Source organism: Mirounga angustirostris, unplaced genomic scaffold, assembly GCF_029215605.1.
Source record: "Mirounga angustirostris isolate CCGP_5_RB_7025 unplaced genomic scaffold, mMirAng1.0.hap1 SCAF_2, whole genome shotgun sequence".
NCBI lineage: Eukaryota > Metazoa > Chordata > Mammalia > Carnivora > Phocidae > Mirounga > Mirounga angustirostris.
In genome coordinates, this window is record NW_026991710.1 from 1,163,665 (window position 1) to 1,304,241 (window position 140,577).

At 50.2% G+C, this 140,577-nt stretch overlaps 4 protein-coding genes, 1 non-coding gene and 1 pseudogene across 6 annotated transcripts in view; 5 read left to right on the forward strand and 1 right to left on the reverse strand.

The window, feature by feature from the left end:
- The first annotated feature begins 11,268 nt into the window (after positions 1–11,268).
- NSD2 (nuclear receptor binding SET domain protein 2) lies at positions 11,269–71,110 on the forward strand. Its single transcript, XM_045881626.3, is given in 22 exon segments — positions 11,269–11,299; positions 11,302–11,879; positions 15,768–15,930; positions 25,424–25,590; positions 26,094–26,576; positions 34,642–34,786; positions 37,422–37,540; positions 40,051–40,132; positions 41,565–41,686; positions 52,222–52,353; positions 52,851–52,974; positions 53,951–54,151; positions 54,750–54,929; positions 55,507–55,663; positions 55,800–56,005; positions 57,293–57,396; positions 58,994–59,263; positions 60,213–60,329; positions 67,575–67,716; positions 67,966–68,072; positions 69,030–69,234; positions 69,966–71,110. Coding segments are annotated over 22 exon segments (4,092 nt in total). The 5' UTR covers positions 11,269–11,283; the 3' UTR covers positions 70,238–71,110.
- Positions 67,335–67,462, forward strand: LOC123849178 (small Cajal body-specific RNA 23). Its single transcript, XR_006792004.2, has one exon. It is a non-coding gene; the product is annotated as a small Cajal body-specific RNA 23 (non-coding RNA).
- Positions 71,111–74,396: 3,286 nt separating the features above from the next.
- Positions 74,397–99,463, reverse strand: NELFA (negative elongation factor complex member A). 2 transcript variants are annotated; one of them, XM_064584141.1, is made up of 11 exons: positions 98,697–99,463; positions 81,917–82,088; positions 80,372–80,533; positions 79,169–79,258; positions 77,589–77,719; positions 77,425–77,494; positions 77,006–77,094; positions 76,171–76,282; positions 75,205–75,482; positions 74,948–75,047; positions 74,397–74,844 (listed from the first exon to the last, which is right to left on the reverse strand). In XM_064584141.1, the coding sequence occupies exons 1-11, from the start codon at positions 98,904–98,906 to the stop codon at positions 74,606–74,608; spliced, it is 1,653 nt and encodes a 550-aa protein (XP_064440211.1). In that variant the 5' UTR covers positions 98,907–99,463; the 3' UTR covers positions 74,397–74,605. The 2 variants fall into 2 exon arrangements, with proteins under 2 accessions (XP_064440211.1, XP_064440212.1); XM_064584142.1 differs by having other exon boundaries at positions 74,397–74,828; positions 98,697–99,454.
- A 25,226-nt stretch (positions 99,464–124,689) lies between these two features.
- Positions 124,690–125,344, forward strand: LOC123847691 (ER lumen protein-retaining receptor 1-like; annotated as a pseudogene).
- A 2,593-nt stretch (positions 125,345–127,937) lies between these two features.
- On the forward strand, positions 127,938–131,067 carry NICOL1 (NELL2 interacting cell ontogeny regulator 1). Its single transcript, XM_045881625.3, has 4 exons — positions 127,938–128,939; positions 129,505–129,658; positions 129,860–129,948; positions 130,954–131,067. Exons 2-4 carry the CDS (start codon positions 129,532–129,534, stop codon positions 131,017–131,019), a joined length of 282 nt encoding a protein of 93 aa, XP_045737581.1. The 5' UTR covers positions 127,938–128,939; positions 129,505–129,531; the 3' UTR covers positions 131,020–131,067.
- A 5,687-nt stretch (positions 131,068–136,754) lies between these two features.
- NAT8L (N-acetyltransferase 8 like) overlaps positions 136,755–140,577 on the forward strand; it is a 9,732-nt gene continuing 5,909 nt past the window's right edge. Inside the window, exons 1-2 of the mRNA XM_045881624.3 lie at positions 136,755–137,508; positions 138,898–139,062. Coding sequence (XP_045737580.1) covers positions 137,133–137,508; positions 138,898–139,062 — 541 coding nt within the window. The 5' untranslated portion in view covers positions 136,755–137,132. The remainder of the gene's footprint in view (positions 137,509–138,897; positions 139,063–140,577) is intronic.

The following is a 140,577-nucleotide window of genomic DNA, read 5'->3' on the forward strand; positions in this document are numbered from 1 at the left end:
GAGGGTGAGAGAGAGAGAGTTCGCGAGCAGGGAGAAGGGTATAGGGAGAAGCAGACTCTCCGCTGAGCGGGAAGCCCGATATGGGACTCGATCCCAGGACCCTGGGATCATGACCTGAGCCAAAGGCAGACGCCCAACCGATTGAGCCACCCAGGCGTCCCGATAGCTCATTACAGTTTGTCCATTCATCTACTGAAGGACATCTTGGTTGCTTCCAAGTTTTGGCAATTATGAATAAAAGCTGGTATAAACATCCATGTGCAGGTTTTTATGTGGATGTAAGTTTTTAACTCCTTTGGGTAAAAGCCAAGGAATGGGATTGTTAGATCTTATAGTAAGAGTATGTTTAGTTTTGTAAGAAACCACCAAATTATCTTCCAAGGTGGCTGAACCATTTTGCATTCTCACCAGCAGTGAATGAGAGTTCTTCTTGCTCCACATCCTCACCAGCATTTGGTGTTGTCAGTGTTCTGGATTTTGGCCATTCTGATAGGTGTGGAGTTATATCTCATTTTAATTTGCATTTTCCTGATGACCTGTGATGTGGCACATATTTTCATATGCTTATTTGGCATCTATATTTCTTCTTTGATGTCAGGATCTTTGGCCCATGTTTTCGTTGGGTGCTTTATTATTGATGAGGTTTTTTTAAAAGATTTTATTTATTTATTTGAGAGAGAGAGAGCATGAACGGAGAGAGGGAGAAGCAGACTCCCCACTGAGCAGGGAGCCCAATGCGGGGCTCGATCCCAGGACCCCAAGATCACGACCTGAGCCTAAGGTAGATGATCAACCGACTGAGCCACCCAGGCGCCCCTTATTGTTGAGTTTTAAGAGTTCTTTTTATATTTTGGATAACAGTCTTTTATCAGATGTGTCACTTGCAAACCTTTTCTCTCGGTCTGTGGTTTGTCTTCACATTCTCTTGACGTTGTTCACAGAAGATAATTTTTTTTTTTTAAATGAGGTACAGCTTATCAATTATCTCTTTCATGGATTATGCCTTTAGTGTTATATATAAAAGGTCACTGCCAAACTCAAGGTCATCTAGGTTTTCTCCTGTGTTATCTTCTAGAAGTTTTATAGTTTTTTAATTTCACATTTAGGTCTATGATCCATTTTGGGTTAATTTCTGTGAAGGTTATAAGGTCTGTGTCTAGATTCACTTTTTTTTTTTTTTTTTTTTTTTAAGATTTTATTTATTTGTCAGAGCGGGGAAGGGAGAGAGCACGCACAAGCAGGGTGACTGGCAGGCGGAGGGAGAAGCAGGCTCCCCGCTGAGCAAGGAGCCCGATGTGGGACTCGATCCCAGGACCCTGAGATCATGACCTAAGCAGAAATCAAGAATCGGATGCCCAACCAACTGAGCCACCCAGGCGCCCCTAGATTCATTTTTTTTTGCATGTGGATGTCCTGTTATTCCAGCCCCATTTGTAGAAAAGGCTGTCTTTGCTTCATTGTATTGTCTTCCCTCTTTTGTCAAAGACTGGTTGACTAGGCTGACTATATTTATGAGGGTCTGTTTCTGGTCTGTCTATTCTGTTGAACATTTTTCTATTATTTTGGCAATATGACACTACCTTCATTAGAGTACCTTCTTCATAGTAAGCCTAGAAGTCAGATAATGTCAGTTCTTGAACTTTGTTCTTCTCCTTCAATATTGTGTTGGCTATTCTGAGTCTTTTGCTTCCCCATATAAACTTTAGAATCGGTTTGTCCATATCCACAAGATAACTTACTGGGATTTTGAGTGGGATTGCATTTAGCCTATAGATCGACAGAAGAATTGGGAAGAATTGACATCTTGCTAATATTGAGGCCTCCTATTCATGAACATGGAATATCTTTCCATTTATTTAGTTCTTCTTTGATTTTATTCATCAGAGTTTTGTAGTTTTTCTTCTGTAGGTCTTGTACATATTTTGTTAGATTTATTCCTAAGTATTTAATTTTTTGGAGTGCTAATGTGAATGGTGGTTTTAATTCCAAATTCTACTTGTTTATTGCTGGTACGTAGGGGAAGTGATCGACTTTTGTATATTAGCGTGGTATCCTGTAACCTTGCTATGAACACTTATTAGTTCCAGGAACTTTTTTGATTCTTTTAGATTTTCTGCATAGATGATCATGTCATCTGTGAACAAAAGTTCTATATCTTCCTTCCCAGTCTGTATACTTGTATTTCCTATTGTCTTTTTGCACTAGCTAGGATGGCAGAATGTTTTTAATCCTCTTTTGTTCACTGCTATAACCCCAATACCTAAGATTTCAGTGTCTGGCACATCATAGGCACTCTATAAATTTTTGAAAGAGTGAAACATGCATGTTACGTCTCTTAATCCCTCTTAAGTATTTTTCATCTCTTTATCAGCCGTATGCCTTGGTGATTTGTTCAGATTTATCTTCTAATTTATTAACTTACGTTTAGTTGTGGTTAGTCTGCTATATTCAACTCAACTATTTTAATTTCATTGCCTATTTTTCTTTTCCAAACCTGCAAATTATGAGAAAGATAATTTCCTTTTCTTATTCTGTGGAAGACCTTCCATATTACCCTATGCCTAGCTCCTCGGGTATTCCTCTGTATCGGTGATGGGTTTGCGTGCTCTGTAATCTCTGTTTTACAGTTCACCTCAGCAGGGAGGTCTTCCAGGCATGCTCTGGATTGTAGAAGCTCCCCCCTGAGCAGTTTGCAGCTTGCCTTTGCAGGGCCCTACCAGCATCATTCATTCTAGACCCATTTTTACATAAATTTCTTGGCTCAGGATTTGAGGCATCACAGCCCCTGAGGCAGATTTCTCGAGAGTGATTCTGTGTCCCCAGCCTTCTGTGGTGGGTATTTGCTGAGGGCTGTGGCCTGGGCTTGCCGTTGGCTCAGGTGGTGATGGCACTGTGACCATAGATGCTCTGGGTGATACCTGCTCTTCCTCCTCAGTGTTTAGAACTACCCTATGAAGTCGGTCGGTCCTCTGTCCCCAGGACGTGGAGTGTGGATGAGAGGGCGTTGTCATTGCACAGTTGATAAGCATTAGAGCCCAGATTTCTACTGAGGCAGTAGCCTCTACACTGTGCCCCAGGTCACTCTGGTGGGCTGCCCTCCACACCCTTCTTATCTGCTGTAGGCTCTGGGGGGGTGCCCGGAGGCCCAAGCCCTTGCTTTGTGCCTCAGTTCTGTATTCCAGCTGCCAAGCCCAGCTCCGGAAGTGTGGAGTTCTGCCCCTGCAGCCTCTGCCCTATGAGGCTGATTGCTGTTTCCTTTTCACTTCTGGGCCTGGAGAATTGCTTTAAGTTAGGTGGTATAGCTAACTTTTTTCTTTAAAAAACATTTGACCGCCTTCATCAGAAATCTCCTGTAATGTGTTAACGTGGTGATGTAACGTTAATAGAGGTCCTGATACTGAATCATAATTTTTGGGTAAGTCCTTTTTGGTATCTTATTTTATTTTATTTTTTTAAAGATTTTTTATTTTATTCATTTGACAGAGAGAGACATAGCGAGAGAGGGAACACAAGCAGGGGGAGTGGGAGAGGGAGAAGCAGGCTTCCCCGCGGAGCAGGGAGCCCGATGTGGGGCTTGATCCCAGGGTCCTGGGATCACGACCTGAGCCGAAGGCAGATGCTTAACGACTGAGCCACCCAGGCGCCCGGTATCTTATTTTAGTATAGTAGCGACTGGGTTTGATTTACTTCTGTTTTGTAATATTATTTACAGTATTTTTTAATGCTCTTGTTCCATAGCTCTTTTTTGCACTCATTTTTCTGGTTTTGGTATAAGAGTTACACCAGCCTTCTATAATGTTTTGGGAAACTTTTCATCATTTTCTATGTCTTGGAGTAATTTAAAGTTTTTGTTTGTTTGTTTTTTATTTAAGTAATCTCTATACCCTGTGTGGGACTTGAATGCACGACCCCTAGGTCAAGAGTCACATGCTTCTCCAACTGAGCCAGCCAGGTGCCCCAGTGTTCTGGAGTAATTTAAACAATAGGAATGATATATTTGTGTGATGCATAATATACAGCAATTGAAAAGACAGCTTGACTTGTATATATCAACATGAGGAAGTAAAGATATATTGATTGATCAAATTGCAGAGCAAAGGTATAATATGATAGCATTTATAGAAACACAAACCCCGTGAAACAATTCTCTGTTAATGCATATATGCCGTAGACTGGAGGGATGCATAGTGAATTTGTGATGGGGATTGTCTCTGAGGGAGAGTGAATGGAACTTATACTTCGAGAACAGGCAGACTTCGTCTTTGTTTTATTTGTTCACTCCTCAGACCCAGCCCTGTGGGAGGCAGTACCTGGGGCTAGACTGCTGCGGCCCGTCTGCCTTCCAACTTTATGGCTTGGGTGTCATAGCCCCTGCACCTGTGAAATGGAATACTGACGCCTGCCTCACAGTGTTGTGAGAACACAGAACCCTGGCAAGCTGCTGAGGGCATTTTGTTGGTGGTAGGCAGTCTGACTAGAGGAGCCTGCTATCCCACTCCCGGAAGCCCACGAGGGGCCACATGCATTTCCTTTTCTAGTTCTCAGGTATGGAGGAACACCACACACTAAGCATTAAATACTTAATCTGTAGTTGCTGTTATCTGGAGTTCTTACCCCCTCTCCCCCATATAAAACAGACTTGAAGCAAATGTGGCAAAATGCTAACACAGTCATTTTGGAGTGATGGGCTTTATCCTGTTGTGCTTTGTACTTTTCTACTTTTAAAAACTTACCTCCCCTCTGCAGCATAAGAATGATTGCTAAGAGTAGCCAGTGAAATTCTCTGGGCTTGGTTAGGTTTTGTGTTTTTTTTTTTTTTTTTTTTTTAGAGCAAAAATGGAAACATTTTTATTCCTTGTAATTGCTATTCCAGATATTTCTTAGACTTAGGTATGTAAATAGATTAAACTGATACAAATGATTACAGAAATTGGATTCGATAGGTTTTGTGTTTTTCTTGAAATGCTAGACAAAGTGAAAGATGTTCTAATTTATTGGTATAACTTTGGTAACAACAAAACTCTTAGAAAGATAAAACTAAGTGGTCAGTGACTTGCACTGCCATGGAGGAAGTAAAGGCCAATCCTGCCTGGAGAGCCCCATGCCTTACAGAGTTCTCACAGGTAGAATCCTGGGAAATAAGCAGCCCACAATCAGATTAGTAGGAAAAAGTGATAAAACACACAAAGAAACAAGCACCACAAATGAAAACAAACAAAACCTAACAGTAAAAACAGACTTGTAAAGTCCACATATTTAAAACAATAATATTTAATATATTTAAGGATTTAAAAGAACTTGAAAATACCAATAGGAACAAGCAATCTTTAAAGTGTGGTTCACACACAGGTTGTGATTCACATGAACCTAAGCTTGGGATCAAATCCTGGCCCCATGACGTATAGCCTTGTGACCCTGGGTACATTCTAAGAGAAGCCAGAAATCTGAATTTTTGTGTAAAATATCCCAAACTTTAACTCTTGGCAGCTAAACTCTTATCTATTGGCTCTGCTTCTTAGAATTCTTTTCTTCTTTTTTTTTTTTTTTAACATTTTTTAAAAAGATTTTTTAATTCATTTGACAGAGAGAGAGAGAAAGCATAAGCAGGTGGAGTAGCAGACAGAAGCAGAGAGAGAAGCAGGCTTCCCACTGAGCGAGGAGCCTGACGTGGGGCTCGATGCCAGGACCCCAGGATCATGACCTGAGCTGAAGGCAGATGCTCAACCGCCTGAGCTACCCAGGCGCCCCTAGAATTATTTTCTTAGTGGTTACTCTAACTAGGATTGCAGTTTGCACACCTAACTCATCATAGTCTACTTAGAGTTAATATTATACTACTTCATTGAAAATTTAAGATTCTTGGGCGCCTGGGTGGCTCAGTTGGTTGGGCAACTGCCTTTGGCTCAGGTCATGGTCCCAGGGTCCTGGGATCGAGTCCCACATTGGGCTCCCCCTGCTCTGCGGGGAGCCTGCTTCTCCCTCTCCCTCTGCCTGCCACTCCCCCTGCTTGTACTCTCTCTCTCTGTCAAATAAATGAATAAAATCTTAGGGAAAAAAAGGAAAATTTAAGATTCTTTTTCTTTCTTTTAAGATTTTTATTTATTTATTTATTTATTTATTTGACAGAGAGAGACACAGCGAGAGAGGGAACACAAGCAGGGGGAGTGGGAGCGGGAGAAGCAGACCCCCCACTGAGCAGGGAGCTAGATGCAGGGCTCGATCCCAGGACCCTGGGATCATGACCTGAGCTGAAGGCAGACGACGCTTAACAACTGAGCCACCCAGGTGCCCCGAAAATTTAAGATTCTTGCAACTGTCTAGATTTATTTACTTCCTTTCCCATGCTACAGTTGTCATATATGTTCTATCAAGTTATAATCCCCGTAATCTTATAAATTTTGCTTTATTTACTAATTTTTACTAAATATTTACTAATATATTCAACATTTCTGGTGCCTTCCATTTCTTCTTAAAGATCCAAGTTTCAGGCTCATCTCATTTCTCTTCAGCCTGAAGAACTTCCTTTAGCATGTCTTGTAGTGTAGATCTGCTGATAACTTATTAGTTTGTATTTCTTTTAAAATGTATTTTGCTGGGGCGCCTGGTTGGCTCAGTTGGTTAACTGTCTGACTTCGGCTCAGGTCATGATCTTGGGGTCCTGGGATGAAGCCCCATGTCGGGTTCCCCGCTCAGTGGGGAGTCTGCTTCTCCCTCTCCCTTGGCTCCTCCCCCTGCTCGTGCTCTCTGTCTCTCTCAAATAAATAAATTTTTTTTTAAAGATTTTATTTATTTATTTGACAGAGACAGGCATCGCAAGAGAGGGAACACAAGCAGGGGGAGTGGGAGAGGGAGAAGCAGGCTTCCTGCTGAGCAGGGAGCCTGACATGGGGCTCGATCCCAGGACCCTGAGATCATGACCTGAGCCGAAGGCAGACGCCTAACAACTGAGCCACCCAGGTGCCCCAAGATTCAAATAAATAAAATCTTTTTCAAAAAATGTATTTTGCCTTCATTCTTTTTTTTTTTTTTTTTAAGATTTTATTTATTTATTTGAGAGAAAGTGAGAGAGAGAGAGAGCACGAGCAGGGGAGAGAGGCAGAGGAAGAGGATGAAGCAGTCCCCGCTGAGCAGGGAGCCCAGTGCAGGACTCAATCCCAGGACCCCGAGATCATGACCCAAGCCAAAGGTAGATGCCCAACTGACTGAAGCCAGGTGCCATTTTGCCTTCATTCTTGAAGGGTATTTTTTCTGGATTTCAAGTTCGACATGGACAGGTTTTTTTTCCTTCCATTACTCAAAACATGTCATGTCACTGTCTTGTGGCCTCTGTTTTTTATGAGAAGTGAGTGATTATATCATTGTTTTTATATGTAATAGGTCTTTTTTTCTTTTGACTGCTTTTAAGGTTTTCTCTTTACCTTTCTTTTTCAGCATTTTGACTGAGGTGCACTTGGGTGTGTGTTCTTTTATGTTTAGCATGCTACATTTCTTGGATCTGTAAATTTATATATCACCAAATTTGGGACATATTTCTAGCTCCTTTTTTCCACATTCTTTCCCTTGTCTCCTTTTGGGTGGAAGTGGGAATCCAGACCTTTAGATTCTGGATTCTATAGATTGCTGAGGCTGGCTGGCTTTCTTTCTTTCATGAATTTTTCTGTTTTTTAGATAATTTTTACCAATCTATTTTCAAGTTTCCTGACTTATGTCTAATATGTTATCATGCCCATCCAAAGACTTTCTGATTTCAGGTATAGTATTTTTCAGTTATAGAATTTCCATTTGGCTCTTTTTTTTTATAGTTTTGATTTCTTTGTTACTATTTCCAATTTATTTTATTATGAGCATATTTTTCTTTATGTTCTTGAGCATGGTTAAAATGCTTTAAAATTCTTATCTGCTGAATTTTAATATTTGGGTCATCTCAGGGTTGCTTTGTGTGGCTCGCTTCCCTGTTTCTTCATATGTTTAGTAAGTTTGGTTGAATTCTGGATATTGTAATGATATGCTATAGACACTCTGGAATCTGTTATGTTCCCCTTAAGGGTGGTCTTTTTTTTAAAATCTATTAAACTACACATAATATAAAATATATCTTAAGTATTTTTAAGTGTATGGTTCAGTGGTGTTAAGTACACTCACATTGTTAGGCAGCCATCCCCACCATCTATCCCCAGAACTCCTCGTCTTGTGAATCTGAAACTCTTACACCTATTAAACACTAACTGCCTGTTCCTCCCCACCCTCCCACCCCAGCCCCTGGTTTCTACCATCTACTTTCTGACTCCTCTAGGGACCTCATGTAAGTGGGATCCTACAGTATTTGACCTTTGTTGACTGGCTTCTCCCACTGAGCACGGTGTCCTCCAGGTTCATCCATATGGTGGCAGGTGTCAGAATCTCCTTCCTGTTTAAGGATGAATGACATTCCATCCTGTGACGGATCACGTTTTGCTTCTCCGTTCATTGGTTGATTGACACTTGGGTGCTTCCCTGTCTTAGCTGCTGTGAATAATGCTACCGTGAACATGGGTGTACAAACATCTCTTTGAGACCCTGCTTGCAGTTCTTTTAGGTACATACCCAGATGTGGAATTGCTGGGTCATATGGTAGTTCTATTTTTAATTTTGTGAGGGACTTTCGTTCTCTTTTCCACAGCGGCTGCACCATTTTGTGCTCCCGCCAACGCTGCACAGGGTTCCAGTTTCTCCACGTCCTCACCAACACTTGTTATTTCATGTTTTTTTTTTTTTTGAGAGTAGCCATTCTACTGGATGTGAGGTAGGATCTTCATTGTGGTTTTGATCTTAAAGTGGTGTTTTGGTTTGTTTTTTGTCCAGCTGGAATCTTGTTTTAGTTATTTTATTTTAGTTATTTTATAAACTGGGCTACATGGACTCTGTCCCTATATATATATGTCAGCCTGGAATTTGGGCATGGTTTATATGCAGAATTTGGGGCTCCTCTTCCATGGCTCTCTTCTGTTGAAAGTTTTACTTCTTTTTTTTATTGTTAAAGATTTTATTTATTTACTTGAGATAGAAAGTGAGAGAGAGAGAGAGCATGAGCAGGGAATAGAAGGAGCAAGAAACGGGCTCCCAGCTGAGTAAGGAGCCTGACGTGGGGCTCCATCCCAGAACCCTGGGATCATGACCGGAGCCGACTGAGCCACCCAGGGGTCCCTAGAAGTTTTACTTCTTGTACAGCTATTCCCATTGCCTCAAACTCTCCTTACGCACAAAACTGAAAGCCGAGATGTTCTCCCGGTACTGCTCCTTTCTTTAAGGAGCTGACTCCAGTTTATTTTCTTCCTGCTTTTGGTCTCTCTTTGTGTCTTCAAGTAGTTTTTTATATTTTTGCCCAGTTAATCTGACATGAGTTGGAACAATTTACCTTTTATTTTATTTTATTATATTATTTTATTTGACAGAGAGAGGCACAGCGAGAGAGGGAACACAAGCAGGGAGAGTGGGAGGGGGAGAAGCAGGCTTCCCGCCGAGCAGGGAGCCCGATGTGGGACTCGATCCCAGGACCCTAGGATCATGACCTGAGCCGAAGGCAGACGCTTAAAGACTGAGCCACCCAGGCGCCCCTGGAAAAATTTACCTTAAAAAAAATATTGTGTGAGTGAAACCACGTGCTCTTCTACATATTCTGGTGCTAGAAGGCCATTTAGTGCGCATGAAGGCTAAACTGGAACTTGGGTTGTTGAGTTTGCTCTTTCTTCCTGTCTCTCCAGTGAGGTCCATGTGGAAGCCGCAGCTGCCACAGTCAGTCCCTCATTGCTGCACTTGAGATTTCTCCACCTCCGCACTATTGGCATTTTCAGCCAGATAACTCTTGTTGGGGGGGCTGTCCTGTGTGTAGAGGGTATTGAACAAGCTTCTTGACCCTCCGCAGTAGATGTTAGTAGCAGCTCCCCAGTGGTAACAATCAAAAAATGTTTCCAGACAGTGCTGTGTCCCTGGGGAGCAAAATCTTCCTCAGCTGAGAACTACTCCTGTATGTGTGTGGACCTCTCTGCTCTGTACTCTCAGCTTCTCGCTGGTGTCCGATGCTGCTGGGGCTGCCTTCTTGGTGGCCGTCATAGTGCAGGCTGGGTGAATGTCTTCCCAGCTGGAGTGGAGTGGGTGTCTGCCTGTTCCTAGCTTGTTCCTAGCTGACTTTTGGGTTTTGGTTCCTTCACTGGGTGTCCCCAGGTGGGGACTATAGCTATACAGTAAAGCCCCTGATCATCCCATGTAGCCTGAGGTCTTCCTAAAACTGCCCCCCTCTGCCCTTGGGCCTCAAGTGGCCAGCAGGCACATTGCAAGTACTACATGTTAAGGCTCAGCAGTGTTGACCTTGCTAGTTAATCTTCAGGAGGTAGCTAAATAAAATTTGCGGTTACTACAGCCCTTCTTGTCTTAAGCATTTAATTTGGGCCGGGGCAAGGAGGGGGGTGGATGACAGAGGTTAGCCTGAGCATGAACCAGAACTGACTCGGGTTGTTTTCTCACTTGTAACTCCCCCCACCATCAATCTGGAACTAATGGTGTGCTAGGCTTTGGGAGATCTGGTTTTCAACTGTGCTGATTAGTAACTTTGGGCATGTTGATGAACCTCTGCCTGGGAGTCCTCCTCAGCTGCGACCAGGGGAACTTTGGTTTTGAGCTCTTCCCTCTTGTCCTTTTACAAAGGCCTGTCTTTGTTTTTTTTTTTAATGATTTTATTTATTTGAGAGAGAGTGAGTGAGCGAGAGAGAGCACAAGCCGGGGGAGAGGGAGAAGCAGGCACCCCGCTGAGCAGGGAGCCCGATGTGGGGCTCAATCCCAGGACCCTGGGACCATGACCTGAGCTGAAGGCAGACGCTTAACCATCTGAGCCACCCAGGCGCCCCCAAAGGCCTGTCTTTGTGTGAGCTGCCTCAGGCACACGTACTAATGGTGAGCTCCCCATTGAACAGTGATTGAGCCGACTGAAGCAAGTGTCCACAGCCACATTGCTGGTTGTTGGTGGTGGCACGACTTGTGTCTCCGTGCCTGACTTTTGTGTCCCCCCCCCTTAAAAATTGTCCCTGTTCCTTTCCTTTCAGCTTTATCATTTTGTGATTCTGTCTCATTTTTATGGCATTAGAACTCTCTCTTGTTTATGATGGAAGTATCATAAATGCCTCAAAACAAATAACCACACAAAGGTGTAGAGGTGTTGGCATACTTGTGTTAGGTTTTAAACATAATGTTTCTTTTTATTTTTGTTTTTCTAATACTGTAGTGTTCTAAGAACGGAAGCAGCTGGGCTGAATGGAATTTAGCATCAAAAAAGTCCTCTTTCTGTTCAGAAAGTTGTAAAGTACATAAAGATGAAGCAGGCACCAGAAATCCTTGGCAATACAAATGGAAAGACTCAGAACTGTGAAGTGAATCGTGAATGTTCTGTATTCCTCAGCAAAGCCCACCTCTCTACCAGTCTGCAGGAGGGGGTCATGCAAAAATTTAATGGCCATGATGCCCTTCCCTTTATTCCATCTGAGAAGCTGAAAGACCTAACTTCCCGTGTATTTAATGGAGAACCTGGTGCTCATGATGCCAAATTACGTTTTGAGTCCCAGGAAGGGAAAGGACTTGGGACACCGCCTAACACCACCCCTATCAAAAATGGCTCTCCGGAAATTAAGCTGAAGATCACCAAAACATACATGAATGGGAAACCTCTCTTTGAATCTTCAATTTGTGGTGACGGTGCTGCTGCTGTGTCCCAGTCAGAAGAAAATGGACAAAGACCAGAAAATAAGGCAAGAAGGAGCAGGAAGAGAAGCATAAAATATGACTCCTTCCTGGAGCAGGGTCTTGTTGAAGCCCCACTGGTGTCCAAGATCTCAAGTCCCTCAGATAAAAAGGTACCTGTGAGGAGTTGTGGCCAGGGTAGGGTCGAGTGCAGCAGCTGGTTACCGTGAACTAAACCACGCGAGGGTGCCTCTGCGTGCAGGGTGGGGTGGAGGGGAGGAGAGGCCACCGTGCGTCTGCTCTCCAACTCTCCCTGTGTGCACACGGCCGACCGTGGGGCCTGGGCTGTGCCTGGGGCCCCACTTCAGGAAACCCTGGCATTGCCTCCCTCAAGCCTCACGGCAGCCGGTTGAGCCAGTTGTGAGGCCTGGAGAGATTAACTAAGTGTTCAAGATTAAAATGGCTAAAGAGAGGTAAGACCAGTTTCCAAACCCCCGTCTGGCCAGTTCCAGAGCCCTTGACCTTTAGGCTGTGCTGTTTTCATGGATCTTCTCTCCGGAGACATTCTTTAGCCTAATTATGGAGGTGTGTTGGGATCTAGCATGGGGCTTCTTCAGTTTATACCGTCTGAGGAGTGGGAAGCAGAGCTGTGTTGTGCAAGTGCTCTTGTCCTTCCACTTGGTTCACTGTCCACTTGTCTCCTCTACCAGGTGGTCCAGCACGTGGTCTGCCCCCTTGATGGCTGGGGCTGTGTCTTACACCTTCACACTCTTGGTTCCTAGTGCAGAGCCCAGCACTTGAACACATCTGAGCAAGTGTTCAGTCATCTAGCACTGGGTGGAAACCTCTAACTTATAATGAAGGAATGTAGTGGTTTATGTTCCTGTGTCTTTTTTTTTTTTTTTTTTTAAGATTTTATTTATTTATTTGACAGAGAGAGAGAGAGAGAGACAGTGAGAGAGGGAACACAAGTAGGGGGAATGGGAGAGGGAGAAGCAGGCTTCCCGCCGAGCAGGGAGCCCGATGCGGGGCTCGATCCCAGGACCCTGGGATCATGACCTGAGCCTAAGGCAGACGCTTAACGACTGAGCCACCCAGGTGCCCCAGTGTCCCTGTGTCTTAAAGTGGCACTCAGGATGGCCCACTACTTAAATGAGTATTAGCCATAGAAAAGAGCCGGGCAGCTTTGGCCTTGGCAGAAGGAGGTAGGGAGGGTGTCAGGGGCTGACAGTCTATATATAGTCTGTATGAACAGAATCTGGAAGGTGCCTGGTGCCCATTGGTATTTAGTTGAAGCTCCAGGCTCACTTACAGGGGTGGACAAAGGGAACCTGAAACCAGTTTGGGTTGGAATATTTAATCATCACCAAGGTTGGAATATTTAGTTTAAAATTCCTGTTGAGGAATTTTATTTACAATTTCCACAGATAAGAGGGGAAATGGCCACAGTTTCCTTGAAATCATTAAAATAAAGATTTTTTAAGGGTTTAAAAAAAGTGTTTTAAGTGCTCAGGAGCTGTTTAGCTTTTGCTAATATAATTACAAGAGTGAATTTTTTATTTTTAAATTTTATTTTATTTATTTATTTATTTTTAAAGATTTTATTTATTTATTTGCGAGAGAGAGAATGAAAGACAGAGAGCATGAGAGGGAGGAGGGTCAGAGGGAGAAGCAGACTCCCTGCCGAGCAGGGAGCCCGATGCGGGACTTGATCCAGGGACTCCAGGATCATGACCTGAGCCGAAGGCAGTCGCTTAACCAACTGAGCCACCCAGGCACCCTAAAAGCTCACTTTCATGCCTGCAACACTGCTCATCCTCACTTCGAATCTCCTCTAATAGTTTAAAATAAATTTCTCTTACATCATTTTCTATGCATTTGTGAACACCTTTACCAACACTGGTGTTATCCAACTCTAAGTTCTGCCAATGTGTTAGGTTTTAAAAAAGTACTTGAATGAGATTTTTTTTTTCTCTAAGATTTTATTTATTTATTTGAGACAGAGAGAATGAGAGACAGAGAGCATGAGAGGGAGGAAGGAGGGTCAGAGGGAGAAGCAGACTCCCTGCCGAGCAGGGAGCCCGATGCGGGACTCGATCCCGGGACTCCAGGATCATGACCTGAGCTGAAGGCAGGTCTTAACCGACTGAGCCACCCAGGCGCCCTTTAAATTTTATTTTTAAAATATTTATTTATTTGACAGAGTAAGAGAGAGGGAGAGAGAGAGAGAGCACAAGTAGGCAGAGCAGCAGCAGAGGCAGAGGGAGAAAGAGAAGCAGGCTCCCCACCGAGCAGGGAGCCCGATGCCGGACTCCATCCCAGGACCCTGGGACCATGACCTAAGCCGAAGGCAGATGCTTCACCAGCTGAGCCGCCCAGCCACCCCTACGACCGTGAATTTTTTAAAAGATCAGTTTAGTGAGCTGGGCTGCTACAGGGGTTTTTTGAAGTGCCCATGGTTGTGGGGGACCTCACTCTTTCATTGGGGAAGAGGCCGGTGCAAGTGATTCCTAGCTCTGCTGCTTGGTTTTGTGAAAACATGGGTAAAATATCTGAATTTTGACTCTCCCTCTTCAGCGTGGGGGCGGTGGTACTCATCCTCCTGGGGCCGCCGTGTTGCTTAGATGACACAGGAATGTAAAGCTGGGCGCTTGCTGTGGGGGAGCCAGCTGGCATTTTTTTGAAAGTGTGTATGTGGCAGCTCTGGGCCCTTCCGACCATGCACACTGATCTTTTTAACAGCTGGTGAGATTTCAAAGCTGCTGTCCTTGGTTTACAGACAAGGAAACTGAAGCCCAACAAGTTCAGCAACTTGCCCAAGTATGTAGAGCTCTTATGGGAAAGCTCAGGAATTCACTCACACTCACGAGGAGTCCAGGAGTCAAACTGACTGTGTGTGGGGTGTCAGTGGCCCTGGTCAGGTCTCCAGCTTCCTAAGTGACCTGTGTTCTGAGGTGGAGAAACTGAGGCTTAGAGCCCCAGGACTCAGATCACAAATGGAGCTGAGACTTGCTGCCAAGCCCTCCTGATGTCCTTGCCACTCTGGGTCCTTTCCTGCTGGGTGATGCACATGCTCCAGAGGACTGACAAACACGTGGCTCGGGAGCGGGAGGGTCAGGATATGGATTTGATCCATGAACATTTTCCTTGGCCAGGTGAATAAAGCACCATTAAAGACCATCAACCAGGGGTGCCTGGGTGGCTCAGTCATTAAGCGACTGCCTTCAGCTCAGGTCATGATCCCAAGGTCCTGGGATCAAGCCCTGCATCGGGCTTCCTGCTCTGTGGGAAGCCTGCTTCTCCCTCTCCCACTCCCCCTGCTTGTGTTCCCTCTCTTGCTGTGTCTCTCTCTGTAAAATAAATAAATAAAATCTTAAAAAAAAAAGACCATCAACCAGGCCATGGAAGTAGATTTATGTAGGGCTCTTCATAATGTTGAGTACCTGCTGTGTGTGCCAGGCACTGTGCTGATTCTTTAGCTAGGGCAAGGGACAATTTTGATGAAGTGATAGCAGGGGAAGCATGCTCCTTTTTTTTTTTTTAAGATTTTATTTATTTGAGAGAAAGAGACTGAGCACAAGTTGGGGGGAAGGGGCAGAGGGAGAGGGAGAAGCAGACTCCCCGCTGAGCAGAGCCCAGGACTCTTGAGATCATGACCTGAGCTAAAGGCATATGCTTAATCAACTGAGCCACCCAGGCGCCCCAGGCATGCTCTTTTTTTAGGGTGTGTGTGTGTTTTATTTTATTTTTTATTTATTTTTTATTTTTTTTTTTAAGCTTTTATTTATTTGAGAGAGAGAGAATGAGAGACAGAGAGCACGAGAGGGAAGAGGGCAGAGGGAGAAGCAGACCCCCTGCTGAGCAGGGAGCCCGATGCGGGACTCGATCCCGGGACTCCAGGATCATGACCTGAGCCGAAGGCAGTCACTTAACCAACTGAGCCACCCAGGCGCCCCTGTGTGTGTGTTTTAAACCTCTAGCCTGATTAATCTTTGGATAGAAGGCTGGATTTAGGGGTACTTATTGGATGTGTTAGTATGTCTTTTGTTGTTCATTTTCAGATTACAGCTAAGAAAGAGTCCTGTCCAAATACTGGCAGAGACAAAGACCACCTGTTGAAATATAATGTCGGTGATTTGGTGTGGTCCAAAGTGTCCGGTTACCCTTGGTGGCCATGCATGGTTTCTGCTGATCCACTCCTTCACAACTATACCAAACTTAAAGGTATTGTGTTTTTGCACTGTTGTTTCATCTTTCTCTTTCTGCACTTAATCTTTCTAATGTCCAAACTTTTTTCTTACTCTTCCATAGCCCTACTATGGTTCTTTTTTATTTAAAAAAATTGTGCTAAAATACACATAACATAAACTCTACCATCTTGACCATTTTTAAGTGCACAGCTCAGTGGTATTAAACACATTCACATTGCTGAGTGGTCATCACCACCATCCATCCCACGACTCACTCATCTTGTGAATCTGAACCTCGGTGTCCATTCAGGAATAACTCCCCGTTCCCGCTCCTCCCAGCACCTGGCACCCACTGTTCTATAGTCTGTCTACTTTTTGTAGTTTGGTTTGCAATTCCCTAAGGATTAGTGATGCTGAGCATCTTTTCTTGTGCTTATTGGCCATTTGTATGTCTCTGAAGAAATGTCTATCTAGTCCTTTGCCCATATGTGAATTGGATTTTGTTTTTTTGTTGTTGAATTTACAGTGGGTGGTTCATTTTTGCAACTTTAAAGTTAATGATTGGTTCAGATGTAACACACTGCCATTTCTTTTTATATCCAACTCAGATATGTACTTTATCTGCTTGAATTAATAGAGAAGTAGTCTTGGCTTTATATTGCTTTTTAGGTTTTATGATAATTTATTGCTTAGATAAACAGTGATTGCTTATTTCAGCATGATTTTCAGAAATTATATTTTATACTAAGTTTGGGTTATAAAAATGTCCCAGTTTATTTTTTAGGCCTGTGGGAAGAAGGAAAAAACTAGAAATGATCTTCTTTGGCATCATGAAACTTGGGAATATAAATTGGTCTATGGAGCAATTGAAGAACACATTAGGGATATAATATGTTATGATACAGATTAGAGCAGATGCAAATTTAAGTATTAATTGGGGAGCTCACAAAACATAAAAGCTCGTGTGTTTTTGGAGGGAAAAATGAGTTCACGTGGTTTGAGATTCTTCTAGAAAGTTCTTCCAGAGTAAAGTTTGAATTTAGTTTGAGGAAGGTGATAAATGGTGAGCACAGTGTTGGAGCTGAGCCAGGGTAGTGCCCAACTGACCTGTGCACCCTTCAGAATTGTGGGTGACGAGCTGTGGGCTGGGCCAGGCGGGCTTCTTGGCCTCTTGGTACTGCTGATCAGTCAGCCTTATATGGCTTCTTAGTGGTACGTGAGTACATGTCCCCTCCTGTTCTTTGGCTGGAGGCCTGAGCTCTCACAGGAGTGGCATTGCTGCTCCCACTACGAGTTGGGATGCTGTTGGCTTGCTGTGTGAAGCAGATGGCTGCTGGGGATGGGGTATACGGGGGTGCCTACCTGGCAAACAGACATGAGAGGGGGTGGGTTCAGAACAGAGAGGACCATGCTCGAGTCCTGAGTGCCTCTGAGTCCTGTCTAGCCTTCTTCCCCCCGGGGGCTGGTTGGACTTTGCTTTGAGGCTCAGGAAAGCACATCTGCTTAGGACTTGTAGTGGCCAGAGAAGAACCTTTGGGCTGGCTTCAGCTCTGACTCCATGGAGGACCTTTGGCATCCTCAGCTTGCCAGAATTGGGGAGTCCCTTCCATGAGGCTTCAGGGACCCCAGGATGTACCCCAGAGGCATCTAGACTTGGTAGAGTATGAAAAAAACTATCAGTTGAGACAGAGGCTGGGCAGGCACACAGGTGTGCGCCTGAGGTGTTGCTGGTTCCTTCCCAGCTCTCTAAAACCACGCAGCAAAGCGAAGTAGAAGTCACGGTGGGCTTTATGACTTCACACCACTGGTCTGCCTAGCACATCACAAGCAATTCCTTTTTAATGTCTGGGGGTTTCGACTTTGTTTATATGAAGCTCCCGGCATCTCAGACCTATGTGATTGAAGGGGTCTTTTGAATGTCTCTTGGTTCCGGCTCCTGGGATTAATTAATCTTAATTTCATTACATCTTTCCCCTGATTTAGAGCAAAATAATTCCTGTAGTCTACAACACCCTGTCTGAATGACATTCACTCACAGCACCATTTTTATTATCTCTCACTTCCTCCTCCTCTATTCTCTGGCCCTTACTCTTGCTTACAACATTGGAGCAGAGCATTATGCTCCCAGTGGAGGCATGGGCTCTGGAGTCAGCTTGCCAGGGTCTAACTCAACTGGTTGGTCTAGTAATGAACTGCTTAATTTCCTTAAGCCCCAGTTTCCCTACATATGAAAAAGGAGGGTAATGATAATAACACTTGTTTGGAAAGGTCTTTGCATGGTGAGTAGTGAGCATTCAGATGTTAGCACATGTTACTGTCCTCTTTTTACTTTTAAACCCTGAATTTTTATCGTATCTATCCCCTTTCCCCTGGTCACCTCTAGGGCTCTTTCCTGAAAGCATTCCAGTTTGACCGTTTATTTCCCCGGCAGGATCCCAGTGTTGGATCATTTAATTTAGATAATTTTGTACCCATTCTTAGTGCCTTTATGTCGCCAGACATGCCCCAGCTTTCCCAGCAGTGCCAAGGGTTCACACTTGAGTTCCACCTTGTTGCTTGTTTGTTTGCTTTGTGAAAGCTTTTATTTATTGTTTGCTTGTTTGTTTTTTATTTAAAAACCGTCCAAGCCCATGGTTCACAGTGGAACAGTACAGTGGACACCCATGAACCCTCACCTGTATTTGCAAACTTTAGCCTGCTCCATCTCTTTCTGAGTATGAACACTCCTTTGCCGACCCATGTGAATGGAGGCTGTAGGCCTCATGGTGCCTCGCCCCTAGGTGGGTCAGCAGGGATCTTCTGAGAACCAGGACAGCTTCCTGCCCAACTCAACACCCAGACACATGTAAGGAAACAGTGCATCAGTGACACTGCCCCATCCTCAGGACCCTTGCTTAGACTTCCCCAGCAATCTTCAGTGTTTTCCCTGTGCCTGTTTTTTCTTCGCTCTGGATTGAAAAGGGTGCTTGCATTGCAGTTAGCTGTTCACTGTCCTATCTCTTTAGGCTCCTGCAGTCTAGACCGGCACTCCCTGCCCCCAGCACTCACTGCTCTAGTCTCTTGTGATCAGACTCGGGTCCATAAGACCAGCCAGGTGTACCATGTAGGTGTTCTTGAGGGAAGGGGCTTGAGCTTGGCCCTTCACTGAATACCTGCCTTCTTGCAGTGTGTTTCTGTAGGCACTGTTTGGGGATGTAGGGGAGGGAGCACTTGTAATCACAAGCAAATCAACTTCAGAAGACTGGTAATGTGCATTTGATAAGTAGTTCAAAAGGAAGGGAACCAGGGTGAACACCCTCCAGCTGATAGGACATTCACGTGACCTTTGAAAAGAAAAGGGGTCAGAGGAAACTGTGAGAATGGGGGGTAGGGGGATGACAGAAGGACACATGTCTCAGTTGAATTTTATCAGGAGCTCTTGGTGTCAGCCGTCCCACTTCCCAGTAGGTGGTGGCCAACAAAACTCTCCAGTGGAAAATACAGTCCTTTTTTTTTGTTGTCATTAGTGAGTGATCTGTGGCCATGTTTGGAGATTAGTTTCCCCTGCCAGTCTTTCCTCATGGTCTTAGCACTCCTTTATGCTCCAGTGGCTTATAAAATGGTAACTGTCCATTTTTATCATGCTTTCTGTGTTTAATTAACTGGCATTTTTCTGTGAAAATGAGCTTCCTCTTAAAAATTTACTTATATAGTATAGTCCTTACTCTTTAAAAAATTTTTTTATTTAAATTCAATTTAATTAATATGGTAATATATTATTAGTTTCAGAGGTAGAATTTAGTGATTCATCAGTTGCATATAACACTCAGTGCTCATTACATCAAGCGCCTTCCTTAATGCCCATCACCCAGTTACCCCCTTCCCCCAGTCCTTTTCCTCCCTCCCCCCCCACTCCCTCCCTCCCTCCCTTCTTTCCTTTCTTTCTTTCTTTAGATTTCTTTTTTTTTTTTTTAGATTTCATTTATTTATGAGAGAGAGAGAGAGGGAGCACGAGTGAGGGGAGGGGCAAAGGGAGAAACAGACTCCCCGCTGAGCAGGGAGCCTGATGCAGGACTCAATCCCAGGACTCCAGGATCATGATCCGAGCCGAAGGCAGGTGCTTAACCTACTGAGCCACCCAGGTGCCCCAGTCCTTACTCTTTCTAATGCTCAAATTGCCCCAAATTTAACCAGCAGGAGTCCCATTAAGTCCCTTTCAGCAGTGTCCTTTTGACATGTCTCAGTCAGCCTTTGAGCACTTCTTACATGTGGCCCAATAAGATGTTCCATGCTCATTTTATACTTTGTTTGCCCTAGTCATGGAATCAGCCAGTTTCTTGAAGAAAACTTGGGTCTTTTTAGAAGACAGTGGTGTAGGGGCGCCTGGGTGGCTCAGATGGTTAAGTGTCTGCCTTCAGCTCAGGTCATGATCCCAGGGGCCTGCTCAGTGGAGAGCCTGCTTCTCCCTCTCCTTCTACTGCTCCCCCTGCTTGTGCTCTCTTGCTCTCTCTGTCAATTAAATAAATAAAATCTTAAAAAAAAAAAAAAAGACAGTGGTGTGTAGAAGCCCAGATCTGTGTGCCAGTTGTGTTCAGTGCTATGAGAGACAGAGAATTCACCAGGGATGTGTGAGGTAGGACTCCAGGCAGTACTGAGATCTGGCTCCAAGTAGAACTTTGGGTCCATTTATGATTCCTGTACACTTGGCATGCAGCAGCTCCATGGTGGGAGTAACATGGTGAGTAATGGGCATACTTTGGGGGTTTAGGCGTCCTTGTTGGGGAAGAACTAGGGACCTGAAGAAGGGGTGGCTTCTGGCATGGAGCTGGCTGAGCATGGGGGTCTTGTGAAGCAGGTTTTTCTTTTTTTTTTTTCCTGTGAGATGCAACTCCCTCACCTTACCCCCATCCCCATGCCAAATTTTATTTCCTTCTTTATTTTTGTGTATGTAAACCTTTTTCTCCCACTTACCATGCTTGGATTTATAGATGTGCTTGAATTTGGATCTTAGTAATGCACTCAGATTTTAAAAATTGAAGTATAATATACATGCAGAAGAGAATACAACGTTATATCATAAGCTGCAGCTCAATCCACACTCTTTTGAAAGTTCAAATTTCCTTTGAAAAGCTAAATGAATGAAAGTTTTAGTAGCATTTTTGTGATATATGGCAGTATAACTTGTCTTGCCTACTATCTATAAGGGCATCCAGATAGATGAGCAGCTTTGAGGCCTGACTCTTTAAGTTGGGAACAGAAAATAAATGTATGTTTTAGATACTATACTGTGAAGAAAACAGAATTCTGTTGCATCCAGAGCTTCACCATCTTCTTGGCACACCTGTATCCCACTAGTCTTCTCATCAGATAACTGGGGTCAGGAGTCAAGTAATTATCTGTTGTGGAAAGTTTTGTTGTCAACTTTTTCTGTTATGGAAGGGAACCCTCACTGCTTTATTTCTAAATTCCAGCATTTTCTAAAAATATAGGTAATCTGGCTTTCTCATATCTTGGGTTATTTTATAGTATAATCTCCTTACTGATTTTTTTCTTTTTTGCTTGTTCTCTCAGTTACTAAGAGAGGTGTGTTAAAATCATCCACTGTGATGGTGAATGTGCCTTTTTTATTTGCAATTTTGTCAGTTTCTGCTTTACCTATTTTGGTGCTCCAGTGCCCCCCAGGTACTAAACCAGGAAATTCAGGCATGGTGATGCTTGTCCTTTATTTCCTGTAGAATTTTGTGGTGTCATGTCCTTGTGATTTTGTCCCTGTGCTCTATTCTTGCTTCTGTAGGCACTTGTCTGCATTTTTTTTATGGCTTCTCTTCCTCCCTAGAGCTTCAGTTCCAAAGCAGCCTGTCTCTTTGTGGAGTCCATTCTGCATGCATGGGTGACTGCTGTTAATTCAAAGGATTCCATAGAATCTGGAGAAACTCTGGCTCAGTCTGGCCCAGAGGGTCAGGGACCACCTTAACTCCACTGGGCCATTATGGGGAGGAAAGGATTGTAATGCAAAATTAGGTACCTGGGCTTTTGGTGGAGGACAGGTTCTCTTAGAAGGGATTCTAGGTAGGGGGAGTCAATGACAGGTGTTTTTGTACCAACCATGATTGATGAACATCAGAAATCACAGGAAGAAATAATTACTAATAAATGGTGGGACAACTGGTAGATATTCACCTCCAACTTGAACCAGAGAAATTCATATGGATTAAAGAAACCTGTAAAAAAGGGGAAAATTTGGGTTATATTGTTACCAAGTTTCTAGATAGGAAAGAACTTCGAAACTAATTACATTATTTTACAAACTTGGGATCAGACTATAGTATTCTTCTCTGCTTTTTTTCACCTGACCTGTAAAGAGCATTTTTTCTGTGTAATTATTTATAAAAAATAATGTAAGTTCATATTATTTCATCATATGCACTGTGACAGATTTTCTTCATTATGCAAATGCTGTGACATATGTTTATAGTCCTTTTCATGACCAAGGAAAGTTCTTTCAGAGTATTAAAGTAATGGAAGAAGTCACAAATCCCTTAACATATTTTTGGATCTCACCTATTGTAAAATCAAAGAAGTATACACACTTAAAAACAGCCCGAATTCTATTGAGAGGTTAGTAGTGAACTTAGAGCTAATTATTTTTAACTTTTTCAACATTTTCTTCTAGTTTTAATTACTATCTTTTGATTTATCATTTAGATATTTTCTGTTGATTTTCTATTATGGAAAATGAAGACTGCTCTCTTCAGTCATTTCTTCTTTTCTTCCCACCCTCTGTTCTTTGGTGTTTTTTGTTTGTTTTAATTTTTAGCCTACCACCCACTCCGGGGGGCAGATTAACTCACTGTTTTTATTACATCAAACATAAATGTTTACATAATTTTGACTATGTAAATATCATTCAGTGAAAAGCAAATTGTGTTCTGTAATTGCATTTTCTTTTTTGTACAACTTTTTGTTTTTCTTGGAGTTAATTATTGCCTTTCTTTCTTTCTTCTTCTTCTTTTTTTTTTAATAGGCTCTACACCCAATGTGGGGCTTGGACCCACGACCCCGAGATCAAGAGTCCCATGCTCCACTGATGAGCCAGGCAGGCACCCCTGCTTTTCTTTTTAAAGTCATATACTTTGCTATATAAGGCTATACAGCCTTATTATTATTATTTTTTTTCAAATATTCATTTCTCTGTCCCTGAAACTCATCCTATTATATAGTTTCTCCTTTTGGGGGAAAAAGTGAAAACCTGTGTGTGATTACCATTTTCCTTTTCTGCTCCTTGGATCTCATCTTTAAAAAAAAAAAAAGATTACTTATTTATTTAGAGTGTGTGTGTGCATGAGCAGGGGGAGGGGTAGGAGTAGAGGGAGAGAGAATCTCAAGCAGATTCTGTGCTGAGCCTCTGAGCGCAGAGCATGGAGCTCACTGTAGAGCTTGATCCCGAGACCCCAAGATCATGACCTAAGCTGAAATCAAGAGTCAGACATTTAACCAACTGAGCCACCCAGGCACCCCTTGGATCTCATTTTTTAATCCGCTTTCCCTGCTGCTCAGATTTTCTTTTGGTATGGAAGAGTTCTTTTATCTTTTCTTCCCCTGGAACTCTCTCCTGGAATCTTCCATTTTCATGCTTCAATCTGTATTGCTGGCACTCTTAACCTTTTGCATAGTAGTAATCTTAGACTTTATTTTAAGATGCTTTCCTGAGTTACATGCATTGTTTTCTGTGGCTCCACACTGCTCACTTTTGGTCAGTTTTCCTTTTTTGCTGGAGTATATTTTTGGGGTTCTAAGAAAGTGTGTATGAGAGGTAAATTTGATTCCCTGTCGTTCGGAGGATGCTACTTCTGTGTTTTCACACTTGATTGATGGTTTGGCTCAGTATAGAATTTTATGTTGAAAATAATTCTTTTCAGAATTTTGAAGGTATTACAGCATTTCCCTCCAGCATCCGGGGCTGCTCTTGAAGTACCTTGTTATTCTACTTTTTATTCCATTAACGTGGAAGCTGCCCTTGTCCCCTCCCCCAACACCTTAAATGTCAAAAGATGTGCATTGGTATGGGTATTGGATGAGGCACTTAGGATGTTTTAGTTCTGAGATACGGTCTTGTGTTCATTCTTTGGCAGCTTTCTCTGTTTCTCTCTCTAGAAGAACAGTTATTTGGGTATGGTACTTCCTGGATTGATCCTATAGGTTTCTTACGGGAGTATCTACTATGTTTTTCACCTTATTTTTCTTTCTGGGAGATTTCTTAACTTACCTTCCAAGCTTTCTTGCTGATTTTTTTTTCGTAATTGTATTTTAAAGTTTCCAGTAGCTCTTTTTCTTCTCTTTTCATAGCAAACTAGACTTTTTCTTTGTCAGGTGTCCTCTCTTCCTGGTGTTTTGTGTGTGTGGCCTTGCAGAGACTGCTTATTTCTATGTGTCTTGGACTCATTTTTGCTGGGGGCTTCCCTGGGTCCTGTGGGTCCTTGACGCTGTATTTGTGTTTGAGAGGGTACCACTCAGAGCTGCTGCAGCCTGTATGTGGGGAGAATGTTAGCTCATTTTAGAGGGGCCAGCTGGTTGTTGGCCATTTAGTTGGGAGGATCTCCAAAAGACTCAATGGAGAGGTTTTTCCTCTTGGATGTGTTGGTTCTTTAGGAAGTGTTCTTGGATTTCTTGTGACCAGCATTCTCTATGAAGGCGCAGGGGCTGGTAGTCCTCCTATGGAGAGCCCCTTTTCTTGTTCCACTTGGTACAGAGATCTGACTTCTAACGTGGAGCTTGAACGCACAGCCCTGAGATCAAGACCTGAGCTGAGCTCAGGAGTCGGATGCTTAACTGACTGAGCCACCCAGGCATACCGAAATCTGACCTTTTATCCAGCTTGCTTGTTTTCAACCTCACTCTTCCTCAGCCGAAAATGGCATCTCCTCTCTTGGATTTTGGGATCAAGTGTCTCTTTCCTCACCCACCTCCCTTCTGGCTGCACTGTAGGATGTGGCTTCTTCCTTTATCTAAGAGGAACAGCAGTAGACATCTGAGGAGTTACCCTGTGACCTCATGGCTGCCCTCAGAGGTCATTGGTGCCCTAATTCCCCCTGTGAGCATTGTGAGTGAGTAGCCAGCGCAAGGTTGCCCAGCTGGTAGGTGGTGAGGTTGGGATTTGAACTCAGGCTGTCTGACACCAGTCTCTATCCCTTCACTGCTGCATAGGCACCTCTCTGTTGAATGGCCCTTTTGCTGCTGTCGTCTCTTGGCCTTCTTTATTTGGTAATCTTTTTAAGTGGATCTTGGAAGGAAGGAGATGTCCACTTTCTTTCCTAGTTTAATTTGAATCTTATCTGCGTCCCTCGTAAATGCGTCTCCTTTCTCTTTGACGTGGAGCATGGTGGGGATAAAAAGAGTAGGACTTTTTTCGAGGTTAGCAGACTCAAACAGCACCAAATAAAACGACCTCAAAGCAGCTTCCAGCTTCATATCAGTAATTATTAATAGACTTGCCTAATTTCATCTGAAATTCTAACTTTCAAGTTCTAACGTTTTATTTTAAAAACTAGGTCAGAAAAAGAGCGCACGCCAGTATCACGTACAGTTCTTTGGTGATGCCCCAGAAAGAGCTTGGATATTTGAGAAGAGCCTTGTAGCTTTTGAAGGAGAAGGACAGTTTGAAAAACTATGCCAGGAAAGTGCCAAGCAGGCACCCACGAAAGCTGAGAAGATTAAGGTGATAGATGTTCCTTAAGTATGATTTTAGACCAAAACTTTAATTTTCATTCTTATTTATCTTTTTTGAAATTATGGCTGCTTGATTTATTATCATGGCTTATGTCTGTCATTGTTTAACTTTGCCCAAGTACACTGTGTTACAAAACATGACAAGTTTCCTTAGGAGCCGTTTATTCGTTTTACCCATTTGATGATAGAGATAATTTGTTTTATAACTTTTATTCTTTCTGTATATATAAAAATGTAAAAAATGTTATATATAATATATATTATGTGATATACATATTATGTTAGTTAAATGTGATTGGAATTGACTTCCTGTTTAAAGAAATAGTAGTTATTATATTGGGCTAAATTCTGTCTAAAACCTTCAAGTTAATTGGTTTTTATAGTTTTTGATTTCTAAATTTATCTGGAATTATAAAAGTATCCTTTTTTTAAAGTGGGTTACTTTTTTGTTTGTATAATGAAACTTACAATGTCTTATGTTTTTCTTTTCAGCTGTTGAAACCTATTTCAGGGAAATTGAGGGCCCAGTGGGAAATGGGCATCGTTCAAGCAGAAGAAGCTGCAAGCATGTCGGTAGAGGAGCGGAGAGCTAAGTTCACTTTCCTCTACGTGGGGGACCAGCTTCATCTCAACCCTCACGTAGCTAAGGAGGCAAGCATTGCTGTGGAGTCTCCGGGACAAATGGTAGAATCCTCAGGAGTCATTGAAGAAGCTGCTGATAACCCCAAGTCCATGAGAGAAGAGGGCATTCCCATCAAGAGAAGGCGGAGAGCCAAGCTGTCTAGTTCTGCCGAAAACCAAGAAAGTGACCCTGGGACGGTAAAGAGTACTCCTCAGAAGATGGCAGAAGCCGATCCCAAGAGAGGAGTAGGGTCTCCTCCTGGAAGGAAGAAGACCACGGCCTCTGCTCCGCGAAGCAGGAAGGGAGATGCAGCGTCCCAGTTTTTGGTTTTCTGTCAGAAGCACAGGGATGAGGTGGGTACTGTGATGGGTTCTCAGGTGTTGTGTATTTATTCTGGGGAGTTCCTGAATTTGAGGAACATCCCTTCAATGCTCTTTCTCTGTTTCTCAGCATTATCAGCACAGTCTGTAGTGAGCCTGGCAGAGTTTTTCGATCTAATAAATAAGTATCGTTAGAGAGCAGCCATTTTCACCCTTGGGGGCAAAGATGCTTGCCTCTGCACTCTTGGTTACGAAAATGTCTCTCCCATTGTGGGTGAGAAGATACCAGGGACAGGGATATATCAATGATGAAAGCATTTGAACACTTTCCTCAATTGTCGTCGTAGAATATGGCATCTTTTAGTACGTTGTAAAGCTTGATTGTAAAGAACTGAAGGGATTAAGCGCCTGTTTTTTTTGTTATGTTCAATAGTACTTGAAGTGAGTGGGTCGGTAGGGCTTTTTCTCAGTAATGTAAAGCTGGTGTAATGTGAGAAAATCAAGTATGTGATTCACTGTGTTGCAGATTAAATGATCCTCTCAGTAGATGAAGAAAAGGCAATTTGATAAATTTCATTGCTCTTTGATACGAAGTTAGCAAGCCAGAATTGGAAGGTGACTTCCTTAATCTCTTGAAGAGTATCAATCAGAAACTTTCAGTAAGCATCATACTTACTAATAAAACTTTAGAATCATTCTCTTTAAAATTGTGGACAAGACTAGATGCCTTTCTTTAACCGCTTACCTTAAGTGTTGCAGAGAAAATACTAGCCAGTACAGTAAGATAAGGGAAAGGAATGAAAAAGGCATAATTGTAAAGGAAGAAATAAAGCTGCCGTTGTTTGCAGAGGTCTGTGTGGAAAACTTAAGAGAATCTACAGAAAATATTTAGAATTAATAAGAGTTCACTAGGACTGGTGGATGTAAGATCAGTATACAAGAACAGCAGCAAAGAGGAAACGTAGTATTAAGACAGATACCATTTGGGGCGCCTGGCTGGCTCAGTTGGTAGAGCATGTGACTCTTGATCTCGGAGTTAAGAGTTTGAGCCCCACTTAAAAATAAAATCTTAAGGAAAAATAAAAAGACATACCATTTATGAGTGCAACAAAAAATAAGGTACCAAGAAATAAATCTAACACAATATGTATAACTTTGGAGAAAAATAATGCTTGGTACTTTAGCGGACCTAAATAAACAGACATGTTAATGGATAGGAAGGTTCAGTATTCTGAAGTTGAAGTTGTCAATTCTCCTTATATTAAGCTATAAATTTTGTATAATCCTAATAAAACTCCCAATAGGAATTTCTTTGCACTTTTTAAGTGGATGATAAAGAGCCGCATCTGAAGACTTGCCCTGTCCCATAGGAAGTTCTGTTGCTAGAAGCAGGGACGTTTGTGCCTCGGGTGTTCAGGGCAGCAGCAGCACCCCGAGTAGAGCCCGGAAGCAGACTCTTGAGCATGTGGAAGCAGATGGGAAAGGGGTGCAGACAGCTGGACAGGCTGGCTGCTCAGGATGGGCACTGGGACCACCCCAGTGGTTTCACAGCTCAGCTCCTGTGGAACAGCTTTGTGCTTTGGGAAAGGGGAGGATTTCTTAAGCCAAACTGGTCATAGATCGTTGAGGAGCTATGAAAGTGTATGTGCCAAGGACACCATGAACACGATGAAAGGACGAATGGTGTGTACAAGCTCAAATGATCCTGAAGGCTGTGAAAATGGCAATTTCTAGGGAAGTCTGGACAGCCAGTGCATCCACGAAGAGATGCTGCTCAGCCCATTGGCAGCCAGGGCGCTGCAGATGATAGTTGTGATGAGGGTGGTCTCCCCAGCCCCCAGGTGAGCAGCACAAGCCAGTGCCTCAGGAACGCTGAGCAGCAGTGAGAACCCCCCTCCTTTCTTCCACCTGGTTTCAAGAGAAATTAGGCAATACATAGTGGAATTGAAGATGCGTGTTTTTTATTTATTGTGATGTCACGCCCAGGTATTTGGCCCTTGGCGTCCAAGGAGACGGCACAGTGCTCGAAGCTGGAAGGCTGTGAAAGGAGCGACAGCGGTGCTGTGCCCCTACAGCAGGACTCCGGGCACCAGTGCCGCGAGCCCACTGGCGGTCCGGGGGGAGGGCAGTGTGCTGACGGCTGTGCACACCCCATCCCGTTCTGTGAAGTGTGAGAAGTGTAGCGTAGCCACCTGTTTTACCACCTGTCTACCTACATCCATCCCAGAAGAGTAGACTTGTAGCTGTGAATGTGTGTCCTCTGTTTCAGAGCTGAGACGTCTTCCCAAGGAAGGTGGAGGAGCCGTGGCCACTGCCGGGTTTGAAACGGTGCAGAGCACTGAGCAGTGTGAGCAGCTACCACACTGGGCCTGCTGCAGGCCAGGGGCTCCAGGGGCACGCTCTGAATGTGCACCCCCGTGTCGACAGCAGATGCCTATCGTGGTTGCTGGAGAGCTTCAAGCTCTGGGACAGCCAGCTGCGCTCCAGCCTGTTCCTAGTCTGTTTCTCCATGGTCTCTCCACTCATTTGAAATTATGAGAGAAGAGTGGGTGCCTGAGAATTCAAGCCACTTTACAAAGACCACCCTTTTTGCTTTTGGGGACCCAAATCGCTCTCAGGTGGCCTTTCTAGTACTAAGAAATGTGCCAAGAACAAACAGAAGCCTGTCACTCCGGACACTGCTGACAGGCTGTGGCCTGAAGGCTGACACATGGGTGAGGTGCTCTGCCCTCAAGGAGCCGTGCCTCTGCTCTGGAGCTCTTGGCTCTGAGCGCCCTCCAAAGCCCGTTCTGTACAGTGTGGCCACTGGCGTCCTGCTACATGCAACAACCAAACTGAAGGTGTACAGTTAAAATTCAGTTCTGCATTAAAGACAGGTGCTCTGCCCTGCTCTTCCCTGCTTGTACCCAGTCTCTGTAGGGCTGAGGGGCAGTGTGAGGCCCATGGGCCCCCTCCCTCCCAGCTGGGCTCAGGTGCTAGTTGATTTTGAGTAATTACGTGTTGTCAGAAGAGTGATGATGGCGGGATGCTCTTTTAACTGGTTCAGTTACTTTGTTTTTATTACAAGTGTGTATGTGCTGGTTCTGTAATAGTAATCCTAGACTCCAGTTGAGAATAATCTGGGTCTTTCTAGGTTGTGTTTTCCTTTTGGGAGGTAGTGGTGACTCCGAGGATGGTTTTTGTTTGGTTGTTGATTGATTAATCACTGCCCAACTCTTGAGGAACAGCATTGGATGGAGACTTCCCTCTGCTTCCTGGACCCCCCTTTTCTAGGGTCACTAGATAGAAGACTATGACTATCAAGGACATTTGGCTGCCACTTGACTTCTTTTTGAGGTCCAGCTTCTTGCAAATGAAGGAAAGTGTTATGCTTTGTGAAATGTATTGAGTTCTTCATTAATGTGTTTTGTTTGTTCATCTTTGTCCATCAGGCTCAGCTTAGATGTGCAGCTCACAAGTGTGTTCTGTGGTGTTCTGGAATACAGTTAGAGGGGCTGCAGGTGGGGCAATGAGTTTGCTGGAAGACAATGTCCACAGTGGGATGTAGGCCCACTGATGAGGACCTGGGTGGGACGAGGGTGGGGGGGACTCTGTTTGCAGGCAAGGAGGCGAGAGCAGCAGCTGGGGGATCCCCACTGTGATGAACAGCGCAGGGAGAATTTACTGAAGGCTTCAAGCATCAGTAGCCATGTCATTGACTACTGATGTGTGTGGTCTCCGTTTCCCATTTTTAAAGAATCTTTTCCACCTTCTCTGATCCTAATTTTTACACATGCATTAGAGTTGAACCATGCAATATGTCTCCATTCTTTGTATATATATTCGTGTCAGTTAGGTGGTGTTGCATAACACGTGACCTCAAAACTAAGTGCCTTAGAACAACACCACACATGGACTCTTGGACAGTTCCCGTGGGTCAGGAATTGGGGAGCAGCTTAGCGGGGTGGTTCTGACTCAGAATGTCCCATGAGGTCCCAGCTGAGATGTTGGCTGGGGCTGCATCGTCTAAAAGCTTGACTGGCGCTGGAGGGTCTTCGTCCGAGGTGCTGTCCTGCTGTTGCCTGTGGGAGGCCTCACCGTGTGGTCCTCTGCGTGGGGTGGCCGGTGTCCTCATAGCCCAGAGGCTGGCTTCTCATGGAGCGGGAGTCCGAGAGAGGGCAGGGTGAGGCCTTACGGAGGTCTTAGACCTGACAAACTGTGTCACCGCTTCTCCACTGTGCATTGGCTACCCTGGCCAGTGCTGTTCAGTAGGGAGGCAGGAGTACCAGGAGTGGAGGCGTGAGCTGTAGGGGACTGTAGCCATCTCAGAAGTCTAAAAGGCGCCCAGAGCTCTCAAAGGATGTGTGAGGCGACAGGTGGGCTGAGGGCAGGGAGTGCGATCTCTGAGGAGCGCTCTGAATCTTTGTGGTGGTAACAGTTCAATCAGCACAGTGTGTGAGCTTGTGGGTATTTGGTTTTCCATATTTTTTGTATGTCTGAGATAGTTTATTAAAAATCGGGGCACCTGGGTGGCTCAGTCGGTTAAGTGCCCGCCTTTGGCTCAGGTCGTGATCTCAGAGTCCTGCATCGGGCTCTCTGCTCAGCGGGAAGTCTGCTTCTCCCTCTCCCTCTGTGCTCATGTGCGCTCTCTCTCTCTCTCTCTCTCTCTCTCTTTTTCTCTTTCTCAAATAAATAAAATCTTAAAAAAATATTTATGGTTGGGGCGCCTGGGTGACTCAGTCAGTTGAGTGTCCCAACTCTTGGATTCGGCTTAGGTCAGGATCTCAGGGTCCTGAGATGGAGTCCCACGTCAGGCTCTGCACTCAGTGGGGGGTCTACTTGAAGATTCTCTCTCCTTCTCCCTCTGCCCCCGCCCCTGCTTGCACACATGCTCTCTTTCTCCGTCTCTCAAATAAATAAATCTTTTTTTAAAAAAGATTTATTTGTTTATTCATTTATGTATTTATTTATTTATTTGACAGAACAAGCGAGAGCACAAGTCGGGTCCGGGAGGGACAGAGGGAGAAGCCAACTCCCTGCTGAGCAGGGAGCCCGACACGGGGCTTGATCCCAGGCCCCTGGGATCATGACCTGAGCTGAAGGCAGATGCTTAACGACTGAGCCACCCAGGCGCCCCACAAATAAATAAATTTTTTTAAAAATATGGAAGTAGCCACTACTGAGTGCTTATCATCTGTAAGATACATTGCCAGTATGTTACTGTGAAAAATTACATTCAATTCTCATAAAGGCCTTTCGAGGTTGGCGTAAACTCTCCCTGTCTTACAGCTAGCTACCCTGAACTCAGATATGTAAAGTGACTCTCCTTTACCAGTAGGAGGACACAGGCAGGAAGAAGGACTGGGACTTGGCCCGAATAATCACATGTGTGTGCGTGCGTGCGTGTGTGTGTGAGCACGCACAGAACGTGTAAGCATTGTACTGCACTGCTTCACTGATGAAACCCATCGACTTCAGTGAGCAGCCAGTGCCTTATTAACCTAAAATGAAGATGGAGATACTCTGCGCCCCCACTGGAGTACACAGTATATGGTTAGGGATGAAAAATAAGCAGATGGTCCTCCAGAAGGTGAGCACTGTGGGTGGGATGGTGACTGCTTTGACCTTTTTATTTTCTGTCCCTAGCACAGAATGTTCCTTGAATGAATGAGCGAGCGAGTAAATATAGCATTGTAGCTGAAATTAAAAGCGTGATCCAAAGTCAGCCTGGTGGAAGAAAATATTTCAGGGAGAGGTAGAGCGTGCCATTGTGCCCCTGAGTGCAGAGTTGTTCAGGGAGTGATGAAAGTGGGGTGAGGATGGGTTCCAGGTTATGGGGGGCCATGGGAGACATTGCCAAGTGGCAGGGACCCTACCCTCCTGTGGGCTGGGCTGTGGTCCCTCTGGTTGCAAGGAGGGAGACCTTTTAGGATGCGAATGTCAGCAGGTAGATGGAGAGGACTGAAAGCCAGGAGGCTGGTTGCTGAAACCATAGCCGTCTCGATGGGGTGGATACGAAGATGTTCAGGAGCGGAGCTGGCCAGCCTGGCATGGATTTAGGTGCAAGGGGAAGAAGGCTACAAGGAGGATTCAGGAGTCTTGTTTGATGAAGCAGCTGTGAGCACTGCTAGGATTCATTCTGTTTGAAGATATTGTACTCAGGGGTGGGTGACCAAGGAGCGTGGTGGGTCCACAAATGCATGTGCTAATCTTGAGGAATCTTTAAGTGAAGAGTTCCAGAAGGCAGTTGTCCTGCGACTTTGAAACTCTGCATAGAAACCTTTGTTGCATGAAGGTCTGAGACCTTTGATGCTTGAAATGTTGGGGCTGCTGCGCTCACCCTCCGGAAGGATGGGCAGGCAGGACAGAATCCTGCTGGGCCAAGAGGTGAGGATGCCCTGCCCCAAGATGAGAGGAGGAAGCAGGTGTGTGGGGGGCCGGGACTGCCATGGCAGGGGCAAGGTGGGAATGGTGACAGTTCACAAGGGGCACCGAGGAGAACACCTGGTGGAACACTGGAGCCCAGAGCTGAACTTTGAATTGCAGAAGGCGTTCTCGGGCTGTGAGGACACTGAAGGGGCAGGATGATTGTGTAGGTGGTTGTTGATCCACATCTGAAAATGCACATGCTCTGAGATGCGAGGGTGGGTGGGAGTTGGTGGTGTGCCAGTGTCCATCAGGGCCAGGGAGGACACGATGAGGTGTGGGGGACACGGGAGGCTGTAGGAAGCCGTCTGCAGTGACCATGTTGTGAGTGGGGGTTTGCATTTTGGGGCGGAGGTTACCTTCGTTGGTTGGGCAGGTGGTGGATCTCGGTGGTAATAGTGACCAGCAGGATTAACTCGTTGATTCCTTATCACTGCCAGGTGAAGTGTTAGCAGCCCCACATCACAGAGGGGGAGACACCTTCACTTACCCAAGTCACAGAGCTGCCACGTGGGGGAGCCACATGCGAATCTGGGGTCTGGCTCCACAAAGCATGCTGGCTAGTGCTCAGAATCAGGCAGCAGACCTTTTTGAGAGGGCCTCCAGGGCAGTTGAGGCCTGTGTTACTTCAGCTCTGCTGTTGTAGCAGGAGAACAGCCCTAGAAAACAGGTAAAGGGGTGCTTGTGGCTGCTTCCCGTAGAACTTTATCTGTGAACGCTGATGCTTGAATTTCCTGTAATTTTTATGTGCTAGGAAATATTCTTCTGACTTTTTTTCCAACCGTTTAAGAATGTAAAATCAATTCTTAGTTCATGGACCATATAAAAACAGGAGGTGGGGCGGGTTTGGCTTGCCAGCCATCGTTTGTCCACCTCTGCGCCCCTGCTGTTGAGAGCTCTGAAGCTTGGGTGCACGTGAGAGCCCCAGAGAGTCTTGAAAACACTGATGCCAGACCCAGAGAATGAACTGGCCTTGGGTGGGACCTGAACACCAGAGGTTTTAAAACTTCTCTGGTTGTTAGTGTGCAGACAAGGCTGTGGGCCCATGGATCATCTGCAGACCTTGGGAAAATGCAGGTTCCTGGTTGGCAAGTCTGGGGTGGGGCCTGAGGTCCTCCTTTCTAGCATGCTTCCGGGGTGCTGATGCTGGCAGTCCCAGCATGGCTGGAGGGCCATGCAGGGGGCTTGTCTCTGTGTGCTGGCCTGCACTGTGAGGCATCATGGTGTGCTCCTTGGCCTGCCATCTGTACCATCCTTCCAGAGCATGTACCTGAGAGATGGAGGGTGTGTGCTATAGCAAATGAGAAAGCCAAGCTAAGACTTCACCCCTGTGTTGACAGGCACTTGTCCAACCACTGATTTTTCAAGGATGCCTAGATAATTGTAACTTGTAATAATTTAGTGATTTTGGAAAAGTGTATTTTTTCCTCTTACCACTTACTGTTTCCTGCCTTGACATAAATACAGTTGAATTCTTTTCACCAGCACTGTTTTTATTTATGAGCTTTCAATGGGTTATAGCATCAGATAGTCACTAATTTTCTTTGAAGCTTTTATGGGGCATTGTCCCATGATGGAATAAATACACCACATGCTGAGTTCCCAAGGGCTGTGCATTGGATTTTGTGCAAAACAAAACCCAGGTTAGCTGTAGGTATGTGGCCTTCTGACCCCACCTTTCCTGTGTCCACAGGTTGTTGCCGAGCACCCAGACGCCTCAGGTGAGGAGATTGAAGAGCTGCTTGGATCCCAGTGGGACATGCTCAACGAGAAACAGAAAGCGCGCTATAACACAAAGTTTGCCCTAGTGGCCTCTTCCCAGTCTGAAGAAGACTCTGGTAAACGTAAAGCTGTACTACGTACTCTGCTTCGTTGTGATGTGTGTGTCGTGTAGCCAGCTGAGCTCCGGTCTGGGAACTGTAGAGAAGCGTGGCCGCTCCCCGCAGCTCTGACCCCTGGTGCTTGGGCCAGCAGCCAGAGTGCGTGTGGTCACAATAAAGCAACCTCTGCTGTCTGCATTTTCTCCCTCGTTGTCGTGAGAGCTGCTCAGTGTGATCCTCTGTGCGGCCTGTGAGCCCAAGTGGAGTGGGCACTCTAGCCTTTGCAGCCGATGGGGTGGTGTAAGGGGGGACACAAGAAGGAAAGGAGCCTAGGCGGTCTCTAGGACTCCCTGCTTACGTGATGTGGTAGCATCAGACTGCAGGCACGTGGCCCCGCGGTGATGCCCTCCCGGCAGGAACTACGCCTGCACCTCAGGAGGTTCTCACCTCTGCAGGTGGGGGGCTCTGGACCTGGGAGCAGGGAGGGCGTTCCTGGCCTGTTTGCTTGAGCGCTCACAGGGTGAGGAAGGTGACTGTGGACTGACCTTAAGTGTGGCTGTCCTCTGGTTCTTCTTAGGCCTTCAGTTTAAAAAACAAAAAATGCTGCTTTGCTTTGGTCATTGGAAAGAGAAGGGAGGCTTAACACTGTTAAGCTTGGAGAGAACCTGTAACAGCGGTCAGATGTGTCATGCGTGCGTGGTTGGACACGTGTCATGGAAAACCGACATTTCTAACATAAAAAATATATGGTTATCAATTTAAAATACAAAACAATTCTGTATCTCTCAAGGTTCATGACTGAAGAGTTTTGGAGAGGCCAAATACAAAGTGTTTCAGGACTCACCTAAAAGGAGACCAGGACCCAGAAGTCATTGCACTTAGTCACTGTGTGCATTGGCCTGTGCTTCTAGACCAGTCCTGCGTGCATCCGACTCTTTCTGCGCACGCACTTATGCAACCTTCCTGTTTGTTCACAGATGCTGTGGATGTTAGGCCTTTCTAGATCGCCACATCAACTGTCTCTTATGTTAATATTGAATTTTGTTCAATTCAGCGTTTGTTGCAAATACTAGAATTCAGAATAGCGAGGATGTTCTGGATTTGTGCATTTTCTTTAAAAGGCAGACGTTCACTTGACTCTTCCTCAGTACACTGGATCTAGAAGAGTGGGCCTTTTCAATGACTGGCTTATTTAAGAATGAGTCAGGTTTTCCTGAAGCCAGATTTAACTACCCTTCAAGAGTTAAGTGTGACTGTGATTGTGTGTACTGAGTACTTAGCAGGCAGGAGGACAGGGTTGCTTTCCACTCTCAGTGTATGTCAGGTGTGTGCTTGTCCTGGAGGCCTTCTAGCCTCCCTCTTGGGGGCCCCCAATGCCGATAGCCAGGATGATGGGCTGTGTCAGTGGCATCAGCTGTCCCATGGCCTCAGTGTGAGGAGTTCAAACAGATGCCCACATTGCCTACGTCTGTATGAAACGCCTGCTTTCTTATTTTGGGTGCAGGGGGAGGTTCTTAGGTAAAGGACTGTGACATCATCTCACCTGTGTGAAGGTGAGGTGGCAGTTGCTGCTCACAGGTATCTATAGCTCAGTGGACACCTGTTGATGAGGTTGGGCAAACCGGATTGAGGAGGTTCCGGCAGGTCAGGCTGGCTCTGCCCTATGCTGGTTATGCTTGGTGAGCTGCGGAGCAGACCCCACCGCTCTGCAGGCCTCTTCCGGTGGGCCTCTATGGCCAGCCCACAGTGCTGGGGGGCGTAGTGTATGTAGGCGGGCTCACACTGTTCCAGGACTGGCAGTTTCTGAGGGTCTAGTAATAGACCCTCACCACCTCCGCCTGTGGTGAGGCCCTGGGCAGAGTGACCAGGGTGTGGCCAGCTGCACCTCCTTCTGAGGCACTGTTGGATGCCACACTCCTGGCTGTGCTACTCTGTCCCACCTGGCAGTAAGGTTTGAGGATGACACCGCCCTCCCACCAGATGTCTGACGAACAGTCCAGGGATAAACCCGGAACCTCTGTAAGACAGTCATGCAAATGGAAATACTGGATTTGTGCTTGAAATAAACATTGGTGTGTTCAAATTAATCACCTCTCTAGAATTTGCACTCTTACCTTATTACATTTTATTTTTCTAGGTCAGGACCTTAAATCTTAAATTAGTTGATATTCCTGGGAATACCTAATAACTGGCATAGTTAAACAACATGGAGAAAGCCCTTAATTTGCAGATACAAAAGGAGTGTTGCTACTTAACATACTTCTTTCAGGAAATGTATAAAAAGTAGCAAGTTGTGTACTTTTTAAAGTTGCATTTAAATTCCACTAGTCTTTGAATGTTAGTAATCTAGTGGGTTCTATTTAAATTTAATGCTATAGTACATTAAAATGTAATTATAACAAATACCAATATAATAATTTATAGATTAGATAAGGATTTTCCAGTATTTGATGTTACAGGAAATGGTCCCTTGCAATTTGCAAAATGCAAAGAGATTTGGTCTGTAATACTTAGGCCCTGGAAACCGACAGGATTACAGGAAGCCCATCAGGGGCTTGATTTGCACGTGAATGCCCGGGCTAGGTGATCATTGCTTTGGAGGGTGGCTTGTGGAGTGGTTTTCATGTAAGTTTCCCCCATCCCCCATTCCAAGGTAATGTAAATGGGAAAAAAAGAAACCACACGAAGAGGACCCAGGACCCTACTGAAGACGCTGAAGTTGAAGATGGACCCAGGAAAAGACTCAGGACCGACAAGCACGGTCTTCGGAAGGTAATTATGCCCCAGGCCTGCCTCGGCTGGAGGAGTGTGTACTGTGTGACTGTTCAGGGGCTTTGTTTCCCTTAGGGGAGGCCGATGGCCTTCCTCTGAGGATGGTGCTCAGCGGGTTTTGTTTTAGAGGCAGTAGGGCTTGCTTCTCCCCTGAAACCCCTTTGAGAAGGCTGCTGAAGAGAGCAAGTTCTTTTTTTTTTTTTTTTTTAAAGATTTTATTTATTTATTTGACAGAGAGAGAGACACAGCGAGAGAGGGAACACAAGCAGGGGGAGTGGGAGAGGGAGAAGCAGGCTTCCCGCCGAGCAGGGAGCCCGATGCGGGGCTCGATCCCAGGACCCTGGGATCATGACCTGAGCTGAAGGCAGTTGCTTAACCAACTGAGCCACCCAGGCGTCCAAGAGAGCAAGTTCTTATCTGCCAGGGACTTTAACACAAACTTCTGATACTTGGCTATCAAAGAAAAAATCCAAACACTTTGAATAATACTTGATGTTTAGATTTGATGGAATTGTATATACTAAAGATTGCCCTTGTCTATAGGGTTATTATTCAATGTGTAAATAATGGGTTGGCATGGAAACATCAAAATCCACTAGAGATATGTTATACTTCAATAAAAAAAGTTTTTCAAAATCCATTAAAGGCATTGAAAATGGATTTTATGAATTCATTCAGTTTATTAGTAATTCATGTTACTATTTACCTAATGGGACCACTAAGCAGGCTGTGTGACCACATAGATACGGAGATCCAGCCCCAGGGCCGTCTAGTTCTAGTGTAGTCCACCAGGCATCAAGGGGCAAAGTTTGCCTGGTACTTGAAGGAGTGTGAATCTGGCTTATGGTGCTCATACGTGCGGAGAGTGTGAGCCCTTTCCAGTGAGCCTTTATGGCCCAGTGCTGTTTATTCATGAACTGAGAGAGTTGAAACAGACTTTGTATCTTACGCTTGAGTTTATACAGAGTTGTCATGTATTTATGGTTTTGAGAAAAGCTTCATACTATCTTTTACTAATCTAAATTAAGAAGTTCCTTTCTTTATTATTTTATTTTGAAGAATGGAAAAATAAATTCCACATATTGTTGAAGTGTAACTATGTGGCCACCGCATCATCTGTCTTGCTCCTTTTTTTTTTTAAGATTTTTTGATTTATCTATTTGACAGAGATACAGCGAGAGCGGGAACACAAGCAGGGGGAGTGGGAGAGGGAGAAACAGGCTTCCCGCCGAGCAGGAAGCCCGATGCGGGGCTCGATTCCAGGACCCTGGGATCATGACCTGAGCCGAAGGCAGGTGCTTAACGACTGAGCCCCCCCAGGCGCCCCATCTTGCTTCTTTAAGGCCATTGTTGTAGTTCAGGGCAGCAGGGAGGCCCTGCCCTATTTTTCTGGCCAAGAGAACATTCTTACAGACACCTGTCAGGTGAAGTTGTTAGTGATCAAGTATCCAGCCCCGAGATAGGTAAAATTGACCTGCGTGACATCTGCGTTACCTGGCAGCTCACACTCCGAGTATCCCCTCTGGACATCCGTTATTAAAGCAGCCCTGTGCTTCAGTCAGACTGACATTGGCTGCCTTGAGATATTTGTATTTCATACTTACCTTAAAAAATCTGTGGCCCTGGACATTTGAAATACCAAATTCACATTAAGTAGATAGGTAGAAATGTTTTATTAACTAAGAGCTCAGGAAGTAGCACATAATAAAAGAGAAGTGGTGTCTCCCGCTGGTTGAGTTTTTATAAACCTGAGTAGGCCATATCCTGTACACTTCCTGTGCCCCTGTTACCTTGTCCACAGTCGTGGCTGCTTCCATCGGCCCCCGGCAGGCTGGAGAGTGGGGTTGGGGTGCAGGAACCGGCCCGGCCTCGGGACTGCGAAGGGGCAGGTGGCCGTGTGGCAGTGCAGCTTCAGGGCTGTCAAGAGAGGTTATTTTCAACTCCTTCAGATTCTGAACACTGGACAAAATGTTCCTGAGCCCTTCGTGTGTGTGTGTGTATGTGTGTGTGTGTGTGTGTGGTTTTTCTCAATTATGAAACGTGCTTTATCGATGATCTTTGTGAGGTTTGTCTGGACCTTGTCTCCAAATTGGAAATTGTCAGTGTAGGGATTTAGAGCAGTGATGTTGGCACTGACTTGAGGCCCCACTTGAGGTTGATTGGGCAACCTCTGGAGCAGAAGGGTTGTTTTCTTCTCCTTCACACTCTGCTTTGAGTTCAGAGGGAAATGTGAGTAGCATATGGAATGCAGCTCACGTGAAGAGTCTCTGCAACGTGACTCTATCATGGCCCGCCAGCCCCTCTATCCCAGCAGATGGTGGGGCAGGCGCAGGGGAGAGCCTCCCGGCTGTGGAAGAGGCGTGGGCCTGGGTCCCCGCTCATGGAGTGTGCGGAGCACATTTCCAAAGGAAGACGTTTCTGTTGCACAGCGTTTCAGCAGTCTGTGTTAGTTCACATTAGATTTTACCCCCCTTCCTTTTCTTCTTCTTTTTCTTTTTCTTTAATAACAGAGAGAGACGATCAATGACAAGACAGCCCGAACAAGCTCTTGCAAGGCCATTGAGGCAGCCTCCTCGCTGAAGAGCCAGGCAGGTAATGTGGTTAGCGCTTCTTCCTTGTCAGCTCTCCCAGGCGCCTGGGCTGGGCTGGAAGTGAACAGGAAGCTGGGCCGGGAAGGGTACGGGCTGGCCTCCAAGGGGTCTGACGGCTAATAAGGGGGAAGGGAGGTTCTCGTGCAACTGACTGTGTAAGTGGTCGCAGTCCTCCAGCTACATTTTATTGAAGTTATTTTTCTACTGGTTGCTACTGGGCTTTATTTTCAGTTTAAAATTACACTGAAGAAGTTATTTAAACCAGGAATACCCAGGTTTCTTACTTGACAGTGCCAGTTGTTGCTATAAATTACACCACTTTTGAGTATCTGGTCGTCTGTGTGTATTCGCTAAAAGTAGAAGTAATGACTAGTTATTTCTCTTTCACATGTTGAAGAAACTAGCTTCAAATGTTTGTGAAAAATAACTCAAAGCAATGAAAGGGGAAGCAGGCTCCCTTTCCCTTACTGTCTTTTTGAAGTGTCTGTCTGACAGTTTATTACAGAGAGCTTACCATCTCCAACTCTTCTTTGTTTTTTTTTAAGAGGGTGGGAGGGGGCAGAGGGTGAGGGAGAGAGAGAGAACCTCAAGCAACCCCCCCCCCCCCCCCCCCCCACTGAATAAGGAGCCCAACTCAGGGCTCCATCTCATGACCCTGAGATCATGACCTGAGCTGAAATCACGAGTCGGATGCTTAACCGACTGAGCCACCCAGGCACCCTCCAACTCTTCTTACATCTCAGGTTGAATTCCTAGGTGTTCGGAATAATTGATAGTTATCTAGCTAAATTCAAGGGACCACATGAAACAAGGTCCTCTACTCTTCCACCATCTTGCCTCCCAGCCTATCACCAACTCTTAATTAGAAAGGAAAACAACATTCAGGGGAGAAAGGAGCGAGAGTTGAAATGGATGTGTTTTCCTTATTTTGCATGAGGTGCTGTGCTGGTTTTCAAAAATCAATTAAATAGACTATGAGAAGGAGGACATTTGTGGGCAGTTTGAACATTGAGTGGATATTTGATATGAAGGGATTGTTACTTTTAAAAATGGTATAGCGGTCTTGTGGTTATATTTAAAACTTTATGTTTCAGAGACATGTACTGAACTTTTTACAGGTGAAATGATGTTTGTAATTTGCTCCAGAAGAATGTGGCAGGGGATGTGAAGCTAGGTGTGGATGGAGCTGTGTTGGCCCAGGTTGATCGACTGGGGGGCAGGCCAGGCAGGGGGACATTAAAGTTCACTGGACAATTTGCCTTTGTTTCTGTTCAGATTTTTTCACAGTAAAAAGTTAAGCCTTTACTATGACAAAGGAGCCCAAACAATTTATCTTTAGAACTTCGTTTATTACAGGGCTAATTTTGAAGCATTTAAGAGATTGAAGGTTTAAGATTTCAAACTTTACTTTATAAACCAAAATTGTTTTACAGCAACGAAACATCTGTCAGATGCATGCAAACCACTGAAGAAGCGAAATCGGGCGTCCACAGCAGCGTCTTCCACTCCTTTTAGCAAAAGTTCGTCTCCTTCTGCATCCTTAACTGAGAATGAGGTAAAATACTAATGATAGTGATGACCGTGGTGTTCGTATGAAGGCCATTTAGTTTCCCAAGTTGAAGTGTGAGCAAAAGTCAGACTTAACAAGCATAACACTGGTGTCCTCTCCACAAATGTAGGTGAGTTTCAGATTCTTTAAACTATGTATAAGTCATGGAATGGAAAAAAAAAATCAACTATTTTAGTCTATTTGAGCACCACAGATCTACACACATGCACACAGTGTATGTATAAATGTACGTGCATCTACTTTAGTCTGGATGTAGTTTAACTGTTCTTGAAATCTGTCTTAAAATGTTGTGTTCCCTATAGCCCTCACATTGTAATTAATTTCCCACATCCCAGCAAGTCTGCTCTGGTCCTCACATGACACTGTCACTTGAGCTGACTCTAGTCACTGTGCACTCACCCCAGGTGGGATGGAGGGTGGGTTACCTGCTGTGTCGGATTCCAGCGGTCTTTAGACCTAGGCTCATGGAGGAATGTCCTCATGCATTCCATGGTTGTAGTCCTTTAAATCCTGGCGTATTCGTAGATACTTGAGTGTGGAGGTGAGTCAGAACCACCACGGTAATACGACTCCTCTATTTTCTGGATTTGCAGAATATACAAGAGCAGAATAATAGCTACTTGAGGCTATTACCCTCATTGTATCATGACATCTGGACTTCATCACCAAATTTAAAGTCTTTGCTGTTCTAAAAACAAAACAAAACAAAAAACAGCCTCAGAATGCAAGTCTGACACTTTTTTTTGTCCAGAGGGAGTTTTGGATTCCCGATTTTAGTGACTACCCAAGGAGTTTATATTCAAGTTTTAATTCCTTACTGTTTTGTTCCCTGTGATCCTCTTTTTCTCATTGTAGACATGAGTTCTGTTTTTAGAGTATTTATGAGATGCTAACCTTGGGCTTTTTTTGAACAAGGCAGTAAGGCAGGGAGTGGATAGACCCCTCGCCCTGTTGGGCAAGAAGGTGGCACTTCTGACCTGGTCTCTGCCACGGTCACTGGTGGGGCCTGGCCGTTCTCCTACTGTCTCTCAGCCTTGGCTGCTTCCTCGCCTTAGATGAGGCGCGGGCCTTCCTGCATCAGGTGTCTTCTAGGGACCTAAGCCATCTGAGGGGGCGCAAACACAGAGAGCTGCTCTGAGCAGGGTCTTTGGGGATTCACACCAGTAGTGGGGGGAAGCTGCTCATGTGTGTGGGAACCGGGACTTTCTCATAGTTTGCTATGTGTGTAGGTGACTGAACATTTCTCATATCTGGGCACATTCAAGAAAATGCAGTATGAATTCTTCACTGAAATTCCAGGGACTTATTGAAACATGGAAAAGAAAAATTCTATACAAAATATTTTCCTTTTTTCGTGTCTGAATTATGATTAGTATCCTGAAAAATGACGATTCTAATTCTAAAGAAGAATATTAAAAATAAAAAGTTTCAGGTCTATAGACCCTTCCGCTTAAAGTCAACTTTTTTATTTAAGAAGATTTTTAAATAAGTTTTTCTTTCATTGCACTTTGATCCACTGTCCAATTGAATTTTTACTTCGTTGTCAGATATAGTTGCAAGAAAAGCTCTGAGGCTGAAAACAAATCTTTTCTGTCATTCCTGGTCAGAAGCTGTGCCAGCCAAAGGCTTGGATTCAGGGCAGCACAGCCCAGGGTGGACACAGCCGGGGTGGGGTTAGAGCAGGTGGGTCAGGCTTGGTGGTCTGACGTTCACTGGGACCAGGGTGAGTGTGATCTTTGTTTTGAACTTGGGAAGCCTTCGATGAAGCATTTTATAATCATTAGATTTCATTGATTTTTTAATTCTTTAGAACTTCAGAAGTGGATAGTTTATTAAATATGTTTATATTATATATTAAATATATTAAAATCATACACTGTCCTGCATTTTGAAGGTGATACATAGATCCCATAGTATGCATTCTGTTGCTTATATAAAAACATTTAAATTACTAGGCCTTTCCGTCAGACCACTTTCATGTGGCTTATATGAATCTTTCATTAGCGTTCATTTTTATAGAATTATATTGTTCATTAAAACCACTTCAGGTGAACAAAAAGCCTTGTCTGTTATGTGTTAACACTACTGAACTACAGTACGCGTTTACAACGCTGAACGCCTGTTAGCACGGGAGGCAAAATGTAGTGTTATAAAACAACATCCTATAAACCACCGGTCCCGTTCTGGTGGGAGTTAGGCAGCCATGGGAGTTGCTGTTTGGGGTTCATACTGGCCCCTTATTCAGGTCACATGCCCACTGCATGTTTGTGTGTCCTGCTTTTATCACCCTTGATTGAAATGGTTTTCACAGAGTTGGTATTTCAAGACATTTGAGGTCACTTGTGGTTTAAGTTCTCCTCAAAAAAGGTGTATGTGAGAAATAAAATTGATATTGGAATAATTATTACATAGTACTAGAGCACCCTAATGAAGAGAATAGATTAAAATTACACACTTGCATGACGAAGGCCTGTGAAGGAATTAATGTGATTTAAGTGTTTTGTAACTTCATTTCTTATTCCCTTAGTAGAGCAAATTCTTATTTTTTTCGCCTTCACTGGTAACAGCTTTTATGGGAGCCCACATCAGCCAAGTTGGATTTGAACTCAGCTGCCCTGTACTGCACTTAAAATGATGTAATATTCCAGGATGTCTGCTGCAGGTGGTGTATCATCGTACACTCTAAGGGACATTCCTGTCACAATCCTTTTATGGAAGATGTGTGATAATCTGTTTTTACTGGTATTACTAACACACACAATGGAGAAAACAGATAACAAATTTTAAGACCAAGGTAAGATACCCAATCAAGGCCATTTGCCTGATCACATTCATCTCATAATAGAAACACACTCATATTGCAATGATCCATGTAGATTTCACGTTGAGGGGACGCCCTTCACCTGGGGCTGCCCTGGGCCTGTGACAAGGACTCTGCGCTGAAGGGGCTGGTCTTGCTAGAGGCCACACTTGTCTGCTAGTTCACGACTTGCTGAGTTTTTACTGAAAAATGCTGGCATCTGCACCTTCAGAAACAGAAAACAAGCAGCACACACTAAAAGGAGTCCTCGTCAGCTAATCCCCATTGCCAATGGAATGTACTCAGTACTGTACATATTAAACTAATTTCCAACGTAAAAGGCAGGAGGAGTTTTGATTCTGTCTTTTTTTTACTAAGCAGTTTTACTACGACACTGTATACAGCAAATTTGTAGGAAAAATACCATTTACAGTATCATTATGAGCCATTTCACTCTACTTTTGATTCAGTGACCGGTATCTCGGTGATACCATGATCAGGTTATTTACAACAACCGCTTCATCAGTTGCTTTTGTAGGACATCCACCATCACACTAAACGTCTAAGTCTTGGGTGACCACCTGGCGTCCTGCCCCTGGGTGTCCGCATGTTTGCATGGTGAGGCACAGGGCTCGCTTGCCCCCTTCAGTTCGTGGAGGCAGAAGGAGTGCTGTTCACGTTACCATGTTAACAGCACCCGGTTCATTCTCAGCACACTCTGCAGATGTGTTCTACCTTTAATGAAAGTTTCTGACTAATACTTGTGTTCTAAACCGTTAAGTAATGTAACGCATGTTAAACACTTAGGGTGCCTGGCGCCTTGCAAGGACTCAGTGGTTCGCTGTTGTGACAATAATGGTTATAACAATAAAAATAATAAAATCACCATCATTCCATTTTTATCCAAAAGTATAAATTTTGCTTTGGCATGAAAAGCGATCCTCTTGACTGCATTATGCACGTGGGGGTAAAATAAACCTAGAAGTGGCAGACACTGGGTTGGTTTGAATAGCACTTGAGGGTACTAGCCTGTGGCTGGGGGCTAGTCCGGGTGGCTCTGCCCAGAGCTGGTGGGATACATGGCCTCCAAGGTGGCCTGAGTCATGCTGTTCCTAAAGGACATGAAAAAGCTCAGGAGTAAATGCAGGGTTCACAGAAAACTAATTATTAAATTTAAAAATATGAAAAAAGGTCATGTAAAAGTGGTCCAGTTCAAGAAACGATCACCCCAAGTCAAGACTAGCCTGAAAGGCTTTAACAAGAATTCATTTGAAATTATAGCATGATGAATTTTGAATGGGCAGCCAGTCAGCTCCCAACATGTGTTAGGTGCATTAGAAGTTAGCCAGAGAGTAGGCACTTTCCTCTTTAGGCAGAACTGTCAAAATGGCTGAATAGCATATCCACTAGGCAGCATAAAATTAGCATCAGCTGAGTACATAGGAGGGCATGGGGTGGGGACAAGGATAGGGGAGTATACAGTGTTTCTCAGGATAGGGGAGTATGCAGTGTTGCTGGGGATATTGGGAAGGTGGCCAGGTGCAGGCAGTGAGAAGGACAGTCCCACAGGTGGCAGAATTGCCCTGCTCCAAATGCCAGCAGTGGTCTTGCTGGGGGATGCCAGTGGATGAGCAGAGCTCCCGAGAGGGCTCACCCATGGCTTCCTGAAGGTGAGTGGAAAGGGCTCCTGTTTTGAAAGAGCTTAGCGGCAAGTAAGTTTGTCTGCCAAGAGCACAAAAATTCATTATGCTACTAATTTAACATGAATTCCCTCATTTCCTAGAGAGATCAGAATAACACTGATACATTCTAGTCTTGTCATCTGAACTGCCTGTTGGTGAGATGACTTTTGCTCATACTGACATAGAACTGTTGTAACGGTCCCATTTACTTGCTTCGAACCATCTGCCATACACCGCATTTGTGCCTGGTGAGAGGAGGTAGGTATGAGAAGGAACTCTCTAGTATAAAATGTGAGGCATTCGCAAGAGGTAAAGACTTGTCTGAATATACAACAGTTTAGATTGTAGCTGTTTTAAAACTGAAAATTCCCCACTGTGATAGGGCGGTACGTTAAGTAAGTGCACCTGTTGGCAGTCGGGGTTCTGTATTGTTTACCCACCTGCTATGCACTTCTGTCTCCCCTGTGGGGCCTTTCTTTAGAGTTAATACAAAAGTTAAATGTCTCTGGTGGTGATGAATTTAGGTGTACTAGCATCTCAGTGCTCTCTTTGTACAGTTCTATCTGTATAAAGATACCTGTTGTGTCTCTGTCTCCCAACTGAAAATAACCCGTGTTTTTTAGGAGGATGCTCCTAAAAACTACCAAGAAATCTAGGCCAAATCTCATGGCACGGAAGCACAGCTTCATGAACATAAGGCCAAGGGTGGCTCTGCACCGTGCGTGGAGGAGTCTTGTCTGTCTCACCTCCTCCAAGAAGGGTTATCCTGCTTCATAGGTGTTCTCTGGGAGGTACCCCCAGCTTAGATGTGTCTGAGTCCAAGGCTTTCTCTGGAAGTTCAGGCAGAAGCACAGAAAGGTTTAAGATGAAGCGTTCAGGGTTTGGGGAGCGGGGTAAAGGTGGTGGGCATGGTACCAGCTGCTTGCACCAGAGGAAAGGATGCAGAAGACTCGGCGGAACCTGAACCGTTAGTGACGAGGTCGGCGTTCCCTGGGGTCTCTTTGGCCCTGACCTGCTTGCCCGAGACTTGAGACCAGAGGTGTGCGAGGGCCAGCATTGAGGGCAGAGCCGAGCCAGTGTTTGCCCAGGGGTGGTGACTCGAAAACCACCGAGGGTCTGTCTTAGCAGTGTCCCCCCAAAAAGAATAAAGCTAAGATTGTAGATCAGCATCGTTTGGTTCCCAGAACAGAAAGGGCACCCATGTATGGGTACAAAATTAAAATGATAAAGAAATGCCTTTGAAGAGGGTTCTTGGCCAGAGCCTGACGTGAGCGGATGTGGGGCCCTGCTGTGGCAGACAGCTGTGATTCCGTGCATTATTTCCGTAATAAAAGCACAAGCGTGTTTCAGTCAAGTCCCCCATTCATTTGGTCCAGCGCAGCAGAAAGGGGAGGCTCGGCGAGCGGTTCCTTGGTGACTTAGCTGCCCTGTGTGTGGTCAGGCTGGTGAGGAGGCTGGGCTCCTGTCTGAGAGGGCAGACACCTGTACTTTGGCAAGTGGACTGGGTTCCTTTCTCGCTTGATCTCTGACCTAACGCTTCTGAGTCCTGTCTAGCCCTTAGATGATTAACTCGTTCTGGTCCAGGTAAACTTTTGTGTGTGACCTGGGGAGGGCTCTTTCTACTTGGTGCCAGGCCGTCGCACGGCAGGCTTATTAAAGTCATTACTGTCCTCCCGGTTTTAAAAATCTCTCAACGGAGAAAGTGATTGCTGAGGCCTGCTCTTTATCTTTCAGAATATGAATCTGAATGAGAGTCTTTTTCTAAGAGAATTGAATCTGGTTAGAAAAGGTTTCACAAAATGCTCCCCAATCTGTTACTGTCTTCTTACCGACTCTTAAAAGTTCTTTTTCCCTTTTTCTCTTCTCTTCTTTTTTTAAGAAATATACTGACTTCTATATGTTTTAGGATTTTTGGTCGGTGACCTCGATTTTGATCCCTTTAAATACTATTTTTGCTGTTTTACCTAGAATATTAGAAATTACCACTAATTTACTTGCCATTGATGGAAAATCAACCATCCTTAGCAGGTAGGAGATGGTTTGTACCATATTCATCATTCTCCTTGTACTGCCTGGGGGAGGGGCATGCTCCCTTCCAGGCATTTTCACCAGCGAGGGCGGGTGTCCCTCAGTGTCAGGCCCTGTCGTTGTGTTAGAGACCTTTGTGACTAGCAGGTTACATATTAGATCCACTTTATAACTTTTTCTGGCCTACATGTAGCTGTTGAGTTTTGGCATATAATTCTTTGGTATAGATTTTAAAGCGTGCTAACCATTCAGGCATGTTGTACCTTTAAGGAATGACTGAAGTAGGGGTGGGGTGGCCCAGCCCGGCGGTGGGGGTGGGGGGCTTGCTCAGCTGCAGGCAGGGGCTTCATTCCTGTTTTCAAGTTGCCACAGGGAGGGCACAATGTGTTGCCTGCAGCAGGCCAGCCCACGCCCCTCCCCAGCCCACTCTCTACGGGACGGCCACTACTGAGGGATATAGTTGGGGCAAAGTGGGATTGATAGGACATTTTAGAGACTCGTTTTACCCCTGATCAGGGCCAGCCTTGAATCTGGACCAGTAGCTGCATGGCCTGATGCTGCCGCCATGGCCAGCACTTGGCTCTCACTGGCACCTTCTGGGGCTGTCGGACGACACAGAAGCACCCAGGTTAGAAGTTGAAGCACAAAGACCGTGTGTGAGCTGGAGATCTGGGTGTTCAATGACTCAGACCTAACCCTAGAATTTAGGGGCAGCTAGGATGGTTCTAGTCGATGTCATCTAGAAGGGTCGCTTTAATAAAAGTTATTCTGAACTGTAGTATTTTAGGTGATGAATGACTGATTTAAAAATTATTTTAATTCCACTTTTAATATTTCACTGTGATGTTAACTTGGAGGACCTGTCTGAGACTAGTCTTTTGATTTTAAGCTCATTAAATCTGCTGAGCACAGGATATTTATCATGTGTAAATCCAAAATACTGTGTGAAAGTACTTATAGTTATTTCTTCCTTTACAAAAGCGTAACTTAAACATGAAAATAATGTTGGTTTATAGAAATATTTATTGTTCAAGGTCTGTAATTGTATTTCAAAAATGATGTGGTATTCAACTTGTGAAGGGATTTGTTTTGTCAAAAAATTTTACAATCACTGTGTATACCACCGTCCGAGGCGTAGGGGCCCTTTCCCATCACAGCAGAGAGGACTGGGATCTGCATAAGTCACCCTAAATGGCTACATTGTTTCTAGAAGTTGGTTCAAATGTGTTCACTAGGTTACCTTATGTTCATTAATACCATCTTGAAAAATGCCTGTGATGCGTGTTAAGGAGACAGCCTTCCCTGCCCATAAAGTGATGTATTTCTAAGGCAAGTAGGCAATTGGATACTATCACATACTGAGTGGGGAGTAGAGGAAGTATTTTCAGACTCAAGAAAACTTTGGAAAGTCAGGAACTAAGCTGCTTGGAGATCTGTGCTGCCAGCGTGGCTTTGGTGGAGTCGGGAAGCGCCGGGAAAGTTCTTGACAGAGTCTGTGTCCGTTCAGTTCCTCCATTGTTCTTTTTCCAAATGCATCCTACTGGATCTGGAATAGACCGTAGATGGCGTAGACTGAGATTTGGGACTGTGTTGGGACCATTCAGGTGAATGTGTCGCTTTCACAAACAGCATCTCCGAGTAAGTACCGTCACCTGGTGCACGTGGAGCCTGCAGCTGGAGTAAGGCGTGCTGGTGCGGTGCCCTGCGTACTGTGTCCTTCTTGCGGGTGGTTTGCTGAGCACAGAGCCGTTGGACCCCTCCGACTATGTGCTAGTTGTCTGTCCGGTCGCTGGGAAGGGGTTGGGTGGGATGAAAGTCGCCATCTCCTGCAATCTGTGTCATGGACTGTAATATTGTAAGGTCTGTATTCTGTATGTGTATCTTAGACCCCAATCAGGAAACAAGCCTCATGTGTGTCTTTAACATTTATATTTCCATTCAAAATATGTATTCAGTGTTTATTTCCTCAAAACAGACTTTGTTAATTTAGGAAATATCTCCAAGTGGAAACGTGCTAACTTTTTCTGTAAATCTTAAATAAAAGGTGCTGTTCCTTTCTTTGACCCAGGACTGGTCTGTGTTTTCTGTCTTTCTCTCCATGCAGTTTTTCTTTTTTTTTTTTTTTTTCTTTTTTTCTTTTAAAGCTTTCAATTTGTTCCAGCCACAATGAGGGAAGAACATGGGTTGGTGGGTAGGGCACCGGGGCTCTCTCCCCTGGGCCCATGTTGACGGCTCTTTCTTTGGGCCTCGGTTCCTCCGTCAGACGGTTCAGCCTTGGGCTGCTCTTTGAGTGGGGCTGGGCCAGGAGGTGTGGCTACTCTTCCTGATGCCCCCGGGGGCCCCCCAGCGCCCAGTGGCGTCTTGCCTCAGAGAGCTCAGCACCCCGTCCCCCTCCCGTCTGTGACTCCGGATCCGATGGACATGTTAAAAATTGGGGTTTGAATGCAGAGTTTTTTTCGAGTTGCCTTCTTTCTGAATGTTAAATGTTAAAGAAGTAGGGGGTGAGCTGATAGGGAGGGGCTCCCTCTGGCCAGCTTGGGGGGGGAGCCTTGCTGTGCGAGGACCCCTATAATGTAGTATATACATTCACGCCGCTATTTCCATCTTCCTGGAAAAGGTGAGGAAATGAAGCTTAAGAGGCTGCTTTCTCCGAAAACTGTGTTGTTAAGGGATGTGTCAGGTGTAGAGTAGTGAGGCAGGAACAGTGGGCCCACACACCTGTCAGCCCTGCTGCAGAGGCCCGTCAGAGCCAGCATGTCCCTCACACGTCTGCCCACTCACACCAGTTCTAAGTCCGTGTTTACTGGGTATTTTCCTTCTACTGCTCCCTGTCACGTCAGTGAGCTCACTCTGGAAAATGTTCATTGATAAGACTACAGAATTGGGTGGATTGGCTGATGGGGTTTGTTCTGTTCTGTTTTGTTTCAGTGTGGCCCGACTTTAATTTCTAGCTTTGTGTTCACTAGCAAACAGCAGGCCGATGACATGATTACTTGTTGTGATTATCAAGGTGTATAGGAAATGTAGTTTATACTTTTGTTGTGTTGAAAAATTCAGTTTTCAACATTCATTTACCTAACAGCAAATGAACACTAAATGTGTTTTTAGTTTGTTTTTTTTAATTTGAATTTGGTATATGAGAAAATTTTCTTAACTAAAGATTTATGGATTTCTATGTAGAGATTTAGTATTGCTGCTCAAACACGGGCAGTGTTGTGTGCCATGAGGAGGGAGAGGGTTAGCTCGGGCTGGGTGATTTCTGATGATGAAGAGGATGGATGAAATACAACTGGGGGATGGTCCTTTGGTTTGCTCAAAGGTTCCACATTTTTCTCCCAGGCCTTTCTCTCAGACTCACCTGTTAACAGAGTCGGCAGGTTTTACCTTGCCTTTTCCCACTTTGAACCTTCTGGGGAGAAGAGGCCACAGGAGGAGAACAGGACGGCCAGTTAGTTATGGGTGTGATACTTCTGGAGCACTGGTGTTGGGCCAGCACTCTGGGGCACAGACACACCTTCAGAGCAGCCCACGGGCTCCAGAAGCAAGACCACGGTACAAAGGCCTACCCGTTGACGCTGCACCTCGATCCTTTAAAAAGTCATTAGGTATTAGTCTGTTTCTCTTGCTTCAAAATAGTTGGAACTTAAAGAGATGGGGTAAGGAAGGTCAAGATTCTCAGTCCCAGAGCGCATCTTAGGTCACCTGCTGGAGCAAATTGGGTTTTCGTCAGAGTTCCTCTGTCAGGAACAGAGAGGTGTGAAATTCTGTGCCTTTTCTACAGAAGTGTAACTAAATGTCGAGGAGGGTACAGTCCATTTCTGAATTTCTACACAGTTCAGTGGCCAGGTTGTGCCATCACAAGCAACAGCTGACACCGTATGTTTGCGACAAGTAGCTGGCAGTTGGGGACGGGTGCTGAGCAGGCCTGTGTGTGAGGTGACGCGGGTGGGCCGTGTGACGCCACCACTCTCCGCGACTAGTGAACTGTCGTCCGCCTCCTTCACCTCCAGGTGTCAGACGGCCCGGGAGACGAGCCCTTGGAATCCCCGGACGAGAGCGCAGATGAAACGCAGACCGAAGTGTCCGTCTCATCGAAGAAGTCTGAGCGAGGAGTAACCGCCAAAAAGGAGTACGTGTGTCAGGTGAGGGGAAGGCGGTCGTTTGATTTGTCCCTGGACCCGGTCCCGGGCCACATCTTCACTCTTTCCTCGAACCCCACCCAGCATCCCACTGATTTTTGTTTTGAAGGCGTGGGGTTGCCAGCAGAATCCTGGATAAAGTGCCCCGGGGAGGGTCCTGCCGCCACACACACGGTCTGTCTTTTCTGTTACTGAGTCACAGCCGTCCTGTGTGAGGGACACACGTTTGTACGTGCGTGCTTCCTGAAGCGTCGGAAGCCGGGGGCCTCACCGCCAGCTCCGTGGCCCGTTGGGGCAGGTCACTTACCCACTCTGTGGCCGGGCCTCCTCTGGGAGGTGGAGGCCGCGGGGAACCAACCCCCTGGATGAGTTTGATTTATGATGATGGAAATGTGTGTGAGTTTTCTCGATTTTCACATCTGATTCTAAACCTCCCGAGTGTAACCTGTAGGTTTGGGTGCCGGGTGTGGCTTTATCGCTGTCCCCTTTCTGCCCTACAGCTGTGTGAGAAGACAGGCAGCCTCGTGCTCTGTGAAGGCCCCTGCTGCGGAGCTTTCCACCTTGCTTGCCTCGGGCTCTCCCAGCGGCCAGAAGGGAGGTTCACTTGCAGCGAATGCGCTTCAGGCAAGTTCTCCTGTAGCTTTTCAGCCATGCGTCCCGCCGCAGGCAGGCCTGTGAGCGTCCCTGCCGGCCGTGGAGCCTTCCTCCGAGGCTCCTGCACGGAGTGCGTTGGTGCGCTTCCACACGTGGGTCCTGACGCGGTGTTCGTGGCGGAGACCCCTGTGGAGGACAGCTGCTTCCCTGCCGGGCTCTGTGGCCCCCCCACCCCCGCAGGCCGGCCCGAGCCCTGCTCCGTGAGGTGGCTGGCGTGGGGTGCCACGGTGCCGTAGGGCCCGCACTACTGGTGCTGGTGACCTAGTCAGTCACGGAACACGGGCTGCTTTAGAGACACGGCAGGAACCCGAGCTTCAGTTTCAACAGAAAGAACAGCTCCCACGCTCTTGCCTGAGCGGCCGTCGGGACTCGGCAGCAGTCTGGGGGCTGCTGGGGAGACAGGCCGTTCCGAGGCAGCCCCTCCTGTCCACGGCCGGACCTGAGGGTCTCCTGGCTCTCGTGGGGGCATGTCCTAGCTTGGGAAGACACCCGGAGTCTTCCAGAGAGTTCTCTGACGCCAAGCCAAGGCCATCCGATGCAACAGTACCCTGCTTCTGGAGGCATATGCCTGCCTCTGATTATAAGTGATTCCTCACCGTGCTTGGTTAACTGCTCTCAAAAGGGACAGTAAAAGCCTTTCTTCAGAGGAGTGCCTCCTTTTACGCTTCTGGCTAGTTCGAGTGGGTGTTCCTCCCTAGGCTGCCTCCTCCTCGGACTCTCTTGTCCTCCAGGGGAAGCTGGAGCCTAGTTCATAGCGAGGTAACCCCTGATGGCTGGGCTTTTTTGAAGCATGCTCGGACTAGTCAGCAAGGTCAGAAACAGAGCCAGAGGCATCAGCAGCTTGGGCTGCCTCTGGCAGAGCTGCTGGAGCTTAGTGGCCCAGGAACGACAATTTAATTCTTGTTCTTTGCACCTTTTTCTGCCCCTTTCTTTAACCGTTTGTTAGGGATTCACTCATGTTTTGTGTGTAAGGAGAGCAAGACAGATGTGAAGCGCTGTGTCGTGTCGCAGTGTGGGAAGTTTTACCACGAAGCTTGTGTGAGGAAGTACCCTCTGACCGTGTTTGAGAGCCGAGGCTTCCGCTGCCCCCTCCACAGCTGCGTGAGCTGCCACGCTTCCAACCCATCCAACCCGAGGCCATCGAAAGGTACAGGTACACCCCGGAGCTTCGCCGTGACTTCAGTGTGCTCACGGGGACGCACGGAAGGGGCGGGCCGGCGGCCGGCCCAGCTGTCCTTCTGTCACTGACTCGACGCGCGCCAGGTTAGGGCTTTTCTTGGGAGAGGATCTGCCTCATGCTGCATTTTCCCTTCTTCCTGCCCTAAGTGTCTTTCTAAAGATTCTTAATTTTAGGAGGGGGAAACCTTTGAACCATTTTGATTCTATTTGTTCTGGCTTTAGTGCTCTTTCATATATAAGAAAATTATTTTTTTAAGATTTTATTTATTTATTTGAGAGAGACAGAAAGAGCATGAGCCAGGGTTCGGGGGAGAGACAGAGGGAGAAGCAGGCTTCCCGCTGAGCAGGAGCCCGATGCGGGGCTCGATCCCAGGACCCTGGGACCATGACCTGAGCCGAAGGCCGACGCTTAACTGACCGAGCCACCCAGGCGCCCCTATCCTAGTTATTTTTTTCCATCGAATACTTCGTTTATTTCAGCATTAATTTTCTTAATGTGTGGGGGCTTGGTCATTTCAAGTTGCCCTGTTCACTGTTGGGTCTTCAGTGCATGTCTCTGCCTTCAGGTAAAATGATGCGGTGTGTCCGCTGCCCGGTCGCCTATCATGGAGGGGATGCTTGTCTGGCAGCCGGCTGCTCGGTGATCGCTTCCAACAGCATAATCTGCACGGGCCATTTCACTGCTCGCAAGGGGAAGAGGCACCACGCTCACGTCAACGTGAGCTGGTGTTTTGTGTGCTCTAAAGGTGAGGGCCGTGCCGCTGGGGGCTGCTCGACACTGTTACTCTGTTGGAGTCGTGTGAGTGGGTGGGGAGCGCTGCTTCTCATGGCTTCTCGGCACTCAGCTCCGGCAGGTAACCCCAGGGGCCGCGTGCGGAGGCGGGGCTTCCGCGCTCCTCCAGCTTTGGGTCCTGATGTTCGTGATGTCCCCTGTCACGTGCAGTCATACACCGTGATGTTTCTGAATTAACTGTGACTGGTGCACAGACTGAGGGGAAGTTATTCATGGTGGTAGTAAAATGTGCTTTAAAAAAAAAAGATTTCAGGGAGAGAGCGTGCGCTTGCATGGGCTGGGGTGGGCCGGGGGGGAGAGAGAGAATCTCAGCAGGGAGCCCAGTGCGGGGCTTGACCCGAGGACCCTGGGACCATGACCTGAGCCGAAATCCAGAGTCGGAGGCTTAACCGACTGAGCCCCCCAGGCGCCCCTGAAATGTGCTTTTGAGTCTGTCGCCAGGCGGCTGTTGTTAAGCTGATGTCTTAGCTCGAGGTGTGGAGCTGCCAGACCGCAGGAGGCGGCCTGAGCCAGCTCGCCCTCCCTTGCAGGGGGAAGCCTCCTGTGCTGCGAGTCCTGCCCGGCCGCCTTCCACCCTGACTGCCTGAACATCGACATGCCCGACGGCAGCTGGTTCTGCAACGACTGCCGGGCCGGCAAGAAGCTGCATTTCCAGGACATCATCTGGGTGAAGCTCGGGAACTACAGGTGCGAGAAGTAGAGCCCCGCGCTTGCCCACCTCCTCGTTCACATGTGTTCTTTTCCCTTTGCAGGACTGAAAGCACTGAATGATTGTCACTCTGTCTGAAGAGTCTGTGAATCCTCTTTTTAATATTTATAATAGATGGTGGCCGGCAGAAGTTTGCCATCCCAAAAATGTCCCCCCAAATATTCAGAAACTGAAGCACGAGATTGGAGAATTCCCTGTGTTTTTCTTTGGGTCTAAAGATTATTACTGGACGCATCAGGCGCGAGTGTTCCCGTACATGGAGGGGGACCGGGGCAGCCGCTACCAGGGGGTCAGAGGGATCGGAAGAGTCTTCAAAAACGGTACGGAGATTTCCAGATGCAGTGAAACTACACTCTGGGGTACTTTTTGCTAATCCTGATTTCTGCTGTTGGAAAGTTTGGTTTCTGTAGAAAACACTGGGCTAAGTGTTCTAGCTGTACTTTAAATTAGAAAAAGGTAGGTTTGCAGACTGGTTGAGGTACAGGATAAAATATGCTGTTCAGTAACTTTTATTATAACATCGGTTTGTGATTAATTTCACTAAAATGCATTGGTGCTACTGTTAAGTTAGTTTCAGTAGTGATTTACAGAAATTTCTTACAGCTTGCCTTTGCATGAGATGGAGGTGTGGAGGAAACTTGGCTGCCGTCTAGACCAGGTGCCCCCAAAGTGTCAGGTGTGGGCAGGTAGACAGGTGCCCGCCCTCTGGTTCCACAGCCAAGGTGGGGGACAGAGAGGGGCAAGAGCAGGGTGTCGTTCAGCTGACGGGTTGGGAATGCGACCACTTGACTGGAGTGAGTGGGACAGAAGGGAGACTCAGGGTGCATGCTCGGCGAGTCCAGGGAAAGCAGGCCTTTCCCGGCCGATCGCACGTAGGAGGCTCGGTGGGCCGCCTGTCTCCTCTCTTGCGGATCCTCTCACACCGTGGGCACGCAGAGACCTTCTGACAAAGGGGGAGGCATCGCAAGAGTATCGGTAGTCACCATTGAACAGGGAAGATGTTGGAATTGGGAGGCAGCTCAACGTGGCCAGTGTTAGAGGCAGCCGGCGATGGTGAAGTCAGGGTCTCACCATCCTGACTTACTGCTGGGGTCCTGCAGGTCAGGGTGGCCCCAGTGCACACGGTGTCCTCCAGGCAAACCTCAGTGGTCAGTCTCCTCCGCTCTCCCTGAGCCTGGCGCTCACTCCTCAGAGCGTGTGTGCTCGAGAGGAGCAGAATTCCATTTTCATCTTCTGTCTTAGGACAGTCAGTTCCCAGGATTGATGCCTGTACGGTGCATCGGATCCCAGTGGAGGGTGGGGAGCTGTAGCAGCATCCGCCCGGAGAAGCCGGCCCTGGGGCCTTCCTTGAGGCACAGTATTGTACCGCCCAGGGCTCCTGAGCCGGACGTGCTGTGAGCACCCTTCGCTCGACGGCGTCTGCGGTTTGGCGGTAGCTGCCCCACGCGGCCTGCCGTAGCCCGCAGTTCCGGGCACGCTGGAGGCGGCGTCTGGCAGGGAGCTGGAGGCCCGCGGCCAGCCGTTGAGATGCAGAGCTGGAAGGGTAGAGGGATGAGTTCACTAAAACAAAACCTCTTCCTCACACTCCTATCTCATTGACTTTTTAGCACTGCAGGAAGCTGAAGCTCGTTTTCGTGAAATCAAACTTCAAAGGGAAGCCAGAGAATCGCAGGAGAATGAGCGCAAGCCCCCGCCATACAAGCACATCAAGGTGACGTGCAGATGGCTCGGGTGTCACTAAGGGGACTGTGGGTGGTCCTCAGGCGTCAGACTCTCAGACCTCTGGCTGCAGTGGCTAAGGGGGTCACCACGAGCAGGCGTCTGTAGCCCCGGCCCAGACAGCTGCCGGAGAAGTCACAGGCAGAAGCAGATGCTGTCAGTGCCGAGCGTGTGTCCTTCCACGGGATGGTGACGGGGCGCAGGGCTGGGGGCATGGGGTCTCTGCATGTGAGGTTTCAGTTTTGCCTTTGTGTGAGGCTCAAGCTGAGAGCCAGCGAGAGGCTGGAGTAACAGTCCTGGCCAGGCTGCCTGGAGCAGGAGGGGCTGCAGGCAGGCCGACCTCCTGGAGCACGCCGTCACCAGGTGCCAGGGACGTGCTCGGATGAGAGGTGGTCAGCCCGGGCCACTGCTCAGCTGAGATGTGATTCAGTCAGCTGGAGCCCTGGAGACAACATGACCTTCCCATCTCAGAGGGTGTGGACAACAAGGAAGGACGGTGGGGGCGCTCCTGAATGTGGCCCCCGTGTTGACTGGCGGGGAGCCTGGGCTCTGGAAGAGATGAGGAGTGCTCCTCACAGCCGCAGCGCTTGGGGGGCCAGGGCCACCGTGTCCTGTTGCCCGGGGCGCGGGAGCCTCTCAGCGCGTGTGTGTGTCAGCTGGCTGCTCAGGGGCTGCAGACCCTGTGTGTAGGAAGGAAGCATTGTCTGCAGTGATCTGTGCTTAGTGTTTTCTCTGGCGAATTCGCAGAAATGGAGCTCCTGGGTCAGAGAGCTCGGGACTTTTAGATACTTTTTTTTTTTTTAAGATTTATTTCTTTATTTGAGAGAGAGCGAGAGCGTGAGTGGAGGGAAGGGGAGAGGGAGGAGAATCTCCCGCAGAGCCCGACATGGGGCTTGGTCCCACGGTCCCCGAGACTGTGACCTGAGCCAAAATCAAGAGTCGGACGCTCAAGCGACCGAGCCGCCCAGGCGCCCCATGGGACTTTTAGGTTCTGAAGGCATGTCTTCAGCTTGCTCTTCGGTGTTGTGCTGTCTGTCACCCCACAGCAGGGCAAAGCATCTTCTACCACGTTTCCCCTTGAATTGTTGGTTTCTGTTTTAGTTTCTCTTCCCTTCTCTCTGTGGCTTTTTTGTTGGGTTGCTCTTGTTCCGTCATTACAAACTGCAAGTTCAGGAGGGCAGAGACCGTGTGTCCTTATCCTCACCGCCACTGCCCTGGCCCCCTGCCTGCCGGTCATCAGATCCAGGTGCTGGAAGGCCAGCTGCCCCGCACTGTGCTCAGCACCTGCTCGTGTTCCTCCCTTGGAGTAGCCAGGCTGCAGAAGTGTCTGCTCTCTGCTGTAGATGAGGAACATGGAATAGCTGGGGTGGGGTAAGGGCTCCGCTCCAGCCCACCTTCTAGAGCTCCCAGGTCAAGGTTGGCCCAGCTGGGAGCTGGGAGGTGGGGTACGCCCCCTGCCATCCCTGCCGGCCTCTGAAGCTCAGACCTTCAGGAGGCTGGGCAGGTGGGGACAGGAGTAGGGGACGGGGCGTCAGAGGCTCGTTCTCTTGGCGCATCAGCTCATAAGATGCCAATTTTCTCCTCTGCAGGTGAATAAACCTTACGGGAAAGTCCAGATCTACACGGCTGATATCTCTGAAATCCCGAAGTGCAACTGTAAGCCCACAGATGAGAATCCCTGTGGCTTTGATTCGGAGTGTTTGAACAGGATGCTGATGTTCGAGTGCCACCCGCAGGTGTGTCCTGCAGGCGAGTACTGCCAGAACCAGTGTTTCACCAAGCGCCAGTACCCCGAGACCCAGATCATCAAGACGGACGGCAAAGGATGGGGCCTGGTCGCCAAGCGGGACATCAGGAAGGTGTGTGGCATGCCCCTTCCCCTTGCTTTTAAGAAATTAGGGTTCTTTGGTGGCTTCAGCTTGGATTTGCCTACTGGGCCTTTGCACTCATGAAAGAATGGTCTTTTTAAAAAAGGTTTTGAGTTATTATAATGGAATATGGTGAAATGTTACATGAAAGCTGCCTAGCCAAGTAAAACTCAAAAATCCCCTTAGAGCATGCCTCCTGTTGGCATTTCGGTGGTTGCTTTAGGATGTGAAAGACTGTGAAGGAGCCCTTCACTGGGTAAGTGGACAGGACACTCCAGGGGGTCACGAATGGGTGGGAGGAAGCTGTGCTGCCTGGGGGCACTGCAGGGCCAGCTCGTCCGTGCCAGAGGCCACATGCAGTCCGCCTGCCTCTGTCCTCAGACTGAGTGACCAGCGGCGTCCATTAGGTAGGGGACAACTGGAATTGGCTTGTTGTCCTCTGTCTAGCCAAGCCAGGGCACGGCCTGGGGGCTGCGGCCTCAGACCCGAGGTCTGGTCTCGGCCTGATCCTGGGCAAAAAGGCTGCCTTGAAACATGCAAAACCCCTGTGGTCATGTGTGTTCCCCTGCCTACCCTGGCGGCCAGTTCTTCTGGCCTCCTGTTGGGTGAAGGGGCGGAGCTGCAGCAGGAAGTCCGGCAGGAGCTCAGGGTCCCCCCGTGGTGTCCCCAGGGGCAGTTTGCTTCAGGGAGCGAGAGTTAGGGTGTTGCTGCTTTGGGAAGGATGCTTGGATGAATTCTCTCTTGACAGCCTGTGTAAAATACGTCTAGAGTCCTGTGAGTTGACTCGGACTAACTGGGGCTCTGACAGACCCCACCCCCGATGGCGGGATGGCATGTGCCTGGTGCCCTGCTCTGGTTCTCTGGCTGTGGGCTCCTGCACTCTGGAATTGAGAGCTGGTTCGTCTGTTCTTTGTCATCATCACGCTCTTCTGGTTTCCAGGGAGAATTTGTGAACGAGTATGTCGGCGAGCTGATTGACGAGGAGGAGTGCATGGCGAGAATCAAATATGCACACGAGAACGACATCACCCACTTCTACATGCTCACCATAGACAAGGTAGTGCTGACTGAGCTGCACGGCTTACGTCTGCAGCATGCCGCCGCCCATAACAGCGGACCTTGTCTTGTGGTGACGATACCGTGTTGTCCACGTGTCGCTCTTTTCAGATGCGTGTACATTTTCTCCTGAAGCGTATGGTGTCTTCCGACGGCTGCCTGAGGGCCAGAGCGGGCTGTCTGTGTGCGTGAGTGCGTCCTGGAGCCTCACGTGTCCCATCGGTGCATGAAGAGTGTACTGGACAGTCGGGCTAAGGGTCAGTGAAAAGAGGAGAACAGCACAGATTAGGAGAGTTACACATGCGTTCAGTTACACGGCGGGGCTTCCTGTTTGTTCATCGCTTGTCTGAAGCCCAGATGTGCAAAAGCAGTCTGGGACATAGGTGTGCTAGAGGGAGGATGGGTGAGAATGCTTGTTTACGAGTCGGGGTGAGTGAGAGAAAGCGCAGGCGGGCCCTTCGCGGGTTGGTGGCAGGTGCCCGACGGGGACAGGCCCTTTCCAGGGTAGCATCGCGGTGGGCTGGTCTGGCCCCAGGGGCAGCCTGCTTGCTGCCTGGATGGATGTTGCTTGAGGGGTAGGCAGACACGATGCATGTTTCTGCTACTTCTTGCCCTTAATCTCATAATCTAGCAGGAAGATGTGGCTATTTTTAGGAATGCTTGAAAACAAGATAGAAAATGATCACACCACGTGATTTGAATAACTCAGGGAAATGACAGAAAGACGATGGGATGAGGTCTGGAAAGCAGCCTGTTGTGGAGATTAGGATGGTCCCAGAGACCTTGCAGGGTCGTCCCCCGGGAGGCTGTGGCCCCAGGAGCGCTGGGCTCTTGGTCATTGGCTGCAGCTTGACCAGTCATGGGGCCTAGACCCTGCAACAAGAATCGTGCTTCCTGCCGAGACCCTAAATCTTGGGGCTGGGGTGCTGGACAGGACGTCGTGGAGACAGTGAGGGGAGCCCTGCGGTGGACACGCTGCTGCTCCCGATGTTACGTTTCTCAGGTGCTGATAGTGATGCCTGGACAGGGTTGCTCCTTGTGAGGAGAAAGTGGTGATGTGTTTCAGGCTCAAGCGGCTGAGTCTGGTAACTCGCGGAGGGAAGGAGTGAGTGCGCGTGAGTGCACACGCACATCGTGTAACAGATGACCCAGCGAACGTGGAAAACGTCAGTAGTCGGTGTATCTAAGTGGAGGCTGTACTGGTGGTCCTGCTGGTAGTAGTCCGTTTTTTTCCTGTAAATTTGAAATTTCTTAAAAAGAATTGGTTAGGGCGCCGGGGTGGCTCTGTAAAAAAAAAAAAAGGTGAAAACTTCGTCAGAGTGGTTGAGCAACTGCCTTCGGCTCAGGTCATGATCCTGGAGTCCTGGGATCGAGTCCCGCATTGGGCTCCCTGCTCGGCAGGGAGTCTGCTTCTCCCTCTGACCCTCTTCCCTCTCGTGCTCTCTGTCTCTCATTCTCTCTCTCTCTCAAATAAATAAAATCTTTAAAAAAAAAAAAAAAGGAGAAAGAAAAGACGATGAAGAAGAAACTTTAAAAAAAAAAGAATTGATTAGAGGGGCGCCTGGGTGGCTCAGTCGGTTAAGCCTCCAACTTTTGATTTCGGCTCAGGTCATGAGAGTCTGCTTAAGATTCTCTCCTTCCCGGGGCGCCGGGGTGGCTCAGTCGTTGAGCGTCTGCCTTCGGCTCAGGTCATGATCCCAGGGACCTGGGATCGAGCCCCACATCGGGCTCCCTGCTCCACGGAAGCCTGCTTCTCCCTCTCCCGCTCCTCCGGCTTGTGTTCCCTCTCTCGCTGTGTTTCTGTCAAATAAATAAATAAAATCTTTGGGCCCCTGGGTGGCTCAGTCATCGGGCGTCTGCCTTTGGCTCAGGTCATGATCCCAGGGTCCTGGGATCGAGCCCCATGTCGGGCTCCCTGCTCGGCAGGAGGCCTGCTTCTCCCTCTCCCACTCCCCCTGCTTGTGTTCCCTCTCTCGCTGTGTCTGTCAAACAAATAAAATCTTTAAAAAAAGAAAAATTTCCTGTGACCATGGGCGCCTGGGTGGCTCAGTTGTTAAGCGTCTGCCTTCGGCTCAGGTCATGATCCCAGGGTCCTGGGATCAAGCCCCGCATCGGGCTCCCTGCTCGGCGGGAGGCCTGCTTCTCCCTCTCCCACTCCCCCTGCTTGTGTTCCCTCTCTCGCTGTGTCTCTCTCTGTCAAATAAATAAATAAAATGTTCAAAAAAAAAAAAAAAAAGAATTAGTTAGAAAGGTGAGCATCCTGGACTAGAGAGGAGGCTGCTTTTCCTCCCTTGGGCCTGTCAGGAGCACAGCACCTCTGTCCACGCAGGCTTCTATAAGAGGCAGGCCTGCAGATCGCATAGGCTGGCAAACAGGAATTCTGTAGGACAGAATGAACAGAAAACTAAGAATAACCAGCCGTTGATGGAGGCCCGTCTGTCCCGCCCCCTTGAAACTCTCACAATACCTGTGCAGGATGGCAGGTTAGGGGCAGAGAGTTCTGCCGTGCTGGAGCCAATCCGTGGAGGCAAGGGTCTGCACACACAGCTTCCCGGGGGCCATGGGGCATGGAACAGGTGGTGCTCGAGTTTGAACCCTTGTGTGGGGACCACCGCCAGAGCCTGCTTAGAGGCCTGCTGTGCGGCTGGGCCTGAGGGGCCTGCGTGGACCCCACGGAGGGCTATAGTCCCAGGGGAGGGGCCGGTAAACTTGGCCCAGGGGTGGCCAATGTGTGCTTCCCTCTCCCATCCCTTACCCTTGGGGAGTGGCAAGGGAGGTCATTTTATTAGAAATTCAACCCCTAGGCCTGTGTCTTACCATGTTTTGTAGCCTAAATTTAAACTACTTGTGTGTTGGAAGAAATGACAAGTTGACCATTTAACACACAAATTGGTCTCTGAAATGATAATTCACTGAGGGCACCTGACTGAAGCAAAGTTAAAACCCATGACACACGAGGGACACGTAAACAATTCATACCTCGTATCCTTGCTATAAAAACAACATGGACGGGGCACCTGGGTGGCTCAGTCATTAAACGTCTGCCTTCGGCTCAGGTCATGATCCCGGGGTCCTGGGATCGAGCCCCACATCGGGCTCCTTGCTCAGCGGGAAGCCTGCTTCTCCCTCTCCCACTCCCCCTGCTTGTGTTTCCTCTCTCGCTGTCTCTCTCTCTGTCAAAAAATAAATAAAATCTTTAAAAAAAAAAAAAACACACAAAAAAACCAACATGGACAAGCCCTGCCGAAGTGTTTACAGAGCACAATGGAGCAAGAGCTCCCTAAGCAGACCTTCAAAAAGTCTTAGCTTTTGGTGAGAACCGGAAGTAACATGACCTCTTATTGAAGTGGTGGGAGCCACTGAAGGAGACGTGGGCATCACGAGAGAAGAACAGGACGCAGATGTGAACGGCTCAGACGCGCAGCCATGGGAATGAGCCCAGAAGGCAGCTGTGGAGTGCTAGGCAGCCGCGGGGAAGGCGGCTGGAGAGGAAGCTCTGGGGCTGTGGACCGCAGTGCTGGAGGGTGAAAGGTGAAAACTTCGTCAGAGCGGCCCGGGGATGTGGAACGTAGGAATGTTCGGTGGATGCTCCAGAAGCAGAGACTGGGGGATGGGGGGAAAGGCCATATGAAAAAAGGATTTTCTGGGAGCTGATGAAACTGACCAAGGTTTGAACAGAATGAATAAAAACAAGTCTATACCTAGATAGGTTATTAAAAAAACAACAACAACAACCCAGACCGGTAGGGTAGCAAAGACGGCAAAGATTGAAAGCCCCAGAGAGAAGAGGCGCACGTTCCAGGGAGCAGCTGTCCCAGGGGTGTGTGGGTAGGCTCATCGGTTAAGCGTCTGACTCTTGATTTTGGCCCGGGTCACGATCTCAGGGTCGTGAGATGGAGCGCCCGGTGCTGGGCTCCGCACTGGGCGTGGAGCCTGCTTGAGATTCTCTCCCTCCGCCCCTCCCACTTGTGCACGCGCTCTTTCTAAAATAAAAAATAAAACATTTAAAGTAAAAGAATCAGAAAGGTTTTAAGAGTACTAGGAAAGAAAAACTTGGCAAACGCTAGTCCAGAGAAGGCCGCTCTTGGTACGCTAACGTCAGATCAGGAAGACTTTGGAGAGAGTGTCGTGGAGCGGCTGCAGCAGGCCACGGCGGTGGCAGGGAGGGGAGGGGGTCTCCTGACTGGGTACGGTTGTGGGGTGCAGGAGGGCCCAGGGAGGCAGCAGTGGGGGCGGGCTCCATGTGTATCTGATAGCTTGGGGAGATCTTAGAAGCAGTTCGATGGAAAAAAAAAAAATAGAAGGAGATCCACAGTCAGCAGCATTAATCTCTAAAAATGAAAGAATCTACACACAGGATTCTGGTAGGAGAGGGCCGCAGCTCACTTCCAAAGCAACCACAACAAGAAGTACATACAAAGCGCATCTGGAGCGGAACTGAGGACAGACAGACCCATCAACCTGAGAGCGCTGAGTTCCCACTGAGTTTCCAAAGAGGACAGCGGAGACTGGAGGCAGGGGGGGCTCCTGGGAGGCGCGGGTGACAGGCCTTGGGAAGGACCATCTTCGAGAGTGAGACAGAGAAGGGACCGGTGCCATCAGGCTGGCAGAGAAGGGACTGCTGCCATCAGGCTGGCAGCAGAGAAGGTACCTGAGACAGCAGGACTGCCAGTGCAGCTGCGAGCCGCCGCGGGCCCCCAGCGCGCTCAGAGACGGGGGACGAAGGGCGCGGCGGATGAAAGCTCTACCCGGCATTGAGCGTGGATTCTGAAGTGTGAGGAGCTGGAGGTGGCCAGACAGCCGGCAGAGCTGAGTCGGGAACTCGACGGGCTCAGGATCAGACAGGAGGAGACGCGGGCGTCTGCCGGGCAAAGCTTCAGCCGCAAGGGGCATGTGGGGAGCAGCAGACGTGGGGCGGACATGACTGAGGAGGAAGGACAGAGAAAGACCAGGAGACACGCACAGCACAGGGAGCAGGCCCCGGAGCGTCCCTGCGTGGCCCCAGCCCGGAGACGAGCCTGCGCCTCCGCTGACCTTCTGGAAAACTCAAAGGAAATGAAAGAAAAGGACCCTGTATTTCAGGGAAATCCATCCAGAATGGCCAACAGAGTAAAAATCGTATTAAAATTACTGGCTGTGACGAAGACTCCTTTGCCAGCCAGACGTAAACACTGAACTGCTCCTCGGGAAGAGCACGAGGCTGGCTTGAGGCCGCAGCAGGTCTGCAGAACAGAGGGAGCCAAAGATTCTGGGGTGAGCTGAGTGTCCATCGGTCCTGTGGCTACAGGGTAAGAGGCGAGTGCCAAGGAACCGAGAGAGTGTAGACGCGCTCCTGACGAAACTCAGGAGACAGAAAAGAAGGCCTTTTCCTCCTGTTTGATGAAGGCCTGAGCGAGGCTCAGGAGGGAGACAAAGATGCTTGCTGCTTCCGCTGCTCCTGGGGACGGCGCAGGGAGGCCGAGCGCACCGGTGTCTGACCCCCCCACACCCCACACCCCACACCCACCAATACACCCACTCGTCACAGTTTCAAAATCAGCGTTGGCCGGCCATCCCGGATCCACGCAGAGGGCTACATTTGCAAGGGTAAAGCGGGGCGTATCCACGTGGCGCTCCCCGTCCCAGGGGCAGGCGGCAGGGCTGCCTCCCCCTGCCTCCACTCACTGAAGGCGATATTCCAGACGCAGTCAGGAGCTAGGGAATGTCGGGGGTATCTTTTGTAGCGTAGGGGGAGGGAGGGCTGGGCCAGGCTGGTCAGAAACCCTGAGCGCATAAAGCAAAAGATAAATAAAAGAGCTGTAGAAAACTGGGGAAGTTCTCAGAGAAGGCTCTGTGAAGGTGAAAATCGAGTGTTGTCCTGGGAGGAAGATTTGACACGTGGCTACCAGGGCTCGAGTATCCACTGTGCGTAGGCACAGAGAACAGAGTGAAGACGTGGTGAGCCGGCCCCGGGCATGTGGCCCTCAGCCCGCGCCCGGAAGTGCCCACGGGAGCCCGTGGGGGCCCGTCGCTCTGTGGGTGGCGTTGGGGACCAGGGCTGACCAGGGCTGTCCCGCTACTGGCAGGCATCGCAGGCTGTGTTCTGGAAAGGGTTTGTGGGAACGCCAGCACGGGTGCGTGAGAGTGCAGACGGCAGCGTCGTCCCTGGGGGGGATGGCACCCCCGGCGCCGGGGTGGGTGGTTAGCGGGGCCCTTAGGCCGTGGGAGAGCATGCTGCGGGGCAAGCCCATTGTGGTGCCATTTCTCTACATAAGGAACACGTGGCGTGGGTGTGGCTGAGGTGGGAAGTGTCGGAGCCAGCCTGTCCTGGACACGGGAGACCCTGTGGGGCGGCATCGCCAGGCAGGGGGGCCCAGCACAGGGCTCCTAGGGCCCCAGGGGAGACATCCCACAGACGTGTGTGTTTACACGTTTGTGTGCCCCGTTCAGACACAACTTTGCACAAACTCATGACTTCCGTACTTTGCCTGATTTTAAGTGTCCTCCTGCCTGCTGGGACATTTCTTACCTCGACTGCTCCCTGTGGCATGGGGACCCCTTGTGCAGTCCAGCCAGTGACCTTTAGGCTCCAGTCTCCCCATTGCTGGCGACGAACACATCCTCCCATGCACGTGCACCAGGGCAGGGCCGCCGTGGGCCGTGTGTCTTCGGCGGCGGCGGCTTGCTCTCTCAAAGCTGTCCCTGCCGGCCTGTGGCCGGCCCTGGTGTCTTGGCCAGCGCTCCCGTTGCAGCGTGAGGTCAGACTGCATTGTTGTTGGAGTTTGTACTTCGTCAGCTGCTTAGGGATGCGGACACCTTCCCAAATGCGCGTCTGTCTGGATCTCATCTTTGGGCATTGCTTGTTCATATCCTTTGTCCATTTTGGAACTGGGCTCCTCTTGTTCTTGTCTGTGAGTGCTGAGTTTCCACCGGCCGTTAGTGTTGACCTTCCCGTGTCTCCTGGCTTCTTGTTTGTCATCCGATGGGTGGTGGTGGGGAGCACCAGCTGGCTGCCCCATCCTCACCAACACTCACTGGGGCTTGGTCCTCTCCATGTGGTTGTGACCCGCCCCCCCCTGTGAGTGAGAGAAACAGGACTGGCTTGGGGGTGTCCTGTCTGAGTGGACACGGGAGACCACGGTTTCCAGCACAACATCGTTGTCCAGCAGGTGTTAAGACGGTGAAAATTCCCTTTAAACAAGGACGTGATGGCTAAGCGCTGCCCGCGTATTCCAATGCTGCTTGAAACTTGAGTTGTACCTTACAGGACCGTATAATCGATGCTGGCCCCAAAGGAAACTATTCCCGATTTATGAACCACAGCTGCCAGCCCAACTGTGAGACCCTCAAGTGGACAGTGAACGGTGACACTCGTGTGGGCCTGTTTGCAGTGTGTGACATTCCGGCAGGTATGACACCTCCAGGGTCACAGCACGGGGCCTGGGCTGCGCGGCAGGCGGCAGCCGTCAGAGGTGCCGCGCGAGGCCAGGCTGGAGCAGCCCGGGGGGCGGGCGCGGGGCGGGGGCGCTGCAGCTGGTTCTCCTCGGAGCGCACGTGGAGAGCCGTGAGGGGGCGGGAGTGTGTTCCGTGGACCTGGCGGAGGCTCTCGCCGTGACAAAGAGGCCAGTATTTCCAGCGCTGTGTCTCTTGTCACCCAGGGACAGAGCTGACCTTCAACTACAACCTCGATTGTTTGGGTAACGAGAAAACAGTCTGTCGGTGTGGGGCCTCCAACTGCAGCGGGTTCCTCGGGGACAGACCAAAGGTAAAGGCATGGCTCCCACTGTCCCCAGCTGACATCAGCAGTTCCGACGTCTGCGAGCACGTCCCTCGTGTGGAAAGTGGCTTCTTCTGAGCTGACCTGTAGCTGTGACAGGCGGGAGGGGGTCTTTGCAGGGTGTGGGTGAGGATGGCCGCAGGGAGGCGAGGGTTCCCTGTCGCAAAGTGCCACCGGCTGAGGCATGAACAACAGAACTTCTCGAGGCCAGAAACCCGAAATCAGGGTGTAGTCAGGGCTGCACTCCCTCCCAGCGCTCTCCCAGCTTCTGGTGGTTTCCGGCAACCTTTGGCGTTCCTCGGGCTCGTAGACGCTTTCCTCGTCTCTGCCGTGATTCACGGGGCCTGCTCCCTGTTCTGGGTCTCTTCCTCTTCCTCTAAGGACCCTGGTCATACGGGATTAAGGGCCCCCTACCCCAGTGTGACCTCATCCTTAGTTACAGGTAAGGTCCAATTCTGAGATGCTGGGAAGGTCCCAAATTTGGGCACAATTACCTGCCTCCTTGTGCCACATAACCTGGGCCCTAAAACACTGGCAGGTCCCAGGCATCCGCCCTGAGTTGGGTGTCCGTGTTGGTGTCTGCTGCTTTAACCGGAGAGTGATCTTCTCTCATTCACGATGAAATTCTTACTAGAAAGAGCCAAGGATGCACCGCGGCCCGGCAGGAGCCACTCTGTGGCCCGAGCATCCCGTCAGCCACTATGAGGTGCCGCTGCAGGAGACTTTCGGCAAAGCCGGTCTTACTTTCTGTGCTCAACTCTCTTCCATTTAGCGAGGTGGATGGCCCTCCCTGGGCATGTGTCCTGTCCCCGTCTTCTGTCCTTTCGGTGTAAGAGCGTCTCCATGGGCCTCTGAAGCCCCTGCACCCCGACTCTGGCTCTTCGTAGTTTCTTATTGCTTCCGTCCGTGAGATTCTTTCAAGTGAACTGCGCTTTTTTCTTCTAGACCTCAACATCCCTTTCTTCAGAGGAAAAGGGCAAAAAGACCAAGAAAAGAACCAGGAGGCGGAGAACCAGAGGTGAAGGGAAGAAGGAGTCCGAGGACGAGTGTTTCCGCTGTGGGGATGGCGGCCAGCTGGTGCTGTGTGACCGCAAGTCCTGTACCAAGGCCTACCACCTGTCGTGCCTGGGCCTGGGCAAGCGGCCCTTCGGTGGGTGAGCGGGCCCCCTGGCAGCCTTTGGGGGTCCCTGTCGATGGCTCTCCTCTCCCGGTCACAGATTCGCTGGTGACTCAGGTAGTGAGGCCCAGCCTGGGGAGGTCTGCACATGGAGTCAGCGTTTGCGGCGCGAATGGTCGTGGAACCTCTGAGGCTGCCCCGAGCGGAGGCCACACCAGAGCTGATGGCATGGGAGGAGGGGACAGGCCAGGAGGGGACAAGCAGTGGGCTCTACCTCGCGCTTTCAGCCTCGTTTCGGACAGATTGTAGGCGCCACTGTGAAAATGTCCACTGGGGTCTCAGAAGAAAAACAGGCCTTTAGCCAGAGAAACTGAAAAGCTATAAAAGGAAAAGTCCGACACGTTTGAGTGTTAAAAAAAGCAATTATGACAGAGCACGGTTTCATAGGCAAATGGGAAAGCTCTCTGCAGGAGGTGTGATGGTGCCCCGTACACACTGACGTCAGGAAGACCGCGGGTCCAGGCCACGGCGGAGTCACAGGAGAGAAGTCGGCGTGTCAGCGGGGCGCGTGCCCTCCGCCGGGCCCTCCGCCGGGCCTGCCCGCCTTCGCTTCCCTTCACGTTTTCACAGCTCGGCAGGAAGCAGTGTCTTGTCTTAACCTGTGTCTGTCTCACTGGATGGTTTTAAAATTGGTTTTCAACCATGAAGAGGTTAGAAGTTGTTCGGTTCTGTCACTTCTGCTAATTTGTCATGTTTCATTGCAGGGAAGTGGGAATGTCCTTGGCATCATTGTGACGTGTGTGGCAAACCTTCCACTCTGTTTTGCCACTTTTGCCCCAATTCGTTTTGCAAGGAACACCAGGACGGGACAGCCTTCAGCTCCACCCAGGACGGGCGGTCCTACTGCTGCGAGCACGACTTGGGGGCAGAGTCGGCTCGAAGCGCCAAGACTGAGAAACCCTTTCTGGAGCCCACCAAGTCCAAGGGGAAGAGGAAGAGAAGAAGGTGCTGGCGGAGAGTCATGGAAGGCAAATAGCGCCAGGCAGCGGCTTGGCCAGATCCAAGGGTAGAGGGCCACGCGGGGGACTGGCCCGGAGGACCCAGCCGTGTAGGCCTCCTGGGGGGGGAGCGCCTGTCCACCACTGAGCCATCCTCAGCAGCGCCCGCTGCGTCTGCACTGACAACCCGTCTGGGCCGCGAGGTTCAGAAGGTTCCCGGACACACAAGCCTTAGTACAGAGCATTACAGCTACACTTGAATTTCTGAGAATGTCAAGGTCCCCTCCCACTCTATTTTTGTAGGTTAAAGTTATAATTGAAAATTAATTGGCATATGAAATGTTTCTATCTCACCCGAAACGTAGAGAGTAGTATTTTTCTAAAGGATCACTATTATCTCTTTAATCTTAACAATGTTACTTGGCCTGCTTACCTGTCTTCATCACTCAGGAGAGACCAGGGTGGGGCCTGGGCAAGGACTCAGACCCTGGATTCCCTGGAAACCATGATTTTGATCATTATTTTGCTCTTATGAAACAGCTGTATGATTTTTTTTTTTCGTACTAATGTGAAATTTTTCCTCAAAACGCTTCTTTTCCATCCTAGTGAGCAGCCGGCCCCAGGAGCGGTGGTAGTGGTAGCGTTGTTGTAAGATGCCCCCGTGGCTTGTTCTGACGTGGATCTGGACTGAGTGGCGCCGCGGCGTCAGCCTCCCAAGTGTGGGGTCTGCGCGGCCCAGCCCCTCCCGAGCGGGCTGGGGCTGGCGCTTCTCACCTGCCTGCCTCCTGAACGCACTCGGTTCTTGCCAACATTTGGGGGAAGACTTTGTATATTTTTTTCATTTGGCTTTTCTCTACCAGTTTCTGGCTTTTATTCTCAATATATTTTTGCTAAACTTGTTTCACAAATTACCACCGACTGAAATGTGTATTTACTGATGCGGCCCCGAGTTGTCCCAGCGAAAGGAGCGGAACTCGGTAGTGAGTTTGTGTCAAGAGAGGAGTTCGTGACAATGGCTCTGTAGAAGCTGTGTTGTGCCCTGTGGTGACGGTTGGGTGCAGGGCAGGTGCTTGCCACCCTGGGGACCCAGAGCACGTGGGAGACGTGCATTTCCAAAAAAATGTTCCCTCAGGGTCTGAGGAGAGACCCGGAGTTTAGAACTGTCCCATCTAGTTACTGCCACCGAGTCACACGTGTGGGTCTGTTTGTGGAAAACGTGCTCAGCCAGGACGCTGCGGAGAAGCGCTCGCGCCGGGGCTCCGGGCCTGTGCCGTGGGCGCGGCAGCGGGCGGGCGCCCGGCCTGGGTTTCCCCGGGAGATGGCCACTAACTTTCCTTTATTAGAAGGCCCAGCCCCACAAAGTGAGAAGCTGCTGGGAATATGAAGTTGTCTTCTCTCTCTCGAAGTTCCTCTTGACTGTGGGGAGTCCGGAGCGCCCCGAGGGCAGGGGTCCTGTCAGACCACCCGCGTGCCCTCCGTGGGGCCTGCAGTCTCCGTGCTCGCAATGGGAGGGAAGGGGATACTCAGCGGCAGATGCCGTCTTCTGCTCTTTCTTCTTAAGATAACCTAAGGAGGACATGTATCCTGCAGAGACGTATACACAGCCCTTCTTGAAAACTGCTCCTGAGGTCTCCTGCTCCTTGCACAATTGCAGGATGTCCTTGGACCCAGAGCCCTGGTCACGGCTTCTCCGTGGTTCTGTGACGTGAGCTCTTGGGGGCGGTGGTCTCTGCCAGGTTCTGACCGCAGGGAAGAATCTGCTCCTGGTGTGAGGCTCCCTGGTGTCTGCAGGCCCGCGCCTCCCCCAGCACTAAGAGCAGAGTTTTACTGACTGTGGCGGTCCCTTTGGTGCCTCTCCTACCGCCGTCCTGGAGAAAGGAGCCATACACGGCGACCCAGGAGATACGGGACCTTGGTCATCAGTTGACTCCTGCATGTGGCTCAGGTGACCTCCGGAAATGCACTTGCTTTGGTAAGACACGGGGACTGGGCGGGGGGGGGGGAGGGGGGGCTCAGTTTAGAACTCTTAATTTCTCTCAAATCGTCCTAAGAAAATACTGGATTGTTGTATAGATTTATGCTCCTTATTCCCCGAACAACTTGGAAGGTTGTTCCAGCAACGGGTCCGGCGGCGCTCTGGGCCAGGGCCCAAGGCCGTGGGGGCCCTGCAGGAGTCCGCTCTTCCGAGGCCCGGGGCCTGGGGTGCGGGCCACGCGCCTCGCTTGTCCTTTCCCACCAGCGAAGGGACTTCTGCAGAAGTCAGACCATCAGACTGGGCTTGCAGTGCACTTTGGGGAGCAGATTAACTTATTTTTGTATTTGACGTAGTAAAAATCTTGTGATTTCTTGAGTCACTTTGATATTTTCAAATTCTACGATCTTTCTGAAGGAAATACTGGAAAAATTATTTTAAATATGGTTATCCTCTTTCCAAAAACTGTTGAACTAATGAGCAAATAACACTAACTTTGAAAAACCTCTAGAAAACTGGTTTATAAATCTGAGTACAACCAGGCTGCAGCGTGGCGGCTGAGCCCAAGGGCTCTCCCACGGCGGCCAACGCGCTTCGCTCCGAGTCAGAGGGAGAGCTCGTGTAGGGGGAGTCGGTCTTTCTGAACACCAGCTTCAGTCCTTTGTCATGAACATGAAGCAGAAACAAAGCGAAAATTGCCCCATCTCCGGATTCCTCAGCATCAGGAACGGCCGGCACCGTGGCCCCAGCGAGGTCGCGCCTGCCCGCGCCAGCACCGGTCTCCGGGTGTCGGGCCCGGGGACGTGTCCACCCCGGCACTCATGACATGGGACCACTAGGGGAGTCGAGCGTGGCGCCCACGGCGCGCGGGGGAGACACCGTTTGCCCCGTCACGGGAGGAGCCGCGCACGACACCCCGCCTCCCGGGCCTCCCACCCGCTCAGGCCTGCGCTTCGGATGCCTCTCAAGTTGTGATCCTGACCACACAAGCCACAGGGTGTGTAGTGCCCACCTTCCAGAACTACAGATAAGCCTGTTTTGATGAAAATTAACACAAATGACTGTTGCCAAATTCTCGATCCTCCGAGCAGCATGTGTTGGGTGTTTGTCAGTCACTAGAGTGAATTGCTCACGGGCGTCGTGGTGTCCGCCGTACCCTGTTGAGATGTGAAACGCCCTGTCCGAAATTAAATACGAACTGAAATGGTCTGTCGGCGTCGGAGCTTCCTGCAGGATGAGGTCAGGCTCCTTTTAGGAACACTCGGTGCTCTCACCAGTCCAGATAGACTTAAAAACTTGAAGTTCCTTCTGGGGGGTAACAGACTGAACTGTAGACGTGAGAACTTCCAGTCAGGGGAAAATAGCATTTAAAGTGGGACATTGTGTTTGGAAAACTGTGTATGAGTATTTTTGTATTAAAATTTTTTTAAAGGCTTTTTTTTTTTTTTTCTTAAACGTATTTTATATGGGATTGCATTTTGAAGTTTGGGACTTCCCACTTTTCCAGTTCCTTTGGCACCTGGCACAGCCCTGACATGCCCCCGTCCCCCGACTGCCGTCCCGCTCGCGACTTGCCAGGGAGAGGCTGACGGGGCCTCGGGAGGTTCAGCCAATACCAGACACAGTAAGTGGGGCTCTCCTTCTGGAAAAATGCCCACCCCCTTCTTGGGGTAAACAATTTGATTACCAAAAATCCCCATTAAAGGAGAAACGGTCAGGAGAGGAGCTGCCGACTCCTCTCAGCTGGCGCTCGCTCAGCTCCAGGTCCTCTGTCTTCTCCGATAAAGAGCCTCTGGCCGTGTCAGCGGGGGGTGACCGTCCTGCGGCCCCCACCCGCCCCCCACCCCGAGAGGGCCTGCGGCCCTGGAGCAGAGAGGCCAGGCTGGCCCGAAACACAGCTCCGGGGCTTTCTTTAGAAAAGCTGTACTTTAATTACTCGGATCGTTTGTACAATGAAAACAGGCACCAGGAGACTGGTCTCAGTGCTCACAACCGTACAAAAGACAAATACAAAACCTGCGCGTGGCGTGTGCGGCCCGGCGTCTCCCACTCCGGGGCATGTGGCAGGCCGTCCCCACCCCGTTCTCAACTGTGCTGGGCCTCACTCTGGTCCCCTCAACCTCGTGGGATGGGAAGAGCGGCGCACTACCAAGGAAGAGCCCTCCCTCACGGTCAGTGGAATTTAAGAAAAAAATAAAAAAAAGATAAAAGTTAACAGGCAGAGCTGTCGCTAAAATTAGGAAGTTATAACTTTTTTGGTTAACTTTAACATTCAAAAATGCAATATTGAATCCAAAAAAGTATCTGAAATCACACAAAAAGTAACCCATACTAAAATTTAAAAAGTAAGTCCAGAACACCCCCGAGAAATGAACCTAAAAGCTTCCGTGGGCTGGGGCTCGGCAGCAGTTGCGGGCCGGTCACAGGTCGTCCCTCAGCCCCGCAGTGAAGGCGGGCGGGGGCGGGGGGCCCCTAGGACACGTTGGCCATGGGCTTGTACTTCTTGAAGCGCGTCCACTGGCCTGTGGCATAGTTCATCTCGAACACGGTGTCCACCAGCATGGTGGTGCTGCCCTGGCCATCCGACTTGGGCAGGTCCTCCGTGTGCTCGCTCAGCTTGATCTGGATCACGTCGCCCTGCTCCTGGCATGGGTTCTCTGCGGAGGGCAGGGGCTGCTGGGCGGGGCGCGGGGGGTGGCGGGGAGCCCCTTCCCCCACCCTGCGGGGGGCCCTCATCCCCCCACCCACCCCCTCGGGGCCGGCCGTGCACACCCACCTCGGGAGCCGGCCATGAAGCCCAGGATGAGGGCCTTCTCGGGCCGCGTGACTTTGTTGGCCGTCTTGAACATCTCCTGCGCGGCGAACATCTGCTCTCTCTGCAAGCATGGGGAGAGGGGGTGTGGGTACCCAGGCCCAGCCAGCAGCCCCGCCCGTGTCCACCTGGAGGCCCCTGCCCGGCACTCTGCAGGTGTGGGTGGCTGAGGCCACACGCCCTTCCTGGTGGCTGTCGCCTGTCACCTAAGGCGCACCTACCGTGAGCGACAGGTTCTTCTTGGGCTGTTGCTGGGCAGGGGGCTGGGTCTGTGGGGTGACCATGGCCACCGGAGGTGTCTGGGCGGCGGGGGTGACGGCTGGAGGTGTGGTGGGCGTCAGCGGGGAGGTGGGTGTCGAAGGCGCAGATGCGGCCGGGCTCGGGCCGCTGTTGTACATGGGGGCCCTCTGCTTGAACTGCGCCGGCAGCGCGGGGCTGGGGGCACTGGGCTCCTCGGGCGGCCGGCTGGCCTGCAGGCCGGCTTCCCGAGAAGACGGTGCTGTAAGCAGAGCAAGATCTGGTGAGGGGGTCGGCCGGGCCCGGGGACCCCCGCCCCCGCCCCCACCGCCCCGCTCGGGAAAAGTGGGCAGGCTCTGCCCCACCTCCCAGGCCCTGACCACTCGACCCTGCTCACCCTGAGACCTCAGCTCCGGGTCCCCACGGCGGGGGACAGAGACCCCCACCTTGGAGCCAAAGGTCTCCGGCTTCCCCAGGCCCGCAGATGAGGTGCGAGGCCCGGCGCCCTCGCCCCCACCCACGGCCCTGGTAAGACAGGAAGGCCGCTGCCTCCAGCCTGATGAGGCCGCTGGCCACTTGCGCTCCCGGGACCAAGCTCCTGGTGGGCAAAGCCAAGCCCAGTGGAGTGAGAGCCCCAGAGGCGAGGCCATTACCCTGGGTGGTCCTCCTCTTCTTCGCAGAGGCCGGGACCGTGAGGGGACCCCTGAGCCCCGAGGCACGGTCAGCCAGGCCACCCCTCGCCCCCAGCAGCACGTGCTCCCGCCGCACTATGCAAAGGGGCCGCTGCCTGTTTGCCCCCAGAAAAGGCAGAGCAGCTGAAAACTTTGGGTTCGCTCCTGGAAACTCAGCACCAGCGACGGCTCGGGAAGGAGGACACGGCAGCCCCGTGGCAGCGAGTCCGAGGCAGATGCCACTCCGTCCCTTCCCCAGCGGGCGGGCAGGGAGCTCACCTGCCGGGCTCTCGGAGCTGGGGACGTAGGACGAGGCCGGGACCGCGCTGGGTGTGGCAGGCAGGTAGCTCGTGGAGGGCAGTGCCGGCTCACTGTTCAAGGACCCGAGTTTCTGGAACACAGAGTTTACAGTCCCTCCTGGAGGCGGGGGGGGGGGAGGGCCCAGGGCCGGCTCCGGCGTAAACCTCCGTCCCCAAGCCTGAGGCAGGACAGTGGGCTCCGCTCTCCTCGGGGCGGGGCTGCCCCGTCTGCCTCGGGAGCTTCCCAAACCAGCCGCCGCTCAGGAGAGGAGGAGGTTGTTCGAGGTCTCCTCTTACCACAAAGCAAGCGACGACGGGAAGACTCCCTCGTTGCAGGAAATGAGGGAACAGCCCCGCAACAGGAGGAAACTAAGCCACTACCCAGAAACCACCGTGGCCCTGGGGCCTTCCTCCAGCCCTAGCCCGTGGCCCTGAACCCACGCGCTGCACGCGCACGGTCTGCGGGGACCAGACTCCCAAGCAGCAGGCCGTGTGGCCGCTCACCTCCCCAGTGACGGGCAGGCCTCACGCCCCACACAAGGGGCCGATGGCCAGCGTGTGCCCTCCCTCCCTCCCACCTGCAAGGCCGGCACTGCCACCTCCACCGGAAAGGGGGGAAACCGAGGCACAGCAGTGCGGAGACTCGCCAAGGAGCCCCCCAGAGAGCACACGCGATGCCCCCCGTCAGGGCCTCCGGCCGGCGCTGCCGCCCACAGGGCACGTTGTGTGGCTAACCCCCGGGACGAGAGGGAGCGCGCACGACGGCGCGTGAGGGGCCGGGGGGGGCAGACGGGCCATCGGGGACGCAGCCCCACCTGTGTGGACACCAGGCCAGCCGCGTAATCCGGGGTGGCGTTCTCCACAACGGTCTCCTCCTTGGCCGGCTTTTCCACCACTTCCGCATCTGCCGACAAAGCAGAGTCCTCGCCGGTGCCCCCACCAGCGTGGCAGCCCACATGCGGGTCCCCGGGGTGCAGGAGGGGCCCCGCCAGCCGCGCAGCCCCAGCCAGCGGCCGGCAACGCCTCGCTGAGCGCGCGCTTCAAACCCAGTCTCCGGGCAGAGCGCGCGGTGAGCTGGTTTCGGCAAAGGTCTGCCACGTGTGATCGCGGCTCCCCCGTTAAGGACCATCTTGTCACGACACAAAGGTCGCCGGTGGCGCGAGAAACGGAAGAGGGACCGGTCGGGGGCGCAGGCCCGACCCGCACGACCCTGCAGGGAGCCCCGCGTACGTACCCAGCGTCTTCCTCCTCCTCTTTGCCTCCCGGCCGGCGCCCACCATATCCAGCTCAGAGATGTCGAGCAGCTGCCGAAACAGACAGAAGCCCGCCCGTGACCGCCGTGGGAGGGGCGCCGGGCCGCGCTGCCGAGGCCGCGGACGCCAGCGGGGAAGTGCCCACCTTCACTCCCCTCTCCTTCCGCAGCGGCGTCCTCGAAGGCGGGATGGGGGTCCGGTTCCCGGCAGGGCTGAAGACACTGGGGGCGGTGGGACTTCGGAAGGGCGCCTGCTTCGGGATGCCTTTGAGCGGGGCTGCGGAGAGGACAGCGCCCGTCGGTGGCCGCCTGGGACGGGCCTGCCCCGCACAGCAGGACTCTAGGGAGAGCCTTGTCCCCTGCCACTTCCATGCTGTTCCACAAGAAGCAGAGGCCGCTCCGCCAGCCCCCTGGACGGGAGCGAGGCCCAGTGCCCCCCCCCCCGCCCCCTGCGAGCCCATCAGATGCTCAGCAGGCATGACCCCGATTCCCAGGGACTGGCTGGGTCTCTGAGGTGCTGCAGGTGATGTCACCAGGGCACCGGTGACCCCGGGCCTTAGGGGGTGAGGGGCCACCTCTCCAGGGAGCCCAGCACTCAGGCGTCAAGTCAAAGAGCAAGGCCATAGGGAGTGATGACATCACAGCCAATCTATGACATTTTTGCCAAAAACACCAAAAAACAAAGCTGCCACGCCCACACCCACCCACCACCCCGGGACTCAGCCTGGCTTCCTTCTCGCACCTCCCGGTGATCAGGTCCGTCCACGGCTAGATGCCCAAACGCCCTGCGGACAGAATCCGCCCCCCGCCACCGAGTCTGGTCCCCAGTCTGTCGAAACGGACTCGCCTCCCGAACAGGGCCCGTCCCCGTCCCCGGGCATCTGGCGCCCGCCCCCCCGCCCCCCCGCCGCCTCCAGGCCCCCATCTCAGCGCTCGGACACAGACCCACGTTCCCATCTCGCACTGTGACGCGGGCGCCGCCAGCAGGACCAGGGAAGCACGACCTTGAACTGGACGCTCCGTCAAGGGCACCGTGACCACGCCACTGCCCTCAGGACCCCGCTGGGGCAGGCCCTACAGAACGGGGCCTCCCCCGCCAAGGCTTCCCTCTGGGCTCCAACAGGTGCGCGCATCTCAGGTGACCCAGCTTCCCTGCTGTTCGGTCGGCCCTGGGCCCTGGGCCGCGGGAGAATGGCCGTTCTGCCCTCCTGCCCTCTGGGGACGAGCCCCAGGGCAACCGGGCTTTCTCGTCACAGCATCCGTTCTGTTTGTGTGCAGGGCTGTTTCCAACCCTGAGGGAGGCGGGAGGCGGGAGGCGCGGCCTGACAACGCAACCTGGGGCCACCACCTCCATCTGCAGGGGGCGCCCCCTCCCTCCCCCCACAGAGCAGGTCTGGCAGCGACCCACACCCGCCTGTGCTCGCTACACAGAGCGGGGGAACCGGCGTTTCCCTCAAATTCTGGTCAGGCTCCTCTTAGCGTGTTCACACATGAACTTCCAGGTCCTTCTGCAAGTGGAAAACCTGAACTCAACCCTGAGCGCTCTCCTCATTTCACGGGTTCCCTTCACCAGCACACAAGGCGCCCTCGGGGCCTGTGGCCCGCGCAGATCTCAACACTTAAACGACGCTGCTAACAAGGAAGGACCCGGACTCTGAGGCCGAGCCCCAGGCTCCGACAAGCCAGGGACAGCTCAGACCTGGGCCTGCCCGGGAGCGCGCCTTACTTGTGGTGTCCATCTTCCGGAGCAGCCCCCGGCCCTTGGCGTGGAAGGGCACCCCCGCACTCCTCTTCAGCTGCTGGGCCGTCTCGGTGGCTGTAAGAGGGTTGCGTCAGGTGAGCCCCGCGCCCGTCACCGCAGGGGCGCGACGCCTCACTGAATCTGCTCCCGAAGAAGCCAGATCTGCACGCGCTGGTACAGACTCAGAGCCCTCTTTTCCTAAATAAGCATCACGCATTCCTGAGAAGCCCAGCCCCGCTTCCAACGTCCTGTTTTCTGCTTAGCAAACCCTACTCTCAAGGAAGCAGAGCCAGGGGGGAAAAAGAACCGCACTCCAGACGCCCCAAAAGGGGCTTTCTGTCTCGCCGGTGGGCCGGAGGGAGGCCCCACGGGCCCGGTGGAGCATCCTCACCGGCGGTCACCGGGCAAGGTATGCTGTTTCTCCTCACAGATGCATAAATACGAGGAAGGAAACGAGAATTTCCTGAGATGGCTTGGTGGGGACGGGAGAAGGGGAAGGTGAACCGCGAGGCGGCGGTGGGGGGCACCAGGGCCTGAGCCTGCGCCCCGTCCTGCTGGCTCCGTGAAGCCACAGAGCAGCCCTGGACCCGGGACACCAGGTTCTTGGCAATCAGGGCATTTATGTATATGGTTCATACCAAGTCCATGGCCATTCAAAATAAAAGCTAACTGAAATCTGAGTTTTGCCATTTGGTTGAAGGACTCCATTTCCTTGCCTTTTTATCTGGCAAATATCTTCCACATGCATGTGATACGCCACTATTTGAGAAAACATTAAATAAAATGGCCAAACATCTTTAAGGTCAAAGGGACATCATCTGCAACTCCAGAAAAACACAAAATTACAAGAGTGAAGGCCCAGCCTTTCAAAAAGCCCTCACGAGGCCACCTTTCTCCCTGCCCACGTGACTCGGTTTGCAGATTTCATTTTTGCAACAAAGATTACAGACACTTTAACCTAAAAATTCTGTTCTAAAGCAGACTTCAGAACACAGTTTAGCATAGCAGTAATACATTTCTAAAAAAAAAAAAAAAAACAACCCAAAACTTTATGTAGCACTGTCTGGAACAAAGTTTCTTAAAATCTAAAGGAACTCTAGAAATAAACACCACAGAGGAAGACAGAAGCGTGATCTGAGCTGTGGAGTCCCTAGCGCTGCTGGCCTCCGAGGCCGGGGGGGCACTCACATTTCTGCAGGAGCTCTGCCCTCAGCGTAGCGCTCTTCGGTTTCCTTTTTAACTGAAAATGTTTCACTGGGGGAGTGAGGGGTCCGGCGAGGGTCGTCAGGGCGTTTTTATTCAAGTACTGGCACTCCAGGGGCAGCATGGCAGACGCTTCACACTCGTTCACTGCTCATTCGAGAACCAACACAACACGTTAGGAGCTGCGTCCCCCTCACCCGGCCACAGCTAGCACAGCTCATGTGAAAATGCGAACCAAAATGCAGTCTCCTATTTATGGTCCTGGATCTTCTGCTTTGTTTTCAACACAGAAAACAAGTGCATGGCCTCCCCAGAGGCTCCTCTCCACCATCACCCAACAGTCAAGGCCGCCAGCGCGGCTGCTGGTCAGATGGGTGGCCCAGCCGCTACATCCTGGGTTTGCCTGCGCTCAGCCTGGCACCCCAGACGAACGTCAATACAACCATTTTTGGAAGGTGCTGGAAGCATCCCAAGGGCATCAGAAATGCTGAGACACGCCCCCAGCAGTAGGAAGGGAAAGTCTGTGGTGGTCACAGCCTGTGGTCGCTCCCGGCCCCTGCTGCATCCTGGCCCTCAGAAGCAGCACCCAGGCAGCTATCTGGCTCTGGGTGTTCACCCAGGAGTCCAAGCTCAGGAGAAACCCTGGGGGAAGGAGCTCAAAGCCAGCCCCCACTCTTCCTATGCACCCCTCCCCCATGCCAGTCCCTCTAGGACCAGGCCCCCCAGGGGCCAAGGAGCCCACCTGCAGCTGAAGACAGAACAGGCCCTTCCCACCCAAGAGATGTCACCCAGGTGGGCATGGACCTCACGTGGACCCTTGTCAAGCTAAGCACCAGGACAGAGACATCTTGGGTCTACTTCCCGGTGCTCCCGCAGCATCCGTGGAGTGTGTGGGCCATTAGAGATCAAGTGAAAACTGACAGTGTGACGGGGTGGTCACCTCGTAGGGGAGAAAGGGCTGTCAGGGGCCACCTGCAGGGGATGATGGTCCAGCCACTCGGCCAGCAGCAGCACGTGTTCCGTCTCTAAGGGGCACGCCAGATCCAGTTCTCCAAACGAGGAGAGGCACCTGGGGAGGAACAGCCTGCCTCCTCCTCTGTGTTCTTTCTGACCGTTTGAGAATATTTCCTAAATGGTTTTCAGCTCACTTTCAAAACAACTGAACTGGTGATATTTTCAAGACACATTTCTGAGCATCTACTCTGTGCCAAGGAATGTTCTAGGCTCTGAAGTTGCAACCTGAAGGGGCAGAACCCATGGCCTCAATGAGCTGAGCAGGGAGAGAGTGCACGTGAATGCGAAAACAGTAATAAATCTCAGATACAGCAAGCGCGGTGAGCAGCGGCCTGTCCCAAGCTTGTTTCTCAAAGCCTCTGTGCAGCTAGAAGCTGGGGGGCAGCGTCCGGGGCGGGCTGGGTACACAGGGCGCAGCACAAAATGCCACGCTCTAGACGCCAGATTCACTCCAGAAAAGAGGTTTAAAGGAAGACCTGTTTCCCCCCTCCCAGCATAAAACACACACACAAATACCCTTTTCTCTAAGTTCTCCTAAAATATCTTGAACGTTGGGATTCTGCTCTTCGAGGTCAAGGTTAAGCGAGCCTGTGTCGGGAAAGGACTTCAGGATGTCAGCTACCATGAGAACCCAGGGGTCCGAGTCCAGGGTGGCCAGCTGGATAATCTCCGCCAGGGCGCCCTTCATCTGCCGAGAAAGGAGAGACAGTAGTCCTGAGCGGGGGCCCCCAAGAGACGCCCCCCCTGCCCGCCCCTCCCGGGAACACCCCCCCCACCACTCTGACACGCGCCCCGCCTTGCTCCGGACGGTAGGACGGAGTTGGGCAGAAGCCAGCGTCCATGCACCTTTGTTTTTAAACAGAGAGGAGGGGCGCCTGGGTGGCTCAGTCGGTTAAGCGACTGCCTTCGGCTCAGGTCATGATCCTGGAGTCCCGGGATCGAGTCCCGCATCGGGCTCCCTGCTCGGCGGGGGGTCTGCTTCTCCCTCTGACCCTCCCCCCTCTCATGCTCTCTCTCCCTGTCTCATTCTCTCTCTCAAATAAATAAATAAAATCTTTAAAAAAATTTTTTTTTAATAAAAAAATAAATTAAACAGAGGGGAGCCCCCTCCGCATCCCACTGTAGCTTCTGCGGGGCACACGACAGCATCCCACCTCTACAGCAACTGCTTCCACGCCCGGCCCCATCCTCTCGGGAACCTGCGGGCTCTCCTCCCTCTGTGCCCCCCACCCACGGCCATCCCGCTTCCCCGGGCTGCCACAGCCTCTGCCGGCTTGCGACGCCCACTCACACTGATGCCCCCACCTGGGCCTGTTCCCCGCCCACCCTCCCCTGGGGGCCGCATCTCCCCACAGCCTCCGAGATGGCTCCCAGCGGCACCCAGGCCCCTCGTGTGCCCACACAATAGCAGATGGGAAGGCTGTCCAAAGACGGGCACCTGCCTTTGAGTGCACGCTACCCAGAACCTACGGCAGGCCACCAACACCCCTGCTTAGGAAACCTGCTGAGGGGGCACCTTCGGGATGGGGAGGCCGGCCCACGGTCCTGGGAGCACTGACGTAGGCGGCCTGGCCACGCTCAGCAGAACAGAGGGCTGGGGAAGGGGCAGAAGGCGGCGCAGAGCTCCTGCCGCGTGACCCCACGGCCCTGTCACGCCCCCGCTCCGGAACAGGCCAGAGCCCGGGGAGGCCCAGACGGAGCTCCTTTCCATTCCTCAGATGTGAGATTCGTCACTCCTGGCCTGACGGAGTCACCACACCCAAGTGCATGTCGGGTCCCACCCACCAGGGGAGAGGCACCCCTGCCCCGAGCTCAAAGCTCCAAGGTGTTCGATTCGGACACTGGGCGCCCCCTGTCGGCCACACACAGGACCGGGCGCCAGCTGACGGGTTCTAAAGGCCATCTCTTGAAAGATGCAGATGTTCTTTTCATGGCAAAAACTGTAAACATTTATTTTTTAACATCTGTGGTGGGGGGCGTTTTATTGTTACAGAAGAATGGCCCCACCCACCACCTTCCCCCTTTTCTTTAGCTGAGCTATAAGCTCTGTCCTACATTAAAAACAAAAAGGCACAAAATGAAAATTTAAAGAATTTTGCTTGTCTCTTACTACAAAGAGTTAAGGATAAAAACAGGTCTCAGGCAAACTAAAATTATATATAAAAAAATTACTCCTATCTAAATGTGTCTTCAGTGGCTCAGTAAGATGGCAGGTTCCACCGTCAACGATCACCCCCAAAGCACTGAGAACAAGAAACACAGACTGTGTATGTGAGGAAAGTCCTGAGCGCCCACACTCGCAGAGGACAACGCAGGAGGGGAGAGGCCGCAAAGGTGATGTGGCCCCACGGGCCGGCACACCTCACACACCCGGAGACGAGCATCAGAAACATGGGCGATGGTCAATGCTGGCAAAGGGGCAGAGAGACTGGAGCCCTCTGGACACACTGCTGGGCACGTGGCACTGGGAGCCGGGCTGGCGGTTCCTCAAAGAGATGAGCATGGAGACCAACCAGCTACAGTGGATCCTACGGGGCAGGGGAAAGAATGAGGCCCCCACACATGCACCCATACAGAAGCCTCACAAGATGAGGTTTACCATGAACCAGACCCCCCTAATGACCTACCCATTCTACAGACCCCGAGTCTCTCCCGAGAGCCACAAAAGGTGGGGTATGTTAGGGACACAGACACAAGCAAGACATAAGACCTGGTCTCAAGACGTTCACAAGTGAGCACAAGATAAACAGAGAATCCACTTGTGTTCATGAAAGCCTAGTGTTCTGGGGTGCCTGGGTGGCTCAGTCGTTAAGCGTCTGCCTTCGGCTCGGGTCGTGATCCCAGGGTCCTGGGATTGAGCCTCATTTCGGGCTCCCTGCGCTGCGGGAAGCCTGCTTCTCCCTCTCCCCCTCCCCCTGCTTGTGTTCCCTCTCTCGCTGTGTCTCTGTCAAATAAATAAATAAAATCTTTGGGCCCCTGGGTGGCTCAGTCGTTGAGCGTCTGCCTTCAGCTCAGGTCACAATCCCTGGGTCCTGGGATCAAGCCCCACATCGGGCTCCCTGCTCGGCGGGAAGCCTGCTTCTCCCTCTTCTACTCCCCCTGCTTGTGTTCCTCTCTCGCTGTGTCTCTCTCTGTCAAATAAATAAAATCTAAAACAAACAAACAAACAAAAACCCCACTAAGTCTTCACCAAGAATCCTACCTTCAGCCATGTTCTCATGGCAGGCTTTCCCTGGGTTTCTGGGGGGAGACAGATGCTTAAAGAAGAAGCTTCCAGTTCTTGCAGGAGGGCAACCTGGCGTGGGCCGCTGGGACATCGCATGCCCTCACGCACGCGTGTGCTCACAGGCTCTCCCCCCCCCCCCCCCACATCCATGAGAAAGAAAGCTGGCCTGCATCTAAATGCATGGTTGGAGACAGATCCGGGACTCAGAGGAAAATAAAACTGGCTTCCAATCTCACAGCATTAAAGACCCATTAGAGAATGGAAGGACTACAAAGTGAAGAGAAATGAGAGGGGCACATATAACGGCTTCTTAAAAAAAAGCACAAACCATAAACCAAAAAATTTATTACTGTGTATTAAAATGAAAGATTTCTGTTTGGTGAAGGGCAAATGAAAAAGTTAACAGACAGGTAACAGAATGGCAGATGCAGTCTGTAATGTTCAAAACCAGCAGTGTTTACTATCTAAAATATATATAGTCCCTGCAAATCAACAAGATAGCAACCCCAACAGAAACAAAGGCAGATGCTATTCTTTTTAAGATTTTATTTATTTATTTGTCAGAGAGAGAGAGAGCACAAGCAGGGGGAGAGGCAGAGAGAGAAGCAGGCTCCCCACTGAGCAGGGAGCCCGATGCGGGGCTCGATCCCAGGACCCAGGGATCATGACCTGAGCCGAAGGCAGACGCTTCACCGACTGAGCCCCCCAGCCGCCCCAAAGGCAGATGCTATTCACAGGCAATGAGTAAGGCAGAAATCTGAGAAGGCAGTGAACACAGGAACAGCCGCCTCATATGAACACAAGGTAGCACTTTCCAACCATCTGATCCACAAAAACAGAAAAGTGGACAAACCCGAGGGGGAAGGGTGGGGGGACACAAGTGCCATCAGGCACTGCAGGTGGGAGTGTGGATCGTACAGGGTCACCACTTAAGCAGGTATGTTCTATGACCCAACACTTCCACCCCTGGGCATAGATTCCAAAGAAATCTTCACAGTGACCCCTGGGTAAGAAGCTCTATGCTGTGGCGCAGCTTGTCGTAGCCAGGCTGGAGGCAGGAGGAGGAGGACACGTGCACAGGGACGCCAAGCATGGGGCACAGCGGAGCAGGCCCGGAGTCTGCCCGTATTTCTGTGGAGGGCCTGACAGTGCCTATTTTAGGGCTTGTGAGCCACGTCAAAAAAAAAGGAATGACACAGCTTTGAACGATCCCTTTACTAACGTGCCAACGTTCTTAGCTCACGGGCCTTACGAACAGGTCACAGCCAGTTTGCCAACCCTGGGATTAGATGAAGAGCAACACGAGTGAATCTTAAAAATGTTTTGTTTAAACACTCTGACTGAAGTACATAAGACAATATAATTTACATCAACTAAAAATAATATGCCCTGAAGGATGTGAACAGGTTCTTTATCAAAGAAGATTTGCAATACAAGACTGTCGAAAGATGCTCGGCGTCGCTAGTGACTGTGGAAACACTGAGCCCTAGGAGAGTGCCTGAGAGGACAAGGACACTACCAAACGGAGAGCGTGGCAGCTGGAGCCCCGGCCACTGCCAGAGGGAAGGTAACACGAGACAGCCACCTTGGAGGGCAGCCTGCCAGTTTCTTTAGAAGTGAAATACAGAGGGGCGCCTGGGGGACACAGTCGGTTAAGCATCTCTTGGTTGCGGCTCAGGTCCAGATCTCAGGGTCATGAGATCCAGGCCTGAGGCAAGCTCTGAGCTCAGTAGGGAGTCTGCCGGAGATTCTCTCTCTCTTCCCCTCCCCAAGTACTCTCTCTCAAATAAAAAAATCTTAAAAAAAAAAAAAAAAGGGGGAAGTGAAACACACACCTAGCACCTAGCTACCCATCTCCTGTGTGTTTCCCCTGGAGAATGACAGTCCACACAAGGAGATACCCGTTTCTGGAGCATGTCCATACGGAGGCAGCCTACTCAGCAAAGTTAAGAACTATAGGGGGCGCCTGGCTGGCTCCGTCAGAGCATGCAGCTCTTGATCTCAGGGTCATGAGTCTGAGCCCAGGCTGAATGTAGAGATTATTTAAATAAACTTGAAAAAAAAAAGTTAAGAGCTAGGGTGCCTGGGTGGCTCAGCCGGTTAAGTGGCTACCTTTGGCTCAGGTCATGATCACAGGGTCCTGGGATCGAGTACCCTTATTGGGCTCCCTGCTCGGTGGGGAGTCTGCTTCGCCCTCTGCCTCTCCCCCTGCTTGTGTTTGTTCTCGCTCTCTGATCAATAAATAAATAAAAATCTCTTTTTTTTTTAAGATTATTTATTTATTTATTTAACAGAAATAGCATAAGTAGGCAGAGCAGCAGACAGAGGGAGAGGGAGAAGCAGGTTCTCCGCCGAGCAGGGAGCCCGATGCGGGACTCGATCCCAGGGCCCTGTGATCATGACCTGAGCCGAAGGCAGCCACTTAACCAACTGAGCCACCCAGGCGCCCCAATAAATAAAAATCTTAAAAAAAAAAACTAAAACAAAAGTTATGAGCTATTAGTACACATGGACACATGGGTTAATCTTAAAATTATGATGTTAAGTGAAAGAAGCCAGACCAAAAACATCACTCTGTATGATTCCATGTAAATAATATTCTAGAAAATGCAAACTAATCTATAGTGACAGAAAGCAGTTGCGCGGGAGAGGGACAGGAGACCCAGGTTGTGATCCATCTGTTATTTTCTCTAGTGCTAGTGCTAGTTTACAGGTATGCACAGGTCACATTTCGTGCATTAAATACAGGCAGTTTAGGTCAATTACACCTAAAAGCAATACACACACTTTTAAAGGACACATACAAAAAGACACATATTAAATAGAACAGAACTGGGGTGCCTGGCTGGCTCAGATGGCTCAGGTCATGATCCCAGGCTCCTGCTCAGCAGGGAGCCTGCTTTTCCCTCTCCCTCTGCCCCCACTCTCTCTCCCCTCCCCCGCCTGTGCACGCACGCTCTCTCTCAAATAAATAAATAAAATCTTTAAAATAAATAACGAGAATAGAACGGTTGGTGCCTGCGGAAATGTGGGAGCAGGGTGTGGGGGTAAAAGGGGGCACAGCACAGACTCTGTAGGAAGGAAGGAGGAGTCAGTAAACAGTTTGACCACAGACGAAGGAAGGGACGGGGTGGTAAGCTAGACACGATCCAGACCGTAAGAAAGAAAGGAAACCACTAGAAACTACAGAAGGGAGACATTGGGCTCAGGAGACAGAGGGAAATCCCACATGCACCTCCTTGGAGAAGCAGACAACACAGGAGAGAAACTGAGGCACAGGCAATTATGTGAAGGCATAACTGCTGAGATTTTCTAGAACAGACGGAAGATACCTGTAATTTCAAAAAGCCCACCAAAACACGCCATAGGAAAATGCAGGACTACAGAGTGACCCAGGGTCCTGGGCCGACGGTCTGAGGCCATTAGGGGGAAGCCTACAACCTGATGCGGGCTCCTGCTTGCTGTGGGACGGAGCTGTACCCCACAGGCAGAAAAGAAACCACAGAGGTGCTGGATGGGGGCGGGGGGGCAGGGCAGCAGAGTTTAGGTAAAATGTTAATGACGCAGTGAGTCTGTGTCAGAAGGTCTGTGTCAGAACCGTGACGTGGACCTGGGTGCAGCGTCCTTGAACACAACACAGGTGAGAGGCGAGGATGTCACGTTCACACATTCCTATGTGACTCTCTGCCCCTGACTTGGAAAGTGAGGCTGTTCCTCTGTGTCTAAGTGTCAGATCCTCCAAGTAAAAGTGGGACATCTCATTCTCGTGGAGATGACTTCAAACAGCAAAGTTTCCAAGCCGTCATTTTGGACAGTGGGTTCTCGGTAGTGAGAGCCGCAGTGAGTAAAGGGTAACTATGACCACCCTCCCAGGGGCATGCAGCGTGGCCTTGGGAGAAATCGCCTCTGGTTCACTCTGCAGCTGGCCTTATCCGTCTGATAGTTCAGCTGATGAATCTACAGCTCCCCAGTCCCTGAGCACCGGCATCCCTAGGACTCCCCCTGGTCATCTCATGAGTTGGTTAATTCTGCATAATAAACAGTACCTCACGGCCACCTCTGCTTCCCCGAAACTTCCACTGGTGCCAATGTCAACATCTTAGACCAAAGTGATCACCAGTTTTATCCAATACCAGCATTTATTATTTCCTAAACACCCTTTCAAATACAGCCAAAACATCAAGTCACTATTTACCTTTTATGACACTTTGTAGTTCGGCAAAACACCTCATGTACATTGTCTCCCCAAATCATTAGCCTACATTTTCAAGACATCATTCTTACTTCCCTAACTAGATAAAAATTCTTAGAGCAGGAGCCTCAACTGAATTCTGTACCCCTCACTAAATAAACCAAAGCAATGGATCATTCAAATCTCCCTTACTCCTCCCAGGTATGAGCTAAGAACTGTTGTTTACTTAGCTTTGGAGAGGAACAGATACATCACAAAACAAGTAAACTGGTTTCAGGATTCCATTAAGAAACACAAGCTGTAGCAAATGCTATCTATGATGGTTAATTTGATTGGGCCAGGGGTGACCAGACATCTGCTCAAACAGAAGTTCTAAGTGTGTCTGGATGAGATTAACATCTGAATTGGTAGACTCAGTAAAGCAGATTGCCCTCCCTAATGTGGGTGGGCCTCATTCATCCACTGAAGACACAACTCCAGCTTGACTGAGCTGGGACACTGGTCTTTCCCAGTCTTCAGATTTGGATGAAACACTCATTCTTCTTGGGACTCCAGCTTGCTGGCTGCAGATCTCAGGACTTCTTAAATTCCATAATCATGTGAGCCAATTCCTTTCAATAAAAGCCACCCCCCATATATGGCATATATAGGTATTTATAGGGCACACACACACACACACGCACGTGGACACACCCTACGGGTTCTGTTTCTCTGGAGAACTCTGTCTAATACAGTGTGGAACACATCTAGCCCAGTCATCTAGTCCCCCTGTATCTATGGTCCTATGTAGAAAACCTTAATCTTTAGAATAACATCCCAAAAGTATCAGACCCTTAAATAACTTAAGATAACTAAGATAGCTAAATGAATTAAGATGTTTTAGAAAATTTTCTTGGGGCACCTCGCTGGCTCAGTTGGTAGAGCATGTGACTCTCAATCTTGCGGTGGTGAGTTTGAGTCCCACATTGGGTGTAGAGATTACTTAAAAATAAAATATAGGGGCTCCCGGGTGGCTTAATCGGTTAAGCGTCTGCCTTCGGCTCAGGTCATGATCCCAGAGCCCTGGGATGGAGCCCCACACTGGGCTCTCTGCTCAGCAGGGAGCCTGCTTCTCCCTCTCTCTCTGCCTGCTGTTCCGTCTGCCTGCTGTTTCGCCTGCCTGTGCTCTCTCTCTCTGTCAAATAAATAAAATCTAAAAAAATAAAAAATATTAAAAAAAGAAAAAAATTTCTTAACCCCAAGAAAATAAAAATGCTTTTCAGAAAAGTAAACTACCCAGAATTGCCTAATTGTTTTTCAATCCAGCTAGTAAGTTCTTAATTGTAACTTGTTATTAATACAGAGGTGCCTGGCTGGCTCAGTTGGTAGAGCACGTAACCTTGATCTTGGGGTCACTGAGTTCAAGCCCCATGTTTGGTATAGAGCTTACTTAAAAGAAAATAAAAAATTCTTGTAATATGGACAAAGTCCCAGAACTACATATATTGATGTATATCAATGAAAAAAGCTGATATGTCTATATTAAAGCTGGACAAAAAAAGACTTTAAGGACAAAACATTACCACATATAGAAATCTCTATATAAAGATCCATGGTTCAGTTTACCAGGCGACTATAACAGTTCTAAATTTGCATATACCTAATAACATAGCCTCAAAATACATAAAACAAAAGTTGATAAAACTATAAGGAGGAATAGACAAATCTGTATCATAATAGAGATCAACATACCCCCCTCTCTAATTGATAAAATAGTTTTTTAAAAATCAGTAAGACTACAGTAGACCTATACAATACAATAAGCAAACTGACCTAATGAACATATACTGGGTAGCAGATCTCAAAACTAGAGAATAAACCTGCTTCTCAAGTTCAATCACAGTGTTTACAACAACTAGCTATATATTTCACCATTAAGCAAACCTTAAATTTCAAACAACTAAAATAACGTAGACTGTATTCTCTGACAAGTACTCAATACAGCTAGAATTCACAAACAAAAACATAACTATAATCTCTCCCTCTCCAATGTATGGAAACTAAGAAACAATTCTAAACTACACAGGATCAGTGAAGAAATCATCATAGAAATTAGGAAATACTGTGACTTAGGAACAAAAATGCTATTTATCAAAACTTGCAGGATGCAGCTAATGCTGGGAGAAGAAAATTTATGGCTTTACACATATATTTTAGGAGAAAAGCTAAAAAATGAGGTCACACTCAATCTCCAATTTAAGAGATTAGAAAAAGAACAAAATAAAAAAGGAAGGAGAAGGAAGAAAATAATGAAAGTGAAAAAAAGTAGTGAAACAGAAAACAAATACATAACAGAGAATATCAACAAAGCCAAAAGTTGGTACTTTGAAGTCTTAGAAAATTGACAAATATCAGATGAATCAAGAAAAAGAAAAATGAGAGGGAAAAAAAAGAAAAATGAAAAAGGGAACATCACTGCACATGCTTCTGATATTAAAAAGATAAAAGGATATTAACTACGTCATGCTAATAAATTTGGACTTTAAGTAGAAATGGCTAATCCTTTAAAAATATATGTAACATTTAACCTTTACTTAAGAAGATTATAAAACCAAGAATCAATACTCAAAAATCTTCCCACAAAGAAAATCCAGGTCCCCCATATGGTTTTATTACTAAGTTCTACCAAACATTTAGGAAGAAATAATTTGATTATTAAACTTTCCAAAGAAAAGGAAAACAGAGGATACACTACAATCCCCTTTATAAGGGTAGCATTAACTTCATACCAAAATCTGACAAGACAATATGAAAAAGTAAAATTAGAGGGGTGCCTGGCTGGTGCAGTCAGTTAAGCACCCTACTCTTGGTTTTGGCTCAGGTTATGATCTCAGGGTCATGAGATCAAGCCCCACAGTGGGCTCTGTGCTCAGCACAGAGTCTGCTTGAGATTCTTTCTCCCTCTTTGCCTGCCCCTCCTGCTCATGCTCTCTCTAAAATAGATAAATAAATCTTAAAAAAGAAAAAGATAAAGTAAAATTAGAGGTAAATTTCCCCCATGAACATAAATATACAATTCCTATACAAAATATCAGGACAACATAATCCAACAATATAAAATGGCTAAATTGGGGGCACCTGGGTGGCACAGTTGGTTGAGCCTCTGACTCTGTAAGTTTCAGCTCAGGTCAGGATCTTGGGGTCCTGGGATCAAGCCCCACGTTGGGTTCTACACTCAGTGCAGAGTCTACTTCAAACTGTCTCTCCCTCTGCCCCTTCCACCCATGGTGTTCTTGCTCTCTCTCTCTCAAATAAATAAATAAATATTAATAAATAAAAAAAATAAAGTGACTAAATTAGGTTTATACCTCAGGGATGCAAAACTGGTTTACAACTAATGCTATTCCATAAATATGGTGAATTACATGCCAATTGTAACAAATTAACCATTTGTTAAAACTCAAAACCCATTCATGTTCACACCACAGGATGGCTACATCAAAAAGACTGATGATAACAAAGGATGGGAAGGTGTGAGACACTGGAACACTAAAAAATCACTCGTGTAAAATGTAAACATGCTGAAGCCACTGTGGAAAACAGTTTGGCAGTTCCTCAAAATAGTTATAATATGATCCAAGCAATTCTTCTTCTGGGCATATACCTGAGAATTGAAATCCAATGTCCACACTGAAAACATAGGTCTATAAAAACTTGTTATGAATTTTCACAGCAGCATTATTCATAAGAGTTAAAAAGAGTAAACAACCCAAATGTCCATCAACTGACAAATAATTGATGAATAAAATGTGGTCTATCAATACAGTGGAATATCATTCAGTTATAAAAAAGGAATGAAATAGAAACATACTACAACATCAATGAGCCCCGAAAGTATTACACAAGTAAAAGAAGCCAGTCACAAGGACCACATATTATATGATTCCATTCACACAGATGTCCAGAATAGATAAATCCCTAGACACAGCAGATTAGTGGTTGCCTCAGGCTGGAGAAGATGGGAGTAGTGGTGGAGGGGGAGACTGCTAACAGGTATGGGTTTATTTGGGGGCTGATGAAAATGTTCTAAAATTGACTAGGATGATGGTTACACAACTCTGAATATACTAAAAACCACTGAATTGTACATTTCAAATGAGTGAATTGTATGATATGTGAATTGTACCTCAAAAGAACTCTTAAGAAAACTCATTCATGATTACAACTTTAAAAAAAATTTAGGAGCTCCTGGGTGGCTCAGTTGGTTAAGTGTCTGCTTTCGGCTCAGATCATGATCCTGGAGCCCCCGGATCGAGCCCCATGTCCCATGCCGGGCACCCTGCTCAGCGGGAAGTCTACTTTTCCCTCTCCCTCTGCTCCTCCCCCTACTCGTGCTCTCTCGCTCGCTCACTCTCTCAAAATCTTTAAAAAAAACAAAATTAAAAAAAATTTAGGGGCGCCTGGGTGGCTCAGTCGTTAAGCGTCTGCCTTCGGCTCAGGTCATGATCCCAGGGTCCTGGGATCGAGTCCCACATCGGGCTCCCTGCTCCGCGGGAAGCCTGCTTCTCCCTCTCCCACTCCCCCTGCTTGTGTTCCTGCTCTTGCTATCTCTCTCTGTGAAATAAATATGCTATTTCTCTCTGTGAAAGAAATAAATAAAATCTTTAAAAAAAAAAAAAATTTAGAAGTAGGGGCACCTGGGTGGCTCAGTTGGTTGAGTGTCTGCCTTCCGCTCAGGTCATGATCACAGGGTCCTGGGATTGAGCTAGCACCCGGCTCTCTGCTCAGCAGCAAGTCTGCTTCTCCCTCTCCCTCTGTGATCTCTCTCGCTCTCTCTCTCAAATAAATAAATAAAATCTTTTAAAAAAAAGATAGGGGTGCCTCAGTGCTCAGTCGGTTAAGCATCTGCTTTCAGCTCCGGTCATGATCCCCACTGCTCAGGGGGAAGTCTGCTGGTGCCTCTCCCTCTGCCCCTCCCCCCCAATTCATGTGCTCTCTCTCTTTCTCTCTCTCAAATAAATAAAATCTTAATGGGGCGCCTGGGCGGCTGAATCCATTAAGCATCTGCCTTCGGCTTAGGTCATGATCCCTGGATCCTGGGATGGAGTCCCCCATCCAGCTCCTTGCTCAGCAGGGAGCCTGCTTCTCCCTCTCCCTGCCGCTCCCCCCTCCCTTGCTTCTTTCTGTGTCAAATGGATTAAAAAAAAAAAATCTTAAAAAAAAAAGATAAGTAAAAAATATATTAAAAATCTAGAAATAGAAGAGAATTTCCTTAACCAGATAAAATCTATCTACCAAAAATAATAGGAAACATAATATTTATCAGCAAAACAGTCAAAGTTCTCATTGTGTGATGAGAAAAAAGACAATGTACTGGAGGGGTCCTGGTGGGTGTAGTAAGGCAAGAAAAAGTAGTAAAAAGTAATTGGAAAGAAATTAGTTAAGTACACAGAAAAATAAAGAGTCAACAGGAAAATTATTGCAACTGGTAAGCTTTTAACAGAAGCTATTCACAAACTCATCTAAAAAATGTATTTAACAGATACCACTTACGACAGCATTGAAAAATATGAAATGTCTAATAACACATCTAACAGAAGATGGAAGATCTCTATGAAGAAAATCATAAAATTTTATAACAAATATTAAAGGAGATCTAAATAGAGAGGTATGCCCATATTCACAATTTATCAGATTCAATATTAAGATGATTTCACCCGAGAACACACTATAAACTCAACTCAGTCTTAATCAAAATCTCAACATGATGTATGTGTAACCTGAGGAGTGAAGATTAAATATATATAGAAGTAGAAACAACTCAGAATAGCCAAAGATGCTGCTAAAGAATAAAGTGGGAGGGTCTGCTGTGAGCTGGCAAGACATTTGTATACAGTGGCAGTAACAGGACTTAGTGGGTTATTGGCACAGTGATATATAAATAGCCTGAAGGAACAGAGCAGAGCCCAGGGCCCAAACCCACAGAAGTGACAGTGCAAAGCAACAGGGAAAGACAGCTGCTTTCAATAAATGGTGCTGGACTAATCAGACATCCCTGTGGAAAACAAAATTGGACTCCCAGCTCCACACGCTGGTCAGTTCCAGGTAGACTGAAGACTCCAATGTGAAAGGCAAACTGAGCTGCTCAAACACGGCAGCAGGAGCGCCCTCCCCCCAGGCAAGGCACCACATCCTCAACAAGACAAACTGGGCCCCAATCACAGAGGAAGGCAAGACTGTAACCGGCGCCCAGTTACAGCTGAGAGCGTCTGTACCTCCAAAGAGTCTGTGAAAAAGCCTACGTGAGGCTTAAAACTGGAAAAGAGCTGTAAAATATATAACTGAAAAAGAACTGCTAGCCAACGTTTATATATATATGTGTGTGTATATATATATAAAGTTTTAAAAAACTACATAGCAAAAAAAAAAAAAGACTGTCAGGAAAAAAACCCACAAGTGATGTGAAGAGGTAACTCACAAAAAAAGAAAATCAGTGAATAAATACACGAAAGGATGCTCAACCACGTTAGTATTAAGGCGAACACAAATCAAAACCACCCAACGTGGTGACTGTACTTACTAATACTGTACTGCATATTTGCAGGCTGCTAAGAGAAGTCTTAAGAGTTCTCATCCCCCCCCCCAATTCCGCATGTATGGTAGACTTACTGTGCTGATCATAAGCAATACATGCAAACATTGTATCAGTATGTTGCATGTCTGAAACTAACACTGTATGTCAGTTACACCAGGGGCACCTGGGTGGGACCAAGAGTTGGTTTTGGTCAGGTCCTGATCTGAGGGTCCTGTGGCTGAGCCCCAGGAGGGGCTCCCTGCTCAGAGGGGAGTCTGCTTCTCCCTCTGCCCTCCTCCCTCACGTGCGTGCTCCCTTTCTCTCAAAGAAATAGGAAAATCTTTAAAAAAAATTTAAAAATGGTGCAGGTACTTTGGGCAAAAACAAACAAGAGAAGCCACCGAGCGCCTTGATGCGCCCAGCAAGCTGGCAAGTGTGGGTGAGGAGTTTACTCTGATACGCCCGCTTTGAAAAGCAGAGCGACCATCGCATCACAGTGCGACGCCCCGCAACCCCGAAGTTAGACAGGGTATCTCCAGGTACCGTCGAGAAGCCCGCTTCCTGACACCCTAAGGCGAACACAAGGCTCGCAAGAGCCAAAAGCTGTCCACAGCCCCGTGTCCCCAGGACAGGATGCACCAAGCGCCGCCCGCTCAGGGAGGGGAACACTCCTCACGGAAAACTAACCGGGAGCCGCGGCAGGTGGCCGCGTCCACCGGGCCCACGCACGCGCCCAGCAGGCGCCGCCACCGGCCACGGCGACGTCCGGAACGACAGCGGCGTCCTCACAGAAACCGCAACGGTCGTGGCACAAAGTGGAAGCAACAGGGGCTTCAGCACCTGGAGAAACTACCTCACCTCGCACGGAAAACGACGCAACATGCCGTCGCGGAAAGAACAAAACATCTCGCCCACCCACTCACTGCAACAACGCGAAGTGCTCGTGCGCGGAAAGAATCCAGAGAACACGGGGCCCTGAACAAGCGGCTCTTCCGTAAGATGCCCAGACCAGAACCCGGAGTGCGCCGCGCTCCCCGGCCCGGACCCCGGCTCCGGACCCCGGTCGCGGCTCCGGCGGCTCCCCAGCCTCCTCCCCCGGCCGGTGGGCTCCAGCCCCTCCCCACCAGCAACTCGGGCGCGGGGAGGGGGAGGCCTGTGGGGCAGACGGTCCGGAGACAGGCAGGCCTGACCCGGGAGGAGAGAAGGAGGATCCGCGGGCCGGGGGCGTGACGGTCGGGGACGAGGGTCCCGGGGCGGGAAGGAGGGTCCGCGGGCAGGGGGCGTGAGGGTCCGCAGGCCGGGGGACTGAGGGTCGGGGACGAGGGTCCCGGGGCGGGAATGAGGGTCCGTGGGCCGGGGGAATGAGGGTCGGGGACGAGGGTCCCGGGGCGGGAAGGAGGGTCCGCGGGCAGGGGGCGTGAGGGTCCGCAGGCCGGGGGACTGAGGGTCGGGGACGAGGGTCCCGGGGCGGGAATGAGGGTCCGTGGGCCGGGGGAATGAGGGTCGGGGACGAGGGTCCCGGGGCGGGAAGGAGGGTCCGCGGGCAGGGGGAATGAGGGTCGGGGACGAGGGTCCCGGGGCAGGAAGGAGGATCCGCGGGCAGGGGGCGTGAGGGTCGGGGACGAGGGCCCCGGGCGGGAAGGAGGGTCCGCGGGCCGGGGGACTGAGGGTCGGGGACGAGGGTCCCGGGGCGGGAAGGAGGATCCGCGGGCAGGGGGCGTGAGGGTCGGGGACGAGGGCCCCGGGCGGGAAGGAGGGTCCGCGGGCCGGGGGACTGAGGGTCGGGGACGAGGGTCCCGGGGCGGGAAGGAGGGTCCGCGGGCCGGGGGACTGAGGGTCGGGGACGAGGGCCCCGGGCGGGAAGGAGGGTCCGCGGGTCGGGGGAGTGAGGGTCGGAGACGAGGGTCCCGGGGCGGGAAGGAGGGTCCGCGGGCCGGGGGACTGAGGGTCGGGGACGAGGGTCCCGGGCCGGGGGAGTGAGGGTCGGGGACGAGGGTCCGCAGGCCGGGGGACTGAGGGTCGGGGACGAGGGTCCCGGGGCGGGAATGAGGGTCCGCGGGCAGAGGGAGTGAGGGTCGGGGACGAAGAGTCCGTGGGCAGGGGGCGTGAGGGTCGGGGACGAGGGCCCCGGGCGGGAAGGAGGGTCCGCGGGTCGGGGGAGTGAGGGTCGGAGACGAGGGTCCCGGGGCGGGAAGGAGGGTCCGCGGGCCGGGGGACTGAGGGTCGGGGACGAGGGTCCCGGGCCGGGGGAGTGAGGGTCGGGGACGAGGGTCCGCAGGCCGGGGGACTGAGGGTCGGGGACGAGGGTCCCGGGGCGGGAATGAGGGTCCGCGGGCAGAGGGAGTGAGGGTCGGGGACGAAGAGTCCGTGGGCAGGGGGCGTGAGGGTCGGGGACGAGGGTCCCGGGGCGGGAATGAGGGTCCGCGGGCAGGAGGAGTGAGGATCGGGGACGAGGGTCCCGGGGCGGGAATGAGGGTCCGCGGGCAGGGGGAGTGAGGGTCGGGGACGAGGGTCCGCAGGCCGGGGGACTGAGGGTCGGGGACGAGGGTCCCGGGGCGGGAATGAGGGTCCGCGGGCAGGGGGAATGAGGGTCGGGGACGAGGGTCCCGGGGTGGGAATGAGGGTCCGCCGGGCCGGGGGAGTGAGGGTCGGGGACGAGGGTCCACGGGCCGGGGGAGTGAGGGTCGGGGACGAGGGTCCGCGGGCAGAGGGAGTGAGGGTCGGGGACGAGGGTCCCGGGGCGGGAAGGAGGGTCCGCGGGCAGGGGGCGTGAGGGTCGGGGACGAGGGTCCGCGGGCAGAGGGAGTGAGGGTCGGGGACGAGGGTCCCGGGGCGGGAAGGAGGGTCCGCGGGCAGGGGGCGTGAGGGTCGGGGACGAGGGCCCCGGGCGGGAAGGAGGGTCCGCGGGCCGGGGGACTGAGGGTCGGGGACGAGGGTCCCGGGGCGGGAAGGAGGGTCCGCGGGGCCGGGGGCGTGAGGGTCGGGGACGAGGGCCCCGGGCGGGAAGGAGGGTCCGCGGGCAGGGGGCGTGAGGGTCGGGGACGAGGGCCCCGGGCGGGAAGGAGGGTCCGCGGGCCGGGGGACTGAGGGTCGGGGACGAGGGTCCCGGGGCGGGAAGGAGGGTCCGCGGGGCCGGGGGCGTGAGGGTCGGGGACGAGGGTCCGCGGGCCGGGGGCGTGAGGGTGGGGGGGTTCCGGGGGACCGTGAAGGTCCAGGGCAGGGCTGCGAGGGGGCACGCAGGAACCGCCGGAGAGGAGGGGGCAGGGCCCGGGGTCTCGGGCCGCTGGAAGGGGCGGCCCCGCGCCCCCGCCGCCGCCCGCCTCACCTCGTCCACGGTGCGGCGCGGGAGGTGCAGCGTCCCGAGCAGCAGCTTGAGCTTCACGGCCGACGAGAGGCCGTGGAAGCAGAGGCGGATGTTGTCGATGACCGCGGCGGTGAGCAGGGACGCGATGCTGGGCGGCGCCCACAGCTCGTCCGTGGCCCCCAGCTTGTTGTGCAGCCACAGGCCCGTGTCGCTCTCCCGCATGGACGCCATCTTGGGGGGAGGAAGCCGGGTGCCGCCGAGCCGGCATCTTATGAAGACACCTACGCGCCCGCGGCGAGGACCCCCAACATGGCGGCGCCCGCCGGGGCGGGCCGCGGTGGCGCCTCTGGGGGCGGGGCCTCGCGGGCGCTTCGTGGCGTGGCGTGCTGCGTCCGCGGCCGGCTCTCCGGGCGGCCGCGGGAGATGACGTCAGGAGGGGCGTCGCGCCCCTGCGGCGCGCGGGCTGGCGGGGGTCCCTGCGCGCGGCGAGGCGGAGCGCGCTGCCGGGCCGGCCGACGCCCGGAGGCGCCTGCCCTGCAGCCCGCGTTCGCTGTCCCCGTTCGGCCGCGCCGCGGACGGGCCCGGCCCCGCGCCGGCCGGGCGTCCGGGGTGGCGGGGGGCAGGCGCACGTGTGCCTCCCTTGCGCGGCTCCCAGGCCGACGCCCGGGCCTCTCGCCCACCCCCGTGCGTGCTGCCGGAGGGAGGTGTCCAAGGCCAAAGGCGTTTATGGCGGTCTGCCCGGTGGGGCCCGGATGCCTGCCGGCGTGCTTCCGCTCGTTCTCTGGGCCGGGCGCGCTGAGCGCTCGCTGTGCCCGGTGTCCCTCCGGGTGTGCGATCTGCGATCCAGAGGCACGGGCCGTGTACAAGAGCACTCCGCGGAAGGTGGTGTGGAGAGAGGGCTGGGCAGGGGGCGGAAGCCGGGCCAGCCCCTCTGGCCCCAGTGCCGCTGGGTTTGCCATTTGCCAGGCAGCTGTCCCAGGAAGGGACGGAGTCGCTTCGCGTGAGGCTGTGCCCCGTGCTCAGGGCCAGCTGCAGGCAGCCTTCCTGGGCTTGTCCCTGACACCCACGCCTGCCAGCCTTGGGCCTGCGCCTTCCAGATGCCCGGAGTGGGCGAGAGTCAAGGGTCAGGCCCCTTTGAAAGGAAGTCAACCCTGCCTTGCCGGGTGGGGGGGGGGTACCACTCCCAGGCTTCAGCCAGCCTTGGGAACAATCAAGGAAAGCACAAAACTGAGTGAGTGCCCCTTTGCCTGGAGGGGGCCATCTCCACCATGGCCAACCCTCTGCTGGCAGCGGGCCAGCTTCCTCGCCTGCTTCCAGAGGTCTCTGCTGGAGACGTCGCTCAGAGTCGGGATGGGCCTCTGGTGGACCAGGAGGTGCTCTGGAGTATGGCCACAGACCGAGAGCAGTGGGGACTTGTTTACCATGGTGGGCCCGGCTGGTGCCATCTCTCTGAGGAGGGGAGGTTGAAAGCGACTGCAGGCAGTGAGCAGGAGCGAGGGCGACCTGCACAGGGAGCACCTCAGTGGCTCAGGAAGGTACCCCCTTCCCAGGTCCTCACCTCCCCTCACACACATACTTTGCCCCTCCCTCATCATCTCCAGGAGTGCCTGTTCCCAAATCTCCCCTTCAGACCTAGTCCCTCCACACCCATAGGCTCCATCTTTCCAGTTCATCAAGACCACTGTGGGGAGGGAGGTGGGATGGACCCACTGCCTCACCTTTCTGCACCTGCGCAGGGGAGAGGTCTGCAGTCCAGACCCCCCAGATCAAATCCCACAGCTCACCTCTCTCCCCAGGCACCTCCCCCAACTCAGTCTAGTGTGTTTGGGATACCTACTGATGTGTGTATATCATTAACAAACCTTAAATGTAGTGTGTACATTTGTGCCTTCAGTGGATAGATGAGATTATGCCAGATCTTGTATCCACCATGTTTTAGCTTTCCATTCCCTAGGAATAAACCCTTACATTGCTTCCAGTTGCCCACCCTGCAGACAACCCTCCTACGGGTCCCTCCAGGACTATGTATAAGGGTCTGGGAGTTGCCTGCCCGGGAGCAGAGGTATTGACCAAAGGGCATACAGGTAATGTTACAAAGGGCTTCCAAAAGGTTCCTAGGGGACTGCGCTAGTTAGCCACACAACCCCCCCCCCCCCCCCGCCATGTGCTGTTCCAGCTTATATAGGCTTACAAGAGCCAATTGTTTTATTTTCAGGAATTCTATAAGCTTGTCGTTAAACATAGCATTATTAAAAATTAAACTTCATTTAATTGTATTCATTTTACTACTTTACCTTTTACAAGATATCTTACTTCAGAGGCGCCTAACTGGCTCAGTCTGTGGAGCCTGCGACTCTTGATCTCGGGGTTGTAAGTTCAAACCCCACGTTGGGTGTAGAGATTACTTAAAAAAATAAAATCTTAGGGCTGCCTGGGTGGCTCAGTGGGTTAGGTGTCTGCCTTTGGCTCAGGTCATGATCACGGGGTCCTGGGATGGAGCCCCGCGTCTGGCTGCCTGCTCATTGGGAAGTCTGCTTCTTTCTCTGCCTCTCCCCTTTTCATGCTGTCCCTCTCTTTCAAATAAATAAATAAAATCTTAAAATAAAATAAAATAAAATCTTAAAAAAAAAACACCTGAGATATCTTTCTTCATTTCACATTACCCATGCTCTAGATGTTATTCACATCTGCTATCAGAATGGTGGAAGCACTGTAACCTACTACTGCCTGGCTCATCCCAGCCTCATTTCATTGACCGAATACTGGCAGCCTGAACTCAGCAAGGATGGGATTATTTACACCATGGATATCGCAAATTCTACAAATCAGGGCTTGATTGATAGTTTTGATTGTCTTAGACTTAAGAAAGCTATAGAAAAAGAGCTAACAGTGAAGATTAAACTTACAAGTGTGTTTTGTCTTTTGCCCCTTACACTGGAAATAGCACACCCACACACCGGTGCAATATTTCTTCCAGTACTCAAAAATCATTGTCTAATTTAGCAAAGAAGGCCCTAATGTCAACGACTAATGGGTGAAGTTCTGAAGTAAATATGCTGGAGCTAAAAGAAGTTACAGTTTAATGATGATAATTTGAGGGTAAGAGAGAGTTTCACAGTTGATTACATATCAAATTTAATGGCAACACATTTATTGGGAAAAGAGCAGAGTGGGATGCAACTTCATGTGTCAAATAATGACTGAATTATAACTACTGGTCGACCAAAATGAAAATCTTTGTTCACTGTGTGCAAATGTTCTTGGCAGCTTTATTCATAATAGCCAAAAACTTGAAATAATCCAGATAACTCTGACCCTGTTTGTAGCTTTCTATAGAATATGTTTTGGTGTATTTGAGTCCTCTGTTTTATGTCCTTGAAACCAATTCTGGGTCCTTAGGAAAAATTCTACTTAACCACTGGCTCAACAAAGAAGACAGGCCACTAGGAGGTGGTACTTGCAATATCAAAAAGCAACTGGATTAACAGGAAATCCCACAGATGAATAGGAGAGAAGAATCAGCTGTTCATAGAAGAGAAACCCAATCACTCGAGAATCACTCCAAGAGATGCTTAAACTGATCAGTAACCTGAAAAGTCCAAATTAACATAACAAGATACCTCATTACACCCATTAGATGGCAGAATTAGAAAGTCAAAGTTTTGTTGTTTTTAGGTAATCTCCCCACCGTGGGGCTTGAACTCATGACCCTGAGGTCAAGCGTCACATGCTCTATAGACCAAGCCACCCAGGCAGCCAAAGGTCCCAACACCATTTGCTGAAAAGACTATTTCTCGAATGAACCACCTTTGAATCTTTGTTAAATATCTGTTGTCTATATTTGTGTGGCTCTATTTCTGGCCACTTTTCTATCCTGATTTATTCATCTATCTTTACACTATGATGTAGGAAAGAAAGGTTTCAAAGCTGACAGCCAAAAAAGAATTCTTGAGATATCTTTGGTGTAAAAAGGTGATTTTATTAAAGCAAGGGGACAGGATCCATGGGCAAAAAGAGCTGCACCGGGGTCATGAGGAGTGGCCCATTATATACTTTCAAATTGGGAGAGGGTTAGGGACAGCGTCAGTCTCTAAGGAATTTGGAAGCAAGGTTTCCAGGACTTTGAGGGGGCTAGCTATTGTTGGGAAAAGGTCGTTTATTACTGTCTACTAAAACCTGAGTCATGAGACCCTTCAGATGTGTATCTGTGGGCCATATGCTTAGGGGATGATTGGCAACATGTATCTTAGGAGATAGAAATAAAGGAAGTTTCCGAGGAATTTTTCTTTATTTTTTCATTTAACAAACATATATACATATTTTTTTATTAACATATAATGTATTTGTTTCAGGGGTACAGGTCTGTGATTCATCAGTCTTACACAATTCACAGCACCCACCATAGCACATACCCTCCCCAATATCTATCACCCAGCCACCCTATCCCTCCAACCCTCCTCCACTCCAGCAACCCTCAGTTTGTTTCCTGAGATTAAGAGTCTCTTATGGTTTGTCTCCCTCTCTGGTTTCGTCTTGTTTCATTTTTCCCTCCCTTCCCCTATGATCCTCTGTCTTGTTTCTCAAATTCCATATATCAGTGAAATCATATGATACATGTCTTTCTCTGGTTGACTTATTTCATTTAGCATATTACCCTCTACTTCCATCCACATCGTTGCAAATGGCAATATTTCATTTTTTTGATGGCTGCATAATATTCCATTGTGTATATATACACCACATCTTCTTTATCCATTCATCTGTCGATGGACATCTTGGCTCTTTCCATAGTTGGGCTATTGTGGACATTGCTGCTATAAACATTGGGGTGCACGTGCCCCTTCAGATCACTACATTTGTATCTTTGGGGTAAATACTCAGTAGTGCAATTGCTGGGTCATAGGGTAACTCTATTTTCAACTTTTTGAGGAACCTCCATACTGTTTTCCAGAGTGGCTGCACCAGCTTGCATTCCCACCAACAGTGTAGGAGGGTTCCCCTTTCTCCACATCCTCGCCAACATCTGTCGTTTCCTGACTTGTTAATTTTAGCCATTCTGACTGGTGTGAGGTGGTATCTCATTGTGGTTTTGATTTGTATTTCCCTGATGCCGAGTGATGTTGAGCACTTTTTCATGTGTCTGTCGGCCATTTGGATGTCTTCTTTGCAGAAATGTCTGTTCATGTCTTCTGCCCATTTCTTGATGGGATAATTTGTTCTCTGGGTGTTGAGTTTGATAAGTTCCTTAAAGATTTTGGATACTAGCCCTTTATCTGATAAAATGTTTGCAAGTATCTTCTCCCATTCTGTCGGTTGTCTTTTGGTTTTGTTGACTGTTCCCTTTGCTGTGCAAAAGTTTTTCCACTTGATGAAGTCCCAATAGTTCATTTTTGCCCTTGCTTCCCTTGCCTTTGGAGACGTGTCTAGGAAGAAGTTGCTGTGGCTGAGGTCGAAGAGGTTGCTGCCTGTGTTCTCTTCAAGGATTTCGATGGACTCCTGTCTCACATTTAGGTCTTTCATCCATTTGGAGTCTATTTTTGTGTGTGGTGTAAGGAAATGGTCCTGTTTCATTCTTCTGCATGTGGCTGTCCAATTTTCCCAACACCATTTGTTGAAGAGACTGTTGTTTTTCCGTTGCATATTCTTTCCTGCTTTGTCGAAGATTAGTTGACCATAGAGTTGAGGGTCCATTTCTGAGTTCTCTATTCTATTCCATTGATCTATGTGTCTGTTTTTGTGCCAGTACCATACTGTCTTGATGATGACAGCTTTGTAATAGAGCCTGAAGTCCAGAATTGTGATGCCGCCAGCTTTGCTTTTCTTTTTCAACATTCCTCTGGCTATTCGGGGTCTTTTCTGGTTCCATACAAATGTTAGGATTATTTGTTCCATTTCTTTGAAAAAACTTGATGGTATTTTGATAGGGATTGCATTAAATGTGTAGATTGCTCTAGGTAGCAGAGATATTTTAACAATATTTGTTCTTCCAATCCATGAGCATGGAACATTTTTCCATTTCTTTGTGTCTTCCTTGTTTTCTTTCATGAGTATTCTATAATTTTCTGAGTACAGATTCTTTGCCTCCTTGGTTAGATTTATTCCTAGGTATCATGGTTTTGGGTGCAATTGTAAATGGGATTGACTCCTTAATTTCTCTTTCTTCTGTCTTGTTGGTGTATAAAAATGTAACTGATTTCTGTGCATTGATTTTATACCCTGCCACTTTACTGAATTCCTGTATGAGTTCTAGCAGTTTTGGGGTGGAGTCTTTTCGGTTTTCCACATAAAGTATCATATCATCTGCAAAGAGTGAGAGTTTGACTTCTTTGCTGATTTGGATGCCTTTTATTTCTTTTTGTTGTCTGATTGCTGAGGCTAGGACTTCTAATACTATGTTGAATAGCAGTGGTGATAGTGGACATCCCTGCCGTGTTCCTGACCTTAGGGGAAAGCTCTGTTTTTCCCCATTGAGAATGATATTCGCTGTGGGTTTTTCATAGATGGCTTTTATGATATTGAGGTATGTACCCTCTATCCCTACACTGTGGAGAGTTTTAATCAAGAAAGGATGTTGGACTTTGTCAAATGCTTTTTCTGCATCTATTGAGAGTATCGTATGGTTCTTGTTCTTTCTTTATTAATGTATTGTATCACATTGATTGATTTGCAGATGTTGAACCAATCTTGCAGCCCAAGGATAAATCCCACTTGGTCGTGGTGAATAATCCTTTTAATGTACTGTTGGACTCCATTGGCTAGTATTTTGGTGAGAATTTGACATCCATGTTCATCAGGGATATTGGTCTGTAATTCTCCTTTTTGATGGGGTCTTTGTCTGGTTTGGGGATCAAGGTAATGCTGGCCTCATAAAATGAGTTTGGAAGTTTTCCTTCCATTTCTATTTTTTTGAAACAGTTTCGGAAGAATAGGTATTAATTCTTCTTTAAATGTTTGGTAGAAGTCCCCTGGGAAGCCATCTGGCCCTGGGCTCTTGTTTGTTGGGAGATTTTTGATGACTGCTTCAATTTCCTTGCTGGTTGTGGGTCTGTTCAGGTTTTCTATTTCTTGCTGGTTCAGTTTTGGTAGTTTATATGTCTCTAGGAATGCATCCATTTCTTCCAGATTGTCTAATTTGCTGGCATATGTTGCTCATAATGTGTTCTTATAATTGTTTGTATTTCTTTGGTGTTGGTTGTGATCTCTCCTCTCTCATTCATGATTTTATTTATTTGGGTCCTTTCTCTTTTCTTTTTGATAAGTCTGGCCAGGGATTTATCAATCTTATTAATTCTTTCAAAGAACTAGCTCCTAGTTTCATTGATCTATTCTACTGTTCAGTTGGTTTCTCTTTCATTGATTTCTGCTCTTATCTTTATTATTTCTCTTCTCCTGCTGGGTTTAGGCTTTATTTGCTGTTCTTTCTCCAGTTCCTTCAGGTGTAGGGTTAGGTTGTGTACTTGAGACCTTTCTTGTTTCTTGAGAAAGGCTTGTATTGCTATATACTTTCCTCTTAGGACCGCCTTTGCTGCATCCCAGAGGCTTTGAACTGTTGTGTTTTCATTTTCATTTGTTTCCATGAATTTTTAAAATTCTTCTTTAATTTCCTGGTTGACCCATTCATTCTTTAGTAGGAAGCTCTTTAGCCTCCATGTATTTGAATTCTTTCCAACTTTCCTCTTGTGATTGAATTCTAGTTTCAAAGCCTTGTGTTCCGAAAATATGCAGGGAAAGATCCCAATCTTTTGGTACCGGTTGAGACCTAATTTGTGACCCAGGATGTGATCTATTCTGGAGAATGTTCCATGTGCACTAGAGAAGAATGTGTATTCTGTTGCTTTGGGTTGGAATATTCTGAATATATCTCAAAGGAATTTTTCTATGTTAAAGTAGACTTACAGGGACGCCTGGGTGGCTAAGTCAGTGAAGCGTCTGCCTTCGGCTCAGGTCATGATCCTGGGGTCCTGGGATTGAGCCCCACATTTGGCTCCTTGCTCGGTAGGGAACCTGCTTCTCCTTCTGCCTGCTGTTCCCCCGCTTGTACTCTCTCTCTCACTTTCTGACAAATAAAATATTTTTTTTTAAAGATTTTATTTATTTATTTGACAGAGAGAGACACAGAGAGAGAGGGAACACAAGCAGGGGGAGAAGCAGGCTTCCCGCTGAGCAAGGAGCCTGATGTGGGGCTTAATCCCAGGACCCTGGGATCACGAACTGAGCTGAAGGCAGACACTTAATGACTGAGCCACCCAGGCGCCCTGACAAATAAAATCTTAAAAAAAATAAAATAAAGTAGACTTACAGGATCCTAGGGGTCAGGCTAAGATTGCCTTTTGCCCTTAGCAAAGTTTCAATATCGAGGCAAGGTCAGTCCCTGGAGGAAAGTCACTCTGCCTGTTTCAAGGACTTGTCAGCGGGCTGTAAGGAGTAAGGAAATGGAATAATTTCTCTTCTGCCTCTGTTTCCCACATCACACCACACCACACTGCCTTGACTACTGTAGCTTTGTGATTAGTCTTGAAATCAGGTAGCGTTTGTTCTCCAACTTTGTTCTTTTGCAAAGTTATATTGGCCATTTCACATTGCTTTGTATTTCCACATATATTTTGCAATTGTTTGTCAATTTCTAGAAAACAAATGTGTGGGTGCAAAGTTGTTCACTGTTTCACTAGTAACTTTTTTAGTGTCCATGCAATGATAACCCACCTTTATTTCTGTTATTAATAATTTGTGTCCTCTCTTTATCTTTTTTAAAAAATTGAGATATATATTAGTTCCAAGTGTCCAAAATGATGATTTGATACTTATATATGTCATTCTTTTTTTCTTAGTCAACCCGGTTAGAGACTTATCAATTCTATTGATCTTTTCAAACAATCAGCTTTTGGTTTCGTTGATTCTTGCTCTTGATTTCCTCTTTTCAATTTCACTCATTCCTGCTCTAATTTTTATCATTTCTTTTCTTTCCTTACTTTGGATTTAATTTGCTCTTCTTTCTCTAGTTTCCTAAGGTGGAACCTTGGATTATTGGCTATAGATATTTCTTATTTTCTTTTTTTCAGATTTTATTTATTTATTTATTAGAGAGAGAGGGAGGCAGAGGGAGAGGGAGAAGCAGGCTCCCCTCTGAGCAGGGAGCACCATGTGGGGCTTGATCCCAGGACCCCAAGATCATGACCTGAGCCAAATGCAGACACTTAACCAACTGAGCCACCCAAGCACCCCTCTTATTTTCTAATATATTCATTAAGTGCTATAAATTTCCCTCTAAGCACTGCTTTCACTGAGTCCTATGAATTTTGGTAAGTTGTGTTTCATTTTCATTTAGTTCAAAATATTTTTAAATTTCTCTTGCAATTTCTTCTTCGACTCATGTTATTCAGAAGCGTGTTGTTTAATCTCCAAGTATTTGGGGGCTTTTCCAGCTTTCTTTCTGTTATGATTTCTAATTTAATTCCATTGTGGTGTGAGAGCAGACGTTCTATGGTTTCTATACTTTTATTTTTTATTTTTATTTTTTAAATATTTTATTTATTTATTTGACAGAGAGAGAGATAGCAAGAGCAGGAACACAAGCAGGGGAGGTGGGAGAGGGAGAAGCAGGCTTTCGGCCAAGCAGGGAGCCTGATGTGGGGCTCGATCCCAGGACCCTGGGATCATAACCTGAGCCTAAGGCAGACGCTTAATGACTGAGCCACCCAGGCGCCCCAATATACTTTTAAATTCGTTAAGGAGAGCAGTATGGCCCAGAATGTTGTCTGTCTTGGTGAGTATTCCATGTGACTTTGCAAAGGATGTGTATTCTGCTGTCATTGGCTGACGTGGTCTATAGTCCATTATATCTGATTGATGATGGTCTCAACGGTGTCCTTCCTGATTCTCTGCTTACTGGATCTGTCCACTTTCAATGGGGGGAGCGGGGGGGTGTTGAAATCTCCTGCCATTAAAGTGGATTCATCTGTTCTCTCTTGTTCTTGCCTTGAGATATATTTTATCTGATATCAACATAGTGATACCAGTCTTATTTTTAATCAGCATTTACATAATATGCCTTTTATCCAGTCTTCTATTTTCAGCCTTTCTATGTGTCCTTATGAGGTAGTTGTGTTTCATATAAACAGCATATAGTTGCGTTGGGTTGGCTTTTTTATTCGGGGTGGCATTCTTTGTTAACTGGAATATTTTGTCCATTATCATTGACTAAAACTCATGTTTGTTCTCTCCTTTTGAGTCTTCTTTTGGACTGATTATTCCTTATTATTCATTTTATCAACACACACATTCGCTTAAAAGTTATTCACTCTGCTTTTTTTAGTAGACTCACAATGGGTCTGCTTAGCTTATCATCGTCTAGAACAAACGATACCAACTTCCTATGGCTAGATGGTCTACCACTTCAAACATCTAAAGAACTGGACAGAATGTGAACCACAGCTTTTCAGGCATAGGAAACAGGTAGTGCATAACGGTGGTCCTTGAAAGAGGGAAGCAAGGAAAGCTCTACAATGTCCTAGGCTCCTCCTGAAGGAATTTTCCAGCCTTCAGAAGAGGGATGAGGAGCCCGAATAAAGCTAGGCAGTAACCCTGACTTGAAGGGACAGAGCTCAGAATTTGGGGTGCCCAAGTTGACTAGCAGTTTTAAGGCAGAGTACTGGAGAGAAACGGGCTGCATAGAAAGAGAAGAGTTCTGGGGTCCTGCAGTATGCTCCCTGCAAGTCCTCAGCTGAGCGCTGAGCAGAACACACTTGCGCAGTAACCACCCACAGCTAGGGGAAGAACCACTGCAATGGATAAGGATGAACAAGCCTCAGAGTTCACCGAGGGCCAGAAATAAGTTGTGGTGCCACCAGTGATGTCTAGGAGAATCTTCCAGAGACTATTGTCTCAGTAGCAGATCAAATTGGCCTAAAGATTGTTCTGAGCCCACCTAACAAAATGTAAAAGGAAGACCCAAAAGGATCAAATCGTGTCCAAGTAACTTAACTGCATTCCAGAACAAGCTCAAATGTATATATAGGAATAGAAAATCTCTGTTTCTCAACATTGTAAAATTTACAATATCTGGCATCCACTAAAGCTTACCATAAATGCAAAGAAGGAGGTAAATACAACTCATAAGACAGGAAAAAATTAGTTATTCAGAACTGAACCAGAAATGACACAGATGATAGAATCAGTAGACAAAGACATTAAAGTCATAACTGTATTCCGAATGTTCAAGAAGCTACAAGAAAGATTACAAATGTTAAGTAGATGTGTAAAATTGTTGAATCACTATATTGGACACCTGAAACTAATAACACACTGTATGTTAACTATGCTGGAATTTTAAAAAAGTGTTAAGCAGAGATTAAAAAAAAAAAAAAACCAAATGAAAGCACATGTCCATATAAAGACTTATAGGTGAGTATTCAGAGCAGCTTTATTTGTAATAGCCAAATACTGGAAATTACCAAAATGTCCATCAACAGGTGAATGCAGAAACAAACTGTGGTTTTTCCATACAATGGAACATTACTCACTAATAAAAAGGAATGAAGTATTGATTAATACACCCAACAATGTAGATAAAACTCAATATAATTATACTAACTCAAAGAAGACAGGAAAAAATAGAATATATGATTCTACTTACATAACACTGGAGAAAATGCAAACTAATCTATAGCAACAGAAAGCAGATCAGTTGGTGGTTGTCTTGTGGAGAGCTGCCAGGTGAGGAAACGTTGGGGGTGATGGGTATGTTCATGATCTTGATCGTAGTGATGACATCACAAGTGTATAGACTGTCAAAATTGATCAGATTGTTATTGTATGTCAGTCATGCCCAAATGAGCCTGTAAAAAAGTGACAAAATAAACTTAATACCTTCATCCCTCTGTAAATACAGATCTTTTGGGTATTTTGTCTAGAACAGTTTAACTCCGTTTACCCTTTCCTGATGTATGTGTTGTCAGATATCTTATGTCTATCTTTTTGTTGTGGTTTAATGTAGTCGTATTTTCTTCATCTTTCCCACCAGAAGATGTTCTTCTTGCCTTGCTCCTCGCTTACCCTCAGATCTTCCATCTGGGATCTCTTTATCTCAGCCTGAACTACATCCTTTGGAATTTCCTTCCCGAAGACCTTCTGTCTATGTCTGAACATGTCTTTATTTTGCCTCATTTTTTCTTTAAAAATATAAGTAAACTTTTTTTTAGTGAATACATATGGAAATATGCACAAATCATAAATGTGCAGTTGAAATTGCACAAAATAAATACACCTGAATCAAGGACTAGAGTATTACCCACACCCTGGAATCACGCAATTGCCCCCTCCCTGTAATCCTTGTAACGTGCTGCTGAATTCTGTTTGCTAGTATTTCGTTGAGGATTTTTGCATCCATGTTCATCATGGATGTTGGTCTACAGTTTTCTTTTCTTACAGTGTCTCTGTCTGACTTCCCCACAGAATGAGTTGGGAAGTTTCTCTCCCGTTCAATTTTTGGGAAACGTTTGGGAAGGACTGGTGTTAATTCTTCTTTAAATGTTTGGTAGAATTCACCTGTGAAACCGTCAGGTCCAGGGCTTTGCTCTTTGGGAGATTTTTGATTACTGCTTCAGTCTCCTTACTAGTCGTAGGTCTAGTCAGACTTTCTGTGTCTCTATGATGTAGTCTTGGTAGGTTCTGTGTTTCCAGGAATTTGTCCACTTATCTAAGTTATTTGTTGGTGTACAACTCTTCACAGTACTCTGACAATCCTTTTTATTTCTGTATTATCGGTAATAATGTTCCCACTTCATTTCTGACTTTAGTAATCAGAGTCTTCTCTCTTTTTATTCTTAGCCCCTATAGCTAAAGGTTTGTCAACTTTGATGATCTTTTCAAAGGAGCAGCTTTTTGTTTCATGGATTTTCTCTATTGTTTTCCCATTCTCTATTTTGTTTATCTACACTCTCATCTTTATTATTTCCTTCCTTCCACTAGCTTTGGGTGTAGTCTGTTCTTTTCTTCCTAGTTCATTAAGTAGTAAACTCAGATTGTTGATTTGAAATCTTTTCTATTTTTAAATATGTTTATAGCTATAAATTTCCCCTAACTCTTAGCATTGCTTTCACTGCATTCCATAGTTTTGTTGTGTTGAAGATTTTTCATCATTTGTTTCTAAGTATTTTCTAATTTTCTTGTGATTTCTTCTTTGATCAATTGATGTAAGAGTATGTTACTTAATTTCCACAAATTTGTGAATGTTCCAGTTTTCCTTCTGTTCCTGATTTTTTTTTTTTTAAGATTTTATTTATTTATTTGAGAGAGAGAATGAGAGAGAGCACATGAGAGGGGGGAGGGTCAGAGGCAGAAGCAGGCTCCCTGCCGAGCAGGGAGCCCGATGCGGGACTCGATCCCGGGACTCCAGGATCATGACCTGAGCCGAAGGCAGTCGCTTAACCGACTGAGCCACCCAGGCGCCCTCTGTTCCTGATTTCTATCTTCATCCTGTTGTGGCCAGAGAAGACACTTTGTATGATATCAACCTTTTAAAAACTACGGAGACTGGGATGCCTGGGTGGCTCAGTCAGTTAAGCGCCCACCTTTGGCTCAGGTCAGGGATCGAGTCCCGCGTCGGGCTCCCCGCTCAGCGGAGAGTCTGCTTCTCCCTCTGCCTCTGCTCCTCCCCCTGCTTGTGCACTCGCTCTAGCTCTCTCTCGGACAAATAAATAAATAAAAACTACTGAGACTTACCACGTGGTCTCACACATGGTCTGTCCCGGAAACTGTCCGGAGTGCCCGTGAGAACGCGTGTGGGGTTGTCGCTGGGTGGGTGCTCTGTGTGTCTGCTGCGTCTGGCTGGCTGCTTGGGGTTAGTCCTCTGGTCCCTTATTATCTTCAGTCTGGCTGTTCATCCACTATTGAGAGTGGGGGACTGACATCTCCAACTGTTCCTGTACCTCTGGTTATTTCTCCTTTCAATTCCGTCAGCTTTTGCTTCATATAGTTTGATGGTCTGTCATTGGGTGTGTGAATGTTTATAATTGTTATATTCTCTTTTACTGAAATGTTATTAATATATACTGTCCTTTGTCTCTTGTAACCATTTTTGAATTTAAGTCTATTTTGTCTGATGTGAGTGTAGCCACCCGTGCTCTCCTCTGGTCACTATTTGCATGGAGTATGTTTTCCCATCCCTTCATTTTCAATCTATTTGTGTCTGGATCTCAAGTGAGTCTCTTGTAGACAACCTATGGTTGGATCTTGTGTTTTTATCTATTCTGCCAATCTCTGTCTTTTGATTGGAGAGTTTAATCCATTTACATGTAAGTAATTACTGATAAGGAGGGACTTACTTCTGTCATTGTGCTCTTTTCTATGTGCATTATAGATTTTTTTCTCTCATTTCCTGCATTACTGACTTCTTTGTGTTTAGTTGCTTCTTTGTAGTGAATCGTTTAAATTCCTTTCTCATTTCCATTTGTGTATATTCTATAGCTGTTTTCTCTATGGTTACCATGGAAATAAAGTTATAACACTCTAACTTTGCTTTATAACAGCTTAACTTCAACAACATGCAAAAACTCTGCTCCTTTACAGCTCTGTCCCCACCCCTTTCAGTTGTTGATGCCACAAAATTATATCTTTATACATTGTGTGCCCCAAACATGAGCTAGTAATTATCTTAAATGCATTAACCTCTTAAATTTAAGAAAATGTAAAGAAAAGTTAAGAAAACAAAATGTGGAGTTACAAACCATTGTTACAATAGCTTATATAGTATTATAAGTTGACTAATTGAACATAATAAAAAAAATGGCTTATGTAACTGTCCACATATTCACCTTTCTTGAGATCTTTATTTCTCCATATGGCTTTGAGATACTGTCTAGTGTCCTTCCATTTCACCCTGCAGGACTCCTTGAGCATTTCTTCCAGGGCATGTGTAGTGATCACATCTCCCTCAGCTTTTCTTTATCTGGGAATGTCTCAGTCTCTCCCTCACCCTTGAAGGACAGTTTGGCCAGATGCAGGATGCTTGGTTGACAGGTTTTTCCTTTTAGCTCTTTAAAAATATTGGCCCATTGTCTTCTGGCCTCTAAAGTTTCTGATGAGAGATCTGCTCACTGACCTTATTGAGGATCCCTGATATATGATGAGTACACACAAGCTTTCAAGATTCTGTCTTTATGGGATGCCTGGGTGGCTCAGTCAGTTAAGTGTCTGCCTTCGGCTCAGGTCATGATGGTCCTGGGATCAAGTCCTGCATTGGGCTTGGGCTCCCTGCTCAGCGGGGAGTCTGCTTCTCCCTCTGCCTGATGCTCCCCCTGCTTGTGCTTGCTCTCTCTCTGACGAATAAATAAAATCTAAAAAAAAAAAAAAAAAAAGATTCTCTCTTTATCTTTGGCTTTCAAAAGTTTGATTATAATATGTCTTGGTGTTAATCTCTTTGATTCATATTACTTGGAGTTCATTGAGCTTCTTGGATATTTGTATTTAAATGTTTCATCAAATTGGGAGTCTTCAGCCATTATTTCTCCAAATATTCTCTCTGCTCCTTTCTCTCTCTCTCTTCCTTCTGGACCCCCACAATGCATATGCTAGTCTGCTTGATGGTGTCCCACAGGTCTCCTGAGCTCTGTTCACTTTTCTTCAGTCTTTTTTCCATCTGTTCCTCAGACTCAATAATTCTGTTGTTCTCTCTTCAAGTTCACGGATTCTTTCTTCTGCCTGCTCAGATCTGTTCAATCTCTAGTGAATTTTTCATTTCAGTTACTGTGCTTTCCAGCTCCAGAATTTTTTAGTTTCTTTCATGCATTTTCTATCCTTTTATTGATATTTCATTTTGTTCACACATAGCTTTCTTGACTTTCTCTACATCCTCTTTCAGTTCCTTGAGTATCTTTTTCTTTTTTAAGATTTTATTGTTTTTAGTAATATCTGCACCCAATGTGGAGTTTGAACTCACAACCCCGAGATCAAAAGTCATATGCTCTTCTGACTGAGCCAGCCAGCCACCCCTCTTTGAGCATCTTTAAGACAGTTATTTTAATGTTTTTGTCTAGTAGATCTGCCATTAGGTCTTTTTCAGGGACAGTTTCTGTTGATTTTTTTTTTATCCCTTTGAATAGGATGCTTTCCTGTTTCTTTGTATGCCTTGAGATATTTTGTTGAAAACTGGACACTTGAATCTAATAATGTGGTAACTGTGAAAATCAGATGTTTCCCCCTTCCCCAGGGTTTGCAATTTTGTGTTATTGTTTTGATTATTAGTTTTATTTTTTAACTGCTGTAGGTTGTCTCTGGGCTAAGGATCAGCCTGAGGTGTAACTTAAGGTCTTCTCAGGTCTTTTCTGAGCCTTTCTCTGGACATGCATGGTCACTTTCTAATTTTCCCCTTATGTACAGTTTTTTTCTTTAATTTTATTTATTTATTTGACAGAGAGAGAGACAGAGAGAGCAGGAACACAAGCAGTGGAGTGGGAGAGGGAGAAGCGGGCTTCCTGCCAAGCAGGGAGCCCTATGCGGGGCTCGATCCCAGGACCCTGGGATCATGACCTGAGCCGAAGGCAGATGCTTAACAACTGAGCCACCCAGCTGACCCACGTGCAGTTGTTTTTTTAACAACTTACTATCTGGCTCCCAAAAGGAGGAAAAAGAGGAAGATAAAGTGAGTGGGGAGAAAAAGGGCTCCAGCCTTTTAATCCCCCGGAAGGCACTTCAACTGGAGGGGGAGGGGCTTGCAACAGTGGCCGTCTACCTCTGTGTCTGCACCTGTGTGATCAAAAGCAGTCCTCAAAGCACAGATCCCTGATATTTGGAGGACAGGGTCCTTTTTGCCCGCCCAAGCTCCTGCACACTATGTGCCCGCTGCTCCAGAAACTCAAGTGCAGCTGTGTGCTGTGAGGCTGGGGCTGGGGGCTGAGGTCGTTGCTACTGTGCTAAGAGCTGAAACTGATCTAAATTAACCATAATTTACCCTACGTTACACACATTCTGCCCCTGCACCTGTTGTCCAGGTGGGGAGATAGAGTTCTGGTGTTTCCTGTTGTGCCATCTTCCCAGAACCTTCCAACATGTTATATTCTTAATTCGGGACATTTTATTAACCTGTCTTTCAATTCATTAGTACTCTTTTCGGCTGTGTTCAATATACAGCCAAGCCTCCTAACTGGGTTTTTGGGATTGCACTTTTAAGCTCTAGAATTCCTATTTGGTTCTTTTCAAATTCTGTCTGTCACCTTTTCTGCTCCCTATTTCCTGATATAGTCAAGGTTCTTCTTCTTCTTTTTTTTTTTTTTTTTTTAAGTATAGCTACTTTAAAACCTGTGTCTGATAATTTTTGTGTTTCTGATCATTTGTGGTCATTTTCTTTTTTTCCACGCATGGTGCTTTGCTCCCTTGTGCACTTGATTTGCTTTACTATGTACTACTCATTGTCCTTGAAAAATTATTGGTTAGTTTTCCAAGGCCTATGATGAAGATACCTTTCCCCTGGGATCATTCGAATTTGCTTCCACCAGTTACCATGGGAAGTGGTATTTTAAAGCAATTTCAAAACCATTTTAAATCATTTTAAAATAATTTCATTGCTGCAAACCATTTAACTCTAGGAAACAAACTGCGGGTTGCTGGAGAGGAGGTGGGTGGGGGGATGGGGTAAATGGGTGATGGGCATTAATGCAGGAGGGCACATGTGATGAGCACTGGGTGATATATGCAAGTGTTGAATCACTAAATTCTACTCCTGAAACTAATAGTACACTATATGTTAATTAACTTGAATTTAAGTAAAATCTTGAAAGAAAAAAGAAAAATTTCATCGCTATTGCTTGAATTTTCTTAGCACATTATTTGGTATAAAAGTTGGTTGCAATTCCACACCAGAGCAAGCCCTTGTGTTACAGCCTCTCAGGGGTGGGTCTTCTCTTCCTTTCTCCCTCAATATCAAGACAGCTCACTCCCAGGCCTGTGGGCAAGGAGAGAAGGACTGGGCACAAAGCCCTGGCTCCCACTTCTATCCTCCCAGCCCTGCCCAGCTATTAAAGCCACACCTGAGTTAACCCGACCTGATCCTCTGCACCTTGGCCTCACACCCTCTGCACCTTTCTCCCCCAGGCCAAACTTGATGTCATCTTTGTCTCTTCCTGTTTTCTCACATCCTTTGTGCATGCAGGACTCCCATGGCTCTACCTCTCCACTTTGGTCCTCCCTCTGGGAAGGTGAATGCAGGGGTTGGCAGGGGGGTGAGGGCATGTTGACTGCTGGGAATTGGGCATGGTGGGCCTGTGGGTGCATGTGGTCTGGAAGGAGAAGGTCCCTGGGATATGGTCCCAGGCAGAGCCCAAGGCAAGCACAAAGCAGCTGATCCAGCCTCTTTGAGGCTCCTAAGAGCAGTGTCTAGATGTGCCCAGACCCACACCCTGGTCACAAAGTGGTGGCGGCCAGAGAGAGGATGGAGGGGTTGAGGGCTCTGGGTGTCGGGGAGGAGGGCATCAAAGGATTCATTCCCAGAGGCACCTGGCTGGCCCAGTCAGTTGAGCATGCGACTCTTGATCTCAGGGTCATGAGTTCGAGTCCTACGTTGGGCATAGAGATTACTCAAAAAAAAAAAAAGATTCATTTCGAGGGAGAGTCCAAGATGGTGGAGGAGTAAGAGAACTTAGTTTCATCTGGTCCCCGGAATTCAGCTAGATAGCTACCAAATCATTCTGAACACTTGTGAACTCAACCAGAGATTGAAGAAAAGAATAGCTACAACTCTACAAATAGAAAAGTGACCACTTTCTGCAAGGTAGGAGGTGTGGAAAAGTGAATCTGAGGCGATATATGGGAAGATAGACCGCAGGGGGCAGGGAGCCTCCATCATCAGGCTACACCAAGTGAACACCCAGCCAAGACCAAGTTTACTGATCACTGAGAACTAACTGCAAAACTCCAGTGCTAGGGGAATACAGCACATAGAATTCATGTTTTTTTTCCCCCCACAATTCTTTAGTCTTTCCATTTTAACTTTTTGTTCTCCTTCCTTTTTCAACCAATTTCTTATTTTATCAACTTTTTAAAAATTCTCTTTAGTTTTCATTTTTACAGTTACATTTTATCCTTTCATTGTAGTTAATTTTATTTTTGTACACATGTTTTTCTTTCTTTACAATTTTGGGATCTAGTTTTCTAACAAACAGACCAAAATACACATGGGATTGCTCTATTCTGTTCATCTGTCTGATTATATTCACTTTTTAAAAAATTTTTATTATTTTTAAATCAGTTTTGGTCCCTTCTGATTTGTTTAGTGTATATTTCCCTGGGGTCATTGTTGCCATTTTAGTATTTTGTTCTCTTGTTCATCTATTCTTCTCTGGACAGAATGACAGGATGGAAAAACTCACCTCAAAAAAGAGAATGAGAGGCAGTACTGACTGCCAGGGACCTAACCAGTATGGACATAAATAAGATGTCAGAACTAGAGTTCAGAATAATGATTATAAAGATACTAGCTGGTCTTGAAAAAAGCATAGAAGACACCAGAGGATCCCTTTCTGGAGAAATCAAAGAACTAAAATCTAACCAAGTCAAAATCAAAAAGGCTATTGAGATGCAATAAAAAATGGAGGCTCTAACTGCTAGGATAAATGAGGCAGAAGACCAAATGATGGAGAATAAAGAAGCTGAGAAAAAGAGAGACAAAAACAACTACTGGATCACGGGGGGAGAATTTGAGAGATAAGTGACACCATAAAGCAAAACAATATTAGAATAACTGGGATCCCAGAAGAGGAAGGGGGGCAGAAGGCATATTGGAGCAAATTATGGTGGAGAATTTCCCTAATCTGGGTAAGGACACAGGCATCAAAATCCAGGAGGCACAGAGAACCCCATAAATCAATAAAAGTAGGCCAACACCCTGACATATAATAGTGAAGCTTGCTAATCTCAGAGGCAAAGAGAAAATCCTGAAAGCAGCTCAGGACAAGAGGTCCGTAACCTACAAGGGCAGAAACATTAGACTGGCAGAAGACCTATCCATAGAGACCAGGCAGGCCAGAAAGGACTGGCATGATATATTCAGGGTGCTAAATGAGAAAAATATACAGCCAAGAATACTTTATCCAGCTAGGATGTCATTCAAAATAGAAGGAGTGATAAAAAGCTTCCAGGACAAACAGAAACTAAAAGAATTTGTGATCACCAAACCAGCCCTACAAGAAATATTAAAAGGCATCCTCTAAGCAAAGAGAGACCCTAAAAGTAACATAGACCAGAAAGGAACAGAGACAATATAAAGTATCAGTCACTTTACAGGTAATACAATGGCACTAAATTCATATCTTTCAATAGTTACTCTGCATGTAAATGGGCTAAATGCCCCAATCAAAAGACACACGGTATCAGATTGGATAAAAAAACAAGACCCATCGATATGCTATCTGCAAGAGCCTCATTTTAGACCCAAAGGCACCTCCAGATTTAAAGTGAGGGTGTAGAAAATCATTTACCATGCTAATGGACACCAAAAGAAAGCTGGGGTGGCAATCCTTATATCAGACAAATTAGATTTTAAACCAAAGACTATAATAAGAGATGAGGAAAGACACTATATCCTACTTAAAGGGTCTATCCAACAAGAAGATCTAACAATTGTAAATATTTATGCCCCTAATATGGGAGCAGCCAATTATATAAGCCAATTCATAACAAAATCAAAGAAACACATCAACAATAATACAATAATAGTAGGGGACTTTAACACCCCCCTCACTGCAATAGACAGATCATCGAAGCAGAAGATCAACAAGGAAATAAGGGCTTTGAATGACACACTGGACCAGATGGACATCACAGATATAGTCAGAACATTCCATCCCAAAGCAACAGAATACACATTCTTCTCTAGTGCACATGGAACATTCTCCAGAATAGATCACATCCTGGGTCACAAATCAGGTCTCAACCGGTACCAAAATACTGGGATCATTCCCTGCATATTTTCAGACCACAATGCTTTGAAACTGGAACTCAATCACAAGAGGAAAGTAGGAAAGAATTCACATACATGGAGGTTAAAGAGCTTCCTACTAAAGAATGAATGGGTCAACCAGGAAATTAAAGAAGAATTTTAAAAAAATCATGGAAACAAATGAAAATGAAAACACAACAGTTCAAAGCCTTTGGGATGTAGCAAAGGCGGTCCTAAGAGGAAAGTATATAGCAATACAAGCCTTACTGAAGAAACAAGAAAGATCTGAAATACACAACCTAACCCTACACCTAAAGGAGCTGGAGAAAGAACAGCAAATAAAGCCTAAACCCAGCAGGAGATGAGAAATAATAAAGATCAGAGCAGAAATCAATGAAATAGAAACCAACAGAACAGTAGAACAGATCAACGAAACTAGGAGCTGATTCTTTGAAAGAATTAATAAGGTTGATAAACCTGGGACACCTGGGTGGGTCAGTCGTTAAGCATCTGCCTTCGGCTCAGGTCATGATCCCTGGGTCCTGGGATGGAGCCCCACATCAGGCTCCCTGCTCAGCAGGGAGCGTGTTGCTCCCCCTGCTTCTGTACTCTGTCTCTCTCTGGCAAATAAAATCTTAAAAAAAAAAAAAAAAGATTGGTAAACCCCTGGTCAGACTTATCAAAAAGAAAAGAGAAAGGACCCAAATAAATAAAATCATGAATGAAAGAGGAGAGATCACAACCAACACCAAAGAAATACAAACAATTATAAGAACACATTATGAGCAACTATATGCCAGCAAATTAGACAATCTGGAAGAAATGGATGCATTCCTAGAGACGTATAAACTACCAAAACTGAACCAGCAAGAAATAGAAAACCTGAACAGACCCATAACCACTAAGGAAATTGAAGCAGTCATCAGAAATCTCCCAACAAACAACAGCCCAGGCCCAGATGGCTTCCCAAGGGAATTTTACCAAACATTTAAAGAAGAATTAATACCTATTCTTCCGAAGCTGTTTCAAAAAACAGAAATGGAAGGAAAACTTCCAAACTCATTTTATGAGGCCAGCATTACCCTGATCCCAAAACCAGACAAGGACCCCATCAAAAAGGAGAATTACAGACCAATATCCCTGATGAACATGGATGTCAAAATTCTCACCAAAATACTAGCCAATGGAGTCCAACAGTACATTAAAAGGATTATTCACCACGACCAAGTGGGATTTATCCCTAGGCTGCAAGGTTGGTTCAACATCTGCAAATCAATCAATGTGATACAAAACATTAATAAAAGAAAGGAAAGGAACCATATGATCCTCTCAATAGATGCAGAAAAAAATATTTGACGAAGTACAGCATCCTTTCTTGATTAAAACTCTCCACAGTGTAGGGATAGAAGGTACATACCTCAATATCATAAAAGCCATCTGTGAAAAACCCACAGCGAATATCATTCTCAATGGGGAAAAACTGAGAGCTTTTCCCCTAAGGTCAGGAACATGACAGGGATGCCCACTCTCACCATTATTGTTCAACATTGTACTAGAAGTCCTAGCCTCAGCAATCAGACAACAAAAAGAAATAAAAGGCATCTGAGTCGGCAAAGAAGAAGTCAAACTCTCACACTTCACAGATGATATGATACTCTATGTGGAAAATCCAAAAGTCTCCACCCCAAAATTGCTGGAACTCATACAGGAATTCAGTAAAGTGGCAGGATATGAAATCAATGCACAGAAATCGTTAGACTTCTATACACTAACAAGAGACAGAAGAAAGAGAAATTAAGGAGTCGATCCCACTTACAACTGCACCAAAAACCATAAGATACCGAGGAATAAACCTAAACAAAGAGGCAAAGGATCTGTACTCAGAAAACTATAGAACATTCATGAAAGAAATTGAGGAAGACACAAAGAAATAGAAAAACATTCCATGCTCATGGATTGGAAGAACAAATATATTTTTTAAAGATTTTATTTATTTATTTGCGAGAGAGAGAATGAGAGAGAGAGAGCATGAGAGGGAGGAGGGCAGAGGGAGAAGCAGACTCCCCACTGAGCAGGGAGCCCAATGTGGGACTCGATCCCGGGACTCCAGGATCATGACCCGAGCTGAAGGCTGTTGCTCAACCAACTGAGCCACCCAGGCGCCCTGGAAGAACAAATGTTATTAAATGTCTATGCTTCCTAGAGCAATCTACACATTCAATGCAATCCCTATAAAAATCTTTTTCCACAGAGCTGGAGGAAAAATCCTAAATCCTAAAATCATAAAATTTGTATGGAACCAGAAAAGACCCCGAATAGCCAGAGGAATGTTGAAAAAGAAAAGCAAAGCTGGCGGCATCACAATTCCGGACTTCAGGCTCTATTACAAAGCTGTCATCATCAAGACAGTATGGTACTGGCACAAAAACAGACACATAGATCAATGGAATAGAATAGAGAGCCCAGATATGGACCCTCAACTCTACGGTCAACTAATCTTCGACAAAGCAGGAAGGAATGTCCAATGGCAAAAAGACAGTCTCTTCAACAAATGGTGCTGGGAAAATCAGACAGCCACATGCAGAAGAAGGAAACTGGACCATTTCCTTACACCACACACAAAAATAGACTCCAAATGGTTGAAAGACCTAAATGTGAGACAGGAGTCCATCGAAATCCTTGAGAGAACACAGGCAGCAACCTCTTCGACTTTGGCCGCAGCAAATTCTTGCTAGAGACATCTCTAAAGGCAAGGTAACAAAGGCAAAAATGAACTATTGGGACTTCATCAAGTGGAAAAACTTTTGCACAGCAAAGGGAACAGTCAACAAAACCAAAAGACAACTGACAGAATAGGAGAAGATACTTGCAAACATTTTATCAGATAAAGGGCTAGTATCCAAAATCTTTAAGGAACTTATCAAACTCAACACCCAGAGAACAAATTATCCCATCAAGAAATGGGCAGAGGACATGAACAGATATTACTCCAAAGAAGACATCCAAATGGCCAACAGACACATGAAAGAGTGCTCAACATCACTCGGCATCAGGGAAATCCAAATCAAAACCACAATGAGATACTACCTCACACCAGTCAGAATGGCTAAAATTAACAAGTCAGGAAACGACAGATGTTGGCGGGGATGCGGAGAAAGGGGAACCCTCCTACACTGTTGGTGGGAATGCAAGCTGGTGCAGCCACTCTGGAAAACAGTATGGAGGTTCCTCAAAAGGTTAAAAATAGAGCTGCCCTACGACCCAGCAATTGCACTACTGGGTATTTACTCCAAAGATACAGACGTAGTGATCCAAAGGGGTACGTGCACCCCAATGTTTATAGCGGCAATGTCCACAATAGCCAAACTGTGGAAAGAGCCAAGATGTCCATCGACAGATGAATGGATAAAGAAGATGTGGTATATATACACTATGGAATATTATGCAGCCATCAAAAAATATGAAGTCTTGCCATTTGCAACAACATGGATGGAACTAGAGGGTATTATGCTAAGCGAAATAAGTCAGAGAAAGACAATTATCATATGATCTCTCTCGTATGTGGAATTTAAGAAACAAAACAGAGGATTACAGGGGAAGAGAGGATAAAATAAAACAAGACGAAACCAGAGAGGGAGACAAAGCATAAGAGACTCTTAATCTCAGGAAACAACCTGAGGGTTGCTGGAGGGGAGGGGGGGATGGGGTAACTGGGGGATGGGCATGAAGGAGGGCATGTGATGTGATGAGCACTGGGTGTTAATGCAACTGATGAATCACTTAAGTCTACATCTGAAACTAGTAATACATTATATGTTGATTAACTGAGTTTAAATAAAAAATATTCATTTCCAGAGCTTCCTGGTATCACTGCAGAGGCCATACCCATGCTGACAACGCCCAGACCCAATCTGCAGCCTGCGGAGGCTCTGAAGCCAGGCCTGGAGAGCCAACGTCTCTAAGGCACAATTTCTGACATGAATCTCCCCCCAAGGTTCTCTCTGCACCCCTTCACTCCCTCATCTCTCAAGGCGGCTCTCGGCAAGGCCAGCGGCCCCTCCCTCCCAGGGAGCCTGACCATACTGGGGCACCCAGGGAGCACTGGCTGCAGTGGCGTCTTCCGCGTGTGCCCCTTTGTCCAAGCCCCGATCAAGCAGCTCCCCCTCAGGCTTGGGCGCTTCCCTGTTCCTGCCCAGGCCAATTTCCTGCCCCCAGCCCCAGGCCCCTGGCACTCGTGTCCTTATGCTTCCCATGCATCTTCTGAAGGCCCTGCAGTTCTAGATGCTGCAGACACAGCAGGGAGCCAAAGAGATACAGGCTCCTGCCCTCCAGGGCCTGGCATCCCAATGAGAAGATACAGATCAGGGCCCCTCCCAGCAGCCACAGGGACAATATGGGCCAAGTCCTTCTTCACGAGGGCTCTCCCTGAGCATTGTAGGACGTCTAGCAGGAGCCTCCTCTCTCCAGGAGCACCTCTCCCCTGCACCACGACAACCCAGAATATCCCCAGACAGTGCCAAATATCCTTGAGGGCAAAGTTCCTCCCTCCCTCCAAGAACTCTGGATACAACGAAAAATCACCATATCGAATAAAGTGCATCGTGAGTCAGAAGATGAGAGTTGTAAGGAGAATTAAAAACGTCGGGCAGGGTAAAGGGGTCTAGGGAGGAAGGGAGTGTAGTGGGCTGAATGTTTGTGTCCCCCCAGTCTATATTTTGGAGCCCTAACCCCCAGTGTGGCTGCATTTGGAGCAGGGCTGCCTCTCTGGAAAAAACCAAGCTTAAACAAAGTCATAGAGGAGGGGCCCTAATGTGATAGGATTAGTGTCCTTATAAGAAGAGACACTACCCCAGTGAGCAACCCCCTCACCCCCGTTAGCATGGCTCTCATCAAAGAGACAAGAAACAACAGGTGACCAGCTCCCACTTCAGCTCCCCCTCCCAGAGCCCCCTCCCCAGAGCGGAGCTCACCCGAGGGCCCCTCTCCTGCCCCCCCAGCCCAGCCACTGGGCCAGAACATCAGCCCCGGGGGGCAGACCCCCTCCAGGCTGCCTCCCACCAGCCCAGCCCTGTCAGACCCCCCTAAAGCATGAAAACCTTCCGATTCCTGGGAGACTTCTCCCACCTCCTAGCCATCATCTTGCTACTGCTCTAAATCTGGAAGTCCCGCCCGCCCTTGTGCCGCGATTTCAGGGCAGAGCCGGTCCTGTTTGCTGTGGTGTTCACTGGCCGATACCTGGACCTCTTCACCAACTACATCTCACCGTACAACACATGCATGCAGGCGGTCTACACTGCCTGTTCCTTCACCACAGTCTGGATGATTTACAGCAAGTTCAAAGCCACTTACAATGGAACCACGACACATTCCGGGTGGAGTTCCTCATTGTTCCCACGGCCATCCTGGCGTTCCTGGTCAACTATGACTTTACCCCTCTAGAGATCCTCTGGGCCTTCTCCATCTATCTGGAGTCGGTAGCCATCCTGCCCCAGCTGTTCTTGGTGAGCAAGACCGGGGAGGCCGAGACGATCACCAGCCACTGCTTGTCCGCGCTGGGCATCTACCGCACGCTCTAATCTCTTCAACTGCATCTGGCCCTACCACTTCGAGGGCTTCTTCGACCTCATCGCCATCGTGGCGGGCCTAGTCCAGACTGTCCTCTACTGCGATTTCTTCTACCTCTCCATCACCGAAGTCCTGAAGGGGAAGAAGCTGAGTTTGCCGGCATAGCCCTGGGCCCTGCCATCCCCTCTTCTCAGCGGCCCGCGAGAGGCAGAAGAAGGCAGCGAACGACGAAGAGCCTTCCGTCCAGGGGTGACTTTTTAAAGAACCAACCTCTCCACACTCTCCAGACCCTCTCCTGCTGCGTTTCAGGGGGGCAGTGGAGGACCCAAGTCTTGGGGAGCTCAGGACCTGGGGTGTTTGTAGTTTTTTGCCTTTTAGAGAAAAAAAAAAAACCTTTCCGCTAAAAAAAAAAAAGTAAAGAAACAACAGGTGTTGGCGAGGATGTGGAGAAAAGGGGACCCTCGTGCACTGTTGGTAGGAAGGTAAGTTGGTGCAGCCACTGTGGAAACAGTATGGAGTTCCTCAAAAAATAAAAATAGAACTTACCCTATGACCCAGCAGTCCTACCCCTGGGGACGTGTCTTAAGAAAATAAAAACACTGATGTGAAAAGATATCTGCACCTGCCCCCCACATTCACAGGGCCTCAGCTGCAGAAAGGCTTGGACTGTCCCTGGGGGCAGAGGGGATCTGGGAACACGGTGAGCGGAGAGGGACAGTGGCTGGTGATGATTTAAAAGGTCTTTCCGTCAGGTCAGCAGCCTTGGTCACAGCAGAGTGGCCCAAGGGTCCACCTGCAGATAAGTGGATAAACAAAACATGGTCCATCCCTAAAGTGGAGTGTTATTCGGCCTTAAACAGGGAGGAGGTGCTGATACCTGCCACCACCTGGGTGAACCCTGAGGACACTGGGCTCAGTGACATGAGCCAGCCACAAAGGGCAACACTGGATGGTCCCACTCTGTGAGTCCCCAGAGGAGTCAGATCATAGCGACAGAAAGGGGATGGTGGGTGTCGGGGGGCTGGGGACGGGGAGAGATGGGGAGCTGGTGTTTCTTGGGGGCAGTTTGGGAAGATGAACAAGTTCTGGAGGTGGAGGGTGGGGATGGTTGCACAACAGCGTGAACGTGCTTCCTGCCACTGACTGGACACTTAAAAATGGTTAGAATGGTACATTTTATGTTACGTATGCGTTACCGCAATTTAAAAAAGGTGGAAGAGAAAGTCCTGGCTGCCTTGGAAGCCTGGACCGCGAGGGGCCACCGCGAGACCGAGCGGCGAGTCAGGAGTCCCGACGAGGGGCGGCGGGCGGCGGCGGAGGGAGGTGCAGCAGACACGATTTCCAGGGCCGTCGCCGGTCTGGTGCGAGCATCTGCAGGGACAGACTGGCCCGCCGGAGACAGGGAGGGCTGTGGGCAGAGCAGCTGTTTGATCTTGGGGTGGGGAGGAGGGGTGCAATCCGACCGGCTTTGGACTCGCAGACTCCGACAAGTCCATTCTCCACGTACCGGTGCTCGGGAGGCGGCTGGACGTGCGAGTCCGAGGCTGCATGCCGGGGGGCACGGCCACAACTGGATACCGTCGCAGAGGACGGGGCTCTCCGGAGGGGACGTGAAGAAGGGGGGCAAAGCACTGCCCAGCAGCGCCCAGAGGGCTGCCGCCCTGAGGAGGAGCGCTGGGGGGAGGGGACCGCGGGGCTGCTGAGCCGGGGGGGGGGGGGTAACTGAGTACTGTCCCCAGATTCTGCAGGTGGCTCAGGGTAGCCGAGGTCGCAGGCCGGGCAGGAGTGGGCTCAAGAGAGAAAGGAGGAGAAAGTGGACCGCGGGGAGAGGTGCAGCCGAGGCGGGGTGGGGGCTAGGGACTCACGAGGTTTGTTTCCCTCGGGTACAAAAAAAATCACAGGGGCGCCTTGGTGGCTCGGTCGGTCACGCGGCTGACTCTTGATCTCCGCTCAGGCCTTGAGCTCGGGGTCCTGAGTTCCCGAAAAGAAAAATAAATCGCAGCCTGTTCGCGGAAGAGAAGGTTCCAACTGAGAGGCGAAAGCCGGTGCCCTGGGGAGGGGACCCCAGCGCTGGGGGGATGGAGAGCGAGCGAGCTCCGCGGCACCCGCACTCCAGACCCGGGCAGCTCCGTCGGCCGCCCCAGGTCCCGCCCCCGACATCCCGCGGCCCCTGGCGGCCGCTCGGTCCCCCGGGTAGGCGCGCGCGGTCGCGGCAGGAGGTCGAGGGTGTGTTCGGCTCGAAGGTCAGGCTGGACCGTGGGTTGAAATGAACCCGAAGAAGAGGATCCCAGGGTGCCGGGGAAGGGGGAGTACGCACGCGATGATGGATCCGCGGTGCCATCGGGACCCCGGGCACGCAGCGCACCACCCCCTCCCTACTAAGCAGGACGCGCTGGACAAGCCTGCAGCGGGGCCGGGAAGAGCGTGCTTCCAGAGCGCGGCTGCCTGAGGTCTACCCGCGCCTTGCTTCTGTGTAGGCTGGGTCCCCCTCCGCGCGTGGACGTGGCTGTGCGCCGGTGCGCAGAGAGGGTGACCGGCGCAAGGCACAAGCGTGAGACGGAGAGGCAGAAAAGAGAGAGGCCGAGTGGCGTCTTCGGCCCCAGGGGCCCCGCAAGGCTGCAGCGCTGGGCTGCGCCGTCGGGGCTCGCCGCGAGGAAGAGCGCGGAAATGCGCACGTCCGGGATCGCGGCCCACAGTCTCCCCCGCCCAGGCCCCCCGGGAGCCCGCCCGACCCGGAAGAGGAGAGGGTGGCGGTCACGAGCACCGCCCCGCCCCCGGGTCGGGAAGCCGGCGGCCTGCGGGGGCCACAGCGGACCTGAGGCCCGGCGCAGGGGGCGGAGACGTAGAGGCGCGGGGCTGCCCCGCACAGAGCGGGCTGCTGGGTCTCCCGCACGCACGCGGCCGGGACGTGGGCCTGGGGCGCCTTCCCCGGAGCTGCTGGGCTTTGCGGGGACCCAGCCGACGCCAAGTGGAGCGCGTCCTTTGCAGAGGGGCGGGCCTACCCCGCACGCGTGGGCCCGGCAGGAACCTGAAACCTGCGCGCCTCGGCGGGGGCCACGCGAGGCTCTTTACTTCCAACAGCCCTGAGCATTCACGAGGGAGAAAAGGGCACAGAGAAGCCAAGCGACCCCTCCGAGGTCACAGAGCCGGGAAGGTGGTAGGACCTCAAGGCTGGGAGAGGCGCGGCCGAACGGGGAGTGGCAAATAGTTGTCCACGCTCCGAGAGGTGAAGAGGAGGAAGCCGGCCGGCCGGAGGGTCGGGGCGAGGCCGCGGGAGTGAAGATCAGAGAGGGTGGATTCCCCACGGCGCCACAGTCTGGCTCGCTCCTGGCCCTGATCTCCCCGGGGCAGTCCGACCAGACCGGACCCTACTGGCCGGCGGGGAGCCTCCCCAGCCTCTGGCGTGCATAGGCCCCAGGGACACCCCGAGACTCCGCACTGCTGGACTCTAACAGCAGATTTCCCGCTTCCTCGGTTTCGCTCCCGTCCGCAGTGGCTCTGGACGCCGCCTCCTCCCGGCAGCCCTCTGGACTCCAACAACTGTGAGCCTGGTGCGGGTGTAGGTGCAGCCCCTGCCAGGGCTGAACCCTCGGCGTCTCGGAGCTTCCTCGGTCCCTTTAAACTGGTGGTTCGAGCAGTCTGGGGTTCCCATGACAACGACGGCGGACGGGGGACCCGGGCGGGGTCCGGTCGGAGCGCATGCGTGGTGCGCGCCCGACGCAGCACGTCTTCTCGAGTCGCCGGCGCTGCTGTCGCGGGGTCCCTGAACCGCGGTGAGGGCGGGGTGGGGCGTTCGGGGGCCTGGGGGGCGGGTTGCGGGCTCGGGGTGCACGGGTGCGGGGGGGGGTCCCTGAACTGGGATGAGGGCGGAGTAGGGGGTCTGTGAACCCCGGTGAGGGCAGGATGAGAGGGGTTCGCGGGCCCGGGATGGGGCGGGGTAGGGGGGCTGCTGAACGGGCGTGAGGGCGGGGTGCGGGGGTCCTTGAGCCGCGGTGGGATGGGTTCGGGGGCCCGGGGTCGGCGGGCTGCGAGGGTTTCGCGGGCCTGGGGGATGAGGGCGGGGTGGGAGGGGTTCAGGGTCCGGGGTGGGCGGGGTGCGAGGGGTTCGCGGGCCCAGGGGGGTGAGGACGGGGTGGGAGGGGTTCGCGAGCCCGGGGGAGTGAGGGCAGGGTGCGAGCAGTTTGTGGGCCCGGGGTGGGGGGTGAGGGCGGGGTGGGGGGGTCCGTGAGCCCCGGTGAGGGCGGGGTGGGAGGGGTTCGAGGGCCTGGGGCGTGACGGCGGGGTGGGGGGGTCCGTGACCCCCGCGAGGGCGCCGCTGACCTCCGCGGCTCGCTGCAGGGCGGCCCCGGCTCCCTGCGCTCGGCCATGGCCCCCCCGCTTCCGTGCAGGCTCCCGAGGTCGCTGCCGCCGTGGCTGCTGCTGCTGAGCGTGGCGCTGCTGAGTTTCCAGGCCCGCGCCGAGCCCACCGCCGGGAGCGCCGTCCCCGCGCAAAGTACGTGCGTTGTGGAGGGGTCCCCCCGGGGCTCTGACGCCACCCGGGCGTGCCAGAGCACGGTTCCTCCCCATTGTTCCCAACACCTACCTCGCGCCCCTTCCGCGGTCGGGCTCCCGGCCGCCCTTTCGGTGGGAGGTGCTGGGGCGGGGGTACTGGACGAGGATGACGTTCCCTCCGCGCTGATGCGCACTCCCGCAGGCCGTCCGTGCGTGGACTGCCACGCGTTCGAGTTCATGCAGCGCGCCCTGCAGGACCTTCGGAAGACGGCCTACAGCCTGGACTCGAGGGTGAGCTCCTCTGGCCGGGAGGCAGGGGTGTGGGGGGGCGGGGCAAGGACCCAACCTGTGGCACAGCCGGTGATCCTCCTGCTCTCATCTGGCTCCAGTGTTCTGAGGGGCATTGTGGGCGCAGGTCTCACCCATGAGCGTTTCCAGACCCGGTGAGGGAGGCGCCCCCTTCCCCAAGGCCTCATTGGGCTTTTTTCCACCTGAGGAAGAAGTGCCAGTCTCAATTCAGCACCCCGCCCCCCACGGGGCAATGAGGTCCAGCGGGCAGGGGAAAGAGGAGTCACTTTCCCTGGGTCAGAAACGGGTGTGGGGGGAGGGTTGGGCGAGAAAGGGCAGCTTGGGCAGGGCGGTCTGGGAGGCTCCACACCCCCCAGCCTCACCTGGGGAGGGATGGGTGTTATGCATCGGGTGCTAGGTGCAGGGTCAACCCCCAAGTCTGGGAGGAACACTGAGCCCTCCCACCCTCTCCCGCGTCCTTACTGTGCCTCAGCCAAGGGAGTTTTCACTTAGGACAGAGTTTGGGAATGGGGGAGAATCTCCAGAAGTGGAAAGAAGGGGAGACCCCACCCTGGTCCCCTTTTCTGGCCAGCTCCGCAGGGCCCAGATGGAGGCCTAGAGTGCCTCCAGGATCTGAATCTCACTGAGTCTGGGGCTGGGCTCCTGAGAAGAGCAGCCCCAGCCCAACTGGGGATGGCGTTGGGGGGGACCCTGAGAGGCAGCATACAGGTTGAAGTCGTCCAGGCCTGGGATGAGCGTGTGCAGGGTCCCGGACCGGACAGCTGTGCTGGCAGAAACCGCGGAGGGTCTAGAGGAAGAGCGTGGGAAGGGGTGGAGGCCCACAGGGTAGCAGAGGGTCTGACAATCAGTGTGTTTGGGGGCTCCGAGGTTTCAGGAGCAGGCGGAGAGGATACTGCTGGGAGCACCCGGAGATGGCGTGCCCTCGGGCGCTGGTGGGTGGAGCGCGGGCGCAGCGCCCTGCCCTCACTGCCCCTTGTTGCTTTGCAGACGGAGACCCTCCTGCTGCAGGCCGAGCGCCGGGCCCTGTGTGCCTGCTGGCCTGCCGGGCGCTGAGGAGCCTCAGACACTGCTGTTCCTCATCAATAAACACCTGGCCCAGCACACTGTGTCCTGTCTCCCTGTTCTGGCCACCAGAGCCCACCAGCGTCGCCCCCAGTGGTCCCTGGTGTGGGACTTAGTTTCCCCAGCAGTTCCATGTGGGCCACACCAGGGCCTGTGCTGAGCCGATACGCATGTCTAGCCCCACAGCACGTCGTGGCCGCTGCAAGTCAGCCTTCAGACACCTCACTTGCCTGTCTGCCTGCCCTCTGAGGTCAGGGGAGTGTAGAAGCTGGCCTCGTCCCCAGAACAACTGTCCCTGTGCCGAGGCCCCCGGGGATCCTCTGCACTGCGTTGGGGATGGCTGTCCTGGGAGCTCCCTGCAGGCCCCCCTCATAGCCTAGCCCGCGCACGGTAGCTGCCGGGACAGGCAGGAGGAGCCGGCAGCCAGAGAAGGCTCTTCCCGGCCCAGGGAGGACTGGCATGGTCTGCACAGCCTAAGCCTGCCGGCCCCTCCTCCAGCCCCAGCCCAGCCCCAGGGCACCAGGGAATAAGAATCTGGGTCTGAATACAAGTGTTGTGCCTGTGGGTAACAGGCCCTTACTCATCCACAGGTGTGTGCACAGCGCCAGGCAGGAGCCCTCCAGGGGAAGCAGGTGACCCTCCCTCTGTCCCTCCATTCATTCCATCGATGTTTTGTAGTATCCAAGCAATGCCATGGTTGGAAGTGACCGCTGTGGGACACTTGGCCTTTCTGGGGTGTTAGTTCCCTAGTGGTGGCTGCCCGAGGGCAACAAGGCGCTCCTGCCAGAGAGGGGAGGATCGCCCCTTTTTAGCTCACAAGTCCCCACGGACACAGCCTGTCCGTGTCACCGTGCGTGTGCACACGTTTTCTCGGAGCCTTCCTCCAGGCCTCAGCCCCACAGCACCTGCCCTGCTCTTGCTCCCACCCCAGGACCTGTCCTGTCCTCAGTGCTTTTCTGCCTGGAAGGGCCTGGCATGCTGCTGCGGATCCAAGTGTCTGGACCACACAGAGCCCTACCTTGGTGGTGCTGGGAGGTTGAGCTAGTGGTCTGGTGGTGATGATGCCTGTGAACTCTAAAGCAGGCCAGAGAGAGACGAGGGAGTGCTGAAGCTCAGACCAGCCCTCCGTTCTGGAAATGCGCGGGGTACTCGGTGGCAGGGATCAGAATCCCTCAGTCTTGGGGCCCCAGAAAGGAGCGGAGGGCGGACGGAGGCAGGTGTCTTCCCTCCGGGGCCCCGCCCCGACGGCGCTGATGTTCCATTGGTTGGCTTCAGTCACGTGGCCATTCCTGGCTGCCGGGGAGGTGGGGATGGACGGCGTTCTCTGCTTGGGTTCTCTGATTTAGCAAATACAGATCCAGGACCAATGAACACTTTTCAGTATAAAAAGTACAAGTACTTCTAGTATAAGTACTCGTTAGTATTAAGTATGTTCCATGCAGCATTTAGGACATATTTATATTAAAAGTTATTCGTTTACCTAAAATTTAAATTTAACTGGGCACCCTGTTTGTTGTGGGCAGCCGCGAGCCCCGGCACAAATTGGGGTTTCTATTACCATGAAAGATAGGAACGGCCAAAGATAGGGACGGTCTGAGAAAGCCTCTCATAGGAGTACTCTTTGGGAGGAAGTAGGAGCACAAGCTCCCCAGACAGGGCCTGGAGTCGGGGTGGAGGAGCCAGTCTTGAGGTGTGCCCTAGACCCCTGAGCAGGGGGAAGCAAGTGGACAGATATGTGTGGAAAAGGGGACGGAGAGAGATAGTTAGGAACACAAGGGCTGGCTGAGACCGTTGTGGCCTGGGTGTGAACAGAGCAGAGGTGAGCACTAAGAGGGCAGAGATGAGGGGTCCCCAGAGGAGAGGGGGCAGCCGAGAGGCATGGAGACAGCTGAGACAGGTGAGGGCTTTGGTTAGAAAGGAGGGGTCATCATGTCACATGCTGCTGAGATCAAGAAGGGCCAAGCCTGGACCACTAGATTTGGCAGCACTGGTCTTTGTTGACCTTGATAAGAACAGGGTTAATTGTGGGTGGGGAAGGCCCAAATGGAGGTTTCATGGGAGGAGGAGAGGTGGACAGAGTCAGCACAGACAGTTCTTGCAAGGAGTTTAGCCTTGCATGTGGTCAAGGCTGACAACATTCAGGCTCTATCCTAGAGCCATGATACCGCTTTCCTGCTCATCTGTAGGCAGATTCAATCAAGAGCATCTGCCACGACTATATATGTAAATATGATTCTAGGCTAAGCAGTGAATTGGGAATACATTATCTTTAGGACAGCTTTAGTTTTTTCTGGACTTGATGTTTGCCTTAATGTTCCCACACTGTCTGCTTTTATCACATCCTTAACTTCAAGTCACCTCTATGCCCCCTGCCAGGCTCTGGCCCTCCTGCTCCCAGCCAGCTGGGTACTCCTACTGCCCATTGCCTACCTTTCACTCTTCTGGTTTGGAGTCACTGTTTCCTAGACGTCTTGTCATCCCCTCCATGTTGCATGTCTTCAAGTATCGTCCTAGAAAACATTGTGGTAAGTAAACTTTCTGAGCTGGCCTGTCTGAAAATACCTTTGCTGGCATGTTCAATTCATAGCCCCTCCTACCTCTGGGCCTTTGCACAGGCTGTCGTCTCTCTAAGGAGTTATGCACTTGGCCTCCTCCATGACCCGCCTCACTCCTTATTTCCTTATCCTACCTTGCTTTTTTGTTTGTTTGTTTGTCCCCAAGGGATACTAGAGCTTTGATCTCTTTTATTTATTTCTGGCCCCTCCCCTGCTGGATTGGAAAGCCTCAGGAGGACTGGGCTTTGTTCTTTTCAGGGCCCGATAGAGGGTGGGCACTCACTGAGCCTGTGTAGAAGGGAGGGATGGCTGCTGGGTCATGGACTCTGGGTGAGGAGGTTGAGCAGTTTGGGTGCCTGTCAGGAACTTTTCCCTCCCACCCCCAGGACACTCTCAGGACTGAAGGTTCACTCAAAGTGCTGGACAGGCTTTAATCAGAAGTCTCGGTCCCTTAGCTGGGGGAAATAATAATAATCATTATTATATTATGGTTGTTCCCTTCTCTTTTCTCTTTGGGCAGCTACTGTCAGTTGCACACTGGGCCTCCCATCTGGTCTGTTTTTCTTTTGTCTTCCCATCCCCTGGTCTTTTGGTTCACTTCTCTGGAGACCCCTTGGACTTCCTCCAGCGCTCCCACTCACCTCTGTCGCTTCCCAGGCCCCCCTGTACCTCTGACCGCTGGTGAAGTTTGGGTCTCAGCCAGGTCCCCCCCCCCCCACCCTGTAGGGACAGGCTGGCCCTCAGGGTGTCCTTGGAGGAGACCCAGTGGGTCTGCCCAGGATGGGCCCGAGGGTCCCTTCTTCACTTGGGGTGAGGGGTTTTCTGCTAATGCACCATCCTGTGTTTGGCGCCCCCTCCTAGCACGGAGCAGGGGAAGCCCAGGGCACCCACCCTGCTCTACCTTTGGAGTCTGGGAAGGGTCCTGTCCTGCACGCCCACCCCCCTTTTGTGCGCCGGGGTCTAGCTTTGACCGTGATACCCGGACTGCAGGGGTGCAGGGTGGAATTGCAGGTGGTTGGGGCTGCCCAGGCGATTGGGGTGTGGGTGCAGAGGGGACTCCAAGCAGCAGAAACCAGAGGAGTGCATGGGAGAACGACCCACCCAGCCTCAATTTTATTGTCTGTGAAATGGGTTCTTGATGCAGGCAGAAGGCGCAGGGTGGGGGGGGTGTCTTCATGTCACCGGGGAGGGAACAGGCTCAGTGGCAGGCCTGGGACCCTGCTGCCTGGGCAGAACTCCCTTCCCTTTAAGGCCACCCCCACTCTGAGCGCTAAAGCCCAGGCCCTGAGGTCTCCAACATCTTCCAGGTGGCTGTCCCTGGTGTCCAGCTCTGTCCCTTCCAAGCGGAGTCTGGCTATATCCTCCCCACCTCCTCCTGGCGCTCTCCAGGGCCCTCTAGACCAGGATGCTGCAGTGCTAGTCTAGCCAAGCTATCTTGGGAGGCAGGGGGTTCAAGACTTGGGGCTGAAGGTGAGGTCAGGCCACCTGGAGGAAGGGACCTCTGCAGATGCAGGGCCCACCAAAGTCAGGCTGAGTGGAAATGCAGGTCCTTCCCTGTGGGCTTGACTGTTGGGGGCCAGAGGAGGGTGGGTGGGTCGGGTAGTAGTAGCCAGCAGAGACTGTGGCCCTCTAAGCGCTGGGCCACTCTGCACGGAGGAGCCTCTTTGCACCAAGTCTGGGTCAGAGGTCCCTGGATCCTCCACCTGGTCCTCCCTTCTGGCCCCCATCACAGAACAACAGAATGTTTCCCAAATCCCTGATCTGGTGCTCAAGGCCCACATCCAAAGCCCTATCTCCCCTTCCTCTGAAGCCCCTTGACTCCTCCAGGCACATGAGCCACCCCTCCCCATTCCTTGTTTTTCCTGCCTGGATCCCCTGCTTGCTGTTGGCTTTGCCAGGACACGTCTGCCCTCCACCTGGTCAACCTCAGGACACCCTGCAGCCTGGTCCACTGTGGCTGGTCGGGCTCTCGGCAGCGTTCAGACAGCACATGGAGTGATTTCTGAATGACCTCTGTGCTCCTTTGAGATTCTCTACGGTTTCACTTTCCTCTCTTGGAAGATGACAGCCAGGCCCCAGATAAACTCTGGCATCTGGGAAATAGAGTGTGGGGTGACTTCCCAATTTGGCTGCCCCCTCCCACCAAGGTCCTTGCACTGGCGATCCTGGCTGTGGACCAGTTCAGCTCCTGGGTCCGGAGTCCTCCCTACTCTACTCGGGTCCCTTGGCGGGACACTGGCGAGGGGTCGTCCCCTTCCTAGCCTCTAGGTGATGGTAGCCGCAGGCTGAGGGTCCTTAGGCCTGGTCCCCTAGGTCTCGACTCCAACCATGCGGGTGTGGTGAACTCAGCTCCAGGCTGCCCTGCGGGGCCACGGCGGGAAATGCGGCGCGATGCGGGGCGACGCGGGGAAGGGGTGCATAGCTGCAGGGGGCTGGGTTCATAAACCCAGGGTTTATGGGTGTTGGGGGGGATCTGGGATTACCTGTCCCCCACCCTCACCCTCACACCCCGCACCCGGCCCTCAGCGTCGACAAGCAGATAGGGCTCGCAGGACCGGCAAGGATCGGCAAGAGAACCCCCCCCCCCCGCACCTGCACCGAGATCGTGGAGCGCATGCGCGGGCCGAGGAGGGCGGGGGGCCGGGCCGGGAGGGGTCCGACCAGCCCAGCGCCCCCAGTGCCCGCTGCGGGAATTCGGTGTCGGAGCGGAGGGTTGCTGTGCTGCGCCCGGACGCGGGGGGCTGCAGGCGATCTGGGCATTAGATCCCGCTCCGACCGCGTACCCGCGCGTCCAGCCCGTGTGGCCCCGGGCGCAGGTTCCCAGGGGCGCCAGGCCGGGGAAGCCGCGGCGCCCCTCCCCGGGGCCCCGGCCGGGCGTCGCGTTCAGACAAAGGGGCGGGAGATGGAGATGGAGATGGTTCGGTGACTGCGTCCGGCGGCCGAAGAGGAGGAGGACGCGGCGCCGCGGGCTCCAGCGGCCCGGCCCCAGGACCGGGCGCTCCCAGGCCCGCGTTGAGGGGTGGAGGCGCCCCGCCCGGAGCCCCCACGGGGCGCTCCCTCCGGGCCGGGAACCCCGGTCGCGCGCGCGCTCGTCCCCGGCCACCTCGCGGGGCTCGGCCGCTCCGTCGTACCCCGGGCTGCCCGCGCCACCCCCGCCCAGGCGCACTCCAGCTGGCCGCCCGCACACGGCCGCCGCGCAGCGCCCAAGTGTGCCATCGGGCGGGCGCGGAGGCGGTGTCTGCTCCCACCCCCGAGATCACATGGTGACCCTCGGCAGCCAATGCAGTGGACGCTAGGACCCTGCGGGACCCCAGGCGCCGCGACTGCACCGGCGCCGCTGCATTATAAATACTTCTCCAAAATGCGGCGCAGCTCCCTGCGCGCGCCCCGGCCGCCCGCCGCCTCCGCCCCGCGCCCCTGAGCCGCCGCCGCCGCCGCCGCCGCCGCCGCTGCCGCGGGTCCGAGGGCGCCGCGCCCTTGCCCTGGGCCCGGGCTGTGCCCGCCCGCAGCCCGGCCCGCGTCCTCGCGCTGCGCCGCCCGGCCGGGTGCATGCATTGTGGGCCTCCCGACATGGTCTGCGAGACGAAGATCGTGGCCGCCGAGGACCATGAGGCGCTGCCGGGGGCCAAGAAGGACGCGCTGCTCTCCGCCGCCGGCGCCATGTGGCCCCCGCTGCCCGCCGCGCCCGGGCCGGCCGCCGCGCCCGCCGCGCCCCCGCCCGCGCCCGGCCCCCAGCCCCGCGGCGGCGCGGGGGGCGCGGGACCGCCGGGGGGGCGCGGCGTGTACATCCGCGAGTTCCGCGCGGCCGAGCAGGAGGCGGCGCGCCGCATCTTCTACGACGGCATCATGGAGCGCATCCCCAACACGGCCTTCCGCGGCCTGCGGCAGCACCCGCGCACGCAGCTGCTCTACGCCCTGCTGGCCGGTCAGTGCGCGCGGGACCCCGCCGCGCTCCGCCTGCCGCAGTCCGCGCCCGCCCGGCCCCTGCGGGGACAGACGCGCAGGACGCCCGCAGCCCCGCTCGCCCCTACCGCGGGCCCCGGGCCCCGGCGCGCTCCTGTCCCTGCCCAGGACTCAGCCTGGGAGGGCGGCGGACCCCTCGCGCCCCCTCGCGCCCCCTCGGGCCCCCTCGCTCGCGCACGGACGCGCACCCGCACGCCGCCGGCTTTCTGCGGCCGCCCGGGGCGAGGTGGCCACCGGCGGTGGCGTCCGGGCTCCTGGCCAAGGCGCGCCTGGCGGGGGCGTGGGAACGAGCGCCGGCGGCGGGTGGGGGGCTGCGGGCAGGGGAGAGGGCCGGGGTCTCCACCTGCGTCCCCCCTCTGTGCGGCCCCGCCTCTCCGGTCCCTTCCCTGGTCGGCCCGGGTGGGGGCGGGGTGACGGCAGGTAGCGCCCGCTGCTGAGGCTCCGCGCCGGGCGCCTGTAGCTATATATAATCCGCGGGGCGGGGGAGGCTGCTTCGGCAGCTCCGAGTGCTAATTTATGAGGGGAAGACAGCCAGCTCCCCGGAGTGCGGGCGGGGGGGAGGAGGGCGAGCGCCGAGGAGGCAGAGTGCGGGCACGAAGGGGGGCAGCCCCCCTAGGGGCTTTGAGGCCTTTCCCCTGAAGCCTCGGAGGGTGGTTGTCCCCATTTCACAGATGAGGAGCTTGAGGCTGGGGGTTGTTACTCTCCCAAGGTCATGCAGCAAAAGTGACTTTCACTGCAGGCTTGTCTGCCTCCTGGCAGCTTGGACGAATCTGGAAGCAATCTCGGGCTTCCCTCACCCCCCTCCTCATAAACCCTGGGGCTGGCCCAGGGAAGAAGGTGGTCCTGGGGCCCTCTGCTGGAAGATGCCCCCTCCCACTCCCCACTTTCGCAAGGGTGAGGCAGGGGCCTGGTCGAGCAGCTCCGTAGCTTCCTACCTCGCTAGAGTGGCAAAGGTGTACTCGAAGCCCCTTCCACAGCTGGGGGGCCACATGGGTGGTTGGCATGCCCCCCCCAAGGAACCCTGCCTGGGGCTGTTGCCGCCAGCCATTGAGGGCAGCCTGCCCAGGGGCCCCTGCTGTGCTCAGAACGGATAGAAATCCTGTGATGTCAGGCTGCCAAGCGGCATGCCCTGATGGTAGGAAGTTTGGTAACGGGGAAAGTGCAAGGAGCAGGTAGGCTGACCCACCGCTCCTCCACGGAAAACAGTCGTGGCACATTTGGTGTGGTCTCTCCTCTGCGCATGGGCCCGACCGGCTTATTTAGCAGGGAGCTGGTGGGGGGTCTCCCAGCCTGGCGGGTGTCGCAGGGGCTCTGCTCGGCCGCTGCTCACCAGGCCCACCTCTCTCTGCAGTGCTGTGTTTTGCCCTGACCCGCTCGCTGCTGCTGACGTGCCTGGTGCTGGCCGGCCTGCTGGGCCTACGCTATTACTACAGCCGCAAGGTGGTCCTCGCCTACCTGGACTGCGCTCTGCACACGGACATGGCGGACATCGAGCAGTACTACATGAAGCCCCCCGGTGAGCCTGCGGCGCCAGCCGCTTCCTCTCCCCTCCCTTTGCTCCTCGCACCCCCTCACAGCGCCTACTGCTGGCAGGGCCACCCACGCCCCAAGCACCTCAGGACAGACAGGCCCCGGGGGGACGGCCACGCCTAGGTGGGCCCGGGCTGCTTCAGGCCCATGACCACGCCTGCGGAGTCTCGGAGGGCTCTGGCCAAGGGTTGGGAGTGCAGCAGGCCGGCAGGGGCTGAGGGCGGCAGAGCTAGGTCCGTGGTGCTGATGCAAGGCCCCCGAGTGCCCACACAGACCCTGGGCCTCTGTCCTGCATCCCGTGAGGGCAGGGTGCTGAGTGTCCTGAGCTAGCCCTGGGCCCGGGTGTCCTGGCTCTGCTCTCCATGCAGCCTGCACGATGCCCTTTCCCTGGTGTTTACTGAGGGGCTGGGGGTCTGCTGTGCTTTGCTGGGTCTCAGGCTGGCCTGGAGTGCCAGGGACCTGGTGTGGCAGGGGCAGAGGGCCTCCTGGTGGGGAGAGGGTTCTGGGTGGGAGTCACCGAGGCCTGGGAGCCCTGGAAGAGCAGGGTGTTGAGTCTTGGCCTCCATTTCTGGTCTCTGGGCCACTTAGTGAGGCAGAGGGTCTCGCCCCAGCCTCCTGGCCTTCTGTACAAGGAGGGACCGGGTCTGGTCAGGAGGGGCCTGCAGCTCCCTGGGGGCTGTTCTGGTCCTCCAGGCTGACCTAGAGGCAGGCTAGGAGGCAGGACCACATGGTTTCCCTCATGTCCGGGGTCAGAGAAGGGGGCCTTTGTCTCTGCCCTCTGGGGTGTGAGGGTCTCCCAGGTGCTGGAGGGTTCCCAGGCTAAGGAGATGGGACAGTGTGGGCCCCAACAGTTGGTGAGGGCAGAGAGGAGCCTGGTGAGGGCCAGGGAAGGGCAGCAGGGGACAAGAGAGGCAAGGCATCCCAGCACACGGGTGCTCCACCGAGCCGGCCCATCCTGTGCTGCCCTGCCTCCACCCCCATCCCCACCCCTGCAGCTGGCCAGCCTTTGGCACCTTGGGTTCTCCTTGACCCTTTCCTAAGCTTGAACTCAGCTTTTCATCGGCCTCCATGGAGTTGCCCAGGACGGGAGGGAGCACAAGTATGAGACCCACTTAGCTGGCGCCCAGGTCCAGGCTGCAGGAGCAGAAGGGGGCTCAGGTTGGGAGCCCGGGGTGGCAAGGACTCTGCTCTTTCTGGGCTGCAGTCTCCCTGGGTGTGAATGGGGCGGGGGGAGTCCTGCTTGCTGTCCTGGGGCATTTGGTAGGTTGCAGGAAGGTGCCACTGGGGCAGGGAGGCTGGACCACGGCTGATGGGGCCATGCTGCTCAGGGGATGGGAAGAGTTGGTCTGGCCTGGGTGTGTGGGGGCAGCCAGAAACCCTGGATGGTGGGCAGGCCAGCTAGTGGGGCGGTCCATCAGGGCAGCAGGCCTTCAGCCATTGCCGAACTCGGCTGCATGCCAGGTCTCAGGGTATGGCAGTGAAGGAGACAGGAGCCCCTCTT

Bases quoted from the DNA above. Each gene is read 5' to 3' on its own strand.
- NELFA (XM_064584141.1), bottom strand. From the start codon at position 98,906: ATGGCGTCCATGCGGGAGAGCGACACGGGCCTGTGGCTGCACAACAAG. The intron at 80,534-81,916 runs GTATTTGTGTGT...TCGAATGAGCAG, and splicing joins AGGAGAACTTAGAGAAAAGG to TGAACGAGTGTGAAGCGTCT. The intron at 77,720-79,168 runs GTAAGGCGCGCT...TCCTCTCCGCAG, and splicing joins CCGGAAGATGGACACCACAA to CCCCGCTCAAAGGCATCCCG.
- NICOL1 (XM_045881625.3), top strand. From the start codon at position 129,532: ATGGCCCCCCCGCTTCCGTGCAGGCTCCCGAGGTCGCTGCCGCCGTGG. The intron at 129,659-129,859 runs GTACGTGCGTTG...GCACTCCCGCAG, and splicing joins GAGCGCCGTCCCCGCGCAAA to GCCGTCCGTGCGTGGACTGC. The intron at 129,949-130,953 runs GTGAGCTCCTCT...GTTGCTTTGCAG, and splicing joins CCTACAGCCTGGACTCGAGG to ACGGAGACCCTCCTGCTGCA.